Source organism: Prionailurus viverrinus, chromosome B1 (genome assembly GCF_022837055.1).
Source record: "Prionailurus viverrinus isolate Anna chromosome B1, UM_Priviv_1.0, whole genome shotgun sequence".
NCBI classification, from domain to species: Eukaryota; Metazoa; Chordata; class Mammalia; order Carnivora; family Felidae; genus Prionailurus; species Prionailurus viverrinus.
Window position 1 is genome coordinate 181898973 of NC_062564.1, and position 144179 is coordinate 182043151.

Below are 144179 nucleotides of genomic sequence, written 5' to 3' on the forward strand. Positions count from 1 at the left end.
AGAAGTCCAAATAAGATTACAAAATAAGAAAGGACAAATAAGATATACACAGACTACTTCATCAACATTTATTGCATTAGAAGCTGTATATTAGATTCATGGAAAAAAAAAACTTGCTCATGTTTTCAAGACATTATACTCCAGTGAGATATATACTCATAAGCAAGCACTTACAGTGAAGCATGAACATTAGTACTGTCTCCTGCCTTCTTAGGAGAGAGTCAGGCTAGAGAGTGGAATAGAGATTACTTGAAAAGACTGCAAAGTGGAGTTGTGCATGGCAAGGATGGCGAGTAGAGTCAGTCTTAGAAAGGTTGAGGTGAGAAAGATATTAGGTAGAGTCAAGAACATAGCCAAGGTCTGAAAATAATGGAAGATGACATTTTGGGAGAAAGTCCAGTGACACAGGAAGGAGGAACAATGCAGCTCTTGGTGTGGGAAGTAGTGAGCTATGAAGCAAGGGCAGATTATAAACTATTCTATAATATTTAGAACAAGTTTCAAAGAAATAAGCACATAACAAAAAATTAAATCGAACTCCAAAGAAAGAGTATAAAGAAAGAATTTTAGAGCCTAACACACCATATGGAATACATACAAATGGAATAAAATTTTTATGAATCAATAAAGATCAAGTTAATGATTTTATGTTAAATTTTATAGATCTTTATTCTTTAACTAATCACCAATAGTACACATGTCTTAGTGTATAAATTTTTACTTCAAAAGCCGAAAATTCATTCCAGGTATTTAGGTTTGCAAGATCCATTGTGATGCCTTAGGTTTAGTTCGAGAAAACCAAGGAAGCAGGTATTGCGGGATTTCAAAAGACTGTAGATTGGAAGGCCATCCTGAACCAAGGCAGGCTCTTTCTGTCTCTTTCTCTGTCTCACCACTGCTCTCTCTCCCCACCATGTATACACATGGCTTCTACTGAGCTTCATTCTAGATAGCTGTCCATTCCATGGAATTGGCTGGGAATTGGCTTTTATAGCACGCAGAGACCGTGATAGTAGATTTAACCCTAGAGTCAGAATTTAAATATTAGAAAGACAGTCCTGATCAAAATGGAAGCTCTAGTATTAAGTCCACATAACATTTTATATAAGATATGCAAAATGTGTAGGTGAGTGTCTGAAGACCACAGCTCTCATGGTAGATTGCTATAAACTTTCCTCTCCCCACTCCCCCATTGTTCACATCACAGTGAATTCAGGCTCTTGGGTAGTTTCCTCCTTCACTACATCTGGCCTTTTGGCTTTCTTGGGTGAGTAGAATATAGCGGTAATATTCTGTACATTTCTTTGTACGGCTTTGTACAGTTCTGCAAGCTTTGCTGCTTCCACTTTTGCTCTCTTGGGTCCTAAGTCATCACATAAATAAATTGACAATCCTGCTACCGTGAATTTCTACTAATAAATGATCAAAGAAACTCAAATTGTTCAAAAGACGTTATGAATTAAGGGTTGGGATACAAGGAGGTCTTGTATCGTAAACAAATTACAGCCAATTAGTTCAACTAGCAAAATAAGAAGATTTACTAATGATAGCTGACTAAAAACTGCAATGGATATTATGTTATAAAGGTAGTGAGTCCTTCAAGGAGCAGGATATCAAAAATAATTTTAATAATACCCAATTTCGTGTACCCCAGCATACTTGTTAGCAACTGTAATGGCTTTGTAATGTATCAACCTGACTAGGATAAATGTTCTTTCCCAAATTCCCTTGTTGGGGTCGAATACAATAGACATTTTTGTGTGAGATTGGATAAGCAGCAGCATTGCAGTCGTTTATGTTCTAAAGTTTGGGACAGGGTCACCAGAAGCTTTTGTAGCTCCGACATGCTATTTATCTGTATGAGGCAATTACTGGGCTTGCAACTCCTCCCGTAGCTTTTTCAACTTCTAGACCAGATGGGATTAGCTCTTGGAAAAGGGCACTTCTTACGAAAGGCACTACATGATCACCAAAGTTGGAAAAAGAACTGGCAGGTTGTAGGTAAGAAGAATAATGGTTTCCAAAGATATCAATGACCTAATCCTCAAACCTGTGCATATGGCATCATAAATATAAAAGAACCTATGTACATATGATTAAAATAAAGATAAGGGTATTATTTTTGATTATCAGAATGGTCTCAATTTACTTATAAGAGAAATTATAAGAGAAGGAGAGATGGGGCGCCTGGGTGGCTCAGCCAGTTAAGCAAATGACTTCGGCTCAGGTCACAATCTCATGGTCTATAAGTTTGAGCCCCACATTGGGCTCTGGGCTGACAGCCCAGAGCCTGGAGTCTGCTTCGGGTTCTGTGTCTCCCTCTCTCTCCGCCCCTTCCCCACTCACACTCTGTGTGTGTGTGTGTGTGTGTGTGTGTGTCTTAAAAATCAAAACTAAAAAAATTAAAAAAAATTACGGGAAGGAGAGAGAAAAGTAGAATCTGAGAAGGTGATGTGACAATGAAAGCAGAGGTCACATTCGGAGAGAGATTTGAAGATGTTATGCTGCTGGATTTGAAGATGGAGGAAGGACCAAGGAATACAAGCAACGCTTTGAAGCTGGAAAAGACAACAAGACAGATTCTTCTCTAAAGCCTATGGAAGGAACGTAGCTTTGCCGATACTTTGATGTTATTCCTATCATTCCCTCTTTCAGATTTAGAACCTCTGGGGCTGGGTAATAATAACTTTGTGTTTTCTCAAGCCAATGAACTTTTACTAATTTGTGACAGCAATCATAGAAGATTAATATGCATGTGTTCCGGATATTTTTTTTGTGACTATCCACCTGCTTGTGGGTTCCACCTTGCCTTTGGTCTTTGATCTTCTCCAGCGTCCATCCATCTTTCCTCTCAAAGTAACTGCCTTGAGGATTTTCAGCTTCAGTGAAAGACATACAGAAGATTACTTCATAAGGACTATTTTAAAAAAGTGTTTTAAAAAAGACTATTTAACTCTCACAATGGCATAAAACAGAAACCCTGTGACAAATGTTATGTAGTATGTCTAGCGGTTATGCTTCTCTGAACTCTGATCGCCACAAAAAATTTTGGCCTTACCTGGACATCATTCCTTGAAGTGCGTAGAACTTTGTGTTAATGCACAACATCTTAGAAGACTTTCTCTCATATTTGTCGTAATAATTTCTTGTACACAAATTTCTCTGCCACCCTTTGTCTCTGCCACCCTTAGGAATAGATTTTGGATTAGAAGCCGACCTTTCTACAATCTCTTCCTCCACTGACCGTGGAAATACATCTCCACAGAGAGAACTTCCCCCAGAGGACTTTAATGACACAATGCTATATTATTTTAAGGCTTAAATAAAATACTACCTGTATATGAACATATTGAATTTCAACCATTCCAGAGTTACGTTTCCCACTTTATGTAATAGAATTAGGCCCGGAATTTTGACATTTTATGTCTATAGTGTTTTGAGGATAATTGATTTCTCTGATGTCCCAGATATGCATGAGATCTAACATGTTATTTTTTTAAATTGGAAATCTTTGGGAAAATCTCCACATGGCACTTCTTAAACTTCTAAGTTTTTTTTTTCTTTTCATGATCTTTGCAAACTCAATTTATTTTCTATTGGTCTTAATCAAGTTAACCCAAGGTTTATGAATTTCTTCTAAGAAACTAATTTGTCTATTTATAAAGAAGGAGACAACACCTTGAAAAACCTGTAAGAAATCCATCTTTGTTTAGAAATTAAATTTATTGGCTTCCTTGTTTATGAGGAGAAAATTGTCTATCAGGTACCAAAATAAAGCCAAATGGAATTGCAATTGAATGTTTCATTTCTCTTAATTTCCTCTCTCTGTGATACCAGAAATTATATGTTAACATTTTACTTTCTAGGGGCAGCCTTTTTTCTTTTAGTTAGCCTTGGAAATTCTTCTCTGCTGCTACCACCCCAGACAAAGGAAGCTCGCACTGTATTAGCCCGGTGGCCTTAGGAATGTTCAGTTAGTGAATCTCATCTCATAAGTGTATTTCTCCCATTCCAGAACGTCTGCTATAAATTAATAGAATTCCCTTAAGTGACTGAAATAGGTATGGAGAACTCCAAAAGTGGTGTGCTAGAAATATAAATTTGGTAAATGTTAGCATACAAGAGAGCACTAGAGCCATGAGAATGGATGTGGTAACCTAAGAGACTTCCCTTTTTCTTAGGAAGAGTTAAGAAAATCAATAATACAATGTAACATTTAACTGATGGATACAAAAGAATTGAGAAAAGGCTGAAAATAAACCAATCAATCCCATGATGAAAAGCAGAAACAAGCAGAAAATGGTGTTGTTTAGATAAACAGAAAAGAAAGATCTAATATTAAGTCCGGAAATTTAAAAGTCTTACACATACTATTTACCATACCACAATAGTCAAGTTCACATTATCAGATTCCTTTTAACTTTTCAAATGTTTTACTTACATACACAAAATATTCTTCAAAAAGAAAATAGAGATATCCACTAGACAGCATGTCTTAGAATTATGATGATGCCATTGATAAACACACACAGGTACTCGCACATCTTAATCTACGTATTGATCTATCTATTGATCTTTCATTCTATGGGTCTAAGTATCAATATATTTACCTACCTATGTATAAAATTATCAGTCTATTTTCCTATCTATGCATATATAATTTTGTTTTACATTAAAGCATTCTATTGTATATTATGCCATGTTTCAGTTCCTTCTCTATTAATATATATACAACTTTTTTCTCTAATTACTTTCTATTGTCCTAAGTCTCATGTTGTAATTTAAAAGGTTAATATAGAATATTGTAAATTACTATTTTTAGACTTCACACATAGGAAGGTTTATGTAGCACAGATAGAAAAATATCTAAAATACTGAAGAAAATTTTTGAAAATCTTTTCATTTTAAACACACCAAAATAAATATCAATATATGAATGAAATACTGGGAAACATATTGGAAAAAAACTGTACCAAAATATTAGGATTCATAATGCATAACTAATACAAATCAATAACAAAAATATAATCATTTAGGATAATGAGAAAACGTTTAAGGTGGGTAATTTAAAGAATAGAACAATAGATGGCTGTTGGATGCAAATATTAGTCTATTGAGAGAATAGAAAGGCCAATCCTACTATGAGTTGAAATAACTACAGAGATATTCTGCTCTAATGTCTATAAAAAATGTTCGTCTTTGCAGGGTCCTCCAGCCACCTGGGCAATGGACAGGGTCCACAATCCCAGAGGTCTGGAAACACTGTAGGAAAACTTTTATTGCTGCCACTTGTCCAAAGGGTTGGGACAGATGCAGACAGTTGGCCTGATGTGTTGGTTAGTTGTTCTTTTCCCAAGTAATCGTGTGTGTGTGTGTGTGTGTGTGTGTGTGTGTAGATAGATAGATAGATAGATCCTGAACCCTTTTATACTTCTATTATCTACAACCTGCAGGCATTGAGTTCACTCACGGATCACATTTTGCAGCACATTTTAGGCTGAAGTTCTCTTCTTATGTTCAATCTTTTGAATATTAGACCCACGTTTTATGCCAAAATTAATTCCTGTAAATTTTGAGTTAGGATACATTTTGCCCCATATCTTTTGTATAAATTCCATGAGTTGGTAAGAGAGGGAATGGCCGTGCATGCACCCAGTGGGCCATTTTAAAGTCTTGAGTTTAACCTTTTTCAATAATTATCAAATATTTACCATCAGTAACACCCTTTTATCTCTTGTTACATTTGGAAGACGCATCCAGTTTTCCTCTGCTATAGAATATAATCTCAATTTTCCACTCCTTGAGATTTTCTGCCACATTTGCACTTCTATTCTCCCTCTCTCTTAAATATTCTTCTTTCCAACTGTTTTCCCTACGGAATACCAAAATGCTTTGTCGATTGGCTTGTTTCCTAAATTTGAAAGAGAGTTGCTGACTAGCTACTTTTGTTTTCCTTTATGCAACAATCTCTAAAACTAAAGAGCTGGGCTTCAGTTTAAAGAACAGGGGAAGGAAAATATTGACAGATTATTATGAGTACACTTGACTGTTAGGAAACAAGAAATTAAACTTATACATATAATGAAAATTGGGGAAACAATATTACGACAGCTTTACTGATTACTCAATAATTATTAGACATCTAGAGAAATTTGAATTTTATTTATAGATAGAAAAATCCAAGTGAATAAAGATAACATGTAGAAATTGAGAATCATTTGTTATATTTTCATATAAGTCAATGAATTCTTTCCAAATAGTAATTGGCTATAGCTAGTGTTATTTAATTCATAAGTAAAAAAATAATAATTAAATTGAGGTTATTTGAAGATAAGTAATTATTGCTAAATGAAAAGATGAACTACAATCTGTAGCAAATTATTTAGACATAATTGCAAAGCAGTATAAAATAAAAATTTACCAAGAAATTTATGTAGGTGTTCAGTAACAAGAATCAATATATAATTTAATGAATTTATGATTAAAGAAAACATACAGATAAACAATAAGTGTTTAAAAACAAAAATGAAAGTTACTTTAACTAAAAATTTGCAATGCAATAAAAAATGTATTAAGAAGAATTTGAATAAACAATTATTTCTCCAAAAAGTTAAGATTAGGTCATCTCAGGTCATAAGAATTAGTGCTCAATTTATAAATTCTTCCATAAGTAGTTGATCTGATGAAAACTCTAGAAACTTCTCTTTATATAAATATAGCTGTTAACCTTTTCATATGTCTCTGTCTTCCTAGGTATTGCAAAATACATCTAGTGCTACTATATGTCCCCTGGAGAGATACCCCAGACCCCAAAGTCCAGTCCACTGGTAGCTCTCATCAATACCTCAGAAGCTTCTTCTTTTTCTCTGGACTTTATCTGTACTACACAATATGGAAGAATGACTCTAAAGTTCTCATTTTGAGTCATCGAAATGTGTCTTACTGCTAACTGAAAGATGTTTCATGCCTGTCTTCAAGCATCACATTTTAACAAAGCTCTACTATATCTAGTTTGTTTTTTTTTTCTCTTTCTTTTTCTTTTTTTTTTTTTTAAAGGTAAGCAATCCAAGATTGTTTAAATGTGATGATCATCTATCTGGGAGGGTTTGAGTCTCCCTGGTGCCACTGGAAATTATGTGCCCTCAGCTGCCATGCTTCTGCTGTGTGACTTTGTCCCTCACCTTCCAGACATTCCTGATTGAACCATGACTGATTCCATTCATTTTCCATCTACCAGAAATTTAAAACTGAAAATGAGCAACTCAGTATTTCTGTATGACTATACTTGTCAGAGGAAACTTAAGGTCCATTGAGAAATCATCCCTGGGCATATGGAATAAAAAACAAGAACACTTACATGGAGAAAGACAAATATGAAAGACAGAGAAAAAGACATCAAATTATTAAAAAGTGTAACATTTCTCTTTTTACCTTCTATCTTCAATCCTAAAGACATCGGTTATCTTGTAGAAAGTAATTCACGGGTTCATGAAATTTTTGATGCAAGTACAAGGTTCAGTGAAATAGAACCCTACTCAAAATAATCTTAACCTCTATGTTGCTCCTGGGCTGCCACAGTCTTTTTTTTTTTTTTTTTCAAGATGGATGATAAAGTACAAAGTCAAGTCTAAATGGAAGCCTTTGAGACTAGGTCAGAGAATCCTAAGCTTGATGGTTCTATGGGCTTTACTGGAGATAGGGTTTTAAATATTGGAGCTTAATCACTTTTCATCTGTTCCTCCTCTTTCTTCTTGATTGATTGTTAGTTCTCCTTCTTTGTTTTCATATGTACTCATACAAATTTACTGTTAATAGTTTCAAATTTACTAATATTATATAGCATATGTGTGATTATATTTTTAAAAATTCAAACAAAACTGTATATTCATATTTTCTTCTTCACGTTTTGTCCTCTTTCAACAGTTTTATTATTTTTCTGATAATCAAATTTTGACAGTGGTTTCACTTGAGAACAACACTGTACATTTCCAATGTGTGGTATAATTGTAGGTTCTAGAAGGGTCAAATCAGTAATGGCAATTTTTAGAATTGTTGGCAGCAGGAGAATTTGTTTTTTTAGTTCAAGAAATGCTGATAATAGGACTTTATTATTTGGTTAATTAATTTCGAGTGAGGGTTTGGTCAGATTTCTTTCCAGAAAAATATCTCCATAAGTTTTTCACATATATGTAAGTTACTTGACTTCCAGCTAAAGAAATACAGATAACAGCAAATACTTTGGGGGAAAAATCAAAGGGCAATGAAGTTATAAATGAAAAGAGTAACACATGTGTAGTATATGCTTTAAGTAAACTTCATAAAGCCTAAGATTTATCTCATGTTCTCTTCTCAGCATAAGTCTGACTTTCTTTGATACCCATCACTTCTAATAGATTAATTTACCTTCCTGTATTTTTAAAATCAACTTCCATTCCCCGCTTTTCATTTTGTTTAAAAAGTCTTTTTTTTAAATTTTTTTGAACGTTTATTTATTCTTGAGACAGAGAGAGACAGAGCATGAACGGGGGAGGGTCACAGAGAGAGGGAGACACAGAATCTGAAACAGGCTCCAGGCTCTGAGCTGTCAGCACAGAGCCCGACACGGGGCTCGAACCCACGGACTGTGAGATATGACCTGAGCCGAAGTCGGACACTTAACCGACCGAGTCACCCAGGCGCCCAGAAAAAAGTCTTAATAAATAATAACAAATGGACAAAAAATGGAAAATATATTTGGAATACTAAGGGAGTTTGAAATATCTTTCAAAGGTCTTAAAGTCTTAGTTCCTGATTCAATCATTGAACATAACCTCTACTATTTAAAATTCCAGTAAATAAAATTCCCATAAATTTCTCTGTCACTATTATATGCAGTTAAATGGAATTATTCAAGGGGCGCCAGAGTGGCTCAGTCAGTTAAGCGACCAACTCTTGATTTTGGCTCAGGTCATGATCTCATGGTTTTATGAGTTCAAGCCCTGTCTCAGGCTCTGCTCTGACAGTGCAGAGCCTGCTTGGATTCTCTCTCTCTCTGTCTCTTTTTGCCCTTTCCCTGATTGCTCTCTCTCTCTCTCTCTCTCTCTCTCTCAAATAAATTAACTTAAAAAATGGAATTAATTAAGATTATGCATCTGTTAAAAAGTATATTTTGGAACTTTTGAAAAAAGTTTCACCAGATACCTATGTTTCTCTAAAAAGCATCATTTTCCATTAAGTTATATTAAATAAAATGCACATAAGAATTGCTTACAATATTATATTTCTGCTAGTAAATTTAAGTTAAAATGAACTTTATAAGGTAGGTTAACTAATTTTAAAGTTTAAATTCACAGTCAGTGTAACAGCAATTCTCATTGCCTTAAAAGAGATCCCTACCTGAGACATAGCTCAGGACAGTGGGTAACAATTAGTAAAATTTTCAAAGTTTAGCAATTGTTAAGCGGGCATATTCTGAAATGTAACCTTCAGAAAATAAATGTCAGGAAATTATGGGAAAATATTTTATAAATGTTACCAGGCATTCTGGTATAAAATTGAAAGACAGACACACAGACACACACAGACACACAGACACGCAAAGCATTCAGGCAGCAATATCAAGTAGACTCTAAGAGATAGGATCAAAATTTAAAAAAGGAAAAGAGTAATCCTGTCTATGGCTTTCCAGATCATTGCGCAATTTGTAAATTGGGTTTCTATCTCCTTTCTCCATATGCTTAAATGGAGAATCAAGAGTATCCTGGATGCACAGAGCTCCGTGTTGCACTGAAAGACATAGCTTTAGTATGTATGCACTTAAGTACCCAAGCCCTCAGAACAATTCCAGAATATGGTTCTCCACCAGTAGAATTTAGTGCTTTGTGGTTTTCTCTCCAAGTTGAGTATATCTGAGGACACTGGTACTGAGTCGGAGCACTGTGGGAAAGACTCACGGAAACAAATCAATCATTCATTGTAGGGACAGCAACAATCACGTTCCGATTCCTTTCATTTTACATACTGTAAAAAATACTTTTCTTGACGGTATATAAAAATGGGGAAAGTATTAGTTACAGGTGTTAGAGGAGGCCATCCGGGCCATTGGGCCACCTGTTTACCTGCAAACCGGACCCAGGAAACTAGAGGATCCCCAGTACTGTCCCTGTCCTTGGGATATAGGTTCCATCCACCAACTCACGGTGGGAGCTGTTTGCAAGAACACACCCTTAGGAGAGCAATGTGTTGTTGAGGCCATCCAGACTGCATATGTGACTGCATTAAGGCCTCTGTATAAACTTTTAAGATTCTGGCAGTTGGATCTGGAGATCAAGTGGTCTCACAGCCCCTACGCCAGCCTTGTACGTAAGTTCTCTTGCTTACTAAACCTGCCACTTACCAAGGTGGAGGGGGTTCTTTCTTCTGTCTCTCCTTGCCTTCTGTGAATGGTGACCAGTTTCACATTTCACCCAGGAAATTTCCAAGGTTGCCAACCAACAATTGGAACGATTAAGCCAAGATAACGGCACTCTCCTTAATAGTATGAAGTAAGACATGTCATAATACTATGCTATTAATTCTTTTTTTTCTCATCTTGTCTTACCATTTTCACTTTGGCAAAAGTGCAGCTTAATTGGGCTAGTGCTGTCTGTGCATAAATGATCACATGGAACCACATGGTTTCTTGCTTTGTGTTTTGAGACAGACACAAAGAAGATGAAAATAAAGCAAAAAAGAAACCATAAATCACATTTTTCACTCTCAACTAATTGCCCACTTGTCAGAATAGATGGAGACTGTATTCACAGAAAATGCCTCTAGAACAGCACACTTTCTAAGATTTTTAATGGCTTTGGGATTTTCCTCTAGATATTTTTGTTTCTGCCAAAGGGAGCAAATGTTTACTGTTTTCATCTTTTTAAGGCACTGGCCTCTGTCACACATCTTAAAAAATTGAACTATGGTTTTATAAACCATGTTCTTAAACATAAAACACAAGCATAAAATAGTTGGTGCGCTTTTGAAATATAGACATGAGACATTTGATATTTTTTGAGCAGAAATGTTTCCAAGGTCAAATCTAATGCTGAAAACGTCAGTAAATAAATTTATAAAACTTTTATATGTGATTCACAAAATCCCTCAAAATTTAATTTGGGGTGTGGTGGGGGGTAAGCTAGAAGAAGACTGCTGTGGAATGCATGTAAAATAGAGAAGGAGAACTGTCAGCGGCCAATCAGACCACAACATACATCCTTCATTTTATGTAACTCACTCTGAATGCAATGTTAGAATGAGAAACACAGCAGATGATACTGATGAGGACACTGGACACAAGTCCAAATACTTTTGTCTAGTACATTTTGCCCTTACTCGATGTGGTGACCTTGGACTAGTCAAGCATGAAAACCCGCACATTTTCATGTGTAAAGAATCTGTATTATGTAATCTGTAAAGCCCTAAAATTTCATGTTAAATAGGAAGAATGACTTGCTTCTATGGGTAAATTTGGTCGATTAAATAAGTATATATTTTTAGACTTAGTCTAAAACCTGTGAAATATAAGATTTGTGCATACATTTAAAAAATGGGACATATTACCTAACTATCAGCAAATCTGAATTGTCTTTAGTCATACCAGTGTGAATTAACAGCATATTGAGAAACTGGCAGAATGATCCAGACGCCACTTAAAATAAACCAATATCACGTACAGCTTTCCTGTATAGGCAAGCTTTCTCCTATCAATATTGTTTTAAAAGAGAGAGTAACAAAGGTAATAAATAAATAAGCCTCTTTAGGAAAAAAAAAAGTTTCTTAAATGATTTCTTTCCATTTACAGTAAACTCACTTGAAACATTGATGGAGCCGACAAATGTAATTTTGTAAACAGCAAGCACTTTTGCTTGAGGGCACTGCAGACTAACAGTTCATCATGCGTAGCCCTGAAAAAATTTTCACATTTCAATTCTGCTTTACTCCCAGTTTCCTGTTCTTTCATTTACCCTCCTTGCCTGTCCTTAAAGCCACCTACTTTTCATTCCATCACATTTCTTCTGGGCTGTTCTCTCACCTAGTTGTGCAAGAAAATAAAATATATCCTAAATCTTCTTGTCCATGTTATCTGATGTAACTGCAACTTTGTGTTGAGGATGGTCAATTAAGTGGGCTGAGAGTTGCTTGTTAGGAGATAACATCTAAAAGAAGGTACTGCTACAAAGAATGCTGGGTACTGCTCTTTTGAAAAGTGCTTCTTTTTAGAAGTCGCTCTGCTTAGGACAGTCCGATGGTCCTTTGACTTGCTTTGTCAGGATTTTAACTGCTGCATCACTTAGCTGTGGGTATCATTGGAAGCAGGTCAACCTGTGACTTATACCTTAATAAAATGTTCCTGTTATTAGCTTCCCTTGGCCCATGTGCGTTCACTGCTGACTCGACAGTCCTTCTAATTAGAGTTCTTAATTCTTGGCTATTTCAGTACTTGAATATTGTATTCCAGGTGCTATTGTAAAAGAACTAATCGATAGTAAACAAATTATGGAGAATTAATTCCCTTATTGTCATGCTTATATTCTGCACGGTTTGGGTGATCATTTTTTTTTTCTTCACCAAGTCACCACATTTTGTTAGGTTGTCATGTTCCCTAAGATAACAAATCTTGAAAATAGCTCTCAAAGCATGACTCTATATTATTTCTAAGTGAGAACATCTTCTTTTCATGGTGTAATAGGCAATTCAGACATCCCTGGGCAGTCTAAGTGAGATATAAACCAGGTCATCCTCTCAGTTTGAAGGAGATATTTGTGGTAAAACACCATCCTGATGATGCTTTAGTCCGCTGACCTTGGTGTGGGAATGAAAAGTGATTTTAAATTCAAAACAAAGTTAGTAGAGCTTCTCAGCAACTTATTAGGCTGATATCCTAGGCTTGCATTTTTTCCACTTTTTTTGCCTGACCCCATCAGCCTCTGGAATTCATCACCACAATCTAAATGCCCTCTTCCTTTTTCAGTATCTAAACACTTCCCCAGGCTTTTAGAAAGCTAGCGCAGCAGATTCCTAAATAGCCTGTGGATTCCATCCTCTTGGATTGGTATCTGATAAAGGTCTACCTTTGCTTTAGGAATAGTATGTTACTTCTTCCTCTATGAAGCATTGCCTGAAAGTCTTAGGCATTTATCCAAGGATTTCTGGAAGTGCTTCTGTTATCCTATTGTGTTTCACACTATATTGTATTCCTTATTAACATGATTATCTTCCTTGTCAGAATTCGGCATTGATAAAGGAAAAAGACCATACCCGAATTTGTTTTTCAGGATCTGGTATGGTGTCCCTCGTCTACTGAGCCTTGACTAACTGTTTGTAGAATGAATGAATGACTACCTCATAGCATGATGATTAGCTGCACTCATTGGTATCCGATAAACTTAAGTCCATGTTTTGGTTCTGCCTCTGAAAAACTCGGCGACTTTGTTCAAATTGCTACTCTTATCCTTAGTGTTAAATGAGATAATAGTAGATCTAGTCTCATAGACTTACAGTAAGACGTTTCTCGCAGTTTCTGACTTAACTGAAAAATTGTATATGCATGTGCTTGTGCACGAGAGGGTGTGTCCGTGCATTTTAATGTGACCTATTTTAAATTATTCATAAATATTCAGTGACATATAAGGAATGTACCACATATTGGTTCTATGTGACATAATAGAAGCATATACATATATCTATATATCTCATTGGTATTAAAGAAAATGACAGTTATTTTTCTTCACTCAAATAGGTGGGGTTTTGCTTTGTTTTGTTTTTTTCTTAAAAAGATCCTAACAAGTAAAAGAAGTCCTCAGTTGTCTTGTCTTCTTTTATATGTGAGCAAAAAAAAAAAATGTATGTGTTTTATACTGTAACTTATTCTGTTCTGTGATTATTTAGAAATAACTAACATCCCCATCAATGCATTGCAAGAGTAAACTTTTTTCTTTCTCTCTCAATATTGTTATCTTTAAAAAAAATAGGGGCGCCTGGGTGGCGCAGTCGGTTAAGCGTCCGACTTCAACTAGGTCACGATCTCGCGGTCCGTGAGTTCGAGCCCCGCGTCAGGCTCGGAGCCTGGAGCCTGTTTCCGATTCTGTGTCTCCCTCTCTCTCTGCCCCTCCCCCGTCCATGCTCTGTCTCTCTCTGTCCCAAAAATAAATAAACGTTGAAAAAAAATAGAATTTTGAGTCTCATACCTCTCGATTGTAAAATTTAGGTGCCAGAATACATGGTTGCTAAAACTCCATTCACGTAAAAAAAAATAAATCAGCTAATGGCTTTTGGAGTATGTATCTGGGACACCATGGAAAATATTGAAGAGTCTATTAAATATATAATAGGTATACTAATAATTAATCCCAAGAAATATATTGAAATTTGGGGAGTCATTTAGGATACATAATCTAAGCAAAGTCAGAATTGTACATTATTTATTTATTAAATTATGCCTTATTTAAAAAATGTTAAGTGCTATTTTAAATGTCATTTTTACATGAGTAATATAGTTTAAATATTTTCAGTGGGCCTGTGTATTACTACTACTACTACAGTCTTTGTTCTATAGGTGACAGAGCTAAGAATTGTTAAGGAACTCCCTAAGATCCCAGAGTAGGTAACTGGGAGCTCTGGGAATCTAACTCATGTCTTTCTGTATCTACATCTCTTCACTAGTCTTCTTTGGGGGGATTTAAAAAAAAGGAATACCATTTTCTTCTTTGGGGGGATAAAAAAAAAGGAATACCATTTTTCCTGTCATTAGAGAGAATGTACTGGATTCTAGATGAGAGAGGTGACGTTCCAAGCTCTAAGAAGGAAGTCCAAGTTATATAATGATGAATTCCAGGGAGTAATGAGGTTCAAAGTTGTATAACTAACTCCAAGAAATCTTTTCTCTTATGAAGAAAAGTTAGACTGAAGGATATTGAGTGAAAACGGAACATTCCTTCATTCGTCTTTGAAGATCTCCATTGCGCTCCTACCCCTTGTAAAGCACCGTGCTAGACAGGATAGCTAAGCAGGATTCCTGTTCTCAATAATTGAAGAATGTATGAGTATGTATTATTTACCTGGCTTCCTATTCCTAAGAGGCTCTGCTCCTCTCCTGGTGGTCCATTATCTCCTCCACATATTTTCAGGCTTCCTTGATATAATACAACTCTTGAAATGCTTTTCGCCCTGATTTTGTTTCACTGCTTTCTTCTGGTAATTCTGTGCCATTGCTGACATTTATTTTTTCGGTCTCCTTTTCTTCCTCTATATTCAATTATTCTGTCTTGTTTTACTCTGCACTTCCCATTACCTCCTAGGTTGGACATGTGACTTCTAGAACATACTGTGCTTTGCTGGCTTATACCACCTGGTAACAGGTTGTGACAAGTCGGTCATGCTCGTGTCTCCTCAACTCCACCTTCAGTGGTTGTATGTCGGATGCCGGAAATCAATTTTAGTAGAAGTTTATACACCATGAAAATTGGAAAATGTTGCAAATCAGGCCTTTTTAAAAAAAAATTATTCCCCAGATAGCTGTCGTTGATAAATCTGTCTTCCCAACCCCAACTAGCCCAAGAAGGTATTTTTGTTTATGGCTGTCAGTAAAATACTTTAAAAAAGCACTAACAGAGAGTGGGAAATCCTAAATTATTATTATATGAATGTTATTAAATAATCACTTATCAAATATTGAAATTAATTGCAGCTCTGAAGTTCTCTAAGGCCCTATTATTAAAAGACTGCTGTATATTATACCTTGAAAGACTGAACACGTATTTTTTTTAGAAGTCTAGTGAATAAAACGAGTGAATAAAACTCACTTACGTACTTACTGAAGATGATTTACATAAAAACAACAACTCCTATGATTATTCCAAATTGTCCATCGTGGGGGGAAAAAAGTGAAAACACACCTTAGGGGTCAGTCCAACCTAGATCAGGCACTTACGCTTCTTAGAATATAACTGAGTAGCCTTTTTTCCCTGCTGGGAAAGAATCACAGAGCAAACACACGAAGCAAGTAGAAGGTGTAAGTAGAGTGGACTTTTGATCACTTGCAAAATTAAATCATAAAGAATTTAAATTTTACCCACGACTTCATTTGTTTGTACGAGGCTTCTCTTTTTTCTAAAAGAAACATATGCTGTTATGTCCTCATTACAAGATAAAACAGTACTTTTAAATTCCTCTCTGGCTCACTTCTAAATCAGTCACCGACGACTTACACTGAGCCCTATATATTTAGCAAAGAGCTGACATTCAAAGATTTTAACTTCCATTTTCTACCTTCTCTTGCAAGCCTTAAATTGGAAAAGTGGGATAGGGTAGCATAATGGTTAAAAAGCACAGATTCCAGGCTCTAAAATCAGTCTGCTAGACACCTACCCAGGATCTACTACTTAATAACTGTATCATTTGAAGGAAATAATTAGCCTTTCTGCACCCGCGTCTCCTCAGCAGAAAAGACGGTGAAAATCATATTACTTTTACTCAGAATGTCATTGTGGAAAATAAATATGCTAAAACATACACAACACTTAGAAAAATACCTAAAATATATAGTAAATTACAGCTATTTAAAGACTATATTTGCCATGATTGTTTATTGCCACTGCTTTTTCACATAGGCACATTCCACAGTGTTTATTTTTCCATTTAGAAAGGTAATTTACTTGAGACAAATGATTGTGCCATGTACTATAAGTTTTGGAAGACCACAAAATATTCATTCAGAAATTCAGTATCCATTGTGTTCAAGGTGTAGTAGCAACGAACAACATTAGTTTAAAAAATCTTATTTTTCTGGAGCTTAGATTCTATCATTCATTACTCTTTAAAATAAGATGATTTGGTAAGTGAGAAAGCACGCACAAAACAAATTATATCGTGAATATTGTAATATGGAAGTAAACACTGGATAGTAAATGATTCCAAACTAGAAGAATCATGGGACAAGTCATTGAACTGCCACTCGGAAGATGAATGGCATTGTTCTCACAAGAAAAAGCAGGGAGCATGGTTCTCCAGCAATTTGGAGAACAATCTAATCTAAGCAGAGCAATGTGAGTGGAGTGGTCAGCTACTGGAGAGGAGAACGAAAAGGAAGAGGGATGAATGTTAAAGCTGGAAGTTTAGCATTAGGAAGAGACCCTTACGACCAAGGGATGGTGCGTGGGGTTTCCTTAAATAGGCAATGGAGAGGGGTTGTAGGTTTCAGCCTGAGAATGGAAGCGCTTATGCCCACCTTTTACAGACCTCCAGGACAGAAGTTTGGGGGTCACCATTATCTTCCTGCATGTGGTGGCAATTCAGTAGCTCTTACAAAATGAGTCCAGGTCTCCATTTCTGAATTCTAGAGCAATCATGCGTGGGTGATACATTCCACTCGTGCTATGTTCTTGTTTCAATTTGCAATTGAAAGGTTATTCTCAAGAATGAACGAGAAAGGAAGAGAGGACTATTTGCCTGATTGCTTGACATCCGCCATGTTTCTTCTTTCTATGCCCATATAAATTGACCTTTTTAACATATTCTGTGACAAAAAGACACTGGTCTAGCATTCAGGAGATGATGACATGAATAAAGCACAGAATTTGGGTTTAATCATCCTAATGGAAAGGTTAAAAATCTGAACACACAAATAATATTTTTCAGCTTGGAGGTCGATTTTATGATAAGAGAGATTGAGCAAAGTATTGGAGTAGTGTTCTGAGAACAGGGATGGAATAGCAATCTGTTATCAATTTAGACTGATATCAACAGAGATGTCGTTACTTAATGCTTCCTAAAGGAAAAGTTGATACTGAAAAATCTGAGGATTTTAATGGAAATGATTTAAGTCAGTGTTCAAGGAAAAGCAACAGCAAGAACAAGAGATGGAGAGATGTGTTTGTTTATTTGTTTTCTCCAGGATACCATTTATACATGTTGTGTTATAGGTTCAGATTTGTTTAGGGAGGCACGCTAGTGACAATGTATTCAGACCCTGGAGACAAATGCTCTTTCCGGTATAAAAAAACCCATTAATCTCTGGGCAAATTACTTAACTCTTGAACTTTGACTTCTTCAGCTGCCAAATAATATTACGGGACTAATAATAGGAGTTAACTCACAATATATTTTATAAGTTACTATTTGTCCCACATAGTGTGTGCATATACATATACACACGCAGTATTAGAACTGTATTAGAATACTAACCGGCAGAGTGTATCACTCAAAAATATCATTGTTTACTAAGGAAAATATGTAATGCGTAGCATTTATTTTAAAAGAAATTTGCTGGTTTGCTTGAAAATCCGGAGTATAATGAAATATGGATTTAGTGCAAAGCACCTGTGAAACTGAAAGCTTTTGAATGGAAGACTGACCTGAGAAGTTGGGATTTATTTTTCTAACGTTGTAATTCCTCAGCAAGAATTTGGAGCCTTGAATGTTTCTGTATTAAAAGTTTACAGTTTGGGGATGCCTGGGTGGCTCAGCCGGTTAAGCGTCCCACTTTGGCTCAGGTCATGATCTCATGGTTTGTGAGTTCGAGCCCCACCTCGGGCTCTGTGCTGATGGCTCGAAGCCTGGAGCCTGCTTCAAATTCTGTGTCTCCCTCTCTCTCTGCCACTCCCTCGCTCACGCTCTGTCTCTCTCTGTGTCTCAAAATAGAAATGAACCTTAAAAAAATTAAAAGTTTACAGTTTCACAGAGGATAAAGGCTAAAATCAAACCAAACAAAATTACCCCAAAGGAGCGAGTTACTCCAAGATTAGCTGGTGAACCAGATAGTATTTATTTTGGTTCTCAAACTGCAAATGTCCTGAATGTTCTTTCCTCCCATTATTTTTCCCAGTTGATGACCTTTGAAACCCTGCTCTGAGGTTTACCATGATGTGAAATACTCACAGACAAGAAGTTATGACAGGTTTCTGTCACGCTTCCTCGGGTAGCATACCGCCCTTTTCAAGTTTATAAGGGGGTAACGCATTCACGAATATTTTCTGTGGTGAATTTTCGAAAAGATTGTTAGTGGAGTGACATTTTACAGTTTAGAGGATTTTTCACTGTTATTCAAAGCAAGCTATGTCCAAGTTTCTTTAACTGTCAAAACTATAGCTTGTCTTTCTCCACTAAAGTTTTGAGATTTACATTTGGTGTTTAATTTGTTCTAATCTTTTTTTTTCTTTTTTCTTTTCCTACTTGGCGTATATAATGGAGGGTGGTGGTGATGATTATTGCTTCTCTAACATGTAACAATTCGAATTGTTATTTATATTCATAACATCCCACATGAATGACATCACATTGTACTAAGACAGTCCTTCTTAGGGAGCTACTATTCTTATTACTATTTAGCCTTACACGTTATTCATTCAGGAAAAATTGGTCAATTGGAAAAATCCGTGGTCTGGTTGCTATTTGCCCAAGACGTCTGTAAACCGCTCAGTTGCCGACACTTTGACTCTGCTTGGCAAGGACCCTGCTGTAACTATGCACTTTCTCTTTCGTCCCAGATACATTTGAAAACTAACTTTTCCACGCATTATTTTCGGACACTCTAAATAAACATCTAAGATGATTAAAATTCTAGTGTGTAAAGAGAAAAATAACACATGGAAGAAAACACATGAAACTATCACCAAAATAATATGACTACGCTTAGGAAGGAATAAAGCTGATATTTGAAAAGGCTGGCTCTCCCTAAAATAAAGCAAACTGTGACATATGCTGAACTTATGTAAATTCTCCAGGAGACTGTATTTATTGAAAATAAGGCATAAATATTTATATTAATTTAATTGAGAGTAGGTTCGTAAAATATCAAGAAAAGCCAGGATTTTTCGTTTATAAGTCTTTTAACTCCTATGAAAATACATTTTAATTTTGTCATGACCTATAAAGGAACGAAACTTTCTCCTAGTGTGTCAAGTCTTCTAATATTCAGTAGGCATATTAATAAAGGATAGTGAATATACAATTTCCACACAACCACAGAAACCTCTTTGTACAAACCTAGAACTTCTTTTTTTTCCTTTTCAGATAGTTCCTTTTATTTCTGTTAACGTGATATATCAAATATACCTCATTAGAAAGTCTTAAAAGTATGTACATTTCTGGATACATTCATGTTGTTTTCATGCCTTCCTGTAACCAAAAAGTTATCACTTCAAATTCTTATAATTTATATATTTATTTATCATCACGTGGAAATAGTTGTACATAACATTTCTTCCTGAAATATTTTGAGTGCATTAAGTTGCAGAGTCTATGAAAGTTGGCAGTAAGTCTAATTCTTTTTATTTTAGTACTGAAGGAAACTCTTACAGTGAAATTTTACATATAAAATTAGATTTCCATTTTCATCTCACTGTTATTTATCAAATTATCTGCCTTTGCACTTGCCAGACAGATCAGCTGTAATTAATGCTCTCTTAGCCAAAGTGGATGCGATTGCAGACCTCAAATTATACTTTTTGGAGATAAAGACACCATATAAAAAGGGAAAAGAAAGAAAGAAAGTAACACAAAACTTAAAGTACCACAACCGTTGCATACACACACACACATTGATGAACTTATCTAAAATACGCCAAAATTTTGTCAACTGCAGATTTATATTAAAAGTCTTCTCTTAGGGGCACCTGGGTGGCTCGGTTGAGTATCCAACTTTGGCTCAGGTCGTGATCTTGGATTCCTGAGTTCAAGCCCTGCATCGGGCTCTTCGCTGACAGCTCAGAGCCTGGAGACTGCTCTGGATTCTGTGTCTCCCTCTCTCTCTCTCTGTCCTTCTCTGCTCGCACTCTGTTTCTCTCTCTCTCTCAAAAATAAATAAATAAATAAATAAATAAACACTTAAAATAGAAGATTTATCTTAGCTCCAGTATTTAATTTTAATGAACTATGACTATAGCTATATATATATGAACCGATACACAACTGGGATGAGAAACATAAAGATTAAAATGTCTGTTTCATTACCTGGAATTGAACACAATCCACATCATCACAATTTTCATCATTGATGACAGGAGTTATTTATGGCAGCAGAAAATGAAAAATTTTAATAAGAAATGCAAGCAGGGACTTGAATACTCTTTCTGAATTAAACCCCCATGCCAGACAGCAGTTGAAAGAAAACAATTTACGATATCATACTAAAAATCAAAGAATAAATAAACAAATCAGAGCATTACTATATTGATTTTACAACAAAATGCTAGGCTAATTTTTTTTCAAATCATAATGTTTAATTTCCTTTTGTATATCCTAGAGAGATACACACAAAAATAAAGAAGAAAAATGCAAGCAAGAAGACAAGTTGCAAAAAACTGTTTTTGTGCTGCCTGAACAGGTGATGGGGAGGGCACCTGTTGTAATGAACATCAGGTGACTATAAAAGTGTTGAATCACTGGGACACCTGGGTGCCTCAGTGGGTTAAACGTCCGACTTCAGCTCAGGTCATGACACGGTTTGTGAGTTCTAGCCCTGTGTTGGGCTCTGTGCTGACAGCTCAGACCCTGGAGCCTGCTTTGGATTCTGTCTCCCTCTGTCTCTGCCCCTCCCCCACTCATGCTATCTCTCTTTCTCTCTCTCAAAAATAAACATTAAATTTTTTAAAAAAGTGTTAAATCACTACATTGTACACCAGAAACTAATATTACATTGTATGTTAACTAAGTGGAATTTAAATAAAAACTTAAAAAACAAGACAAAACAAAGCAAACCTTTACACTTAAAAATTAATTATGTAACAAGTATTGTGGAGAATGGTTTCTAAACTTGGACTTTCATGCAGCTTTAAAAAAAACAGAAAGTGAAAATTTTAATGATACAGTTTGTATACGCATTCTTTAGGTTATAAGTGAAAATAACTTAAATATTTATAAATTGTCAGTACCCGTTTTTACACCTACCATTTTCTCTAAATGTTTTGTGGGTCCTGTGGTCTTAGTTTATAAATAGCTAAACTATTGGATTAGGTAGACTATTCTAATACCTTTCTTGGAAAGTTAGACTGTAACAAAATGTTTGAAGATGTACTTTTCTATTTGCTGACTGTATTCAATGATTTTTTTTCAAGTTTTCTTTTAAACTCCAGTTAATTAATATACAGTGTAATATTAGTTTCAGGACTAGAATTTAGTGATTCCTCACTTACATACAACAACAGGTGCTAGTCATAAGGTGCATTCCTTAATCCTCAGTATGTATTTAACTCATCCCAATTCACCTGCCTTCTGGTAACCATCAGTTTGTTCTCTATAGTTAAGAGTCTGTTTCTTGGTTTATCTCTCTCTGTTTTATGTTTTTGACATTTTTTTTGTTATTTGCTGACCCTGAACTTTTAGTCTGAAAGGATTGTTTTCACCATGCGTAACACTTCTCTTATTATTATTATTATTATTGTACAATTAACATCTTCTTAGCCATTCTCAGACCACACGTCTGTCTGCTTGACACAGAGTTTTCTGTTTTGTTTTTAAGATTAGTTTTTAGAGTAGTCCATAGAAAACTTAAGAGGAAAATATAGAAATTTCCCATTAACCCCATTGCCTCCATATATGCATAAACTCCCGCATTATCAACATCACTCATCACAGTGCTATGTTTTGTTATAATTGATGGACAAACATTGGCACGTCTGAAATACCCAAAGCTGGCAGTTTACCTCCGGGTTCACAATGGGTGTTGTACATTCTATGGGTTTTGAAAAAATGTGTAATGACATATATCCATTGTCATAAAATGGTACAGAATATTTTCAATTGTCCTAAAATGTTTCTGTGCTCACCTTTTCAAACTCTTCCCTCTCCCAACCCTTGGCAACCACTGGTCTTCTTATTGTCTCTATAGGTGGCCTTTTCCTAAATGTCATAGGGTAGCAATAATATAGTATGCAGCCTTTTCAGATTGGCTTTTTTTTTTCAGATTGGCTTCTTGCACTTAGTAAGACAAATTTAAGATTACTCCATGATGTGTGTGTGTGTGTGTGTGTGTGTGTGTGTATTTGCATGTGGCTTGAAAGCTTATTTCTTTAGCATTGAAAAACATCCCATTGTCTGGATGTACCACAGTTTCTCTATTTACTTCGTTAAGGACATCTGGGTTGTTTTTAAGTTTTGTCAATTATGAATCAAACTGCTATAAAAACCTGTGTGTGCAGACTTTGGGGCGGACATGTTTTCAACTTTTTGAGGTAAATACCAAGGAAAATGATTTCTAGATAGTATAGTAAATATATTTGTTTTGTAAGAAACTACCACTCTCTTTTAAGATGGCTGTACCACTTTGCATTCCCACCAGCAAAGAATGGGAGTTTTTATTGCCTCACATCTCCGTCAGCATTTGGTGTTGCCAGTGTTCCAGATTTAACCATTCCAACAAGCATATGGTACCTGGTTGCTTGACTATGCCTTTTCCTTGATGACATAATATGTGGAATCACTTTTCTTATGCTTATTTGCCATGTATGTATCTTCTTTGATGAGGTTCTGTTAAGGTCTTTGGGCCACTTTGTAATAGGGTTGTTTACCTATTGTTGAGTTTTAAGTGTTCCTTGTGTCTTAAATCACCATCCTTTACCTGATGTATTTTTTGCAAATATTTTCTCCCAGTCAGTGCCTTATCTGTTTATTCTCTGAATATTGTCTTTCACAGGAAAGAAGTCTTTAATTTGAATGAAGCCCAGTTTCTATTATTTCTTTTCATGAATCTTGCCTTTGGCATTGTGTCTGAAAACATTGCCATAACCCATCTAATTTAGGCTTTTCCCTATGTTATCGTTTAGAAGCTTTATACTTTTGTGTTATATGTCAGTTTTTAATCTACTTTTAGTGACGTTTTGTGAAGTGTGTAAATTCCCTGTGTAGATTTCTCCCCCCACTTTTTTTTAATGAAGCTGTCCGGTAATTTCAGCATCATGTGTTGAAGGGACTATCTTTTTTCCATTTTAGCCTTTACCTCTGTAAAAGATCAGTTGATGATATTTATGTGTATTATTGCTCGACTCTGTTATGTTCCATTGATTTATTAGTCTATGACTGCTACCGCACTCTTTTGATATTCTTCCTCTATAGTAAGTATTGAAGTTGTAAAGTGTCAGTCTACTTCATTCTTTCCCTTCAATATTGTGTTGGCTATTCTGGATCTTTTGCCTCTCCATATAAATGTTAGTCAGTTTGTTAAATTCCTTAAAATAACGTGCTGTGATTTCATTTGGAATTACATTGAATCAAAAGATACAGTGTAGGAGAACATCTTAATAATATCAAGTCCTCCTTTTCATTAACTAGGAGAAATTCCAAAACTCAATTTTTTTGAGTTTGTTCATCAAAATCTTGTAGTTTATTTTCATTTTTTGGCAGATTGTGTCTTTCAAAGAATTGATGCATTTCATCTACGTTATCCAGATTTTAGGCATAGAGTTGGCCAAAGTATTACTTTATTATCCCTTTTAAAAATTATTTAATTAGGGGCACATGGGTGGTTCACTCAGGTAAGCATCTGACTCTTGGTCTCAGCCCAGGTCATGATCTCACAGTTCATGAGTTCCAGCCCTGGATCAAGCTTCCTGCCTGGTTGAGACTCCCTGTCTCTCTCTCTCTCTCTCTCTTGCTCTCTGCCCTTCCCATGCTCTCTCTCTCTCTCTCTCAAAACAAATAAATAAACTTTTAAAAATATTTAATTAATGTGCAGTTGGCATACATATTATATTAGTGTCAGGTGTAAAACATAGTGATTCAACACTTATATACATTACAAAATGTTTACTATGGTAAGTGTAATTCATCTGTCACCATACAATTTAATGGCAATATTATTGATTATATTTCCTATGCTATAGTTTTCATCCTTGTGACTTATTAATTTTATAACTGACAGTTTGTATCTCTTACCCTCCTTCATCTATTTTGTTCATTCCCCCACCTGCTTTCCCTCTGGCAGCCACAAATTCGTTCTCTGTAGCTATGAGCCTGTTTTGTTTTGTTTTGTTTTGTTTCGTTTGTCTGTTCGTTTGTTAATTTGTTGTGTTTTGTTTTGGATTGCACCTGCAGATAAAATCACATGATTTTTGTCTTTGTCTGACATTTCACTTAGCATAATATCTTTTAGGTTAATCCTTGTTGACACAAATAGCAAGATGTTATTATTTTTAATGGCTGAGTAATATTTCATTTTATGTATATACCACATCTTCTTTATCCATTTACCCATTAATGAACACTTAGTTTCCATATCTTGGCTACTGTAAATAACGCTGCAAGAAACAGAGGGGTGCGTATATCTTTTTGCATTAGTGTTTTAATTTCCTTTGGGTAACTAGGAGTGGAATTACTTGATCATATGGTGTTTATATATATTTTTTTAGCTTTCAAGGAATTCCCATACTGTTTTCCATAGTGGCTGCACCAATTTACATTCCCACCAACAGTGCGCGGGGGTTCCCTTTGTTCCAGATCCTTGCCAACACTGCTATTTCTTGTGTTTTTCATACTAGCCACTCTGACTAGTAGAAGATGCTATCTCATTGTGGTTTTGTTCTGCATTTTCCTGATCATTAATGATGCTGAGCATCTTTTCATGTACCTGTTAGCCATCTGTTTGTCTTCTTTGAAAAAAAATGTCAACATTAAGATTTCCTGGGGGTGCCAGGGTGGCTCAGTTGGTTGAGTGTCTGACTTCAGCTTAGGTTGTGATCTCGCGGTAGGTGAGTTCGAGCCGGTATCTGGCTCTCTGCTGTCAGCCCAGAGCCCTCTTCAGATCCTGTGTCCCCCTCTCTCTCTGCCCCTCCCCTGCTCATTCTCTCTCCCTCAAAACAAAAATAAATAAATAAATAAATAAACTTAAAAAAAAAAAGATTTCCTGCCCATTTTTTTCTTTTTTGTAAGTTTCACACCCAGCATGGAGCCCAACACCAGACCTTAAACTCACAACCCTGAGATCAAGACCTAAGCAGAGATTGAGAGTCAGATACTTAATTGACTTTTAGTCATTTAAGTCATTTTTAGTCTCAATTTCCATGCAGTGTTTATTACTCTTGACCAGATTCAGAGTTGTATTCAACAAGAGTCAGATACTTAATTGACTGAGCCATGCAGGCGCCCTTGCCCATTTTTAAATAGGATTGTTTTTATTATTAAGTTGTATATATTCTTTATATGTTTTGGATAGTAGCTCCTTGTCAGTTACATGATTTGCCAATAATTTCTGCCATTTAGTGAGGTTGCCTTATTTATGTATTATGTATGTATGTATGTATGTATGTATTGATGACTGATGGTTTCTTTGCTGTGCAGAAAGAAGCTTTTTAGTATTATGTAACCCCACTTGTTTATTTTTGTTTTTGCTGTTTTTCCTCTTTTTGTCTGATGAAAAAGACATCATCACCAAGACTTATGCCAACAAGCTTACCCTCTAGATTTTCTTCCTTCATTTTTAGCGTTTCAGGTCTTAGATTCAAGTATTTAATCAACGTTGAGCTAATTTGTGTATATGGTATAAGATAAGTGGTCAAAGTTTCTTACTTTTGCATGTGGCTGACCAGTTTTCGAACACCATTTATTGAAGAGACTATCTTCTCCTCATTGTATATTCTTGCTCCTTGGTTGTAAATTAATTGGCCATTATTCATGGGTTTATTTCTGGGCTTTTTATTCTCTTCTGTCGATCTATGTGACTGTTTTTATGTAGATACCATAATGTTTTAATTACTATAGATTTGTAATGTGGTTTCAAATCAGGGAATGTGATGCCTCCAGCTTTGCTCTTTTCTGTCAAGATTTCTTTTGTTATTCAGAGTTTTCTGTGGTTCTATACACATTTTAGAATTTTTTGTTGTATTTCTTTGAAAATGTCATTGGAACTTTGATAGGCATTGTCTTGACTCTGTAGATTGCTTTGGGTCGCATGGACATTTTAACAATAGTGATTCTGCCAATCCATGAGCATGGAATACATTTCCATTTATTTGTGTCTTCTTTAATTTCTTTCATTAATGTCTTATAGTTTTCCATAGAAAAGTCTTTCATCTCCTTGATTGAATTTATTCCTAGGTATTTTATTCTCTTTGATACAATTGTAAATAGGCTTGTTTTCTTCATTTTTCTTTCTGATAATTTGTTATTATCTGATGTTAGTAAATTGTGTGTTTATTAATATTTCTCTTCTCTCTCTCTCTCTCTCTCTCTCTCTCTCTTTTCTTTTTGTATTTACCTGACTAGAATCTCATAGATTTTATCGATATCTTTAAAGAACCAATTTTTGGTTCTGTTGACATTCTCTAATGATTTCCTGTTTTCACGTTTATTGATTTTAGTTCTTATTATTTATAGTTTCTGCTTAATGTGGATTTCATTTTACCTTCTTTTTATTTTTTTAAGTTTATTTATTTATTTTGGGAGAGAGAGAGAGAATGAGTGAGGGAGGAACAGAGAAAGAGGGAGAGAAGGAGAACCCTAAGCAGGTTCCACACTGTCTGCACAAGCCCTATGTGGGGTTCACACTCACGAACTGTAAGATCATGACCTGAGCCAAAATCAAGAGTCAGAATCAAGAGTTGAATTTAGAAGCCATTATCCTGACTATGCCACCCAGGTACCCTATATTTTTTAAAATTTTTTAATGTTTACTTATTTACTCAGAGAGAGAGAGAGAGAGAGAGAACATAAGTGGGGGAAAGGCAGGAAGAGAGAGGGAAAGAGAGAGAATCCCAAGCAGGCTCCTGTGCTGTCAGTGCAGAGCCCAGCTGGATCTCACTAACCTGAGATCATGACCTGAGCCGAAATCATTGGAACTTTAATTGACTGTGCCACCCAGGAACCCAATTTTGTCTTTTTTTGGATCTCTCAGGTGGAAACTTACAGTATTGATTTGGGATCTTTCTTCTTTTCTAATATATGCATTCAATGCTAGAAGTTTTCCTCTGAGTACTCATTTTACAGGATCCCACAAATTTTGATGTTACGTTTTATTTTAATTAAGTTCAAAATATTTTTCAAATTTCTCTTGAGATGTCTTCTTTGACTCCTGTGTTACCTAGAAGTTTGTTGTTTAATCTTTTTGTAATTCGCGATTTTCCAGTTATCTTTCCGTTACTGATTTCCAGTTTATGTTCATTGGAGCCTGAGAGCAGACTTTGTGTGATTTCAGCTTAAAGTTGTTAACACGTGCTCTATGGCCCAGAATGTGGCCTATCTTGGTAAATGTTCCATCTGATCTTGAGAGGAATGTGTATTCTGTTGTTGTTGGATGAAGTCACATAAAGATATCAATTATATCCAATTGATTGATGATGATGAATTCAATGATATCCTTCCTTATTTTCTGCCTGTCAGATTTGTCCATTTCTGATAGAAGGGCAATGTAGTCTACAAGATTGATAATAGATGTATCTATTTCTCCTTGAAGTTGTAGCCACTTTTGGCTCACGTAGTTTGACACTCTGATGTTGGGCAGATACACATTAAGGATTGTTAGGTCTTCTTGAGGAGTTTACTCTTTTATCTGTATGTAATGCCTTTCTTTATCACTGATAACTTTTCTTGCCGTGAGGTCTTCTCTATCTGAAATTAATAAAGTTTCTCAGGCTTTCTTTTTATTAGTGTTAGCATGGTACACATTTCTCCATTCATTTATATTTAATTGTCTTATATTTATATATGTCTTTATACTTAACTAGGCTTCTAGTAGGTAACATGTCGTTGGTTTTTATTTTTTGATCCACTCTGAAAATCTCCACCTTAACCGTACAATTAGGAATTACATATATTTTGAGTAAAATAATATTTTGTATTTCATATATTTGAAAGGGTAGTTAAATGACATTTTATTTCCTGAGACTTTTTCATATTCCACAATGTTCATTTTAATTCCCCCAGATAGGATTCTCAATTTCCATGCAGTCACTTTTTATTAATATCTAATTATTCTTCCATCATCTGTTTAGAGGCCTTTTTTTTTAAAATATATATTACACTTCAGTCATATCATATTCAGCCTGCTTGGGCTTGACTTAAAATAAACTTATTCTGTGAAATGACAGTAAAAATCCACAAAGCAAAATGTCATTGCAAACTGCCTTATGTTTTTGTAGCTAAAGATGATAAAATCTCCTATAGGGCTTTTCATGATCAGGTTGATAGATCATTAGCTACATTTCTGTCCATCCCTAGTTTAAAATTACTAAAGTAATAAACACTATATAATGATTAGCATGTTAAATAAATTAATAAATTAAACTTATTTATGTGCTTAAAAGTGGCAAAATATATAATAAAACCAGTTGAAGTTAAAATTTATTATTATATTTATGGAATAAATTTATAAAAAAATAAGCTTGGCTTATTTTTGAGATAATATATAGATGTATATATATATGTGTATATATATGTGTGTATATATATATATATATATATGCACTTCTATTTCTTTCTTGGTGCAAATAAGTGGTATAGATTAAATGTTTGTGTCCTCCCCAAAATTATATTTTAAAATCCTAACCCCCAAGGAGATGGTTAACAGGAGAGGGGTCTTAGGAGGTGATTAGGTCATGAGGGTAAAGTCCTCATGAATGGAATTTGAACCCTTAGAAAATGGAGCAACCGAGAGGTCCTTATCTCTCCTACCATGTGAGGACACAGTAACAAAATGGTCATCTACGGACCAGGCAGCAAACTCTCTTCCAGATATCAAATCTGTCTGTGCCTTGATCTTGAACTTCCCAGCCTGTAGGACTGTGTAAAATAATTTTCTTTTACTTATAATTCACCCAGTGTATGGAATTTTGCAGACTAAGAGATAGTAAGCAAGAATAGAAATTCCTAACCTAACTCAAAATTAATATATGTGAGGCTTAAACTTTACTACTTTTAATCTAGTATCTATTTTCATGTGTTCCAATTATATGAGGATAGACAAATAGAATAAATACAGTGCTAGGGAGAAACCAGATGCTTAATAAACACATGTCGAGTTGAATTTAGAAGCCATTATTCCAAATTCTCTTGACCAGATTCAGAGTTGTATTCAACAATAGATTGAATAAATAGCACTCAGCAAACTAAAAGATAGTATTCTGTTGTTGAGAGTTTAGCAAAGATTGGTAAAAATGTATATATGTTTTCAGCAGCATCCACACAGACACATTTAAATACTAAAGCAACATGACATTTAAGCAAATCAGTGTATTCTCTTTCTGCACGTGTGAAGTTTGCTCGTGTGGAAAATTGAACCCATTGGGCCTTGTTTACAAATACAGAAAAGTTTTCAGGGTTGGTGTTCAGGAGTTATATGCTTTACTGCTTCAAAATAACTTCCCCAAAAACATAACATGCATTAAAATATTGTAGTTATTGTCATTTGAAAGGTAAACTGGTTAATTTCAAAGATTGTTTCTTCCTAGTTTGAAATTTTAGCTTCTCTTTCAGGCAGAGATCCCTTATTTGTAATCCCCCACAAATAAGTGCTATCAAGATAACATAAGTTGTTTTTTTCCCCCATTTTTTGTCCTAATATTAATACACCACAAGCAAATGTTAACATTTCTCATAGCTAGATGTGGTGCTAAAGAGTTCATCAGATTGACTTTAGTGTATGTTGGAGAAAGAATAATGTTCCCGTCTCTCACCTCAAAGATGCACAGGTCCTAATTCCTGGGACCCATGGCTATGGTAACTTCCCAGTAAAAGGGACTTTGCAATTGTGATTAAGGTAAAATGTTGAAATGGGGAGATTATCCATTTTGGCCTTATAGAATCACAAGTTTCCTTATAAGAGGGAAGTAGGAGAATCAGAGTTAAGAGAAAGTGATGTGCTTGTGGAAGGTAGATAGAGGCATGCAGCCAGGAGCCGAGGAATGCAGAAAACCTCTGAAAATTGGAGGAGACCAGGAAGGGATTCGCCCTGGATCCGCCAGAAGGGACCATCCTTACAGAAATCTTACTGCTAGCCTGGTAAGATTCATTTCAGACTTCTGACTTCAAGAGCGGTAAGATAATGAACTTGTGTGATTTTAAACCACAAAGTTTGTGGTAGTTTGTACTGCAGCTGTGGGAATCTGACACAGAGCATGAGGTGGCACTTGAAATCCCATGTCTTTTGTTGCCCATGCATTGCCATTTTCTCTGTTCTTATTCTGTCTCATAAAGTTTGTCATTATATGAGTTTGCATTACACGTTTCCTTATTTGTTTTTATATTTTATCTCACCGTACATAAGGGCCTCGCCTATTTTGACTTTGTTTTCTTCTCTGCTATATGCCTACAGCAAGGCCTCGCACGTGGTGGGCCCTCAATAAATTTCTGTTAATCACTGAATGAAATATGCATGAAGATTATTATCAAAGACTAGAATTCCATTATAGGAATAATGACTGCTTAGTAGGTAGGAGAAACATTCTCTAGAAAATTAATAATAATTTGTAATTTTTATGATAATATCTTACATTTGAATGTTGCTTTAGGATGGACGTGCATCATCTTATTAGTTTTTGAATCAGAATTACAAGTTCAAAAAAGGAAATGTTATATTCTCCACCTTTGTAGTTACAATGTCTATCACTCTTTCTCTATAAACAAATAACATCAATCATCAACTACATGCCTCCCAGCTGTCATGCTAAGAATTTCATGTACGGTTCTCATTATTCTTTTCTTCTTGTTAGGGATTAGGGAAAAGATGGAGGGTTTCACTTGTTTATCTAATATTTCATAACTAGTAAATAGAGCCATTTGTTCCAGAACAGGAAATGCCCAGCATCGTAATATTATAAGGGCAAGAAGTAAAATTGTGTATTGAGTACTAAAGGGGCTGGATAGGAGCAAATTTTATGTCTTGGTAATTGCTTGAATATAGAAGAGAGTTACTTGGATGAAACCCAGACATCACATTAATGTAAATTCCAAGTGCTGCAAAGATGAAATTCCTTAAAAAGCAACAAAATATATTAATATTATATGAGTTATTATTTTACAATTCCAGGATGTTGAAGATATCTCTAAACTTGATTATAAATCCATAAGATACAGTGGAGAAGATGGATACATTCAAACACTAAAAATTTAAAGAAAATGGCTATGCCATATAACACCACAAGCAAAATTAAAAGGCAAAATAACAGAGACACATTTCACAACTCAGATCATAGATAAAAGGCGAACCCCCAAATACATAAACAGCTCTTAAAAATTAAGACAATCAATAGAAAAAATTGTTAAAGAGTATGAAAATACAGTTCCTAGAAGCTCTCAAAAATATGAAAATCTCTGCATCATCACTTGCAAAAAGAAAAAAAGAAAATAGCTCTTTTTTGTAACCTCCCAGATTTGCAAACAAACATTTGCTTAAACTCTGTATTAACAGGTCTGCTCATTCATTATTGATGGAGTTTTGAATTAAGATGCATACAGTGAGCCATTTGCCCAAATCTTTTTTTAAAAAAATGCACACAGTCTTGTGTCTAACACTTCAAATTCTGGGAATGTGGTAACGTGTCTAGTTGAAAATATTTCAAGTAATGTACATACAGTTTTCTCAGTGCATCATTGTCTATAATTATTGAAAACATTTGGAAGTAATACAAATGTCCTTCATAAAGAACTGTATAAATAAAAGATGACAAATCCCTATAATGGAATACTATTAAAAATTAAAAAAAAAAAAAGCAGCTCTTATGTGCTGATATGGAAAGTTCGCCAAGATAAATTGCTAAATGCAAAAATCAAGGTTTTGAACAATGTGTATTGCATCCTCTCTGTATAAAATCAAGGAGTTGGAAGAGAAACACGTATTTGTACTTGACTACATACATTTTAAACCATCTTTTTGAGACCATTAAAATTTAATACATATTATGCAAAATTAAAGAAAACATTTCATCTTTTCTGTGGCAAGTCATGGCACAGTATAACCGGGATCAAGATGGGACACAGGCAATTTTGCAAATAAACTTAGTTTACATAATGAATGAAAATGTCCCAGTTTTATAACTAGTTTATCCAACTGAAAGTAAATGTGAGTGAAATAATTATCCTTAACCTTTCAGAACAGAAGAACACAATGTTTGATGGAAAATAGAAGTATAAATTATCACACGGGAGTGAAAAAATACTGTTTTTCTAGAATGGCTTGGCTGGACAATATTTTTCACATATTACTTATGATAAATACAGCAGAGATTAATACTTTTTGACTACTTTTCATCCCTGTACCTTGTCTTTTTCCTTCTTAAATGTGATAAGTAGTGGTGTTTTCTCATGGAATAGTCTCATGGAATAGGGTTTTATTAAGGATCACATTTTTAATAATTTATGGAAATGGGAGAGCTAGAAGCCAAGTTACACGTCATATCAAAAATAAGATGCAAAAGAAAGCAAAATATAAAGTAGATTTTAAAATCACAAAGATTACCAATCTCTCTTTCACTTCCATCTGGCAAGAGAACTAAAATGGGAAGCAAAATAAAGACATCTTGTGAATTGTACGCTGAGAATTATAGTGATGGCCCAATTAAAGTAGTCATAATGAAATTCAAATGCCTTTTTTTCTGAAATGTTAAATAATAAGGTAATAAATAAATAAGTACCAAGACTTTTCAGCTCTTCAAGAACGTATTGAGGTTTCTGTTTTCAAATGACAATGCATGTCCAAAGAAGAGGCATAAGGAAAGTATTATAATAAAGGTTTTGAAAAAGAGTATGTTTATTTATACCTCTTATACATTGTATTACCAGTTGTGTAGAGTAAATGGGCAAATGTTTCCATATGATTTATTTGGCACATTTACAATTTGTTCTTTTATTGCAGTCCTGATTTTAAATAAATTACCAAGTGTTCCAGAAATAGTTTCTTTCAAGATTGTTTGTTTACTTTTGGTCAGAGGAAATGTCTCAAATTTTGTTTGTTTTGAAATAAAACAATCATATGGTTTACATGTGTACATACGGGTGTAGTAACTTCCTCGACCAAAGAATAAAGTAGCTTTGATTATTTTACTCAATTTTTATAAATCTAGAAGAATTGTCAATTAATGATACTACATGCAACTTTATTTTTTATTGTTTGATATTACATATAACTTTAAAGCGTATTTTTTTTAAATTTTTTTAAAGTTTTAATTTATTTTTGAGAGAGAGAGAGAGAGCGAGCACATGCAATCAGGCGGAGGGGCAGAGAGAGAGGGAAACGCAGAATCCAGAGTAGGCTCCAGTCTCTGAGCTGTCAGTACAGAGCCTGACGTGGGCCTCGAACCCACAAACCATGAGATCATGACCTGAGCCAAAGTCGGACGTTTAACCAACTGAGACACCCAGGCATCACTAAAAGGTATCTTTTTTAAAGAGCTATAAAGTTGAGGTGAAAAGTTTGGGGTGCAAACAGATAATGATTTTTTTTTTCCTTTCGTTCAAGGTGACCTAGAATCTTAGTAAATGTTACCTGTTACCCATGTCTGCACAATGGAGAGAGTCTGGGAAGCCAAGGCAGGAACTAGGAATCAGCAGTAAGAAGCATCAGAAGCAAACACAGGAGCCCAGCGGTTTTGAAGGTGATTTTGCTACCTGTGACAGCATACAGAAGAGAGCAGGTTGACATTAGAGTAGACTTTCGATTTCGAGTCTTTAATGCAGAGACAGATATGTGAATTGATCGTTTGGTAATAAAAAGCACAAGTAGATATGGGAAATGTCATACATGCAATTTTATAATTTTAACCGAATAGCTATACTTTAAGTAGTGAAATTTTCAAAGTGCATATGAAAGGGAAGTTTTTACCTTTGGTTTTCTTCTTCTTCCTTTTTTTAATGTTTATTTTTATGTTTGAGAGAGAGAGAGAGAGAGACAGAGAGAGAGAGAGACAGAGAGAGAGAGACAGAGTGTGAATGTGGGAGGGGGAGAGAAAGAGGGAGATACAGAATCCAAAGCAGGCTCCGGGTTCTGAGCTTTCAGCATAGAGCCCGACACAGGGCTTAAACCCACGAATGCGGGATCATGACCTGGGCCACGCAACCAACTGAGCCACCCAGACACCCCTAGCTTTAGTTCTCTTAAACCAATGGTCTGACTGTTCTGACAAGGGCAATGTTGGGGTTGGATAAGAAAAGTCAGATATGTAGTCAGGACAAGAGCAAAGGAGTTCATGGGACACATCCAAAGGGGGAAAACTACCCTAAACTCTCTTATGTGAGGGTTTCCTTCAAACATTTCTAAGAGACAGGTTGTCAGTTTCACTTACTGGAATTTATTTGTTGATTCTTAAAATGCTTAGGTTTAAGGCTACTGTTAATAAACTACACGTGGTTTGTTTTTAGCAAAGTTTATAATGGTCAATTATTCCTTTTTATTCATTAATTCATTATATACCATTTGAGATATAGTAAAAGATTACAAAACTCTGTGTTGAGCACCGGCAAATGAAAGAATGAGTGGAAAATCATTCTTGCCTTTCAGTACCTCACTCACAATTATTTTTTTTTAAATGAATTCTAGAATTATAACCATTTTCTCAGTATTACGGTTAGGTTGTGCTTTTCGAAGTATTTACTTGATTGGACAGACAAGTTAAAATAGTCTTATATTATCTGAATTTTATGTGGTAACATTTTAAGAGGAATCAGGAGTACATGTTGGAATAATTTTCACTGAATATATAAAGATATACATTGCAACCTACACATCTCTAATATGATTCCTGTGGCAGGACCTTGACTCATATGATGAGTTTATCCTAATATGTTGTGTAGGTAAACCATAATAAATTGAAAAAATAAATACATATTTATTTTATTTTGACTAATTTTATTCCTTTAAAATTACATTTTTTATACTACAGGTCATAACTAAACAGAACAGATTAATCTAACACCTACTATAAGCAATTTGTTATTCTGATACTATGTGGATAAACTTAAAAAAGTAAAATATAGATAATGATTGTAGGGACTTGCACAATAGGAGATGAAACAGAATTTTCTGGACCATGCCGGGTGTGAGTTCTCAAACAGTGTCACTTAACTGGGGTAGTCCCTGTTTCCTTTAGATAACTTTCTACTTTGGCACTGACCATCACTTCTCGAATCTGCCTTTCATATTTATATCATTTGCTAATTCCTGTGGGAACTGAGGTTACAATTCCTAAAATAAAATACATCTGCAGCCACTCATAATCCAAGGAGCAATGATGTTTTTTTAAGGGAAATCTATGGAAACACTGCAGAGAGATTTTGGGAAGGAAATGACTTCTGGTTGAAATATGCAGGTAGATTTCATTGAGAATGTGGTACATACAGAATGAATTGCCTTCCAATTGCACAGAAAATAAAACCTTGATATTTTCACAATTTCTGGGGTGCGGGGGAGGTATTACTCAAATTGTCAATTGGGTATGGGATAATTATACATTTTTTAAAGTTTAGTTTCTTATTTTGAGAGAAAGAGGTAGGAGGGGCAGAGAGAGAGGGAGAGAGAGAATCCCATGCAGGCCCCCCACTGTCAACGTAGATTCCGACATGGAGTTTGAATCCATAAACCCCGAGATCATGACGTGAGCCGAAATCAAGAGTTGGACGCTTAACTGACCCAGGTGCCCTGGGACAATTATTAACTGAGAAATAGCTTTGTCAGTCACAGTGAGGACTCAAAAATAAGACCAAGCAATTATTGTTATTATTGTGTCCTAATGGAGTTTACTCCATTAGCTTCTCATGGTAAAATATCAGTCTCACTGGGAAAATCAATATCATTCTGAGTCCTGTCCAAATCCTGATAGTCTGTTGAGTTTATTCTCAGGGGATAATTAAATATGCACCTAATAAAATTATTCTATCCTGGATCTTTTCTCGTACAATAATTATTTCTGTTTCTTTGTGGTTGTATGTTTCTCTCTCCAGGATCTCACCCTTCTCATCTATTACTGTTGACCTCTCTTCTGAGCAGGTACTCTAAAAGTCAGCTAAAATTTGACTACCTTTTAGACACTCTGCTTCCCCTGCACCAACCCTCCACGACATAATATTTCCTTCTGGGGCGCCTGGGTGGCGCAGTCGGTTAAGCGTCCGACTTCAGCCAGGTCACGATCTCGCGGTCCGTGAGTTCGAGCCCCGCGTCGGGCTCCGGGCTGATGGCTCCGAGCCTGGAGCCTGTTTCCGATTCTGTGTCTCCCTCTCTCTCTCTGCCCCTCCCCCGTTCATGCTCTGTCTCTCTCTGTCCCCAAAATAAATAAAAAACGTTGAAAAAATTTAAAAAAAAAAAAATTTCCTTCAAAAATGTCTCAATAGCTACTATTGTTTTCCAAAGCTGATGAACTTGATACTGGAAAACAGGTGAAAATATTATGATTGCATGATGTGAAGTTACAATGGCAGGAATTATACTTTATTATGTCATAGTTTTGAAAGTAACGAATTCTTTACTCCTAGTGTTTTATCTATGCCAGATTTTATCTACTTTCAATATCTTTATACTTGGATTCTAGGCTTAACATAGGAAGGTTGGATAATTTTGTTCAATGCTAGGTAAGCTATGCAAATAGTTATAAATCAGATAAGTATCAACCACAGTCATGATTTCATATCATCACTTGTCTGGCTCAAAATTACATCTCAACTTCTTGGGCGACTGGGTGGCTCAGTAGGGTAGGCATCCAACTCTTGACTTCATAGCTCAAGTATTGATCTCATAGCTCATGAGATTGAGCCCCACATCGAGCTCCATGCTGAACATGGTGCCTGCTTGGGATTCTCTCTCTCTCCCTCTCTCTGCTCCTTCTTCACTCTTCTTCACTCGTGCTGTCTCCCTCTCAAAATAAATAAACATTAAAAGTATACACACACGCACACACATGCATACACACACACACATAAACACACACATATATACCTACTTCCAATGTGAATGCATTAGGATGCATTTCTGTCCTTACTTCCAAAGTTTCCAAATATCACATGATTCTCATAGGGATTCAATGACAGTACTAGAGAGAAGTTAATTATATAAAATGTTTTTTTCCTTCTTTTTCATGTACACACACACACACATGTTTACACATAGTCATGCATCAATTATAAAACTGTATTAATATGGATATTATTCAAATGTCTGATAACTCTGTACATTTTGAAAACACCAGTTAAGAGATGTACTCGGCATACAGTTAGAGCATACTGCCAGAGAACATTTGATGACCTCCTGGGCACATTTTTTAAAAATCCTGGTTCTGATAATTAACCTTCAGTCAACCTAGGTATTCCTGATTATCAGGGCCTCAGATTTAACAGTCCTCGGGTATACTATTTGTTTTTATAAAGCATATAAGAGACAAATATTATACTTCAATAAAGTTAAAAAAAGACACAAATAGATCAAACCAGAATAGAAATCCTTCAGTTAAACATATACCATTCAATATAAACAATACCAGTCAATATCAGTGAACCTGATGTTATAAACTACCACATTCTCATTCATAAACAAGTTACCTGGGAATACAAGTTACCAAAAGCTGCTTGGTGAATAAGAGCTAAGCGGAGAATTTTTGTATAATTAGAATGATTAAAAACATCAAGTGTTGGTAATCTGGTATGTTCGTGTACACAAACATAGTTTTCACTAGGACAACTAGATACTAACTTTATCCTAAGGCGACACTTTACCGCATGATGTTTATTTCACTATTGCTAGTGTTTGCCTCTGTCCTTTGCTTTTTGTATATTCCATTTCACCCCCAAACCTTCTTACCAGAATGGTCTTTCATTAACATTTTATTATCTATAATACGGGTGCAAACAACGTTTGTGTCCTAGTACAAATTTGATGTCTTTGAGGTGATTTTCACATTTGGGCTTACATTCATGTGTAGTGGATTTGATAAAACTATTACAGGACATTCATACTTCCCTCTTTGTATAAATATTCTAAAGCACCTGAAATTTCCCTGATGAACCACCTGCAATCATTATATTGTTTGACTTTGAGTCTTGATTTTTCTTTCAGTAATGATTATCTGCTCTTAAATTATAATATGCTTTATTTTATACTATAAAAGTAAAATGCAGCAAGTTGATATTTATATAAATGTTGGGAGAAAAATTCCACAAAGTCTCACATAAACTGATCAGTAAATAATCCTTTGATCCCACAGAATGTACTGTGAACCACAAATATAATTTTACATTTTATAATAGCCATGTTGACAGAAGTTAAACAAAACAAGTTAAATTAATTTAATAATGTACATTAATAAATATATATAATTGTATAATTTATTCAATATATAATATATAATTATGAATGATATATTTTTTATTTTTCCATTTAGTAGTGCAAAATACAGCATGCATTTTATACTTATAATACTTCTCAATTCAGACTAACCACATTCCAAATGTTAAGTGTCCATATATGGCTAGTACTTAACATACTGGTCAATGCAGCCTTAGATATGTATATAGGACCCTAATTCACAACTAATGCTTTTAATATACCATATACAACCTTTAAAAAGGAACCTAAATTCCTGTTTAATAGTTTATATAGTCTTTTTGCATTTGCAGATTAAACATTTACTTTGATTTATGATTTTTGACAGCTTTACTATACTATATCATCTTTAAAACTGGGAAAATTTTATTTCTATCTATCATTTTTCACTTTTATGAACTATCCTTTATTTTATATTTAACCGGTCAACATAATGTGCTAAAATAAAAATGTAAACAGTCACAAAGAATATAAACTCCTTGATATATATGGGAATCTTTTTTCATATTTGACTTTATTTAATAATTTAATATGTGTAATAGAACTAAGTGGTTCAACTCTTTTCAGCTGTAGATTTTAAGTTATTGAAAAGACATCCCAGGGGCGCCTGGGTGGCTCAGTCGGTTAAGCGGCCAACTTCGGCACAGGTCATGATCTCATGCTCTGTGAGTTCGAGCCCCGCGTCGGGCTCTGTGCTGACAGCTCAGAGCCTGGATCCCGCTTCAGATTCTGTGTCTCCCTCTCTCTCTGCCCCTGCCCGTTCATGCTCTGTCTCTCTCTCTGTCCAAAATAAATAAACATTAAAAAAAAAAAGATATCCCAAATGTTCATTCTTAACTCTTCATGTAGGTACTTGACTTTTTTTAAATGATTGTGTGAAGAGAAGACTTTTTTTCCTGCATAAAGTCATAGGTTAGGATTATATTTGAAATAAAAATTTTAGGAAGAAGATATAGCCTAAATTTATATTAAAACATTTGACTTAATTTTCTCAAATACCTTTAAACTGTCTTCAGATAATAGGAACACACATTTCTTTATGGCTTCATTTTACATTATGCAATAATCAACATCAAGAAATTCTATGAAATAAAATTCATGAAATTCTATATGGCATATAGACGGATTACTGATTTCGTGACCATGTGCGTTTGAACGAAATCACCCTAACTGGAACAAACTGTCGTTCAATATATTCAATATCTAGTATTAATTAATCTAAAAGACAAACCTTATTCATTATGAGAAATTTCTAAAGATAACAAAAAACCTACCTTGATATGTATTATTTGTCTGACATTTTATTTTGATTGTCAGTCATTGAACATATCCACAGCAAAAGCCATGTTTTATGTTTATTAAAAAGAAAAATTTGAAAATCTACTAAACATAGTTCTTTATGCATAAAACATCTTAATATGTATTATGCAAACATGACAGGACAGATTAGATAACTACATTATGAACTTTTAAAATAATCACTTTATAGGATGAAGATACACATTCAGTACATAATATTTCAGTAAATTATTAACTATCTTTTCTAGAAACTGAAGTATGAGGAGCTAACATTATCTGGGAAAACTTTAACAGGGGAATTTTCTCTTATTAACCTTCTTTTAGGTTTTAGCAAAATGTCTTTCTTTTTTTATTTGTTTAATGTTTATTTATTTATTTTTGAGTGGGAAAGAAATAGAGAGCAAGCAGGGGAGGGGCAGAGGGAGAGGGAGACAGAATCCCAAGCAGGCTCCACACCATCAGTGCAGAGCCCCATATGGGGTTCGAACTCATGAACTGCGAGCTCATGACCTGAGCCACAATCAAGAGTCAGATGCCGAACCGACTGAGCCACCCCGGTGCCCCAACAACATGCCTTTAAAATGATTTATAAGATAGTTGTTCCAATTATGACCTCTATTATATCAGAGTGCAACATTTTTTCTCTGTGATACATGATTTTCACAAAGAAATAATGTATGCTAAATTATACACTGTACTTTTAGAAACATCACAAAGAGATATAAACTATATTTATAAAAATTTAAGAAATACTCCAAATTATAGAAACGATATAGAAATAATATGGACACAATGAATAAAATATTGCCTTCTACTGACTTAAACCTTATACATAACTACCACATTTGATAACACATATAATCTCCATGAAAGCAAACTGAACATTTCTTATTAAATTATATAATAAGCATTTAGGAGTTCAAATGTTATTTGTTTCAAAAATACAGTGCATCTAGAATATCGTTCCTATAAAGCTTGAATACTTTTATACACCGAATAAATAGAATACACGCGGAAAGAAAAGATCAATCATCATGCCTTGTTCACAGCAGAGTGTGAATAAGGTATTTGTTGAGAGAATGGATGATTCGAATTAGCATATGCCTTTGTGATACTACTCATTATGATGTTTAATAACGAGACATAACTCTCTTGTTGTTCATCACTAAGTTAATGTGGCGTTTTCTGGATGTGATAGTTGATTTGTTATCAGGGCCTTGGTGGAAAGGTAAAGAACGATGTCTAGTTAATGTTTATCCACATTTATTTTCCTTTAAACATGCATTTTCAGAAGAGATTACAGTTTTTTAATGTTTATTTACTGTTGATAGAGAGACCACACAGTACAGGGTAGGGACAGAGAAAGAGAGGGGACCCAGAATCTGAAACAGGCTTCAGGCTCTGAGCTGTTGGTGTAGAGCCAAAATGGGGCTCAAACCCATGGACCTGAAGACTATGACCTGAGCTGAAGTCGGATGCTTAACCCACTGAGCCACCCAGGTGCTCTGAGATGACATTTTTTTTAATTCAAATTTTAGTTAGTTGACAGTGAAATATTGGTTTCAGAAGTGGAATCCAGTGACTTCACTTACACACAGCACCCAGTGCTCATCACAAGTGCCCTCCTTAATCCCCATCACCCATCTGGCCCATCCCTCATCCACCTCCCTCCATCACCCCTCAGTTTGTTCTCAATGTGGATGGAGCTAGAATGTATTATACTACGTGAAAAAAGTCAATCCGACAAAGACAAGTATTATATGATTTCGCTCATATGTGGAATTTAAGAAACAAAACATGAACATGTGGGAAGGCGGGAGGGAAAGAAAAGAAAGGAAAACAAACCACAAGAGATTCTAAATGATAGAGATGACATTTGTTGATAGATCTCCAGGAGAGTGTGACCTGCTGAAGCAAGTAGATGAGAGCTGTTGCTGTCCGAAGATAGTGTTTGCAAAGTTGAGTGTGGACTCATAGAGTCCACACCGGAATGGGGTGGAGTACCCACTGCCCCTTCTCAGTTGCTTTCACACCCAAAAGGTAAGAGAACAAAAGATATGCATTGAATGGTCAGTGTATAACCTGAAAACACTGTATGATGCATTTTATAAAGAATTTAGGCTTGAACTCACATTTTTTAACATTTGGTTGCTGGCTAATTTAATGATATTTTAATAAGCCTCTAATTTTTTTAAATAAATCTTTCCTGAAATAAGGAAAATAAATGATACATTTGCCATGCAGATTTAAATAAGTACTTTTTAGCTATTTTTGAAGTCGCATAGGAATTTCTATATTTTATTGTTCTGTAGAAGATTTAGAAACCATGAGTTGCATCAATCCAGGTAAATGCATTAAATGAAACATCAATTAGAATATTTATTAAAAGCTCATATTCCTAGCTCATGGCTGGCCACTATAAACACATAAGGAATGATAAAATTCACTACTTAAATAATGCAATCCATATACTGATATTATATTTTTTGGTATCACTACCAAAAAATGTAGCAAACACTATTAACTACTTATATAAAAGTTTGATGAGGAGATTTATTTTGTTTTATTCTAATTATGACATGTGCAATGTGGATGCTTTAGAAGCAGGATCCCCCTGCACACCTGGGGATCCACACCCGTGGATATGAAACTATGAACAACAGTGATTATAACAATATTAGAAGCAGGGAGGAGAGAAGAAATTAAAGATTTTTGAAGAATGTGAAGAACAAGTAGATAAAATCTGTTCTAATATGTTTCCATTTAAGTATTTATATATATTTGAATATTTGGAAGCAGCTCAGAAAACACAAGCACACATTCATACCCACACTTAAGGTCACATGCTAAAATGTCTATTCTTTCTATATAATGGCATGTTACATTATTACTTTAATTTTTTTAATGTTTATTTATTTTTGAGAGAGGGAGAGAGAAAGAGCGTGAGTGAGGGAAGGGCAGAGAGAGAGGGAGGCACAGAATCTGAAGCAGGCTCCAGTCTCTGAGCTGTCAGCGCAGAACCCGATGCGGGGCTCGAACTCAGAGACCGCGAAATCATGACCTGAGCTGAAGTCGGACATTTAACCGACTGAGCCACCAAGACTCCCCAAAGACACTATTACTTTAAATATCTTCCTAGTAAGCGCTGTGAATTTATTGTAGTTTAAAAGATATTTAGCTAATAGAGAGTTTCCAGACTCATTACTCATTAACACTGAATATGGGCTTCCATTTGACTGATAATTATAATTAATTTATGGACCAGAAAGTGTTCTTTTTTTCACATGCACATTCATACTTAAAGATCTTAAAGATCTAAAACATTGTCTTTAGAGGTTCTACTTTCTGTGGGTTTTATAATTATACATATAATAATAATTGTGATATTTTTCTATATGAATACACATATTTTACTCTCTAGCTTTCAGGAACCCCATCAGGTTTCATAGGACTCATGCATCTGTGGCTGAGTTTGGAGGCTACATTCAAGGCTGGTGTGGTTGGAGTAGCTTAGCTGGGGCAGCTGTGCTCCCTGTGTCTTTCGCCCCCTTTTTCTGACCTATACACCACTGAGGTGCTTTTTCAATGAAAATGGTGGAGGCATAAAATGGCAGGCAAAATACACCGAGCCTCTTGATACCTAGTTAAAACTGGTGGCATCGCTACAATTGTGACTCAATTAGGCAAATCATGATTGAACTCCAAGTGGGAACTGCTTCCCATGTGTAGAGGGAGGACACTGCAAAGGGTATAGACTCTGAGAGAGACGCCATGTTGGGACCATTGGTGGAATGTTATTACAAAATGAAAAGTCAATTTTCATCATACTTCAAGTACATGATAAGAACACTCCCATGGATGTTCAGTCTCACAAGTACACAGAGACATTCAAATTCAAATAATAATGTGATACATATTTTAATCAGGCATGCAAAAATCAAAAAAGGAAATGGATATTAACTTTACGAAGGCATAGCCTTTGCTAGAAGTCATAGCCTTTGCTAGAAGTCATATAAATAAATGCAGTCAATGTGGAAAATTGTCAACATATACTAATATGGAAAATATTGAGAAGTTATAACGGAGAAATTCAGCTTTTGATACTTACATATTTTGGATCTATATATCTCTGAGAATTGGGCAGTTTTCCACAAAAAAAATCACATGGTGCATACACAAAGCATCTGCATATTTTCGGGTGTTTCTACAGACCATACAATATCTGCTAAAGGCCTATGAATCATTTGCAGGGACACACAAGTTACAGATAAAAAAGTTCATGCAGCACTGTCTGGAACAGCCCAAATTGCTATATTCCTAAGGGCCTAAAGATGTAGATCTAGAGAGTAAAATGTGTGGTATTCATATAGAAGAATATCACAGGGATGTTCAAAGACAATACTGAATCTGTAGATATCAATATGAATGAACCTCAGTGGCATAATGATGACTGAAAAAGATAATTATGAGATCTTGAATACCATGCATATTTTCAATTAAAAACTCACCAAATACTGTGATATTATTATGAATAAATATGTATTTGACTAGGACAACTAACATACGTATCTTCTCAAGCGTAACTATGGCAGTAGATGGTAATGTTATTTGAAATACAGCATAGAAACAGGGGCACTTGTACCCCAATATTCATAGCAGCACTCTCAACAATAGCCAAATTATGGAAAGAGCCTAAATGTCCATCAACTGATGAATGGATAAAGAAATTGTGGTTTATATACACAATGGAGTACTACATGGCAATGAGAAAGAATGAAATATGGCCCTTTGTAGCAATGTGGATGGAACTGGAGAGTGTGATGTTAAGTGAAATAAGCCATACAGAGAAAGACAGATACCATGTTTTCACTCTTATGTGGATCCTGAGAAACTTAACAGAAACCCATGGGGGAGGGGAAGGAAAAAAAAAAAAAGAAAGAGGTTAGAGTGGGAGAGAGCCAAAGCATAAGAGACTCTTAAAAACTGAGAACAAACTAGGTATTGAGGAGGGCACCTTTTGGGATGAGCACTGGGTGTTGCATGGAAACCATTTTGACAATAAATTTCATATATTGAAAAAAAAATAAGCATTAAAATAAATAAATAAATAAATAAATAAATAAATAAATAAATAACAAAAAAAAAGAAATACAGCATAGAAAGAGTAACAGAAAAATCTAGTTTTGAATAAATATTATAATGTCCTGTAACTAAAGTGTACAATCGATTGAATAAAGCCAAATCTGTGCACTGAGATTGTACATAAATTTTGTTTTGTTTCACCAAAAAAAGCGAGTAACACATTTTTAATAGAACCTATAGAGAAAGACAATTGCGCCAGTTACTTCACCTCCCCAAGTCTTACTTTCCTCACTCATTGAGGGGATGATATCGACTACTACTTGATCTGTCACTAGAAAGATAGATACTTTATAGTGAATATTAATAATTGAGACGATGTACGCAAAGTGTTACTGAGTGTTTTTCATGTTAACAGTTGTTTATTTAATTTTTTTTATTAAATACCTTCCATACATTAGACATCAGTGTAGGTCCAGAAGGAGAATGGGAGTGAACACATGACTGATATTTCTTCTTTCAGGGATCTTAAATTCCAAATGGGTGTTGGTAATAAATGAACCAACCAGAAGACATACGATGGATGGGTCGATGGATGGATATACATAAGAAAATCTCAAGGAATGATAAGGGAGCTATTAGAATTAAAACAGTTGGTGACATAGACAATGACTGAGCGGTCAACCTCAGATTTGATGATCAGGGAAGATTTTCTTAGAAGGTTATATTTAAACCAAGATATAAATGATGAGACGTAAGATAACCTCTCTGCTGCCATGATGGCACTAAATCACTGGGAATGAAAGTATAAGAGAGATTTTAGGGAAATCCTGAAGTAATGAAGGTGTGAGTTGACAGCGGTTTGAACTAAGAAGGGAGAAATGAGAATGGAAAATAGCAGGCAAATTAGGGTCCGTTTTGCATAGATTCCACAGGAACCCTCAGTTGAGTTAGATGTGTTGACTGAAAAAAGGAAAGTGAAAAATTCTAGCAATTCGTTATCACAAGGTAATTTCTAGTGATTATTGTATGAGTGTCATTTTTGCCTTCAATGATCTTAAAATTGAAAAGACAAGATATACGCAAAGAAAAATACTTATCCTTTATACAGCAATACTTAGTTTTGTCTGCCTTCCTCCAAAATGTTTGCAGCTTACTTATCATAATACTTTTACAAAATTCCTCATCAGAGAACAAAGTTCTGCAACAAATTAAAAAAATAAAGATGTTATAATTACAAAGAAATTCTTAATCAGGTGAGAAACAAAAAATTAGGAAAGTTGTGGTATGTATATCCAAAATTTATTTCTGAACCTCCTGTAGCTGAAACCAAAAGGGAAATCTAATGGAGTACAAATCATAATTTTCTGGGAGCTGGTCTCGTGAGAGACACCACACTTTTTCTGGCTCTGAGCTCAGAGGAACTGCTACAGAGGATTTAAACAATATAAAGATCAGCAGACTCTCTTGGTTTCTCATATTATTTCAGAATTATTTCATTTCTTACATTGTTTAAGATTCGAGCTTTGCATTTACATAAGCTAGTGGTCCTTTGAAGCAGAGCCAAATTCAATGTCTAGGCTGCACGGAAAGAAAATGCTGGCAGCATTAAAATAGTAGTTTGTCCCCAGTGAAATGACAACATCACTTACAGAATAACCTCAAGTTGCTTAAGAGCCCAGTATGCAATGGATTACGTTATCCATTTATTTCACAAATATTTTCTGTTTACTCTTTGTTTTTGTGTAATTTTGTTAGGACATTTTGTGGAAGCAGTGAAAATATAAGTAAGAATCGAGTGTGTTCTTTGTCGTGTGGGAAAGCATGCATCTGAGAAGCAAAAGTAGAAGATGAAAATAATTGAACTAAGCCATTTGTGGATAAAATCCTGTGAGAGGGCATTTTATTCTAGGGGAGATTGGTTTGTTGGTGTGCTTGCTTTCCTGAGTGAAGCAGCTACCCGTGAGGACCTAAGAAAGTTACTTTGAGATGGGATTTTTTTTTTTTTTTAATGGCCCTGGATTGTTTTGTTTTGTTTTGTTTTGTTTTGTTTGTTTTGTTTTCGGACATAGGGATGTGGTGGAAAAGGCATCACTGGGAAATTAAAAAATAGTGAAAGTGTAGCAAAGGGAAAAGGGATAATGAGAAAAAGTAATAATGAATAGCTCAGCATGGCTTGAGGTTTTGTTCATAACGATGAGTAGTGGTGATAGAGCTTAAAAGGTAGATTAAAAAATGGAACCCATGGTAGCTTTTCTGTTTTCAAATTTACACTTTCCTGCAGATAAAATGGAAATGTATTGGCAATTAAGGTTTATAAAAGCCATGTTTTAGGAAAGTTAATCTGACAACAGAGAGAAAGAGGAGGATGAAGTCCCCGCGGAGCTAATTTGGTGCCTTCCACTCATCACCCAGTACTCAGGCTTGTAACTGTTGGCCCACTTTAGTCCAACACACGCCTAAAGATGTACAATGCAGAGGTAACAAAGACTAAGGGAATTAAATAGAAATTACTAGCATTTCAAAGGGACTGGTATCCATGAAGGAAAGAGAAAGATGTGTAAGTTTAACATAAATTTTAGCATGACAGATGGGCAGAAGGAGGAGAAAGATTCAGAGGCAAGAAATGAACATGCTTCTCCATGAAACAAACTGAAAAACCTTGCATCGGTCACCTTTTTTCTGTATATTTAACATGCATGAAATAAGAACCTACTGTGGTATTACTTTCTATGAAAAATTCCATGTTAAAGCAGAAAAATAAAGTAAAAAAGATAAAAAATCCATAACTTTACTAGAATAAGAAACATGCAACCAGCAGGAGAGAAAAAGAAATATTTCATCCAGAGCTTTGCTTTAGATCAGTTTATGAAGATGGGAATTATCTGTTCAATATTTTGCAAGAATTCTCAAGGGATAATGTATTAACTTAAATTTTCCTAAAAGAACATTTAATTTATGTGATTTCAAATTTATCTTCTCAAAGTTGAAAAATACAGTAATATGTATCTTATAATAGAACATGGTAAAAATAATAAATAAAATACGGACATAATATGATAAATGTAATAAAGTACAATATTATAAATATTTTATAATAAAATGCAAAAATGAATATAACAAAATATCATTTACTAAATAAAAATGAAATAAAACATACTAAATTTTTGTTTACTTCTTGTGTTGTTATTATATAATATAAAATATAATTTGTGTTTATAGGTTTTCCCGATATAAGTATATACATTTTTTTATGTTCAGTTTAGCTATTTTGTTTTCTAACAGTTTTTCTTGATTATTTTTACCACATGCAAAACATTTGTTTATTAGATTTTATTTTTTATGTATCCTGTTCTATTATGTTAGCTATAATATTTACATATTCCTATTGTGTTCATTACATATATTTTATGACTTCTAATTCCTGAAGTAAATGAACATTTAATTTATTTTATATCAGTTTTGATTTATGAAAAACTATTTAAACATGTACCTTTTCCTCTGAATACAGTTTTTTTCTCTTCTATAAGTATTGGTAACTAATGCTTATTTTATTTACTCAGTATTATCTAAATGCAGTTTCACATTACATGTCCAAAATATGGAAAGTTGAAAGAAAATTTTATTAGTTTGTTTGAATAGACATATTATTTATTCACTTTTGACATTGCTATTGTGCCTAATATAATAGCTGATTTTTGTGAGTATGTCCAGGGCTTTGGAAAAGCTTTCCCTCTCCGTTTTTTTGGTTCTAGTTTGACATATTTCCATTGTGCTAAGCATGGTAATTGAACTATTAATTCCTCTATGTCATTTGCTTATTATGCTTCTTTTATTTTTTTTGTTTTGCTTCCAAAAATGGAAATATGTGTGTTAACACCACAAATTACTTCACAGGCTCAGTTTTGTTGCCATTTCTCCATTGTAATTAACCCTTTGTTGACATCAAATATGTCAACTCAGATATCATAGGTAGATTGTTATAATGCCTGTATTGTGTTGTATGCAGTCATGAAATTCCCTTCCTATGAGAGAATAGAGCAATAGTCCCTTGGAGGATAGATTCACACATCGTCCTTCCTAGTTGCCCTGTTTTTGTAGTCTCTCCAACAAGCTGTCATCCAACCACATTCCTCAAATCCCCAATCTTCCTCGGAATTGCTTTAGGAATGTGACAAGAACAGGTTAGGTTAAAGGTAATTTATCCACTAAAAATAATATGTTTTGGGGGGCCTGGGTAGCTCAGTCAGTTAAGTGTCTGACTTCGGCTCAGGTCATGATCTCGTAGTTCAGGAGTTTGAGCCCCGTTGTCAGGCTCTGTGCTGACAGCTCAGAGCCTGGAGCCTGCTTCGGATTCTGTGTCTCCCTCTCTCTGCTCCTCCCCTGCTCACTCTCTGTCTCTCTTTCTCTCAAAAATAAATAAACATTTAAAAATTTAAAAAATATATATCTTTTCTGGTTCAGTTGGTTAAGCATCTGACTCTTGATATTGGCTCAGGTCATGATCTTGTGGTTTGTGGGAGTTAGACCAAGTCCCATGTCTAGCTCTGCAGAGCTGAGCACAGAGCCTGCTTGAGATTCTGTCTCTCCTTTCCTCTCTGCCCCTCTCCTGCTCTCTCACTCTTTCAAATTATATACATAAATATTTTTTAAAAACTATATATTTTCATACAAGGTATATTTTGGATTCATCTAGGTTTAGATGCTTTAAATAAGAGCAGATAAGTAGCTTTCAAATGGTCCTTTTTTCTCTATTTCAGGATATAAAGCCTGGATATGCCATGAGACAAGTCTGATAGGTTTTCCTCATTCTCACTCCATCTGCTCCAGGTTAGGGGAGAATTCCTTCCAGATTTGGGCCTTAGGTTATGAAGGGGCTTACACTTTAGGGTTTTAAAGGTGTCTTCCTGTGAGTCCTACTGGGACGTCTGGTGATGCTGCTTGGGAGACAAAGAGCACATGCAACAAAAGTAATGTGACTCGCATATTTAACAAAGGGGAAATCTGATTTCTGTTTAGGTTTCAGGATGAGAAGTATGGCAGATGACTGCAAGAGAGGAAGAGAATGAGATTATGCAGATTGTTTTGGTTTCCTAGACCTGCTCCCTGGTGGTTAGCTGAATCCCATGTATGGCCAGAAGCTCTCTCTACTCAGACTTAAGAGTAATACAGCCTCCCTAGACTATTCCTTGGGGATCCCTCCATATGATAATGACTTTGAAAATCCCCCCTTTATTAAAACAGTTTTCTATTATCCAAGCATGTGACATTTCTTTTCTCTAGGGACTCTGACTGATACCCTATGGTTGATTAAATTATGCCCGAACAGCCTTTGCTACATTCAATTACTTATATGTACCACCAGCCCATCTAATTCTCAGTATTAACAACATTGACAATTCCTGACCTATGTGCAAACCTTAAGCCTGCAGCTGTTCCATTAAAAAAACATGACTCATGGGATGCAATCATAGTGGAACTTTATTTTATCCATCACTGATACTTTATGTGTTCTCGGAATGGCTAGATCTCCCACAGCTGTAGTATAAAACTTAGGAAAACACCAATAAAAATTAGTTGCAATTTTGAGACACTCCTACACACACACACACACACACACACACACACACATGCACACGCACACGTGTCTTCTTCATTTAAACAATATTGTGGGCCTGGATGTAATAGTTCAGATTTCTGTCTTTGCTTTGACCCTTCTTGCCAGCATCCTGCAGGAAGAAAGCCTGTTCTCCGTCCTTGTCTCTAGAGGGAGCCATTTAACTATGATTACTTAATGCCACTGAACAAGCTTAGCCCCATCTGAATTCACATTTTTTTTTAAATTCTGCCATTCTCCAGCAACGTGCAGTTCCCATTTTGTCCATTTCTTCTCAGTAGTTCAGTGACATTTGAAATATTTAAGTTAAAGCAGTAGTAACTGACAATATTGAAATTTACCTGACCTCAAGTTCCTGGAAAACAGCCACAGTGAAGAATCGTCCCAACCTTTGTGTCTGGGAAACAGTTGCCTGTAAGGAACCACCCTTCTCCATTTGACCTAGACAAGACTTCCAAATGAAATGACCCTTTTGTTTGCCTATGACAGGGACAGACACAATCCCCCAAATTCCCATTGTTTGTCTCATAAATGATTAGCTGAATACTATGTGCCCACTGTCCCTTTAGGGGAAAATGCTCACTAGCTTGTCCTGGCCAGAATGGAGTCAGATGTCTCCTCTCCCCACTGGTCTCTTCTCTGACCCATTCTTGAGCAAACGTCTGAATGGAGAACAATGTCTCCCTAAGGGCCCTTCAGAGAATCTACTGATCTCAAGGAAAAACATTCACCCGTCAACTGTCTGATCACACCTTCTGTTCTTCTCACACCTGGTTCTTGCTAGCCTTGTTTACTTCTCCTTATAAAAGAAAAGTCATTTACATAATGGACTCCTAACTTTGCCTAACTTGGAGATGCCTGCACATCTCATGACCAGACTGCTATCCCTGTTGCCAAAGTTCCTGACTACCATTGCAACAGTATTTTCAAATAATGTGTCTCCTTAAGTTTAGATTTGTTTTTTTTTAATGTTTACTTATTTTGAGAGAGAGATAGTGCACACATACACATGCAAGCAGGCGAGAGGCAGAGAAGAGGGAAACAGAGAATCCCAAGCAGACTCTGCGCTCAAGGGGGACTTGATCCCATGAACCTTGAGATCATGACCTGAGGGGAAATCAAGTGTTAGGTACTTAAGGGAGGGAGCCACCCAAGTGCCCCAGTTTCGATTTGTTTTTTATTTGTGATGACTATATCCTCAACTCCAAGCATCCATACTGATCAATAATCTTTTTAATTCAAATATGTATTGCTTTTTAAGTACTTATTTAAATAGTAGCTGTATAAAACACTACCAATTGCCCCAATTATCGAACCCTGTCCTAGTCTCCCTTCACATTTTCAGCAGGTAATTTTTTTCTCAGTTACTGAAATTGATGCCTGCACACGTAATTTCATATATCCTCCTTAAACCTATGTTTTTGTATTTTGTTGCTAAAAAATACCCTTTCACTTTTATTTTTGATCCTGACTCCCCAAACCTTAGTGCTCAATCAATTATTCCTTCAAACTTTCATCTTTTATCTCAATCTCTCTCTCCACTGATATCAGCAATTCCTATGGGCCCCAGAATGTACAGTGAGGCATCCTATGGTCTTTAAAACAACAATACCTGGGTGTTGAGTCAGTCAGTTAGGCGTCTGACTTGAGCTTAGGTCACAGTTCATGATCTCACAGTTCATGAATTCAAGCCCCGCATCAGTCTCTGTGCTGGCAGCTCAGAACTTGGAGCCTGCTTTGGATTCTGTGTCTCTCTCTCTCACTGCCCCTCCCCCACTCATGCTCTGTCTCCCTCTCTCTAAAGAATAAATAAATTCTAAAAAAAGAAATTTAAAACAACAACACAGAAACAAAAATGGTTCTCTTAGACCCTACCAAAGTGTTGCAATATTTTTTTTCTTCCCTTCCTTTTCTTGTCAAACGTCCTGAAATAGTCATCTCTGTGTCCTTTCCCTCATCATGCTCTCATTACTTAATCACCTTGGTGTTCTTTCCACATCATTTGAGTGCAACTGCTCTTTTGAAAACTGGATTCATCAGCACTTTCTAAGGCTTAATCTGTCTTGACCACATACAATTAAAATTACTGAGAACCTCCTTCCAATTACAAGTTTTCTCAGAACTCCAGCTGTCCTTGACTTCTCTATTGGCCAAAGAGGCCTAGTTTCTGTTACTCTGTAGAACTGATCATGTTTTCCCTTCAAGACTTGTTTTTAGTTCTCTCCCTTGAAAGTATGAGCTCAAAAGTTTACTCTGTTTGCAAACACCTTTCCTTTTCTTTGTCTTTTCACCACTTGGCAAATCTATGTTCTCATGATTTCAAGAGCAATTTCTACAGACATAATATCCAATTCCAAATGTTCACCTCCAATATCTTGCGTGTGCTTTTTTGAAGCATACTAAACCCTACAGACTTCAAAAATATATATTTTTCTCCCTCGTATGATTTTTCTTCTGGATTTCTCTCAATTACCAGGTTTTTCATTTTGTTTCCACTGTTTTCTCTCTCTCTTTCTTGTTCTTCTCATTCAGTAATTCCCCAAATTCTTATACAAAACTCGTGTCCAGTGTAAACACGTACATTTATATATATATATACATGTATAAATGCATTTGTATTACAAATATACAATGTATATTGGTATATACAATTGTATAATTGTATATACAATTGTGTATACAAATATATACATTTATAAGCATAAATATATGCATACAGTTATATAAACATAATATAAATATATATATATAATTTATATATTTGTACATAACTCTATAATAACATATAATATAAACAAATATTACATTTATATATTTATTTATATATAATTTATATATTTCATATATACAAATATGTGTATATATAAATATAAACCATGTACATATTTATATATAAATATAAGCCATGTATATATTTATATATAAATATAAACAAATATTATATATAAATATAAACAAATATATATATAGAGAGAGCATCACAGAGCTTTCATTTTTCCAAATTGGATCCTTACTTGTACAATTAAAAAAAATTTTTTACATTTATTTCTTTTTGAGAGAGAGAGAGAGAGTGAGAGAGAGAGAGAGAGAGAGAGACTGCAAGTGGTGGAGGGGCAGAGCGAGAAGGAGACACAGAATCCGAAACAGGCCCCAGGCTCCAAGCTGTCAGCACATACCCAGCGCGGGGCTCAAACTCAGAAACCGTGAGATCATGACCTGAGCCGAAGTCTGACGTTTAACTGACTGAGACACCCAGGAGCCCCATTACTTTTATAATTTTGAAGAGGAATTTAACAGAGAATATGTAAAAACTAAAAATGGAACCGTTTTCAAAAATGCTGGTCGATGTAGAATACAGAAGTTCAGTTCTTCCAGGTGGGAGAAGCATAATAGGCCTAGAGGTTGCTTAACCGCCCCGCCATGGTAGGTGGCTTACCAACCCAATGGACATAGCTCACAATCATTATTGGAAATTATTCTCTTAAAGTCTCTTGAATCCTTCTCTTCTATTCTCACCAATCAATTTTTCTGTGTCTCCATTATGTTTTTGTTTTGTGCGTACCCTCAGAAATGATCTCCTTTACATTAATTTCTTTCCATTTTAACTCCTGCTACTTCCTGGTGCTCAGTTTCCCCTGTAAGTAATGTTGGTCATCAGGGAACTCCCCTTCCCGCTGCCTCTAACAACTCCCCACATCTTGGCAATTGTGCTCCAACTGATGTCTGTGGGACATGTGGGTATTCTACAATTTAAAGTCAACTGATATTTCTAGACTTACCTTTTATAAATCCCATAACCTCCCATTAAGTCAAGATCAAATTCTATATTTTTTGGACCTGTCTCATGGTCAGTCTCTGGCCCCTGGATACGAACTCATGTTTCCATTTCAGACTATATTGCTTTCTTCAACTTCCTTGTAAAGGCAATTGTAGACATCTGCAATCCATTCTCAGTCCATATGATGTTTTCAAAACACTTCCTAAAAACAACATCTGACCTAGTCTTTTGCTTCTGATCTGATGGTCCTGGAGGGAAATTGTTTTCTTCACTCATCACCCAAGATAATACTCCTATGGTTTTCACTGGGAGACCTGTGCTAATCGGTACAATTTCCGAGTTTATCTGTTGATAAATAGCTACTGTCTGGGCCTCCTGGGGCTCCCCATGCAGTTACTTCAAACTAATGTATGACGGGTTAAGAGAATGGAGATACCACAGAATGCCCCCAAATTGAAAACACACCAGTGGCCCGAGGAGGTCCACAGATACCCCTTAGGGCAGACCTAGAAATTGCAGGGTTGTTGTTATTCTTGTCAGAAGTGCTAGAACTCAAGAGGACAGTCAGCTCAATACCTATTGGAACCCACAGGTATCATGAGCACCAGGGTCTGGCCTATATCGACCAGACAGTTACCGACCTGCCTATAGAAACTGCAGTTTCTGCCATGAACCATAGACATCATTAAATATTGTAATATCATTACAATCTATAACATTCTGTTTGTTAGTATTTTTATGAGTTACTACATGTGAATCACCGAGGATAGTGCCTGGCACATGTCAATTGCTATGAAAGTATGAGGTCTATTATTATTGTCATCCTGATTATTATTAATCTTAATCTAGATCCCCTTTCAGGTACAGGTTTGCTAACTTAAACTGGCAACCCCTGGAAAACCTCGCCTAACCTCTTGTATATTACCGGTTTAATAAGTATGTTTCCTAAAAATTTTTTGGAGAATAAAAACAGAATATTTCCATTAATTTGCTGTAATGGATTTATGTGACTTCTTCTGTGTGGAGCTAAAAAAGACAAAAAAAAGGGGTAATCTAAAAATTATCAGGCGCAGGGACACCTGGGTGGCTCAGTCGGTTAGGCGTCCAATTTCAGCTCGGGTCATGATCTCGCAGTTTGTGGGTTTGAGTCCCACATCAGGCTCTGAGCCTGGAGCCTGCTTCAGTTTCTGTGTCTGCCTCTGTCTCTCTGACCCTCCCCAGCTTGTGATCTCTCTCTCTCTCTCTCTCTCTCTCAAAAATAAACATTAAAAAAAAAAAAGTCCAACTTCAGCTTAGGTCATGATCTCACAGCTTGTGAGTTCCAGCCCCACATCGAGGTCTGTGCTGACAGTCAGGGACTGAGAGCCTGCTTCGGATTCTGTGTCTCCCTCTTTATCTGCCCCTCCCCTGCTCACGTTCTCTCTCTCTCTCTCTCAAAAACAAATAAACATTTAAAAAATTATCAAGCGTTGGCCCAGTTATGTGGCCTTATGGCTTATACATAAATGTTATATTTGAGCTATAATAAAGTCACATTTTGACAAAATAAGGTTCTAGTTTCTGTTATTTTGTAATGCCAGAACTTTTGGAGGAAGTCTATCCTAGAATAAAGAAATAGGTTAAAAACACAAAACTGTTTTGGTTAGTGAATTGGAAGTACAAGAGGAAGTGACAAATGATAGAAATGTTGTTGTTTAGGATGACTCTCATAATTTCATCAAAGATTGATTTCTCACTGTCGGTCTGAGAAACAAACAAAAAAGTAGGAAGAAGATAGGTATGATATTAAGAACAAGATATCCTCCAACTTCCTGAACTTCAACTGAAACATAAAGTCAGTACATGCAGAATGAAAGAATCCAGGCATGACTGATCCTATCATTCAGATCATCCAATAAAGAGTGGATTTAGAAAGAGTAAAAATATTGATAATATAAATGCTGAGCTATTGATCAAACGCACCTTGGGCCTGTTAACTTGAAAGTATAGTTTACACTCACATATAAACAGTGCAAAACAATGTGACATGATGAGAAAGGCTTGGCTTACGAGTAGTGTCATAGACACAAGGTTTGTTGGCTTGCAAATCTTATGATATTTCCCCTATCAGGAATGTTCTTTAAATCTAATATTGACTTTACATGACAACAAAGGAAGATCACTAGATTTTTAGTTATTATTCTCTGGATCATTAGGGTATTCATTTAGGTGATAATATGGACAAAGCCATGGTTGATACAGTTTCATTTGGGGATGCCCTGAAAAAAGTTTTTAGGTTTTAAATTACAGAATTGCCCTAAAAACTACCGCTCAATACTTCTTCACAGCTAATTCCTCTGAAATATTATGATATAGGATTATATTTCTTATTTTGTATGTACAAGTTCTAGAGTTGAAATAAAAAGGCATGGCTTTGATTAAATCAATTGCAATTTTTTTTTCTGTTTATTTTTTCAATGATTGCTCAATGACATCTTTGTACTATGTCGCTTAATAATTGCATCGTGTGATATATCCTGGCTTATTCAGGTTTGAGATGTGTTGGTTTTATCTCTCTAAGGCTTAATGTGTTTGTTAAAACAAAAACAAAAACAAAAACAAATCTGTAAGTTACAGTAAAACCCTGGACAAATTGTAAGTCATTCAAAATAATTGGTTTACTGGAAAGTTTCTAAAGAAATTTTTATTTGGCTGAAAAATCTACATCTCAAAACTTAATTTGCAAAGTACTTTTATTTTTTTTTTAATTTTGAGAGACAGTAGAGTTAATGGTGTAAAACCATTAAGTCACATGATTGCTGAGGGAAAATACAAAAAGATAAGGAGGATTAAAAATTAATAAAAAATTACTAATAAAACCATAAGTATTTGCTCAAATCTTATAAAATAAACACAAAAATATTATTGCTTGACAGCTGGTAGTTTTGTAATATAAATACTTGATTACTTCAACATCCAAGAAATATTTACTGAGTCTCTACCCTATGCAGCCACTGTGCTATGTACTATGGAAAATCTAAAGATGAATAAAATATCACAAATCAGTGTTTATAATTTTAGCATAAATAAACCATATGTACAATATATATTCAAATTATAGCATAAGGGCTAAAAATGTAGGTAAATGTTCAATTTTAATAACTCTAAGCAAAAAAAAAAGATAATATCCAAATACTGTAAATTAATATTTAAACAAAATGCTATCTTTACTTTGGGTGCCCGGGTGGCTCAGTCAGTTAAGTGGTTTTGGTTTTGGCCTCAGGTCATAATCTCAGGGTTCATGAGATCGAGCCCCACATCAGGCTCTGCACTGTCAGGTCAGACCCTTCTTGGGATTCTCATTCTCTCTCTCTCTCTCTCTCTCTCTCTCTCTCAAATAGTTTTTTTTAAATGCTTTCTTTACTTAATAGATGTAAAATAAATTATTTGTTTTGTGAAAGTATGGTGAATGTTTTAGATGTATACACAGAATGTTGTACAATGGTGCTTTTGAAAGTTAAGTTCCTCAATTAAATGAATTGGGGAAACATCCCTGGTATCTGACTAAATAAAGGAGCAGATTCGAAAACAGTTGCGTAAATCCCAATCTAACTGCAAATATATAGAACGTGTGTTAGTGTGTTTGAGATGCTACAAAAAGTACTATAGTCTGGGTGGCTTAAATATCAGAGATTTATCTCACGATCTGAATATTAAGAAGTCAAAGTACCAGCCAATTAGCTTTCTGGTAAGGGCTCTCTTTCTGGATTTCAGATAGACTTTTTCTTTCTATGCTTCACATAGCTGAGAGAGAGAGAGAGAGAGAGAGAGAGAGAGAAAGAGAGAGAGAAAGAGAGAGAGAGATGATGGAAAGAAAGAGGAAGACAAGGAGAGAGAGAGAGAATCCCATTTGAGAACTCCACCCTCCTGACCTCATCAAAACTTACCTTCCAAAGACTCCATATCTAAAAACTATCACATTAGAGATAAAGCTTAAACATATGTATCTGGGTGTGTGTTTGGAGACGGAGGAGAAAATGCAGTCCATAGTAGTGTGTGTGTGTGTGTGTGTGTGTGTGTGTGTGTGTGTATAAGCCAAGTGGAAAATTTTCAGGTGTTTCTCAGGACTTCTAGCTTGTAAGGGTTTCATTGACCTTTAAGATTTAGTTGAAATTGGCTAAAACTCACCTCATCATCTCATGTGATTTAACAACAAATAAGCAGTCTTCCTAACATCTCTGGAGAAACCTGAAGATGTTCTCAACTCCCCTGTCAGTGCTGCTCCTACTAAATCCTCTCTCTGTTTCTATCTTCTGCTTGTGCCGCGTCATGTGTCTCCTCTCTCGTCCCCAGATGTAGCTCCACTTCCTCGATTACCCTCAAAGAACCAATTAAGTCTCTGTGAGTCAAAGAGCTAAGCCATGGCAATCTAACTCAGTGGGGAATGTTACTCTACAACAGAGGACAACATACACCATAATACTGAATATTGTTCTTCCTCGTGTTTCAAAGTCACTTGGGCACTGAGTTTGATAGTGTATTCACCCATTGGGAGCACTGGCTTCTTGTCATCTTGCGGGGCTCCCTTCTCTCCTTGGCTACTAATGTGAAAAGCAAACATTCCTCGCAGGTTTTTATGCAGAGAAATTGCAACTTTCTTGAGGTCTCAGCTATAAACTAGAGTGCTTATCTTTCTACATCCAAGTGTATTAATGCTTCTCATATTCTCCAGCATATAGCAGCACAAACAGTGGCAACCATTCATATGTATATCATGGAGCAACTCAAATTTTAAGTCCAAGTTTCTTCATCCTAAAGGAAATAACACCAACTTTATTTCCTGTATCACTGTTGGAAGAAAAGAACAATTACAATTAGCATTGATTTTACTTCCTGCTATACAATATATATATATATATATATATATATATATATATATATATAGGAAAATAAGATATGTGGAAATGCACAAAAAGTCAGCCATGATGATATGATTCAATGTTATTTTGCTTACTTGAAATATGAGTTCTACATGTAGGAATATTGTAGCCTAAATCAGTAATAAGACAAAGAAGACTGAGACATGGGACATAAAACGAGCAATCTTTTTTTTAAATACAATCTTTAAAAAAAAAGGAAAGAAAACTAGCATTCATAACATATTTTTTCCCAATAAATCTAGAGTTCAACTTTTTATTCCTTACAGAAAATCTTGGTTTTCCCTGCTGGGTATTAACAAGTTCTTTCTTATCTCAAGCTACCTTTCCATCAGTTAACATAAACACAGGTCCTTGTGCTAAGGAATACGATACACTGGGAAATAAATACAGAACAAGCAATTCATATTATTTATTTAAAATGTAGAACTACCTGCAGGCTCCTGTGCAGTTCAGTCAGTTAAGCATCCAACTCTTGATTCTGGCTCAGGTCATAATTTCAAGCCCCACATCAGGCTCTATCCTGACAGTGCAGAACTGGCTTGAGATTCTCTCCCCCCCACCCTCCTCTCCCCTCTCATCCCCTCTCTCAAAATAAATAAAAATAAACTTAAAAATTTTTAAAACAAAGAAATAAAATGTAGAACTACCTAGAAAACATCTCACTCACTGGTATCATGGATGATGGTCTGTTGGAAACCTAGATTCTGAAACCAAAATATTACAAAGATTAAGTGCTTGAAATTTTTGACTTAGGTAAAACTTTCAAGTCTTTAAAATATGGAATACTTTTTAAAACAAATCTTGGATCTTTCTTAAATTAAAAACAAGCTCAAATTCTCTCTGAAACTCAAGGTAATTAGTTGTTTCTTTTTCTGTTCTACCTCCATGAACCATTAAATTAGTTTTTGCAGTTTTAAGACTTGTGTTCTTACTATTTCAGTTTGTCTTCTGGACAGTTTATTCCTTCAAGTCAGGGGCCATGTGTACATTGCTTTTGTGTTTTGGTTGTCTATCATAATTGCTGAATCAGAGTAAACATTGCATGTGTGCTTATTGGATAAATACATAAGTATAAGAATACACTCATTGTGTATTCCAGAAAGTGCTTTCTTTTCCCCAATGTTGGTTGCTGATGGGCATATAGTTGTGGAATTTCCTCCAACTGTTCCCTTAATTTCCAAGTCTCTCACATTTTGCTTCAAGAAATAAATAGTTCAGTGATTACCTTTTAAATTTGATGAATGTTAGCAAAAAATCTTGATTATTCAAAGCAAAAAAAATAAATATATGCCAGAATTTTCCTGAATTATTATATCAATTCTTGATTAACTTTGTAAATATTCATTAACCTTAGAGGAAAAAATATAAAATTTTGATATGTCAGTTTAGTTGGGTTTTGAATAATAACTGTACCTCACAAATATCTTCCCAGAGATGACTTTTATGAGAACTAAATATAACTGTGAGAGAAAAATAGGAAGATGTTGCTGCATAATCTTAATCGTGAGCTGCCTGCCATTATGCTGACCTAAATTCAAATACTTTCAAGTATTATCTATCTTTTTTCATCCCTTCCATCATGAAATAAACTGGTAAAGTTATGTTAATAATGATCATACATAACAAACCAGATGTTTTACTTAATGGCAGATGACATTACTTTCTACATGTTTTGCAAATTGCTAGTGAGACCGTGGGCTGAAGAGGTCATGTGTGAAAATCTTGAAGATCTTCATTTGTTCATTGGTCTCAAATTGCAGTCCAAAATCAAGACAGCATTAAAACACAAAAACAAAAATTATTGAATACAGGCAGCCCTGTCAGAGAAAATGGCTTTGATTTCATGACAGTGCAAGAATTGTTATTGAATGCAGTTTGCTCTATTGATGTTGTGCCTAGCTTTCCATTTCCATAAATAATTGATAACATTTTACTTAAAAATCCTCTAGGCTAACAATTTCATGCATCTTATTCTGAAAAAATAAAAATATTGCATAATTTCACCTTGTGTCTCATAAGTGAGATTTCTAGTTCTAGATAGATATATGCTGTATCTATCACCTAGCCCAATAATCATAATCAATGACCAAATTATATTTATAAATAATTACATATGTATGTTTTAATATGAATATTATTGTAAAAGTGAATGTTGACATTATATTTAATTTATAGAGGTCTCTACAGTTTACAAGAAAAACATTTACAACAACATTATTGTCAGATCCTTTTACACATGTATTATTATTACCATTTTTCAAATAGCAGTCAAAATGCAGAGATTTGATGGAAATACCCCAGATAACTTTGCTAGTAGTAAAGAAAGATTGGCTTTATAACTAGTTCTTCTGTTTTCAAACCCAAGTCAAAATGTATTCATTTATTTGTTCATTTGTGTGTGTGTGTGTGTGTGTGTGTGTGTGCATTTGCATGTTTGATGAAACCATGAATTGGTATAATTATTCAACCAAATATATATACTAAGTTAATCAGAAAGTCTTCTAGGAACTGGAAAACATTTCCTTATTTTAGTTGATCTCACTTTCCAGATTGTACGTATACAAGTAAACCAACAAAACCAATCCCGTAGCCAGTATAAATACAAGTTTGGGCATACATTAAAAGTTTTGTTATGTTTTGTTTTCATTTACTCCTTTGTGAGAATACATAGTAACCTCTGAACGCTACTTATCCTCAGGGAGTTAAATTGTGATGGTAAAGAAGCAGAGAAAGCTCTATCTATCCATTGTCTATCTATATCTATCTATCATCTATCATCTGTCATATATCTATCTATATTATATTATTAAATTATAAATATATCTTTATTTATTACAAAAGCAAATATTATTTCTGGAAAATTCAAAAAATAAGCAAAATTATACTTGAATAAAATAAAAGAATTAATTGTGCTTGGACAAGTCAAGAAAGTTTTCATCTAAAGATCATAGAATTATAGAATTTGAGTTTGTGGAGTTGAGAGTAGTAAAATTGTAGGGCATTTTGAACAAGTTGAACAATGTTTAGTGTTACAAATCCCTTCAGGACAAGTACTAGGACTTATTAACTTAATTTTACCAGAATTTTCCTGTAATGTGAGCTCAATATTTGCTTACAAATAAAAGAATGCTCTATTCAATTATTCGTTATTGGTTTAGAGAAGAAGAAATGGTTTTGAATTTTAAAATGAGAAGTTAGCATCCGATGAAAACAAACTATCCCATGTGGCACTGGAACAGAATAACAGACACACACTAATCTGAGGCTTAGTTAATTACTGGGAAAGGAGAGTTTATGAATGTCCACACAGATTCACGACACAGAGTTTAGAAGGCACTCTTTACTGCAGTGGAAAGTTCAGAGAGGAGAGAGCCGCTCTGCTGTGTGAGCCCCAGCTGTTCCACTTAGCTTCGTAAATTTAAGCAATTTAATGTCTGTGCCTTGGCTTCTGTGTCAGTAAATCTGGTTAATAAAAAGATCGCTAATCTGCAAAGGGTCCTTGTGCGATTTAAAAGTGTTAATACACAAAAAACAGCAGCAACAGCATCTGCCATCTAGAAAGCCCCGAAGACAATTCAACTTTTGTGGCTACCAAAATCAAAGATTTATTGCCCTTTTTTTTTTTTAATGTGACTACATTTGGAAACTCAACCCATGTCATCTCAAGTCTAGTTTAATAGATACTAGTTTTATATTTTGTATATTTTAGCACAGACACGCAAGTGTCCCATCGTTAGCCTCCCCAAAATAAAGCAGAGGTGTCTAATACAAAGCCATTTTGGCTGGAAGAGATAACTTTGTGGAACACTTTGATTCCATTAATAACCATATTCAAAGATCTATTTACATTCAGTTTGAATTGTGTTATTGCCTTATTGTAAAAAGTATGAAGATTCATGAAATCATTGAGCTGTTCTTGGGGGATTAAGGGAAATTCTATCCACTTTCTATCCACTTTCCGTTTATTATTATAGTTAGCCTTATTTCTTTTTTTAAATATATTTTTAAAGTTTATTTATTTTGAGAGAGAGACAGAGCATGAGCAGGGGAGGGGCAGAGAGTGAAGTAGAGAGAGAAAGCCTAAGCAAGCTCCGTCCCTTTAGAGCCTGATGTGGGGCCTGAACTCGAGAACCACGAGATCATGGAGTTCATGTCCTGAGCGGAAATCAAGACTCGACCGCTTAACTGACTGAGACACCCAGGAGCCCCTATAGTTATTGTTACTTCTAGTACTTACTCTTTTCCAGGCTTTTACCTTATTTTCCTTTAATATTTAGTAAATTGACAATTTATTTTTGTCTGTGTCTTCCTTCAAATCCAGAGAATTTTCTAATATCTTTCAAAGTACTGAAAATGTTTTCCTTGTGAGTAGATAGCGAAAGAAAAAAAAGTATAAAGGAAAGTTTTGTTCTCTATGGAGTAATACTAATTAGGAATATCATAGAAATCATACTGTTGTGTAGTATCACGACGACATTGATGTTTTCACCACGTGTCAGATAATTGTACTTTTTACTAGGCCGAGAACTAAAAAATCCCTACATACACTACATATGCCATTTATATGCACACCATTTCATTAAATATTAATATTTGTGGCAGGATACAAAATGATACAATATTTAAATTCGTGTTCATTATTTGAATGTTCTACATGATAACTTCAATTGTATTTAGCCCATTGTACTAAGCTACATTTTTTATATAAATGTTTTATTTGTTAAGTTTCTACTGCATCACAGAGAATAGAATTGATAACTCCTGGAATTATGGACTGTACTATTTTTAAATTTCCATCACAGAATAATTATGGCCACTTTTCTTCTTTCAGTTTTAAAATAAAAAAGAAGGCCTACTTTAAAATAATTACCTGCAATTTTGACTTGACAAAGATGTCAAAGCTTATTTCCTTCCTTACAGTTCTTCTTGTGGTGTTCTGGATTAAGAGTAAAATGTTTTGATGTGATATCTACTGTCACTGCATTTCATGTCTAGGATGATATAATTATGAAAAATAAAGCTTAATTTAGGGAAGGCCAAAAAAAAAATAATTCAGTTTTTTTAACAGTCCCTTTTTTAGAGAAAAATGGGGGAAGATAACAATGGCTTTCTCTTTCCACTGCTTAAAATGAGCTGGTTTTTAATAGCATGGTTTCTCATTCAGAGTCTACAGGATTGCCACAGATTTTTCCTGTGTAATTATAAAAACTACAGCAACTACGCTCTGACGTTGTAAACACTATAATAAACAATCCAGTATAATCTATTTATTTTTAAATTTGAGATATAATTGACATATACCATTATATTAGTTTGGGATATACAACATCATGATTCGATATATGTGTATACTATGAAATAATTACAATACATTAGTTAACATCAGCTACCTCACAGAGTTACATTATTTTCCTGTTAGTATAACTTTTAAGATCTACACTCTTAGCAATTTTCAAATATACAATACACTATTGTTAAATATAGTCACCGTGATGTATATTATATCCCCAGAACTTATCTTCAGATTCTTCCTTAATACGCAACTCTCTGGCTTAACATTTGGCATTGTGGAATGACAGGTAAATTTGTTCATGTATTTTTAATAAATACAGCGGGCAAAAATCAACATCTATGTCACTTTGGCCAATATATGATCAAAGTCATCCATTTTTTGTTTGAAATTAAAATGAAATATGCAGGATAATATGCTGTAAAGTGTTCACATCCTGATCTTTCAGAACACACACTTCAAAGAATTTAAAGGTTTATATTTCCAGGTTACATTTAAAGTGAGCTTAAACTAGGTTAATTGGCAAAATATCAGGAGCCACATCCATGATGGAGTTTTTTTTTTTATTTTATTTTTTTAAATGACACGGAGAGAGACAGAGCATGCGTGGGGAAGGGGCAGAGAGAGGGAGACACAGAATCTGAAACAGGCTCCAGGCTTGAGCTGTCTGCACAGAGCCCGATGCAGGGCTCGAACTCACAAAGCGTGAGATCATGACCTAAGCTGAAGTCAGACGCTCAACCAACTGAGACACCCAGGAGCCCCTTGTGATGGAGTATTTAATAGTAAAACAGAAGTAATAAAAACACATAGAAAAAAATAACAAGTTATATTTTAAATAATTCTAAAATATTTTGAAATTTCATCTTCATCTCTACTTTCTGTTAGTTATATTTGAATCTTTTTACTTTAGATTGTTACTCTAGAATGTATTTTCTAAGTAAGATGAAGTGGATATAATATTATACTTATTTTTTTTCTAGTTACCAGATTTTCCTATCATTAGTAGAAAGCCTATCTTTATGTTCTTAATGTGAAATATCATAATTAGAGTCTGTTTTTGAGGTTGACAAACCATTTCAACCATTTCGGTATTTTGTTTCCACTAATGCTACTAAATAATTTTCAATATTTAGGGTGCCTGGGTGGCTCAGTCGGTTGAGTGTTGGACTTTGGTCAGGTCATGATCTTGGGGTTCATGGGTTAAGCCCCACATTGGGCTCTGTGCTGATGGCTCAGAGCCTGGAGCCTGCTTTAGATTCAGTGTCTCCTTCTCTCTCTGCCCCTTCCCTACTCACACTCTGTCTCTCTCTCTCAAAAATAAACATTAAAATAATAATATCAATAATAATAATTTCAGACATTTTAATTTAATAGTATAATTTATCTCAAAAAAGCAAGTCTTTTCTTAATTGTCTTTTCATCACAGGTGTCTTGACCATATTCTTCTGAGTATTCATCCATTTGGTTTATAAAATAAGTTTACCGGGGCGCCTGGGTGGCGCAGTCGGTTGAGCGTCCGACTTCAGCCAGGTCACGATCTCGCGGTCCGGGAGTTCGAGCCCCGCGTCGGGCTCTGGGCAGATGGCTCAGAGCCTGGAGCCTGTTTCCGATTCTGTGTCTCCCTCTCTCTCTGCCCCTCCCCCGTTCATGCTCTGTCTCTCTCTGTCCCAAAAATAAAAATAAAATAAAACGTTGAAAAAAAAATTTAAAAAATAAAATAAGTTTATCAAGTTTCTAATTAACACTAGGATTTTGATTTTAAATTACAAAACAAGTCTTCAAGCTAATTTTGTGATAAAAGCCATGATTTAATAAATGTTTACATAAATGGTGGTAGATGTGATACACACACACACACACACACACACACACACACTAGAGTATTACTCGGCAATCAAAAAGAACGAAATCCTGTCATTTGCAACTATGTAGATGGAACTAGAGGGTATTATGCTAAGTGAAATTAGTCAGTCAGAGAAAGACAAATATCATATGACTTCACTCCTATGACGACTTTAAGATGCAAAACAGATGAACATAAGGGAAGGGAAGCAAAAATAATATAAAAACAGGGAGGGAGACAAAACATAAGAGAACCTTAAATATAGAGAACAAACAGAAGGTTGCTGGAGGGGTTGTGCAGGAGGGATGGGCTAAATGAGTAAGGGGAATTAAGGAATCTACTCCTGAAATCATTGTTGCACTACATGCTAACTAACTTGGATGTAAATTATAAAAAAAATAAATAAATTATAGAAAAAATGGTGGTATAGCTTTGCATTTCCTGTTTTTTTAAATAAAATCTATATTTTTGTTAATATAACTCTAAGTGTATTCCCCAAATGAAATGGCCTATGTGTTTTTTGAATGTTTATTAATTCATATTTTTGAAACTCCAAATAAAGAGTATTCAGGGTCCCGCCTTTTGCTACTGAATTAGTAGTGGGTCACAAATTTATATTCTCTTAACTTCTTGAAGAAAAAAATTTAAAATATAATATATGTTCTAGAATTAAAAAATAATTTCTCTGTATTTTGAAACTAGAAATAGTGCCGTAATTTTATATTAAATGCGAAGTATACTTTTCAGTGTCTTGACAGGAATTGGGAATTGTGTGGTTCAATGGCAGATGTTTGGGGCACATAACTGTCTTCAACAGACAGTTTCTGTGGAGAAATTTTTCCTTGTCTTACTCCCTTGGTTAGTTATTTTCTGAGTTTCATCCTTCAACTGTCATAGATTCCAATGAAACAAGAGTAAAACACCATCATGTTGTAAGTGCTGTTAGACTGTTATAGCCTAGTAGAGAAGGTTGTATAATAAGTCTCAGGATATTAAACTGACACAGTATTGGGATGATTTGTGGTAACTAGTTCTTCTGGTGTAGACCTTGGAGAGAAGAAAAAGCATTTAAATTAGATTATGTTTACTAATATGACTGATTTTACCTGAGATTCTGGCTTGAACATGGACATATTGGGTTTGGTTCCATTCTTTTACTCAGTTGTTGATTGAGATATGAACTTAATGTAGGCCCTGCTAAATGAAGTTGAGGTGAGAAGAACATTTTTATATAATATTGATGAAAAACTTCTAAGTCTTCAGGGCATAAGAGTGCCACTCTAAACTCCTTTCACCAATATAGATACAATTTCATTTCTTTGTGTAGATCTAAGTTTCCATATGGTATACATTTTCTTTGGGCTTGAAGGATTTCTTTTAATGTTTTCTGCAGTTCAGGTCTTCTAGTAATGAATTATTTCAGCATTGTCTATGTAATAGTTTTATTTCATTTTTGTTTTTGAAAAATAATTTCCATTGAAAAATAATTAACACAATTTGTTAATCTTTCTTTTGATGCATTAAAGATGTAGCTATGTTGCCCTCTGGCTAGAATTGTCTCTGAAGAAAAAAAAAATCTGTTATTTTTTATCTTTATATTTCTGTACATAACAAGTATTTTATTCTCACAATATTTTTTAAATGCCCTCTTTATTTTTTGAAAATCTGCATAATCAATGCCATTGTCCAATTTTTATTAATGTTTCTTGTGTTTGGAACTCTTTGGTTTGCTTTGGATCTGTAGGTTTATAGTTTACGTCAAAGTTGAAAAACAATTTCAGCCATCGTTTCTTTTTTTAATTTGTTTTTCAATGTGTTAGCTTTGAGAGAGAGAGAGAGAGACAGTGTGAGCAGGGGAGGGGTGGGGAAAGAGAAAGACACAGAATCTGAAGCAGGCTCCAGACTGCTGTCAGCACAGAGCCTGACGTGGGGCTTGAACCCATGAACCATGAGAGAGTGACATGATCCAAAGTCAGACACTTAACCAACTGAGCCACCCAGGTGCCCCAGCCATCATTTCTTCTCCTCCTTCTCCTTCTCCTTCTCCTCCTTCTCCTTCTCCTTCTTCTTCTTCTCTTCCTCCTCCTCCTCCTCCTCTTCCTCCTCACCTCCTTCTTCGTCTTCATCTTCATCTTCATCTTCTTTTTTTTTTTTGTCACTACCCTTCCAAAGGGCAATACTTACACATATGTTGGTTGACTGCTTAAAGTTGTGCTACATTTTACTAATGTTCTATGTTTTTTCTGTTTCATTTCAGAGAATCTTTGTTGTTATGCCTTCAAGTCTACTTTTTTTTCCCCTGAAATCTCTAACATATTGTTAATCTCATGCAGCATACTTTTCATCACTGACACTTATAGAAATTTGGTTCTGTCTTTTTCTTTAATGTCCCATTTAACAAATTAAATCCTTTCTGTAGTTTCTTCAACACATAGACTATAGTTATAATACTTATTTTTTGTCTTTGCCCACTAATTATATTATCTGTGTCATTACTGAGTCATTTGGATTGATATTTTTTTGTTGTTGTTCTTGTTTATTGTGGGTTAAAATTTCTGGTCTCCTCATGCCTTGTAATTTTTTATTGGATGCCAATTTTTATTACCTTTTTTGTGATAATTATTTTTATATACTTTTAAATATTACAAAGCCTAGTTATGGGATACAGTTAAGTTACTTAGAGACAGTTTGACTCCTTTGGGATTTTATTTTGAAGCACTTTTTTGGATGAGCCCACATCAAATTTTAGCCTCAAGTTAATTTCTATCACTGAGACAAGAATCCTCTTAGTCGAGTGGATTCTCTATGGATTATGAATTTTTCTTCTCCAGCTAAAGGGAATAGAGGAATAGATTTCCCTATAGTGGGGGCACCACTTTCTCTAATTTTTTCAGTTGATTAATTTTCTGGCCACCAACAGCATCCTCACACATGCACTTAGTAGTGTTCAACGGAATACTTGAGAAGAAGCTATGAAGATTTCCAGAGTTTTCTGTGCAGTTTTCTGCTCTTTGTTCTGTGAACTCCAGTTATCCAGATTCTCTGGATCCCCAACTCCATATCTTTAAAGTAAAACAGATTTCTACATTCTGCCTGAGTTCCCCCTTCATTCGCCATGGCCCAAAAATTTCACCCAGGCTAAAGGCTGGGAAAATTATAACGTTCACATGTTCCCCACTTTCTCAGAGATTACTATCCCTCACTGCCCAATGGCTAGTGCCTGAAGATGTGCCGATTTATACATGTTAGTCCAGTTTTTAAATTGTTTCGGTAAAAAGAGTAATTTGGATCCCTATTACTCCATCTTGGTTAGAAGCAGTAGTGGTGTGGACTTATATCTGTGACAGCTCTATTCACTACTCATATCTTTTTTTTTTTTTTAATTTTTTTTTCAATGTTTATTTATTTTTTTGGGACAGAGAGAGACAGAGCATGAACGGGGGAGGGGTAGAGAGAGACGGAGACACAGAATCTGAAACAGGCTCCAGGCTCCGAGCCATCAGCCCAGAGCCTGACGCGGGGCTCGAACTCACGGACCGCGAGATCGTGACCTGGCTGAAGTCGGACGCTTAACCGACTGCGCCACCCAGGCGCCCCTACACTACTCATATCTTAAGAGAATCCATGAGATACCTGTTTAATCAATATCTTGATGATATAGTGGGACACTATTGTCTTGGTCTGTATTTTCTAAGATTATGAGTCAGTTTTGAATTTCTGCTTTATAAACCCTTGCCAATTGTATGTTTGAGCCAGTTTTTACCACCTCACAAATGCTGATTTTTAATATTGCAAACCAGCTGTGAAATATGACCATCATTAAAAACAATAAATTCTGTAACCTAATTAAACATTACATTAAAAACAAATTTAATAAATATCGACACTCACCGTTACTCTATTGTGCTACAATTTATGTATGGACTTGAGGTTTTTGAAGTTTGTTTATCTGTATGATGGAAATGCTTGATGAGAATGCCTTGATGTAAATTTCTTCCCAACATTGTGTCCAGTGACATCACATTAATAGCTCAAAATCAGCCATGATGTGAGTACTCACATCATAGGTATCAGGAAATACTAAAATAAGGTTTGACTCTTTGTTTACTTTAAATTGTGTAGACTTAAGAATGTGACATAGAACATGTTAATGCAAATTGAACTTAAAAAGGTGTCATATTTATTTGTCGGCAATAAGAGGGAAAATACCCCCCACAATTTTCAGGGGATAGTCTTTCAGCAATTGAAAAGCATGATGTTGTTTTTTGCTTACGTTTATGCTTAATCCTGTTAAAGAAGAAGCCTCCAATTCACAGTTTAAAAAGACTATTTTGTGAAGAATGATATTTGAAATACATCATTCTTGTTTTACCAAGTTAACCAGAGATTTTTAATCTTCATATGTGAAATATATGGTTCTATAGTTTACTTTGATTTTTGAGGAAGTGTAATATCAGCCTAAGCCGATATCTATGCTCCCAACATTTTTATTACTTATTTACTTTTTAAATATAGTTTATTTATTTATTTATTTATTTAGAATCTCAAGAAGGCTTGTGCTGACTCAGGACTCAAACTCGAAATCAAGGGTTGGATGCTTAACCGACCCAGCCACACAGGCACCCTGACATAGTTACTTTTATTTGGCTCTCTAATTCCGTTTTGTGATATCTGAAATATGTTCTAGACAATTTAGCTTAAAAGATGTAGATATATGTCTCTAATTCATGTCTGTGTAAAAAGGTTTTTTTTTTCAAGTAAATATTTAATGGAATATTAAAACTTTCAATAAGTTAAAACTTCCGACATGCATTTGCCTCTGCTTAATAATCAGGTAAGTATCTAGATACTTCATTTTGTAATTTAATAGAATAAGATTTATTTCTAACTCCTGAAGGGATTTAGAAAAGATGAATTGCCTTTTTTGCATTTATTTGGAAGACCAATAAATGAGCTGTTTTAGGTGTTCCAGGACAAAAGATGGTAATTCCTGAGAATGGTTTTTCTTGGGGATGTGCTTTCTCTCTAGTTTTTCTAAAAACTAATATGTGATTTAATTTGCCATGTGTTTTAAGATTAGAGATCTATATCTTGGATCTTTTCATAATTAAAAGTAGTCATTTATTCACTGAGCATGTTGATCAGGTATCATGTGCCGAATTCTGCTTAGCGTTAAGGATATGTGCTTGACAGAGAGAGTCTCTTTCTGGGTTTGTCTATTTCTCTAAAGGGGAAAATGTAATGCAATTAAATGTAACTAAATTTTTATTAGGGCAAGTAATATTTGCAATTGGAACACAGAAAAGGGAGTCTCAATGTTCACCTGGAGAGTTACAAGAAAGTTCACAACGTATTTGACATTTTCTTCCTTAATGGTATTCAATAAGCATAGCTAGTGAAATCCCAGGATTTTTATATGTAAGAATGCAGGGGGAAAAACTTCAGAGAGAATATGTAATTTTTCTTACATTATACAGTTTCATGGTTTACTGCCCCTTCCCACCACAGAGGCTCAGAAGATAGTCATTGCCAGGCAACTGCTTTCTGGACAAAGAATGTTCAGGTTAGTGAGAAAGAAGGTTTTCGTCCAGATCATTGCCGGGGGCTAGGGAGATGAGCAGTTTAATGACAATCCCCAGTCTATCTTAGGAAGCTACATTCTCTAAGATTCCTGGGAATCACATGCAGCAAGAAAAGTATATTGAGAAAAAAATGTTTGCTTCAGGAGAGTTTCTGTCTTAAAAAAAAAAAAAAATCCAGTAGATGTAAAAAAACTGAAGGGTGGAGGTTATTCTTTGGACACAAGTCTTGGAATATAAAACTCTTCAGGTTTCATAAATTGTTTAAATATAATGCATAATCCTTGACAATGGTATAAAACAATGTAAAGGGTAATGATAACTAATTCATCTAATATGGTGTCAGTGTGGAGAATACAGATGCACGTCGAAACCATGCATTAACTCTTTATGAATGCTTTTGCTGGGTAAAGGGTATAAATGAAAGCATTATGAAGGGTACTTTCTAATGGGAAGACACCATTTTACACTTCAACAAAATTGTAGTAAATTGTAATCCTTCCCCTTCTAAGTGTAGGAGTTTAAGCATATGCATTCTCATCTGTAAAAGAGACAGTAACTATTATTCACAATTGCTTTGAGGATTAAATTTGATTTGTACTCAAAATTTTAGCACAATGAACATTAACTAGCATAGGACCATATAGCTAACTAAACAGAGACTCATATTTGTTATCTGTATTATGTCTTGATATCAGAAAATTTATTTTACATTGCCACACTCCTGCATTTTTGTTTTAGAAATTCTGTATTTCCCCCCAGATTTCACTTGAGGAAAAAATGAACTGGATATTCAATAATATTATTGACAATTTGATATCCCTAAATTAAAAGAAACACCTCCTACTTATCCCCTATCCTTTTCTGAGAACTAATAACACTTACATGTTTCAGATTTTTATCAGCAGAAATAGAAATATTCATTGAACTTCATAACCACTCGCTTATGCATCACGTGTACTCATTATTTAATAATAATGAATTGAGGTCCTCCCCTGTGCCAGAGACTATGATGAGTGAATAAAGATTGAAAATAATTCAGACGACAGTCTGTAAATTCTAGATTGTTGACATGGCACCCAGAGAATGTTACACACATCATTACTAGACGAATGTAAGGGTCGTAGTAAACGTCTAGTGGTGATATTTTTTAAAGGAGCTGATTATTAAACACTGTGGGTAGATAATAAAACAATATATTCAATTATAAATATACTAGAATTTTATTTTCTAGTGACAAGGAATTAAGTGTGGACTCAAGGAAGGTGTTTTGGTCTCCTAAAAAGAAAAGAAAGATACATGTACAGTAACACCAAAACCTGCATATAAGTTATCCATAAAATAAAATTTGAGGATTTTGAAAGAAGAATTTTAAAAATAGTGTTTCTTTTCAAAAATTTACCACTCGTGCTTCTAATCTCTCAAAGGGTTAAATTTGGTAAATTTTTGCCTATCTTTAGTCAAATATTTTATCAATACTGATTCAATTCACTCACTACTCCTTCTAGCATTACTAATTTAACATTATTTTGAGTCTTTCGTTGGTTTATCTACTGGTTTTAGATTTTTTTTTCTAAAATTATTCTTGTTTTACACTGTTCTTTTATGGCGTTTGTTTTATTACATTTATTCTCGATAGATGTATAGTTTTCTGCACTGCCAGGGACAACCAAGCAGATCATTTGAATTTTTTTTTTTTTTTTCTGTTATATGGTACATTTGGAAACTGGATTGGTAAGAAAAAAAAGTGTTCTGGAGAAAATCCAAAGGACATAATTGCATTTTTAAAAAATCATTTAGGGGCGCCTGGGTGGCTCAGTCGGTTAAGGTCCGACTTCAGCTCAGGTCACGATCTCGCGGTCAGTGAGTTCGAGCCCTGCGTTGGGCTTTGGGCTGACGGCTCAGAGCCTGGAGCCTGCTTCTGATTCTGTGTCTCCCTCTCTCTCTGCCCCTCCCCTGTTCATGCTCTGTCTCTTTCTGTCTCAAAAATAAATAAAACGTTAAAAAAATAAAAAAAAATCATTTATACTCCCTTGAGCAATTCAGTGGAGTGGAATATCCCAACCTACACCGTATTCAAAATCCCTTCTCATTTTGAATCTTAAAATGATCTCTTGCATATCTGTGGATTATATATTTTTTCCAGGTGGAAATGATTTTATATACTTGTAACTTTTTTTTTGTAATTTGATCTTTATGCATGATATTTTCACACTAAATCTTTTCTGTATAAACAACACTATAAAAATTAAAAAAAAATTTCTACCCAGGTAGATCACAACAAACGTTATATTTTTAGCTGTGGGCAAAATTATGAAAAACTTGGTTCTGTCATTTTATTCATTAAAGTTTGAAATCATTAAAACATCATGTATATTTGATGAAATTAGAAAATTTGATAAATCGAATCTTTCTTTATTAACTTCTATTTTTATTGTTACTGTTAATTCTTATTGCGTACAGAATAACCCTCCCCTTAGATGTCTACATCCTAATCCCTGGAACCTAAAAATACATTCCTTATGAGGCAAAAGGGGCTTTGCTGATATGATTAATTTAAGGATCTTTCTTAAGGTGAAAGGATTATCTAGGTGGGGCCAGTGTAATCATAAGAGTCTTTATAAATGTAGGCAAGGTCAAGGCAAATTAAATTCCACCTGTGGACAGCAGACCAAACCCTGCTCAAGAGTTCCAGCCTTTCCTGCCCAATTGACTACCCCTAGAATTTATTGGGGTTCCTCAGACAGCCCCTACTATTGTGTAAACTAATTACTTACAATTAATCCCACATATATATATAAATATATAAAAATATAAAAAATATATATAAATATATAAATATAAATATATTTATAAGTAAATATTATATATATTATATATATAAATATTATATATATATATATATAATTGGTTTTGTTTCTCTGGTTGAACTCTGATGTCCACAGTTTTTAATATGAGCATTGTAGAATTATTTGCTCATAGCAAACCTCTGATGAGATCAGCATGTTCCAGAAATGAGTATTTTGACCTAAATAAACAAATTGTCTAGAAAACAGTAAATAAATATGGTTCATTTCAAATAGTAGAATTTTGTCTTCTATTTAAATGATTTAAGAAAAGTAGTAGCTTGTGTTCCAACACCCCGGGATGAATTGAGAGAAAACACAAGCAAGGAAAGGTAATATTAAGTGCTATATTTCCTGTCAATAGTGATTAACTCAAAAAAAGAGAATTGTTTCTTTCTGCAAGGTAAATTTGAAAATTGTATACTTTTCCAGTGAAGCTTTCAAAGAGATACAGTTAAAAGGCATCATGAATATTGTATCACTATTATCAATTTTCTTCCCTGTAATAACACACCAGGACTATTGTAATTTTTGGATTCTTAAACTCAATGCCCTTTACAACATTCTTGAAAGTACTCTACATACTTGCTCTTGGAATTTGGGAATATAATCTATTATTAAATCTAAGTTTTGCCTCCTGCCAAGTACAAAATCACTGAGCTTAAAGAGGAGGTGGAATTTGTTTTTCTGTTTGAAGTTACCATAAACTTCTTTAAAAATACATTTCAAAATGTATTATATTTTCTCTTTACCAAAAACATCAATAGTTATTTTTAGCTGTAGGTTTCATTTAAATGTAAGCCGACTTAAGTAATATCTTCTAAGGGTGCCTGAGTGGCTCAGTTGTTTAAGCATCCGACTGGCTCAGGTCATGGTCTCATGGTTCATGAGTTCAAGCCCCCACGTCGGGCTCTCTACTGTCAGTGTGGAGCCCACTTTGGATCCTCTGTCCAACTCTCTCTCTCTCTCTATGCCTGTCCCCTTCTTGCACTCTCTCTCTCTCTCTCTCAAAAAATGAATAAACATTTAAAAAAAGAATATGTTTTATTTGTGCAATAAAGGGGTAATTGGTTTCAGGGTAAGTCTTTGCCTAGTTGCCTAAATGATGATATCAATGACCTAACAGATACACCCGTTCAATCTCATCCAAAACACGTGCATTATGGAGATATATAAATTCCAAAAGCAGGGGAGGGGCAGATATGAAAAAGGTAACCATAGACGGTCTACTTCAGAAAATTGTTTTACTGAAATATTCATCTTACCGGGATAATTAAAGTATATAGATGAAGAAAGCAATAATAACATATAACTAATTCTTATTGAAATCCTAAACGTACTCTGTTTTAAATGCTGTACATGTACTTATTCACTTAATCTTAATATTAATAGGAAAATAATACTATTTCCTTTTCTATTATTGAAGAAACTGGGGCATTGAAAGGATATTTTTACCAAGGCCCCTCACCTAGGAAATGAATATAGAAAATAGGGTTTCAGAGCATGAAATATTGAAAATATATAGCATGTTGTGTTTTAGGTAAAGATTAAATAGCTTCACTAGGATCATACACCAACCATATGTCAGAGATGTGACTTAAACTCAAGCTTCCTGTATATTATTTTTCGTGTCATATTTTAAGTCGTCTTTCTGTATTAAATTATGTGTACTACTGGTTCAAATATAAACATACAGCAATTCACTCATATGTTATTCATTACTGCAGTCATGTAGTCAGTTAATATTAAATGAGATATTTCCTATCAGTAGTGATTAGTGCAAATCTGATAGATAGGAGATAATTTGTAACTGTTTGGTTCATGGAAAGGCGAATTAGGCCACTGATATTTTAAAAATCATGAGAGCCTTATCCCTCTAGTTAGTACTCTTTAGTACTCATTCTTTATTAGTATATTTAACATATTTAACATCACAAATACTCAGTAGATAGGTCAATGTTTGAAAATATGTCCCTTACATTAGCTAATAAATTACCAGAGCTTTACCAAAATATACTTATAGAAATATCCAGAGTATATCACTCTCCCAAATTTAATGGAAATAAATTTTGTAATTACCGAAAACTGAGCCATTAGCCTAAATTTAAGAAAACTGTCTCTACTTGCTTTCAAGTGTCTTTGAGACAAAAAAAAAATATTCTAGAAAATGTATTTTACAAAAAACTAGGAATCATCTCAGTCAAATAAACAAAATAAAATAACTAAAATTATCCCAAAATTATTATTCCATATTCTTAAGAAAATACAAGGCATAAGGTATCATTAGCATACCTTCTACAGATATGAATGTCAATGAGACTTTGATCTTATAAGAATTATAACATAATTCTTATATTATATTACCTTTGTGACACTAAAAAAATACCAAATGCCAGAAATATATTCCTATGTATATTTAAAAAAATCAAGATTTAGTAAAATCTTAGCCGAATGGTTATTTGCATGTGTATGTCATTGGGCCATGTTTAAACCTTAGCGATTTCTTCTACCTACACCTATGCATAAAAAAGTGGTATTTGCATGTGTTATATCCTAGACAGGCATAAACAAATGACCTTTTTCCTGTTTTGTCTTTAATAGCCATAGAAATAGCCCTGGTTCTTCTGAAGTTACACTCAGACATGACTTCAACAAACCCTGAAGAACAGGGTGTTCTTTTGTTCTCCCTGCCCTTCAGTTTTCATTATTTTGTATTTTATTCCCACTGATGATTCGAATCAACAGTACAGTAATAACAACCAATTCCAGAGCTTCCTGATGATGGATAGTAATCTAAAATCTGTTTACAATTTTACTACGTATTTTTACTAACCAATGAATATGTGGCCTGATATTTTAAATGTCAATCTTCCAATTCTGCAGTTATTATCAAACTGTAGCAAAGCAAGGTGTTGCTTGGTCAAAGGAGTACAGATACGTGTTGCCGCCCACAGTCAGAGCAGAATCCTGCGTTACTGCAGGAGACACTATTGGTGCTCCATCTTTTTCTAGGTGGGCACATCCTTCTCCAGCTTCTTTCAGTGTTGGCTACTCATACTCACAGCCTTACCTTCTGAGAATTGCACCCCCCCGCCCCTCCCCGCCACGACTGGAGATGCTTAGCCTGCTGTGACACACAAGGAAGTTGCCTTGGTGAGAGTGAGCTTCTCAACCACCACTCCACCATCCAAGTGCCAAATGCTTCAACAGTGCAGATTAACCCTCGGTGGTTACCTGTCTTCTCTGAATTAGAGCTGTGGCCCTGTGAGAAAAGACAGAATACCCCTGCCTCAAACTCCTTGCCCTTAATTGAGGCAGGGCACCCTGGTTTGGTGGATAATGGGAAGGGGTCCGGCAGCCAAGTAGAACCCTAATATATGCCAAGTCATGAGCCAGAGCCTTCCGTGATGGTCTATACTCACCCAGAACCCAGGGCATATCTGTGGTTAAGAGAGTATGACATTACATGGAAAATAAGAAAACACCACAACAGGTTAAAAGATGTTAGAAACAAAGGTAAAAGCTTTATCATTTTGCGCTTTTCCTCTGATTTTAACAAGGCTCTTCCGTTCCTATAAAGAGACATCCTCTCCTCTGTTTCTTTCCTATATCTGGAGGTAAAATATGATGTCATCAAAGAATCATTGTGCCCTCTTTTCTTTCCTTTCAGTTATCTTCTCTCTCCTCTTCTTTTTTGTTCCTGCTGATCTTTTACTCTCTTGTGGTTTAAAATATCACCTTTGTGTGGATGACTACTGCATTGGTCTCCCATGGCTGCTATAACAAATTGCCACAAACTGAATACTGTATCTGGAAAGAATGCAAATGTATTATCTTACAGTCCTCTAGTGTTGTAATCCAAACTGGGACTCGGGGGGCTAAAATCAAGGTGCTGGCAGAACTTCATTCTTTTCTAGAGGTTGTCAGGGAGAATCTGGTTTCTTGCCCTTTACAACATCTAGAGGCAGCCCATATTCCTTTGCTTGTGGCCATATCCTCCATTTGCAAAATCAGCAACAGCCAGACTCATCCTTCCAGCATTATATCACTCTGACCTCCTCTTCCATTCCACCTCTCTTGACCAATGTATAGACTTTTGTCACTGCATTGGGCCCATCCAGATAATTTCAGAATAATCTCCCTATTTTTAAGGTAGGTGATTAGCAACCTTAATTCCATATTCTACATTAATCTCCCTTTGCCACATAAAATAACTTATTAATACATTTCAGGAATTAGCATATAAATGTCTTCGGAGCTCTGCTACATTGCCTATATATCTACCAAATAAAAATTGGTATTTGTAAGGTCTAGGTAGAAAATTTTAAAGGAATCTCAAAATTTAAGCTTTCAACCATATCTTCCTCTGGTGACACCAGAGGATTATCTTTTTGTTTACCTTTACATAAATCAGTTAGCAAAATCTACAGATACCATTAAAAATTATTTACCTAATTGGCATTAATTTTTTACTGCCATTGCTGTAGGTAGATTAATATTAGTTGTAATAACAAATAAAGCTTCGATTCTTAGTAGCTTAACACAAATATGTTCACCTCCTACTCATGTAATATTTTGATGTGTGTGATCAGTAACTAGTATTCTACACAGTGATTTGGAGACATGAACCCTACCAATTTATGAGTTAATCATCTCAGAGGACCATGAAATCCTTTGTCTCCAGATGGCGGATAGGAGATAGAGGTTATTAGAAAACCCATATGAATTTTACTACATTGTTCAGAAAATTGCATATCACCTCATTTTATACTCATTAATTAAATAGTCATGCCCAGTTTTAAGGAAACTAGAAACATAGTTCCTGGTCTCACTGCTACTTCCCATAAAAACAAAAACAAACAACAAAAACATGTTAGTACATCTGGGCCGAAGACTGACTATCAGGCCATGGGACATTTTTGCAAACACTTCTTGCCATGCACACAAGAGCCCCTGTCTGAAGGAGATGTACCACTTGATCAGAACTGGAGGTATACCCTTCTTTATTATATCTGGATATGGAGGCTGTGCCTTGAAAATGAATTCATTGAAAATAATTTAGCTATAACACTTAATACACAACAGTGGGTAACTGCAACAGAAACTTCCTTCGGAAAAGGAAAGAATGAGAGGCACCCAGGGGTCACTGCTTCACCACAGCGATTGAGTCATACCAACCAAACATCGTGATATTGCTTGTTAAGAACTGTGAGGTATCTGAGATGCTGCCCTACCTGTAAGCTAACACATTAGCTTGCCCAGTTTTCTGGAGACTGGTAGACTATGCAAGATTTGTAGGTCACCGATGAAAGTTAAATATCCACAGTGACAGCAATAGTGTGGGAAATCAAATAACTATGTCCTGGGTGAGGAGATTAAGGGAACGCATTGCAAAGCAGAACACTGCTCTCTGGCCTTGCTGAAATCACTGGCCCAGTATCTACTTAATGTCTATAGTGTGTAGGGGTTAGGTCCTGCCTGTGCTCATGAATTCCTTAGACCATGTTATCTCTGGAATATCTTATCTTGTTCTCCACCCTGCTCTCTGCATCTGCTCTTTTGTGGTCTTGGGACCACCTTGTCTTTCTGCAGGCTTCCTATATGTTCTTACTGGGGTGAACTGCCTATGTATTGCACAATGTTTCCCTGAACGGGTATGCTCAGTAAATACTGAAGCTTGAGAACGGCTCAGGGAGACTTCCCTTAGCGTTCCTCTCATCTCTCTTGACTTGTAGAGTCTGGAGTAATCCTTTCAGCCTTCCTCAGCTTTGCTGGACAAAGCCAGAAGCCGAACCCACAGTTCTGGGGTCCACATTTTGTACCAGTTCTCTGAGCCCCAATTCACAAAGGGATACGTGAAGAACCTTTGTATCACCTGCACAGACAATGAGGTTACAATAATGGAAACATGAGCTTAGGGAGTCTGGATTTTTTTTTTTTTTTGTAACTCCCAGTAAATTAACCTGTTCTTAACTCTATCTTTCAAGGCATTTTGCTATAGAAATGTTTAATATATACAAAGTTTGCTACATGAATAGCCTTGGGAACATATTTTGTAGCAAACTGGCAGTTACTATCTCACTCATAAAATGTGCAACCTAAGAAACCCATAGAGAATTGTATTCTAAAATGCCTTTATCCCGATGATGGGGTAAATATATTGATTAGATAGTTACTCTGCTTTCTGGGATAGATGCTCTTGTCAAGTATTATTTTGTGATCTACCACCAACCTCTGGGCGATTATTTCAAAGTTATTGCTACTTTTCATAAACTTTTTATTCTAGAATAGTTGAATTACAGAAAACTTGTGAATATACTATAGATAGTTATTTTTTATTATTTTTATTTTTTTGAGAGAGAGAGAGGGAGAGCCGGGGAGAGGGGCAGAGGCCGAGAAAGAATCCCAAGCTGGCTCTATGCCCAGCACAGAGCCCAGTCCAGGGCTCCTCATGGGTCTCAATCTCACAACCTTGGGATCAGGACCTGAACTGAAATCAAGAGTCGGTCCCTCAGCCAACTGAGCCACCCATGTGCCCCATTAGTACAGAGAGTTCCTACACCCCACAGGTTTCCCTGTTAACATCTTGTGTCATTATGGTGTAATTGTCACAATCTGTGAGTTGTGTTTAATATACTGTTAGGAAATTTAAGTTATGAAGCTTATTTAATTAGATTTACCTAATGTCCTTTTTCTGTTTTAAGATTTCACCCAAATACCACCTTACATTTGGTTGTCATGTCTCATTATGCCACATCATGTCTCCTGTTTGTGACAGCTTTTCAAGCTTTTCTTGTGTTTGATGACCATGATACCTTGATAATTTTAAGAAGTACTGATCAAGCATTTTGTAGAACAGCCCCCACCTGGCATTTGTTTGTTTTTTCCTCAAGTGATTAGACTGAAGCTGTTTTTTGTTGTTGTTTTGTTTTGTTTTGTTTTGTTTTTTTGGTAGGCGGATTGGGTCGTTAACGGGAAGACTACTAAGATAAAGTACTATTTATCACAACATATCAAAAGTACCAATTATTGGGGAATGTGGATGGCTCAGTTGGTTAAGTTCCAACTTTATTTTGACTCAGGTCATGATCTCATGGTTTGTGAGTTTGAACCCTGCATCAGGCTCTGAGCTGACAGCATGGAGTCTGTTTGGGATTCTCCCTCTCCCTTGCTCTTTGCCCCTCCCCCACTCATAACTCTCTCTCTCTCTCTCTCTTTGTCTCCCTCTCTTTTTCTCTCAAAATAAATAAACATTTTTTAAAAAGAGTGTCACTCTTATGTGGATCCTGAGAAACTTAACAGAAGATCATGGGGGAGGGGAAGAAAAGAAAAATTTAGTGAGGGAGAGAACCAAAACATATAAGAGACTCTTAAAAACTGAGAACAAACTGAGGGTTGATGGGGGGGTGGGAGAGAGGGGAGGGTGGGTGAAGGGTATTGAGGAGGGCACCTGTTGGGATGAGCACTGGGTGTTGTATGGAAACCAATTTGACAATAAATTTCATATTAAAAAAAAAGAATTAAAATGCCCCAGAAACACATAAAAAAAAAGAGGATACATTATCAACCTGACTTGTAATTGTTAATATTAATCATAATCACTTAGCTGAGATAGTGTTTGGCAGTTTTCTCCAGCACAGAGTTCCTCCTTTTTGTCCCCTTCCCTTTCTGTATTCTTTGGTATATGTGCTGCCGAAGCGAGCACATATTCTTTGGAAGTAAATCACCAAGCACAGCCTAGACTGAAAAAGTGGGGAATTGTGCTCCACCTCTTTGAAAGTGGAGTATCTACACACATTTTTTGTAAAAATTCTTCTGCAATAAGAGCTGTTTCTTTCACCCCATTTATTCACTCAATTATTTATTTATATTAATATGGGCTCATGGATATTTATTTCTACTTTGAGTTATATTCTAATCCTCCTTTATTTGTTCTCTTTCTCAAATTATTAGTCCTTTGGAAGATCCTTCAGTTGGCTTCTATGTTCCTTTGATATAATCTGTATGTGTGAGTGTGTGTGAGTGTGTGTGTGTGTGTGTGTTTGTGACACTAGAAGATGCTCCAGGGTCACCTTGGATCTAATCTGCCTCTGCCTCAGGTCTAGAGTCAACCATTTCTCCAAGGAGCCCTGGTCCCTATATTTGGATAATAGATTGGATTGTTTCTTGCTTATTGCTTAAACACTAAACTATTGAAACATATTTAGGTGTTTGTATCTGGTAGCAATTGTAATAGGGTAAGGATAGTTGTAATTGTGAAAACCTCAAACCTTAGAAGCTGAGTAACATAACACTTGACTCCTTTACAGATTTTCTAGGACTGCCTTTCCACATGGCTATTTACAAAGCTGGGCTCCTTCCATCTTTAATCTCTTCAAGTTATTATGCTTTCAGTTAGTAGACACGGGGGAAAGATGGATAAGGTAAATTTGCTTCATATTCATTTGTCCTAACACTTCCACACACATGCATTTCTGCTTACATACCTTTGGCTATCTTCAGACATTTAGCTCTCCCTCGCTGCAGTGGGGGTTAAAAACTACAGTCCCTGGCTGGATGCTGCTTCTTATCAAAGACTTTAGGCTCTATATTTTGTGGACATCAGGTCTTCATTTCCAAATGCCATTTTACTTCAAGTCTTTAGTGTTTCTGTTTCCCAGGCCATTACATTAGACCACCCTTACCCCACACAGCAATCTCATAGCTTTTTCTTCTAACTCTTTAATTACTTCTAGTAATTATATAGATCGAATGTCAGATTACTAATGTTAAATCAAAGAATCTTTTTAATTAAGTTTCCCCACTCAAAAACTCTTGACAACTACCTATCATGGCCAATAATGTTTTAAAACTTGATCTGATTATTCGAATGTCGCCATGAACTATATATTCCAATCTTTTCTCACACTGTTTCTCAATATATGTTAAATGATGCAGCCAATCTGACTTGTTCATCATTCCTAGAACACACCATGTGGTTTCCCTCCTCCATATTTTAATACCCTCTCCCAGCCCTTCTCATTGTGCTGAATTTTTACTTGCCTGTAAAACCTGACTTAAATGCCACCTCCCTTCAAGACGATGGAAGTTAATTTTCTTCCTTTGAATTTTGATAGAAGCTTGTAGCTTTTGAAACTACTTTCCAAAATGTTATTTGTGTTCTAGGGTTATTATAACAGTCACACTATATGGGTCTGGAGAACAGATATTAAAATATATTCATCTGTATACCAGTTGTAAAAATGATAAATTATGTTTCATGATTTTTTTTCTGTCAGTAAACATTTGTTAAGTAACCATACACAAAAGATTTTAAATTACAAAAAAAACTTATAATGCATAATCTGCATAGACAAAATGTTCTTTCATGTTAAATTAAAGCCAACAAAGAGCCTAATTTAAACATTTGAAATATAACCACCAATACTTTTTCTGTTATAGTTTTTAAAAATTTTATGGCATAATAAAAATTAATAAAGGCAAATTAAAAGATCAGGCAATTAAAGATTTAAATAGCCAATTTAAAAAATGTAGACTAATACATTAGAGTTTAGGAAATTAAGCATGTAGATTTTTCACACGTTATATAAAAATTTAAAAATATGAATGCACAAATCTATTCAGAAATAGCCATTTATTCGACAAAAGCAAATTAGACTATGCATTTAAACATTTATTTTTGCTCTGATATTGCCAAGTACTTTTACACAAGGATCTTAATTTTCTTACTACTGTAGCGAAAGTTTTTTTAAAAGAGTAAAAGATAGAAAAAAATAGCATCTTCTTTATTTCCACAACCCAGATATTAGGAGTTTCAGTTAGTACTTTCTAATCTGATTAAGATTCAGAAAAAAAAAAAGGCGATATTAGAAAGGTCAACCATTAAATATCTCATCAATTAAGAGGCTACAAATCATAAAGTATCTACAAAATGCATTCACTTAAAACATAATTAGAAAATTAAAATGAGAAGGAGATCTAACTGTACTCTGCTTAAGGAACTTGATGCTATTATAGTGCTCAGAGGTGAGGTTTTAAAAAAGTCCATTCATTTAACAGACTTCCCACCAGCCACTTAAACATGAATTCCAAACTGTTTGAATGATCATGTTCTGATCTCTGTGTCTATATTCAATTAGTATATTTCATAATATTAATATAGGAAATACTAATTTTAAATTTGCATCCTCAACAAATGTCTGGTTAATAGAAAAACATTTTAGTGGCTTTCCTTTATTCAATTAGCCCATGTTTAGATAACCTAAGTTACTATTTGCACTGGAAGAAAAGTGTTGCCAGCTGGTTCTATGGCCTTTCCTCTAGTTTTGGGGGGGGGGTACCTGAACATTTGTCTTGGTAAATTCTCCTGGAACATATGATTCAAGATATTGTTCTACAACAATCTCAAAACATGGCTGAGCCATATGTACCAGACCAAGCACCAAGACTTGGTGCTTAGGAGCTTGTGTATCGAGTAAAGAGCAACCAGTACTGATGGAATTCAGGAGAACCAGGAGAATGAGAGTTGAGCATGAATGTCTGAAGGGTCTAATGTATAATACGTGATGGTTTCTCTGAATTGAGGTTTTCCTCAAACATTCAGCCTACTCTTTAATGTCAACGTAGGTGCCAAGGGCAGAATTATTTAGACATAAAATACTGTACCTAGCATGTTTGGAACATGACCTGTGTATAGATTCTTGTTCTGTTTTTTATTTTTTTCTTTTTAAGTAGGCTTTGTGCCCAAATCAGAGCCCAAAGTAGGGCTTCAACTGACATCAAGACTTGAGCTGACATCAAGAGTCAGACGCTTAACTGACTGAGCCACCCAAGCACCCCTTTTTTTCTGCATTTTTAACGCTAAGTGAGCTTTATTACTTACAGATGGAAGAAGCCTATTGAATGTGATGTTTGTTGTTCTTATGCCAAGACTATGGATCACTGATGTCAGGTACAGCAAAGTGGACATTGTAGGACTCTATCAATTCCTCAAATTCTCATATATATATATGTGTGTGTGTGTATGTATATACATGTATATATATGTATGTATGTATATACATGTATATATATATATTTTTCAAGCATTATATATCAGTATACATTATACATTTTGCCTTTCATATATATTCATTTTTATTTTTTATTTCTAGAAAGTTTATTTATTTATTATTTTCGAGAGAGTGAGTGTGCATGATCAGGGGAGGGACAGAGAGAGAAGGAGAGAGAAACCCAGTCGAGCCTGACGTACGGTGTCAGATCTCAGGAACCACCAAATCATGACCTGGCCTGAGTCGTGAATCAAGAGTGGGACACTTAACTGACTGCACTACCCAGACACCTCTACACATTTGTTTTTTATATCATTCATCTATTTTAGGATGTGATATTTCTTTCTTTCCTTTTTTTTTTTAGGCTATGATGTTTCTAAACATTATTATTAAGTGGTACAAAAAGATGTGAGTCAAAGTTGGTTGTATTCACTGTACATCTAACTCTCAGGACCAACAGTGGAACACTAGGAGTTAAAACATAAAAACATGAGGATTTGTTTATACATTATAAATCTGTTAATGCACTGAAAAACCGAATTGCTACTTCATACGTAGCTTGAAGGTAGTGCTATCAGATATTCCGATTGGCATATAGGAATTTGAGATACAGCAAGTGGATTTGAGAAGCTTTAGAAAGAAGAAGTTTCAAGGATCCAAATCTATATGGGGATATTTAATTCTTATAATTTTGTTGTAAGGAAGTCTGAATTTATTGGAATATCCCTAATAGCTTTGAAATAATAAAGTGAAAGTCTTGAGTCACTGTAAAATGCTACAATTATCAAATATACCCAATGGCCCAAGAAGGTGTCTGAATGTTGAAATGCTTGACTTTTTAATAAAACTTCATAGTCACCATTTGATTATGCCATACTAAGTCTAGGTAATTTTCTATCTTTCATAAATTTGTGATCATTAAATGCATAACATATTAATATTCTTTATGAAAGTCTTCAAATCAATTCAAATAAATTACAATAATGATCCATAGTCATAACCATCTAAAATTTTCAATTGAACCATCTAACTTTATTACTACAAAAAATTATTCTTATATCATCTACATTTTCTTTCTGGGGAGTCTTTTCATGTGTAAGGCAGCAAGCATCCATAATGGATACCTATCTAAAATTGCATTTAGTTAGTTTCAGGGGTACAATATAATGATTCAACAATTCTATACATTATTCAGTACTCATCATGATAAGTGTGCTCTTAATCCTCTTTATCTATTTCATGTATCCTTAACCCCTTTGAAGTAATTTTTAAAATGGCTGGAACATTCATTCATAGGTTTCTATTGCATGCATCTCCAGCATAAACTTGGCCTTAATACTATGCAATGCATAGCTGTGCCCAACATAACTCCACCAAGATAACATAACTGCTTTCCCATTGATCATGTTACTGTTGAAATGAAATCACATTTCCTTTATTATTACTATTTTTTTTTTTATTTTGAGTAGGTAGTGCTTGCTTTTCCTAAAGGAAATGCTTTAGCCGAATGATCACTATGATATAAAAATAAAAAACACATCACATGTATTTTAATGTAGGAGCAAAGTATCTTAACAGTAATTAGTGTCACTTGATTGGATTAATTTAACAATATTTTAAAACAACTTTCTATTAGATGTTGTTCTAAGAATTGAAGATGTACTGGTAAATCCCATACAGAGGAACTCACGGAATGGATATCATGGAAACTTTTGGATGCGTAGCCCTACATTGAAAATCTTTATTGGATATATTCTAACAACTCATTGATTCTACCAAGTGTATTTTCCAGTGTTGTGTCAGACTATGGGTTATGAATATAAGTAGTAACAACAATGTTTTTTTCAAGGCTTTTGTTTTTCTCTACAAATTTCAGCAAAAGAAAATGTCTTAAAAACTGAAGGCACACGTTAACTATTAAGTTTTCAAAAACAGATTTTTAAGCATATGTATTTTTAGTAGAGTAAGAAATGAATTATGTTGCTTGGCCTGATTGGATTATCTATAGTTTGTGTGGTAAAAGCACTAAAAATATGACAGTAACATTTGGCCTGAAATATAGATATATAACAAAGTCATGGAAAAGAAATATATTGCAGGAATTTATTCTCCAATCAATGTGCTGTGGAATAAGGTACATAAATCCCCAGATATCAATGGAAAAATAGATAAAGTATTACCTGGAAGATATAGCTAAGGAAAAGGATTCTGCACGAGTGAAGTGTTGTCTCCTTATTATTAATGTAGCACTGGGTAATGGCAGTGTGCATCGTGTAAGACAAGAGAAACAAAACACAAATCATGGCCTAAAAATTTGGTTTGAAAGCTCAAAATGGAATTTGGCACTATCTCTACATCAATGCTCCCAGAATTTATATAATTAAAGTATTTGGAAGTCCTTTTGGATAAGGAAGAGAGACATAGCATAAAGAATACATGGTGTGCTTGATAGTACAATCTTTTAAAAATATATTTATATAATTTCCCATAAATATTTTCCATGAAAAACTATACTTTTCCATGTGAAACTGTTATTGATTGAAGAAAATTTCTTCTGTAAATCCCTAGGCAACTTTGACCTAATTATCCGTACACGGATTTTAAATGATATATCACGTAGGAATGCTGTATTCTACTTTAGGTTTTATGAGTATATTACTCTTAAGCTCTTTTAAGAGAAAGATGTAGGGGCGCCTGGGTGGCGCAGTCGGTTAAGCCTCCGACTTCAGCCAGGTCACGATCTCGCGGTCCGTGAGTTCGAGCCCCGCGTCAGGCTCTGGGCTGATGGCTCAGAGCCTGGAGCCTGTTTCCGATTCTGTGTCTCCCTCTCTCTCTGCCCCTCCCCCATTCATGCTCTGTCTCTCTCTGTCCCAAAAATAAATAAACGTTGAAAAAAAATTTAAAAAAAAAAAAAAAAAAAAAAAAAAAAAAAAGAGAAAGATGTATTTTTGTGTTTCATTGAATCCCCAGCTATTAAGTCATGGCTGTGCACAGGAAATACATTTAATAAATATCTTAGAGAATTAATATATCTTATAAAAATCAGAGCGCTCTCAATTGATAAGGAAATTAAATATAATAAATGCTTATTGAGTGCCAGGCATGGTTTGGAATTTAGTACACGTATCAACTCACCTGTCAGGTAGTTATAAGATTAGAAGGGTTAATTTGAACTGAATGATTGAAAAAGATAACCAGGTTATGTGGGAAACAGAAAATTGTGGAGCATCTTATTAATGAACAGTCACCTTTCCCACAACTTAGTCTATATTTTTCTGGTAGAATTATGGGAAAATAATTTACTTCCATATCATGGAACTTTTAACATTTTTCAGTGATTTTGAATTAGTAAAATTTCACTTTGGTGTGATTAGGAGAAAGTTAGGAATTAGGTTACATATTGAGGATTGGGTTCTCACAGGAGACTTAAAAGGACTTGAGCTAGTAAAGAAAAGCTCTCTCTCACACACACGCACACACACACACATATGCAGACACACACACACACACAGGAAAGAAAATAGTGTGATGGAGAAAAAAGTGAAGCTGAAGTGGTATTGAGAAAAGAACAAAAATCCACTGTGCGCAGAAAATTTTAAAATATTTTAGTTAACTAATGGACCTTCCATAGACAAAATAATTATCTGTTGTGTATTGAAAGTTGTATGTTGAAGACAATGTCACATAAAGTTATGGGATATTGGTGGCAGGAGAACTTAATTTTAAATATTAATTGATCTTATTTTATTGTTACTTTAGAGATATAAATGAATTATACTTATTTATATGCTTCTCTGATAAGAATACCTACGTCCATGCCTTATGCTTCCAGAAATAGTGAAATAGACTAGAGCACCATATTGCAGAAAATTTATCAATTTGAAAATTTTTATAAGTCTTCTCCGAGGAATTGGCTTTCTACTTGGTTAAAAATATAATTAAGCTTCTTTGAGTCACATTAAGACAATGCCAGTCGTTATACTTGTTATGTATTTTCCAGTGGAATTGGGTCCGTTCTTAATCAGGGTAAGAAAACATAAACACTCCAGGTTCTCACTGAAGAGCATACTCTCAAGCTATTGCTTGAGCCTCATCAGAACTCTCAAGTAAGAAAATTACTTTTCGATAAATTAATTTTTCATAAATTATAATTTATGGAAAGCATATAAGTGCATGTTTTCCTCTCCCTTCCTTAAGTAATTTTGGTTCTGTCACTGGACCAAGTCAGACTAGTGTAACTCTTAATTATCGTGACCTGAAAGAAGGATTAAAAGTTATAGGATTTTATGGGTCTCTTCAAGCTTAGATTAGATCACATCACTTCTATTTGTTTTAAAGACACAATGGTTCGGGGCGCCTGGGTGGCTCAGTCGGTTGAGCGGCTGACTTCGGCTCAGGTCATGATCTCGCAGTCCGTGAGTTCGAGTCCTGTGTCGGGCTCTGTGCTGACAGCTCAGAGCCTGGAGCCTGTTTCAGATTCTGTGTCTCCCTCTCTCTGACCTTCCCCCATTCATGCTCTGTCTCTCTCTGTCTCAAAAATAAATAAACGTTTAAAAAAAAAAAGAAAGACACAATGGTTCATTGTAGCAAGACACTGACTAGAAACGTTGGGCCTGAAAGCCAAAATTTAAGGACAACAACCATTCCTTAATTGAAGTAAGACCACCCATGGGAACCAAATATCCTGTGTGAGAGATGAATATCATCCAAGTAGAAAATGGCATAAATTTAGAAAAAATTCAGTGTATAGCATTATTGTATATAGACTTACTCGAAATAGACTTGGAATTAAAAAACAACAACAACAACATAGGTTTACTGACATTTTCTATTAATTTACATGATTTTTAATTACATTACTATATGTTTTATATATATACTTAATATTTGTTTTATATTTGTCTTGATCTTGGACTCCCAATTCTCTAGAACTGGGAGAAATAAATTTTTATTGCTTAAGCCAGTTACAGTGTTTTGTTGTAGCAGCCCAGATGGACTGAGACAGTCCATTCTATCTATGTCTCTAAGCGACTTACTCTACCCCAAGCTAGCATTTCAAAATTTATAAGTACATAGATATGTTTTAATGTAGCCGAAATTATTTCATTACTAGTTCACGATAAAGACTAATGTCTACCTGTGTATAAATATTTAAAGCTACTGAAAATATCAACCATATTTTTATGAATATCTCATATTGTATCTAGCACAGAGAATTCTGTGCTTTCTAATTCTGTATTCGTTTTGAAATTAGAATAAGGAATCTAAAAGGTCTACATTTCCAAACACCAGTCTTACAAGGGGGGTAGTCTGCCAGCATAAGTATCACTTAAGAAATTCATTGAAATTTTGGGGTACTTTGGTGGCTCAATTAGGTGTCCCACTTTGGCTCCAGTCGTGATCTCATGGTTCATGAGTTGGAGCCCGGCATCTGGATCTGTGCTGACAGCTCAGAGCCTGGGGTCTGCTTGGATTCTGTGTCTCCCTCTCTCTCTGCCCTTCTCCCACTCACACTTTGTCTCTGTCTCAAAAATAAATAAACACTAAAAAAAATTTTTTTAAAGGAACTCATTGAAACTTTATTCCGAAGTATATCCCTAAATACTCAGCTTTTTTTAAAAAAAAAATTTAACGTTTATTTATTTTTGAGACAGAGAGAGACAGAGCATGAACGGGGGAGGGGCAGAGAGAGAGGGAGACACAGAATCTGAAACAGGCTCCAGGCTCTGAGCTGTCAGCACAGAGCCCGATGCGGGGCTCGAACTCACGGACCGCGAGATTGTGACCTGAGCCGAAGTCGGACGCCCAACCGACTGAGCCAAAGTCGGACGCCCAACCAACTGAGCCACCCAGGTGCCCCAATATTCAGCTTTTTAAAGTCTTTTAAGTTCATCTGTATTTTAAGAAACATGAACCAAAAAGCATAATTCTTTCAGCCTTTAAGAAGTAGTTAATATATCAAGGAATAATTATTAAAACTAGTAAAATTATTATAGCAGCATTAGCAGAAGTCCCTAAGTGATACTGGACCCCTTTCAAATACATAGTTCTGAACTATGTTCTTTCCTTTACATTGCAATATATGGATTATTGCTTTTAATGTAGAGCACAAAATCATGAAATTCCTAACCACTTAATTTTTACTTACCTGAAGCTCTGTTGTTCACAGCAACTCTCTTATCACTCTAGCAAAATGGTATTTTGGTTGAAATGTTAATCACAAATAATTGGATTATATTGTGAAAGATGGGGCATGAGAAAAATATATTTCTTTTTTTTTTTAATTTTTTTAAACATTTATTTGCTTTTGAGACACAGAGAGAGACAGAGCACGAGCAGGGAAGGGGCGGAGAGTGGGAGACAAAGAATCTGAAGCAGGCTCCAGGCTCTAGCTGTCAGCACAGAGCCCGACCCGGGGCTGGAACTCACGAACCATGAGATCATGACCTGAGCCGAAGTCAGACGCTTAACTGACTGAGCCACCCAGGCGCCCCGAGAAAAATATATTTCATATTTTATTAACTTGCTATTCCCCAGTTAGGTGAGATAATAAAAATATGTACAAAAATTGGTCAAAGAATATAAGAATTAATCTAGGTACAGAGAACATAAGTATTAATCTTGATCTAACGGTGTAGCAATGTGCTAGATCCATCAACTTTGGAAGCTTGTTTCCCTGACTTTTATTTTCCCATCTGTTCAATGCTCCAGTTCTTTCCTGATATCTCTTATTGATTTCTTTGAGAATAAATATTTCATAAAATCTTTTATGAAATACAAATTCTAAGTATCCATAGTATTGTAGGTGAAATGTCTACAATTAATATATTGGTTGCTATGTATCGTATAGCCAGCATAAGCATAAGTTCTAATTGTAGACTAGGAAAGAAAAAATTAATTCCAATTAGCAAATTAAAGAATCCTCCAAATTTAATAAAAAAAAGAATTCTTAATTATTTGTACAATATTTGGTTTTAATTAATTTTAAATAGAATATAATTCATTAAATAAAATACTAATTATTCATATTCAATATGTGTACTTGAGGCATAATACTAATTATTAGCTTGATTCATTCATATATGCTTTATCTCCTCCAATTCACTTTTCATATTAAAGTTTTATATGAACTCTTTAAGTTTATTTATTTTGAGAGAGAGAGAGAGGGAGCCAAGGAGGGGCAGAGAGAGAGAGGGAGAGAGAGAATCCAAAGCAGTCTCTGTGCTGTGAGCTCTGAGCCCAACATGGGGCTCAAACACACAAACTGTGAGATCACAACCTGAGTCGAAACCAAGAGTCAGTGCTTAACAGAGTCAGCCACCCAGGTGTCCCAGAGCTCTTTTCAAACTGAACCACAGTATAAATCAGTATATATTGTATTTTAAAAAGGAAAATTACTTTTCATCAGAAAACTTACTGCAATTTCCCATTGAAAATATTTTATCTCAGCACATTTTTTTTCACATCAAGCCATTATATATCAAAAGTGACCATTAGGTATTGAATTTTAGAAACAATAAAATATCCTGTATGTTCCATTACTGTGTATAAGAAGACTACAGTTAGTATCCACTTTCATACTGAACGTTTGTGTCTATGTTTCTTTTCTTTTCTTTTTCTTTTCTTTCTTTCTTTTTTTTTAAATTTTTTATTATGGGTAAATTTATCCTGTTGTGTTTTGGGTATTTTTTCCTTTGAATTATTTTTCAAGTCTATTTCTGGAAATCTATTTACATATAACCTGCACCTTCTAAGTCAATCCTCCATGTTTTCTAACTTTTCACTTTTTTCCCCATCTTTTGTGTGTTTTATTTATATAACAGATGGTTCCTGAATATCCTGAATATCTGTCAATCAAAGATGACATCAGTGTTTTGGGTAGGTCAACTTGAAGGGTGGAGATTCATCTACTGAGATGGAAAAACTGAAAATGCAGTATGTTTGAGAGGAAAGATCAAATTAATTTTGAATATTAAAAATTTTATATGTGTCTTGGACATTTAAATAGAGATTTAGGGTAGACTTTCAGACAGATGAATCTGGAATTGCATACAGAAGTCTTGAATGGAGATACAAGTTTGAGAGTTATTACAAATATATGGGGATTATTAAAGGCCACCAAGCTATATTATAACAATAAGTGAGCAATTTGAGTGAAGAGAAGAAAAAAAGTCCTTCCAAATGTACCCTAAGACAGTCCAATAATTAGCAGATTTGGGAAAGTGAAGTATTAAGCAAGGGAAATTGAGAAATAGAAATAGAAATGGACAATAAGAATGGCTGCTGTCTCAGAAGTCAAATAAAGTATATTTAAGAGAGGGTGAACAACTTCTATCAACAACAACCAACAGGTCAAATTAGATGAAAGATAATAGGTGCCTGTTTTATTTAGGTAGCTATTAATTATGAAATGGACAATAATGTTCCTGTGAAATGTTAGGGATGAAAGCTTGAATGAAAGGGACTTAATAAAGAAATGGAAAAATAAAATTGGAACTGGAAACCACAGGCAATTATTTTGAGAAGTTTACTGACACACAGAAAAGGAACTGCAGAGAAAGCTGGTGGGGAAAGTCAGGTTGAGAGATGGTTGTGTAATGTGACGATTTGTAAATGACTGCAGGGGATTCCTGGAGAGCTCCGTGAGGAAATTAATTTTCTCTTTTATCTATGCTTCTTCACTGCCAACTTTCCTGATTTATTCAGTCACATTATTTCTAACCATACACGTTGTCTGGACTACTTTCTATATTTGATCAAATTCTCACAGTGTCTGGATTTCTGGTGGCACTTTTTTGTTACCGCATAGCCCTGTTTTTAATAGAGTCTCTTATGGAAGAAAAGAAACCGTCTTCTGTTAGCTCTTATGTGCTTCTCTGAAGCAACCTGCTTTATTCTCTTCTTTGAGATTTGATGCCTATTGTTTCATTTTAATCTCAAATTATTGCTCATTATCATGACTAGATGAAGATTGGTTTCCAGCAATGTGGATTCAATAATATCTAGTTCCTAAAATATTTACTACTGCCTAATGAGCAGCTGAGGATATAGTGGGTAATACTTTGTGGTTTAGATTCCTCAAGACTAGCTGTTTGGATACTTGAACATTTGGGTCTCTGTAAGTATACATGTTAAAATATTTAATAAATACATATTGAGTAAATGTATTCATAAGTATGGTAAGTGACTCTGTGCAGGTAGATGTAACTTAGAAATCCTCCATGGGAACATAGAATCCTTTACGGGTTAAAATTAGCTATTTCAATAAAAATAATCTATCGTCAAGTTAGTTTTGGTTACTTAAAGCCAGATGTTGTTGCTCACTGTCAGGCCAAGATAAAAATTGTGGCCATAAATAAAATTTGCTCATCACTTTTAAACATTAAATTATTAAATATTTTTAAAAGTTTTAAAAGGTACAGCATGTGTGAAATGCAGATATCTGATTTCTCATGAACAATGAGACTGTCAACACTGAGCCCACATTCCACACAGCCACATCATGTTGAGAATCTGTTCCCTAGAAAATCATGATCTCTTTTGCACACTTCCCTGCTTCTCTGACTGACTTTTAAATTTTTAACCTCTTTTTTAAAAACTGTCTATGTATTTACTTATTTTTGAGAGTGAGAGAGAGAGAGAGCGGAAGCAGAGTAGGAGCAGAGAGAGATAGAGGGAGAGAGGATACCAAGCAGGCTCCACACACAGCACGGAGCCCAATGCAGGGCTCAATCCCATGACCATGAGATCATGACCTGAGCTGAAATCAAGAGTCGGACGCTTAACCAACTGAGCCACCCAGGCACCCCAACTTCAGATATCTTTACAAAATATCTTTCACGTCTCTGTTTAACCATTTCAAACCAAGTTCATATTATCACAATGACTGTTTGACAAAAATTATAAAAGCGTGGTAAAACATGTAACTTAAGGGGCACCTGGGTGGCGCAGTCGGTTAAGCGTCCGACTTCAGCCAGGTCACGATCTCGTGGTCCGGGAGTTCGAGCCCCGCGTCGGGCTCTGGGCTGACGGCTCAGAGCCTGGAGCCTGTTTCCGATTCTGTGTCTCCCTCTCTCTCTGCCCCTCCCCCGTTCATGCTCTGTCTCTCTCTGTCCCAAAAATAAATAGACGTTGAAAAAAAAATTTAAAAAAACAACAACAACATGTAAATTAAGAAGGAGAGTGAGAAGGTATTAACCGATTCCCTATTAGGTATTTTAAGATCACAAATGTTTAAAATGACAGCCAGTTACATGGATTTGTGTTGGTTGCCAGGTGTATACATGTAATAATGGCATTTGATATAGACTACGAAACATTTATTTATTTATTTATTTATTTATTTTTGTCTGTGTGAGCCAGTATTTATTTTAGGCAAACTTAGGTTAGGTGTTAGTGAAAAGTGGTGGAAAACAGGGTCTAGTATGATATCGACTAAGAAAAGTTGAGAAATAAGTCCAATAAGAGGGGAAGTTACCCAAGGGGATACAAAACCACATCCACAGTATATGGCAGACCCATTCTTATTTTAAGTTCCATGTTGCTCAATGCGACTGAGCCAGAGAGAATCCAGATGAAGTAGTGGATGTTTATTATCATGGTCTAAGTATCTCATCTAGAGTTCAAGGCAAAAATCCCTGGAAAAGAAACTTGCAATTTCTCAGTGAATCAGGAAGCAAAGCAGACACTCTATCTGGCAAAATACACAGGAAATCATGGTGAATTTCAGTTGAATGAGATTCTATTGTGTACTGGATCCTGGCTTGCACCTCAGACTGGGAACGAAGGAGAATGACAAATTAACACTGAAACCTTTCAACCAGCATAAGAAATCAATCGTTAGGTTACAAAGGGCTTAATAGCACTACCTAGGAAAATAGCTTAATATAGCAAAACATAGCAGAAGTCCTTTCTAACCCCCAAATCTAAATACTTGAAGTATGAAAGTATGTTCAATCACGATTAAACAAAATGACAAAAAAATAATACCTTACATATAGCCCAAAATGTGTACTAGCTTTGATTCCACAGGATATATTCACAATAAATTTATCAAGATGATACAAAAATATTTAAGGATTCTATCTAAAGATGTCTGAGCTATAAAAACAAGTCAATGCAAATATCAAATCCTAATGCACAAGAGAGGCTTCTATGTTTGTTTGCTAAATGCCAGACCATGACTTATGCTGTCTTTTTCCTATAGTTTTTAATACTTCGATTAGAGAGCCAGATACATGTTTTTTTGCAAGTGGATCCGTATAGGTTTTCTTATACACAGTTGTTTTCATTCTAAGCATATAAAATATCAAGTTAAAATGGCCAAAGTAGTTTTCAGTGGACTGGAACATATTGATTGAAAAATTCTTTAATTTGAAATGTTTCTGTCAGGTTAATGAATTTGAGTAATAAAATCATATTGAAAATACCTACCTGTGAAAAAGAGGCTATACAAAATCAATGGGGAGGAAAATATGTAGGCGACAAACTGTAAATTTTCTGAAAGAAAATTAGTTTGTCTGATATAAGCAATACTTGATTATTAAGGTTCTTTTATCACAAGATATGTTGATGTGATTTTGCTTATCTATGCATTTATCTTGGTTACGGGCTGTTCACAGGCCAATCTGAGATCGTTTTGTCAATTCTCAAAATACCAAAAATAATACATTTTCCATCAGACCTACTCCGAATGAAGATGATGTGTGATCCAGTATCTGGTGTCATGGGCAGAGTAGAGATTCAACAATGGAAAAAATAAAATCAAGTTTTCTAATAATTTCAATTAGCAATGGGATTTGAACTATGTAAAATGATAGAATAATTTCACATTCCTGGATAGACATAGATATCGTATAAAATGGATTGATTTATTAAAATTTGTAATGAAATGAAATTGTATTCGATTTCAGATTCCTAAAAGAGAAAACTTCTTAGTGATTTCTATTTTACTTATTGTTAGACAGTCTTTAACACAGACTTCTCTGGGTTAGAAACTAACTTAAACCCTTATTGCTATGACAGCAATGAAATGTAACTTTAGTAGTATACTGGTTAGAGAGACATGAAAATTGACTTATGTTGAAATTATAAGCCCTACTTAATGCCCTAAATGAAACACAGAAAGAGAGACAAACATAGACACTGAGAAATCGAGGCAGAAAGAGAAAGATTGAGAAATTGCGAGAGATTCTCAAGATTGAGCTTTGTATCTTCTTGTATAATTTCTTTCTAAAATGAAAGTTTATTATTTGCCAGCCTCTGCTCTTGTACAAAATTCCACTTGTAACAATATTCTTCCATAGAATAGCATTAAGCTAATATTAATAATAACCCTGAAAACGTTATTAGATTCTGGTTAATGATTTTGTTTGTCTCTTTGTTCTCCAAGCATCTTTATCCCCCATTTTTATTCTTTTATGCAGTGACTTAATGATAAAAATTAGTTAATTAATTCTGGAAATTTCACTGTGAAAGCAAATACTTGGATTTTCTTTATATGGTTATTCCCTTATTGTTAGTATGTTACAAAAATGATGTCCTTTTATTTTTGTTGTGGTTTAAAAACATCTACGGAATCTACTGTTTGGCTGATTTATATAGGATATTTATGCCAATAAACCTTGTTGTGCCATATTTAATATAATATTAAGTAGGTCTCTGAGCGAACAAAGACCTTGGTCCATGTCTTGATTAAAACCAAAAACACAAAAACAATAATAGTGGTTTCTGTAAAGAATAAAAATTGAGAAATAATAAAGAAACTTATACTACAACTTATGACTTATATATTAGCAAAGTTTAAATCTGGAAAATACAAGTTAATGTTGAACTTTTTTTTCCTCTATTAGCTACAATAGTAGTTGAAATGATGCTTTTTGGAATATGGTAAACAAAGGCCAAATATCAGTTGCAAAAAGATAATTCAATAAATGGCTTTAGGAAAAATGATTTACTATTTGAAAAAGAACATATTTACATAAGTACCACCCACCACACAACAAAATAGACTTCAAATATATCAATTTATTTAAAAGAAGTGAAAAACAATGTGGAAAAACATATATTATTATGTTAAGAGAAAGTCTTTATAAGAATAAAATGGAGGGGCACCTAGGTGGTTCAGTCAGTTGAGTGTCTGACTTTTGATCTGCTCAGGTCATGATCCCAGGGTGGTGGCATTGAGCCCCACACTGGGCTCTCTGTCCCTCTGTCTTCTCTCTGGCTCATGTTCTCTCTCTCTCTCTCTCTCTCTCTCTCTCTCAAATAAATAAAATGAGAAAAAATAAATAATAAAATGGAAATGTTGCAAAAGTAAATATGTATCAACCTATGAAACATTTATTTTTTTTAATAGTTTTGATAAGACAGAGACAGAGACAGAGTGCTAGTTGGTGAGGGGCAGAGAGAGAGGGATGCACAGAATCTGAAGCAGGATCCAGGCTCTGAGATGTCAGCACAGAGCCCGATGTGGGGCTCAAACCCACAAACCATGGGATCATGACCTGAGCCAAAGTTGGACGCGTAACTGACTGAGCCACCCAGGCACCCCACATTTATTTTTTAAATGTTTTTTTATTTATTTTGAGAGAGAGAAAAAGAAACACACACACACACACACACACACACACACACACACAAGTGGGGGTGGAGGAAGAGAGAGAGAGAGAGAGAATATCAAGAAAGTTCCATGTTGTCAGTTCACAGTCCCATCCAGGGCTCAAACACACAAGCCATGAGATCATGACCTGAGCTGAAATCAAGATTCTGATACTTAACTGACTGAGCCACCCAGGCGCCCCCTTGACTATGAAACCTTTAAACTTCTGAGTCTCATATCACATTGTAAATAAGGTTAATGTGCAAGCAAACAAATGAGAAATAAACTGATAGAATGATTGTTGAAAACATGGTGGATAAGAGGTTGATATTAAAGCATTAAGTACTTGAAATAATTGTTAAATTCAAACTTAAAATGTAAGTGGGGTATGTATAAAGAATACATTATAAAATATCACAAAAATATTCTACTTTATTAGTAAGAGAAAATTAGTGAACTTCCAACAACTAAAGATACCACCTTATAGTTTTGTGTTTTTTTTTAATGTTTATTTTTGAGAGAGAGAGACAGAGAGCAAAGAGGTGAGGGGCAGAGAGATAGAGGGAGACACAAAATCTGAAGCAGGTTCCAGGTTCTGAGATGTCAGCCCAGAGCCCGATGCGGGGCTCAAACTCACAAACCATGTGATCATTACCTGAGTCATAGTTGGATGCTTAACCGACTGAGCCACCCAAGTGTCCCACCACCTTAGTTTTAATAAGAAAGCAAAATAGTACAACTTTCATATGTTTACATACCATTGCCTTACAATTACACTTTAAAACATTGTTTCTAAGGAAATAATCAGAGTTGAGTATAAATATGCATGTAAAGTATGTAAATTCCAATAATAATGGTTTTGTAAATGAATTTTGGTATAATATTTAAATTATGTTTTAAGAAAATAATCTCATGGCAATTATTTTCTTTATTCATAATATATTAAGAAGAAAGAAAATTATATATATATATATATTTTAGCAAATTATATATGTATATATTACATATATAATTTAATTATTTATTATAATATAATATGCTATATACATAGTATATTAACATTGTACATTTTTATTCAGGTGTTTTTCAGTAGATCGCTGGGTGGTAACTTTATGGGCAACTGAGAAAATTTCCAATTTTCTAGTTATACATTATAGTTGTAAATATCTTAAAATGAATAGATATAGATGTAGATCTGAAGCCACTTTCTTAGCAAATTTCTGATATGATGTTACCATGTACCTAAAAGGCAAAAACAGCAAATATGTACATAATTAGCTAGCTGAGTTTCAAGCAATTAAAATTTATCGTTTCCAATATTCACTGAGCTGTGTTAGGCAATGAGTTGGACATAATAGATATGCAAAGCCTTTCCTTTTGTTCAAGAAACAAAATAAACAAAGAAAAACGAAAATGATAATGCCGTAATGTTGAAAAATGCATAGAAATGAAATATGAGATCTGAAAACTGTGAAAGGTACTTGAACAATCTCGGGAAGGATCTAATGAAGGACTCTTGAAATATACCTCTGTAACAAACAGAAGCAGGACAAACTCAAATGAAATTAAGAACGATAGCATTAGGAAAAATAAATGTAGATATTTATGGGTGTTTTTTTCCTGAAGATTGTATTTTTGGTTAGTTGGTTCCTATTTTTTATACAGTGTTTTATTTTACCAAGAAGTAAAAAAAAAAAAAAACAAAAAACAAACAAACAAAAAACCAAATTCTGATTTTAATGAACGTCAGGCACTCTGCCCACCAGAATTCCTGGAGAAAAAAGGTTTTTCCTGGGGAGAATGGGAGAGAGAGTTAGACACAGCATTTAATCAGAGCATGTGAGAGAGAGAAAAGCAAAAGTCAGGGACATCTATTCAGGGCTTGCAAAATGACCTGTCCAGGAAGGAAGTCACCCAAAAAACAATTGTATTATTAGGCATAGTTATGGAGGAAGGACTATGAGAAAAATAACTCCAAATTAGAATAATTAAAACGACCTATTAATTAAAAAGATGAACTAAAATAAAGGCAAGGACCAGAGATCATCGTTCTTAAGGCTCAGAAAACTTAGTGCATTGCAGTGAATAGAGAAATTAGAGGATGATGCAGGTCCCTGAGGGAAGTTTTGTCATAATGAGTCTCCAGCAATGCAGAACTCTGAAATAGAATGGACTTGGGGATACTCATGCTCGGGAAGAGCCTAATGAAAGGATGCAAACTACCTTGACAGAATATTCTCTCTCCTCGGCTTCTGACCAATCAGGAGTCACTTCTGAAAACAAATATTCTGTGGAATAGAACAAGCTCTTGGCTCATTACTGAGCCCTGAGCACAGTGTCACACAGGTCTCAGTGGGAAAAAATGAAGAAATCCATTAGGAAGAAGTCAGAGGACAGTTGCACATAGTCATGCTGTGTAGTTATGGTCCTGCTGTTGTTAAAAACATTCCAAAAATAGCTGCGTCTTAAAAGTCACCAAGAAATAAATAATTTTGAATGTCTTTTATGTTAAAATAATAATTCGTTACATTCTCTAATAATGTTCACTGCTGACATCTACAGAGATCTATAAAAAAATAAAAGATGCTTAATGTCGACTTGTCAAGTATAGTATTTCCTCTGTCCTTTAATAGTTTTCTGGTAACATGTTTGATTTCATTTATTTCTTGAAATTATTATTTTTGGGGGCAATTATTCTAAACCAACTGGGAAAAACCCCACAAATTATTTTTTGGAGTGTTTTCTGGCCCACTAGAGTAAAAAAAAATCCAAGTAACATTTTCAGAGTCAATATATACTGAAATATAATTAACTTGTAGTATTTGAATACCTCTCCATGGATATTCAGCAGCTAAATGAAGACATGCCCATGGCTGAGGTATAGTGTCTGGATCTTGGCGGGTGTGAGGCTGCCTTTTATTTATTTGTATTTCAATTTTTTTTTTATTTTGGAATAACTTTAGATTTACAGGAGAGTTGAAATACAAGGAATTTCTGCAAATCCCTTACCCAATTTCTCCCACTGTTAATATCACTCTAGTATTTTTGTCAAAACTAGGAGACTGACATTGGTATAGAAAGAAGAAATGGACTAAATTCCAGACTTCATTTGGATTTCATCTTTTTTTTTTTCATGGATGTTTTTTTTTTTTCCTGTTCCTTGATATAACCCAGATGTTTTAGTCTGTTTGAGTTGTTGTAACAAAAATACCCTAGACTAGGGGTATTTAAACTGCATGTGTTTCTAACAGTTCTGGAGGCTGGGGAGTCCAAGATCAAAGTACCAGCAGGTTCTGTGTATGGCAGGGGTCTCTTTCCTGGTTCATAGATATCTGCCTTCTGATTGTGTCCTTGCATGGTGAAAGAGGGTGACGGAGCTCTCTGGAATCTATTTTATAAAGACACTAATACTGTTCATGGGGTCTTCACTTCATGGCCTAATCAGCTCCCAAAAGTCTCATCTCCAAAAACCATCACATTAGAGATTAGGTTTCAAATAATGCATTTTGGGATATTCAAATATTTAGTCTATAGCACCAGGGTACTGCATTTCATTTAGTGCTTATGTCTCCCCAAAACCCACAGCATTGCCTTGACCCACAGCAAGACCTTGACAGTCTTGAATTGCACTGTCTAGGTATCCTCTAGAATAGCTCCCAAACTGGGTTTATCTAATATGTATTTTTTTTTTCTCACTAGACTCGGGTTACGGGGTTTTGAAAAGATTACTGTAGAGTTGAGATGTCTTTGTTATCACGTCATTCAGCAGGTAGATGATATTCACATGACATCCCTGATGATGTTTCTCTTCATTACTTGTTTAGGAGAGTATTTGCCAGATTTCTCCACTGAAAGGCTACAGATTTTTTTCTTTTTCTATTTTATATTCTGAAATTGAGTCAATTGAGTCGAGTATACTTTCAGGGGTCATGGGATTGCAGTGGTGAAATAACCCCCAATTCTTGGAGTATTTACGTATTTATATTTTTGGAATTCTTCTGTAAGAAGACTTGTCTTTTATATATTTATTTACTTATTCAGTTACTTATGTAATTAATCAGTATAGGCTAGAATATTATTATTTTTGTGCGAAGTTATAGTCCACATTGCATTTAGTTTGTTGTTCAAATTGTCCAAATTTTCGCCATTGGTAGCTCTTTCAATTTGGTTCCTATGTCCTTTTGACATGCCATCAAATGTCTTTTAGAACATTGTTGCTTATCTCACATTTTCCCTGCCTCAATCTTAAAATAAGCCATTAGTTCAAAGACTGATTTTTTTTTAATCAGTGGATATCATTCAGAAACCGAGATTTGGGTTCTGAGTGCTGTGCTTGCTAATGAGGTATCCTTGTTTCTAGGTCTTAACAGACAGAACTAGATAATATATGTATACTAACCTATGTTTACAAAGATATCTATAATTGCTTCTATATCTGTGTGTGTGTGTGTGTGTGTGTGTGTGTGTGTGCATGTCTAAAACTATTCATGAGTTCATACTGATATCTTAGGCTTCAATCCAGTACCACAGCATACAATCTATCTTCAATTCTTGTTTATCCGAGTTTCCTTTTCCGACAATCACAAACCTGATTCTTAACCATCCACTCTCATCTATTTACTGCTTCACCCCCAGCATACATATAAAGCCATTTAAGGATTTCTACCTCTATCTAGAGCTCCTTTTTTAAAGAGCATACAACTATATGTACACTTAAAATTCTCCTGTGACTTCCCATTACCTTTCAGAAAAGTCTGAATTACTTGACACAGTTTAGAGAAGGTTAGATAATCTAACCTTGTCTATCCCCAGCCTCATTGGTAACCTGTCCTTCTATACTGTTTCTTATCTCAAGCCACGCATGTTTTTTCAAGCTCCATAACCGTTACTATGTTCTTCTCCATCTTGGAACTTCATAACTGGTATAATCTTCTCCTCCATTGTGTGATAGTGGGCCTATTTTTCTTTTTTTTTCTTTTTTTTTCTTTTTACTACTACATTGACATGCCTAGAAAAGTGATAGACTTGAAATATAGTGTTAAATTAATGCCAAATTAATGAATAAATTTTTTTTTGTTATGTACCTGATATTTCCTGTGTCTTCTCCCTCCCATTGCCATGAGACCTGGCTAAATCTCACTCATCGTGAAACTCCATGTTTAAACTCCACCCCCTCAAAGACTCGTTCCTAAACCACCCTGACCACACTAGGTTTGCTTCCCTTACTATAGACTCTTCTGGGCCCCAGCCTGCATTTTCCTTCAAATCACTCATGGTGATTACAATGTTAACTGTTCATTTTCTTTCTTTCCCAGTCAGACAGAATGAAACTTCAAAACTGTGGGTTCTTCTTTCTTTTCTCGGTCCCCAGGGACTGCTGAACTGTCTTGTTCATACTAGGAACCTGGTCGTTATTTGTTGAATGAATGAAATAATTCATTGAAGAGAGAAAAGATTAGATAAGGAATATGGGCAGGCGATGGAGCATTAAGGGGAAGTCTCTCTGCGGACCCTTTATCTAGTACCTTTGGCTGGAGGCAAAGCCACCCTGGGGTACATGAAGGAACACGGTGTAAATTATGTGTGATTATGTCATTAACTCTTTGAGGCAATGAGAATGCCATTGAACAAGTAATCTCAAGGTTCCAGAGCATGGATTTTTAAACAATTAAGTTGAAGATTGCAAGACCTGGGAAAACTTTTTAAAATACATATAAATTGATTTTGTGGTAGAAACTAAAACCCTTATACTATAATCCAACATTTGCCAGAATATGCAATTTCTGACTTTATCTCTCTTTTATCTCTCTTATGTGTGAATCCACTGGAAATCAAAACATCTAAATCAACACGGCTTCCTGTTCTTATGAAAGTGATTTTTATTATTCACCTTCTTCATCATTATGACCTTCCCACTCTGGGAGACCTTTCTTTGCCCAGGAAAATAAAGGGAACAGATAATTATTATTTATTTTAGAAACTACCTACGAAACCCATCAGTTCTTCAGTAGAAAGGATCAAAATGCAAGTTATGCCCCAAAGGTTTGACCATTTTGCCTCAAATTTCTCACCTCACTCTGCTCACCTATCTTGAACTATTACATTATGACTCTATGGAAACCTAAAGAAGTCTCTGAATTAAAGTGTCATCTGAAAGCAGGTTTCAAAATCTTGTAAATATCCTTTATCACTAAAATAAATATCACTATAACTTTATGGAGGTAATTATTACCCTTACCACAGTAAGCAGTAACTCATCAAGTCATTTCGGTGATATTTCAGGGGAACCCACTCCTAACACTTCTCACATTGGCACACTTATTTCCATTTTTATTAACTAATACATTTAGAAGTCTACCATTGCATTCCATTTTTGTGGACCAAACGAAAAGGTAAACAGTGAAGATTGGTTTATTAACACCTTTAAGCTATCGGCATGACAACGATTAAATCTTTTACTTTTGAATTTTTTTAGATTGATGTACAGTCAACACGCAATGCTACATTAGTTTCAGGTCTCCGACCTAGTGGTTGCACAACTCTATATGTCATGCTATGCTTACCACAAGTGACGCTATTGTCTGTCATCAAACAATGCTCTTATAATACTGTTGACTATATTCTCTATGCTGATCATCAAACCCCCAAATTATATTTTTGAGATTTAATAGTAAGTATATATCATGCTAACCAGAATGGTATTGCCATTTCCTTGAACGGTGGATAAGTGCTTTGTTACTATATTAAAACACCAAAAAAATAAATAAATAAAAATTCTTTTTTTAAATTTTTTTAAAAAAATCAATCCTTCTCACTTCATTTTTTTTTTAATTTTTTTTTCAACGTTTATTTATTTTTGGGACAGAGAGAGACAGAGCATGAACGGGGGAGGGGCAGAGAGAGAGGGAGACACAGAATCGGAAACAGGCTCCAGGCTCTGAGCCATCAGCCCAGAGCCCGACGCGGGGCTCGAACTCCCGGACCGCGAGATCGTGACCTGGCTGAAGTCGGACGCTTAACCGACTGCGCCACCCAGGCGCCCCTCTCACTTCATTTTTGAAAAATTTTTATTTATCTATTTTGAAAGAGAGAGAGAGAGAGAGTGAGCAGGGGATGTACAGATGGCGAGAGGGAGAATCCCAAGCATCCTCCAGGCCGCCATCACAGAACCGAACACAGGGGGCTCAATTCCACAATGTGATCATGACTTGAGCTGAAATCAAGAGTCCAATGCTTACTCAACTAAGCCTCCCAGGCACCACCCCTCTCAAAAAAAAAAAAAAAGTTTTAAATGCCAACTTATTATTACTGAAAAGCCCTTGAAAATCTTTTTTCCTATATTTTTTAAAACATAATATGTTTTCAATCATACTCATTGTAGCTAAAAGAATTAGGAACATGTCTTTCATAATTTTGGCTCTGTGGCATGGCCCTTTAGAATACTGATCTGTGAAACTTTCAAATTTCACTAACTTGGAGAGTATTCTGATAGTAATCCAAAGTATGAATTAAATTTGTATTTCACAAAATAAAACCAAACGACTACCAGTCAATAAATCCCAGCCATGAAAGGAGTGAATGGAGCAGCATAAACTATGTATTAATTGCCCAATGCACTTGCAAGAGCAAAATAAATGCCACTACCCCTGCCTCCTGGGAATGTGTGATGCAAATCATATACTGCAATGTCACTGTCAAGCCCAATGTCATGCACACGCCTTAGAGTTAGGGAAAGCATAAACCAGAAATCTAGAATCTCAGATTTTATTTCTGCTCTATCTTTAACTTTCTCTACAACTTTGAAGAAGGAAATTCACTTTCTGCCTTTCTGTGTGAATTGAGAGGGTTGGATAAGATCATTGGTTTTCCAATTGTTTTCTACAGAGACACTTCAAGGACATTTTGATGGGAAGGGTAAAGAATGGGTCCAGTATGAGGAACCCTTAGTCCCCACTACTTCAAATGGACCAGTTCTGTTTTTCTTTTTCTTTTTTTTTTTCTTCCGTACTTCTAAGCTAGCTTTCATTAGAAAGAACATATCAGTACATTAAACAAAAACGGGCAAAAATAAACAAAATGTAACATCCAATTTTCTCAAATATATAGTTTGAAATATGACAAACACAGTGAACATATTTCCAGTTCTGTAGTTAAAACACTTCTCAATAATAATATAATAATGATGATGTAATTTGTTTGGTCCTTATGATGTCCTGGGCCGCTAAATATATAATCTAATTTCATCCTGACAAGAGCATTGAAAGGTCGGTATTATTTTCATGATTTTTACAGAAAAGGAAACTGAATGTCAGAGAGATTGATTTCCAATTATCCAATTCTTTAACATTTTCGCTAGCTTGCTTGTGCCAAGTGCTTTTTTGGGTGTGTTTAGATTGCATACTTACAATATACTATGTAGCTGTATATTATATAGTAAAGTCCGGAGTGGGTGAACAATAAAGTCAATGCCTCATCAATACTAATGATAGTAATAAACTGCTGTCACTGAGCAGTGCCTGGCTGGCTCAGTTGGGTAAGTTTCAACTTTGGTTCAGGTCATTATCTCATGGTTCATGAGTTAGATGTCTGCTTGGAATTCTCTCTCTCTCACACTCTCTCAAAATAGATAAATAAACTGAAAAAAAAATATTGCTGCCACTGAGAATAATGATATACCTCACCCTGACTTGGGGTATATCTTTACAAAACACTGCAAATCAACAATTTTATTTAATTTCACAATGCAAGGGGTACACTCTTCAATTATTCCAATTTTAAGTATGAAAAATAAAGCTAAAGTTTAAACTCATTAAGTGGTTTGCCTATACCTAAACTCATAGTATCAGTAAGGAGCAGAGCTGAGCTTCATTTCTAAATTGTCTAAGACCAGAACCTTCATCTAACCCATATACCCTCCTTATTAATTTATTGCCACTCTACCTCCCAGTACAATTTAAATGTATGTATGTATTTATTTATTTATTTATTTATTTATTTATTTATATATTTATTTTGAGAGAGGGAAAGAGAGACAGAATTCCAAACAGGCTTTGTCCTGAGCCACCAGTCACTCCCTTCCTAATACAATTTAACAGGTGGTTAAAAGTAACAGAGCCTGAGACTGGTTCTGTCTGACTTCAAGACAAATTATAAAACTACTCTAATCAAGAGAGTGAGATACTGTGAAAGAATACACAAATAGGTCAATGGAACAGAATAGAGAGCCCAGAAAGAGGTCCACAGAAATATAGTCAACAGATCCTTGACAAAGAAGCAAAGGCAATACAATGAAGCGAAGAGTCTTTTCAACAAATGGTGCCGGGACAAGTGGACATCCACATGCAAACAAACAAAGAAAAACCAGACATAGGCCAATTGATAAGCTATAAGCTGGACTTTATTAAAACAAAAACAAAAGCAATCAAAAACTTTTGCTTGTGAAAAACACTTAGAATGAAAAGACAAATGACAAATTTAAAAAAAATTGCAAAAAAAATTTTGGATAAAGAATTATTATTCAAAATATATGAAAAATTCTTAAAACTCAATGATAATAAAACAACGCAATTTTAAAAAGTGGGCCACACCCCTTAACAGACACTTCACCAAAGAAGATACAGACATGACAAATAAGCATATGAAAAGATGCTCCACAGCATATATCACAGGGAAAATGCAAATTAAAACAATGAATAATATATATATGAACTCATGCAGCTAAAATATTTGTACAATTATTACTTAAGTATGCTAACTAAATGACCAAGGAATTATTTTTTTAGTATTTTTAATGTTTATTTTTGAGAGAGAGGGAGAGAGAGAGAGAGACATAGACAGAGACAGAGCATGAGCAGGAGAGGGGCAGAGAGAGAGGGAGTCACAAAATCTGAAGTTCTCCAGCCTCCGAGCTGTTCAGCACAGAGCCCGACGCAGAGCTTGAACCCCTGAACCGTGAGATCATGACCTGAGCCAAAGTTGGACACTTAACCGACTGAGCTACCCAGATGTCCCAGAATTTTTAACAGTTCTCATTAAAACACATTTAACAAAAATTAAATATTCTTCCCTTACCACAATGCTCTTTTCTATAACTGAGATTTAGAAAAACAATTATAAAAATTTAAATAAAAATTAACGTATAGGTTTAAAATAACAACAACAACAACAACAACAATAATAAATGAAATAGCACTACATAAGCATTAAGATGTGAATACTTAAAAATCAAGAGCAATGACTCCAAACGCTGGCAAAAATGTGGAGGACCATGAACTCTCATTCATTGCTGGAGGAAATGCAAAATGGTACAAACACTTGGGAAGACAGTTTGATGATTATCAAACAAAATATACTGTTATCATAGGATCCAACAATTGGTCTTCTTGGTATTTACTCAAAAGAATTGACAATTGTATCCATGCTAAAACCTGCACATAAATGTCTATGTCAGGCTAATTCATAATTCCCAAATATTGGAAGACATCAGCATGTGCATTACTAGGTGAACAGGTAAAGGAACTGTGGTACATAGAGACAATGGAATATTATTCATCACTAAAAATGAATGAGTTATCACATGAGAAGATGTGGAGAAACCTTAAAGGCATATTGCTTAGGAAAACGAAAGCCAAACTGCAAAGGCAACATATTGTGTAATTTCAACTATTTGACATTCTGGAAAAGGCAAAATTATGGAGACACTAAAAAGATCAGAGGTTGCCAGGAGTTAGTGGAGAGAGATGAACAGACAAAACACAAGACATTTCCAACAGTAAAACTACTTTGTATGATACTACAATGGCAAATATGTGTCATATACATTTGTCCAAACCCATAGAATGCATAACACCAAGAGTAAACTCTAAAAGAAGTTACAGAATTGGAGTGATTTTATACCAATGTAGGTTCATCAATTGTAACAAATATACCTTTGTAGCGAATATACCATTCTGGTGGGGGATGCTGATACTGGGGGAGGCTGTGTACTCATGTGAGAATGGGGGGTATATGAGAAATCTCTGTACCTTCTGCTCAATTTTTCTGGGCCTCTGTAACTACGCTAAAAAACGAATTATATAAACAAAAATGCAAATACTCACCATTTCAAAGCAAATCAAAATCACATTGAGATATCACCTTCTACCTGTTAGAATGGCTATCATCAAAAAGGCAAGAGATAACAAGTGTTGGTGAGGATATGGAGAAAAGGGAACCCTTGTGTAGTGTTTGTGGGAATGGATATTGGTTCAACTGCTACAGAAATAATATGGAGGTTCTTCAAAAAATTAAAAATAGAACTACTATATGATCCAGCAATTCAACCTCTAGGTATATATACCAAAGAAACAAAATCACCACCTCAAAGATGTATTGGCACCCCATGTTCATTATAGATTATTCACAATCGCCAAGATACGGAGAAAAGCTAACTTTTCTCTGAAAGATGAATATAATGTTTTAAAAAGTTATACATGTAACAGAATATTATTCAGCCATAAAAAGAAGGAAGTCCTGCCATTTGTGACAACATGGATAGACCTTGAGAACTTATGAGAAATGAAATAAGTCAGAGAAAAACACTGTGTGATCTCACTTATATGTGAAATCTAAAAACAAAACAGAACAAAAACAAAAACAAAAACCCAAAAAACCTGAACCTGTAGAAACAGAACAGATTGGTAGTTGCCAGAAGAGGGGTGAGGGTGGGGGTTGGGAATGGGTGAAAGTGTTCAGGATTATTTATAAGCTTCCACTTGTAAAATAACTAAGTTTGGAACATGTAGTAGAGCATGTTTTATATATATTTATACTTCTTATTAAAATAGTTGTGATGGAACCAAGTGTAGTTGGGAGAAAGGAATTTAAGAAAAAGTAAGGGAGTCAGGGTAGACATACCCTAGAAAGGAAACCTCTACCTTCTGGCTTTAATTATGTGTCTCAGGGCCAGTTTCTGCCTTACTTAGTGGAGCCAGAAGCCTCTGCCAGGCTTGGCTCGCTCTCCACAGCAGGTTCTTACAACAAAGCAGAGTTTGAACAGCTCATGACTGGGATCGATAGTCGGAAACTCATTGCACACAACACTCCGTTGCACCAGACTTGAAAACAACGCCCGTTGTGTGCACTGTCAGACCTTGAATCTCTAATGATTTTCTTGACCAATTTTACACAATAATCGTCACCCTGATAACTACTACGAAGGTTTAAAAATAAAACAAAATCATGACTGTAGCCTAATAAACTATCACGATAGCCTAAGGCTGTCTCCTGCATAAAATGTGTGGAAGGAGGGCATAGTTTCCCATGCCAAATACTCACCTATGTTTTAAGATTCGACTACATCGTCTCCTGGAATGTGAATTTTTCTCAGTCCTTCGGGTAGAAATGCATTCACCTCTCTCCTTCCTTATCACCTCTATCACATTTATCTGTAATTCATTTGCTTTTTATTTGTAGCTTGAGTTATGATTGTACAAACTCCAGTTTTTGTACAGGAACGTGTGCTTTATAAGATATCATGAGTTTGGAGACCAAAAATAACTAGAATAATTAGTTGAATGAGGATTAAAAACCCAAATTGCATCTTGCACACAAAAATATGTTTTGTTCCCGATTACTTTTCTACATGTATCAAGCCACATTTGCTTAGAAATCTATTCATAAAACCACGGTACATTTTGTTTTTATTCTCTCAACTTGGGAGCCAAAACTAAAACTTACAGATGCGTTAAAAATAAAGTGTTGAAAAATTCAAGTTGGTAAATCTCTACGTTACAGTAAATACATACATTTTCTTTCTATGGGCAACACATGGTTTGGACAGGTGTCAGTATTAATAACAATAAGAGATTTGCATATTTTATAAACAAGTTTGCATATGTATCATAATACCTCACACTCCATACAGAAATTTCTGCAGATGTATCTTTCTGGTCTACGACATGTGTCAAACTTCCTAACATGTACCCGAAAGACTCCAGCGAAAATGCTTAGTGGGGCGAAACTGGCCGTATCTATTCTCAAGACCTAACACACTGAATTTATGCAATCAATCAAATCACTTGCAAATTAAATTTCACCACAGGATCCAAAAGTTTACAAGTACTCTTGGAGATGAGAATTAAATCAAATCTTTAAAGTTAAGTAAATGGAAACAAACCGTAATGGCTTGTTTAGTTTTTATGTATTTAAAAGAAAAGCTGTACCGATTAAAACTCCTTTCTCTCTCTGGTGTTGTGTTGGGAAGGCGTGAATGCAGAGACTCACTTTCTCCTCCTTTTGTTTATTTTTGGCCAGCAGCCAGTTAAGGCTGTAGCTCTAGCTTGTGGAAATTGGTTGAGTAAATGGAGACAATGAACCAGGTGCAGTGGATAAAGATTAGAGAGGCTGAAATTATACAGTTAGTGAGGTATGATTTTATTGTTTCAGCAGGGGCATCAACTCTTCCTGCAGGGTGGAGGGGTATGGAAGGTAAAACAACATCAATCAAAATCTTCTTCGTGAACATGTTGGTTGGTATCTCAAATGGCTATCCATAAATTAGGTATACTTACATGAATAGCTATTTAAAAAATTGTTGTTTGTGTTTTTATCAGAAGTGTTGGATTGCATTTGTCTTCCTTTTTCTGTCTTAACACATCTGCTTGCCCACTGATGGGTAGACTTGACAAAATAAGGAAGATCAGGGAGACATATGTAGAAATTTAATCTCAGGGTCACTTAAAAAAAAAGTTCTGTCAGCGGAATCTAAGACTTTTACTACATCATTAGCTACTATTGTGCATAATTAAAGATCATCTCAGAGTGATCTGATTGATTGAGGAGGATATGTATTTTGTTCTCTGAATTTGTAACATGCTTCAAAAATGGTAGATAATATGACCCTCACAAACAAGTTTTTTGGCATGAACATAGGGCTCTGCAGACACAGAGGCTGTCATTTTTGGTTATGATCTCCCTTTCTCAGTCTATCAGGTCATATAAAATCTGACACTGATCAAAAAATTTCACACGTCTTTCCCTGGCAAATGGTGTGGTTTGGCATTCTTCCTTCCTTACTTGTGACACTAAGCCATACCTTTGCACAGTTTACAAGGACAATCTGACAATTTTATATATAACACAATATAAGAAAAACAAAAGGACCAGTGACTTACAAATTCTTTATAAATCCAAGAATAATTCTTCTGCAGGTGAATATCAAAATTATTAAATTATTGCTAAAAAAAGTTTTGCATTTTTCAAACCTGACACATTCTATGAAACCTTCCACGTTGAAAGGTTCCACAGCACTGTCATTTACATGAGACTGAAGTATTTCATCAACCCCATAGATGTTCTTACTAGAAAACCACAATGTAGTCTATTTTGTTTAAGTAAAATGTGAATTAAGTAAATTGTATGAGGTATATTTAGACAAAGTAATGTAAATCTTGAGTAAAAGGTTCCATCACTAAGAACTTTGTCAATGATGTGTATTATAACCCAAAGAATTTCCCATCGCACTCTGCACTCTTATCAGAATGGATACAGAGTGTTCTCTTATTTCCGGATTTTAAGTTTATTTATTTTATTTGAGCGAGAGGAGACAGCAGGGGAGGGGCAGAAAGGGAGGGAAGAAAGGGAGAGAGAGAGAATCTCAAGCAGGTTCTGCACTGTCAGCATTTTGAACCCACAAAACCATGAGATCATGACCTGAGCCAAAAGCAAGAGTCAGCTAATCAACCAAGTAAACCACTCAGAAGCCCCATCCTATTTCTTGTTTTGAAATATTTATTTCAAACGGCAGGTTCCACCAGGCAGAGACTAAGTTGTTTATAGATATTTTATTTTTCAAATAAAAGGGTTTCCAGGATATTGAGATTTACTTGAGCTTAAAGTGACCCAAAGCTTACTAAATGCCTGGTATATCTATATCTACAATCTATATCTATATTTTAGTCCTATATCTATATCTATATTATCTATAGATATATAGTAAACTTTCCAAAAATACCACCAACTTCCTTGTTAATCTGACATTTCAACAAACCACTTTGTAACTTGTGAGAGTGGTGATTTTAATATTCTAACCAAAACTTGAACTGGAATAGATTTCAAATCTGTGAATATATAGATCTTATACCTAAATTTTAAATTTTGACAAAATTAAGGGGGGTGAGGCCTGGGTGGCTCGGTCGGTTGGGCATCCGACTTTTGTTCATGTCATGATCTTGTGGTTCATGAATCTGAGCCCTGAATCAGGCTCTGTGCTGACAGCTCAGAGCCTGGAGCCAGCTTCAGATTCTGTGTGTCTCTCTCTCTGTCTGTTCCTCCTCCCCTCACACTCTTCTCTCTCTCTCTCTCTCTCTCTCTCTCTCTCTCTTTCTCTCTCTCAAATAAATAAACGTTAAAAATTAAATTAACAAAACTAACAAAACTAAGGAGAAAAGGAAAAAAGGAAAATAGTAGAAAGCATCCTATAATGCTAAACATGGTAAAGAGGAATTCATCAACGTTTCTCAGAGTTACAATTATTGATATACTCTTCTGACCCAAAATATCCATACAGGAAGCTCTCAAAATCATGTAAGGTCCAGGGTGTTATATGGAAATAGAGATCTATCTCTCCATTATATACCTATCCTAACAGCCATTTCCTCTCCCCCTGCTTCTTGGGCTTTATTATCGGTCTTCAAGCCCAAGAACCACCTCCTGCCTTCCACCTTTGGAGTCAAGTCAAGCCTTCCCATTTTCCTTTTTCGACCTCACAACAAGGATCCTGTAATGCCCTGACAACCAATAGGTTGTTAACACCTTTTGAAAAAGAGCAGTAGGAAATCCTGAGAGTGTATTTCAGGTGAGGTGGGCAGGAAATTTAACTTTTCATGCTTTTGATATTTCCATGTTAGAAAACCTGGAAAGAAATGAAGACCTCAAAGAGTATGTCGTCAAGAGCTTATAATCCACCAATGTGCAGAAGTGTTCATTCCTGGCATTACTGTATTCTGTTCATTGTTGGCCTATCTATACTGTGATCTTCATTGAGGATACAGAAATTGTGACATCCTCCCAGATTTTTGTTGCTATGTTTCAAATATTTCCCTTTTATTTAAATGTGTTTATTTTGAGAGAGAGAGAGAGAGAGATCGAGGGAAGGACAGAGACAGAGAGACAGAAAGAGAGTATCTCCAGCAGGCTCTGTATTGTCAACACAGAGCCAAATGTGGGGCTCAGTCCACAAACCGTTAAATCATGACTTAAGCCAAAATCAAGAGTCAGACGCTTCACTGACTGAGCCATCCATGTGCCCCCAAATAGTTTCATTTACTGCTTTGAAATCAAAGGATAACTTCCTTAAGAATAGGCATAAACATAGAGCTAGACCTAACTGTCTCTCAGTAGAGTCAAAATATTTAGAGATATTAGAAGAAATATTTGTCATCATTTGTTTTTTCAGAATACAATTTCATATCATTAAAGTTACAATAATAACCTCTGAGGCTTTGAGTGAAGTTTAACACTACAGCTAAGAATATTTCTCATCTTTTAACTATTGTTGGGATAATAAAATATGTCCTAAGATGGTGCCAAATAACTGAACACTGTAATAGTGTTCAGTTAAGTAATATTAGATTGGAAATCAATAACTATCAATAACTACTAAAGGATAAAATAATTTTCCTGAAATTCTTATCTGGTTTAAGGTAGGACATCTCCAGTGGTATAATATCAGTTTTATCAGGTGCAACATAACACTGTACTCAATGTGATATTACAGGTTCTTCTTCAATGATACCTATTGCTTCCTTCTTCTATTAAGTCCTTGGTCTGTGAATTGTCTTAGAAATAAGATTAGGTAAAAGATTGTCACTTTTCATTCTAGAAGCTATCACCAGACGTCTGCTTACCCTATCTCAATTAAAAAAATACTATATTTGATCAATACTGATCAAGTTGATCAGTATGATATTTGACCATCTCTCCATCTTGCTTCAAGGATATAAAAATCTATTAACTATCATTACACATCCTGGTGAACCAAGGCATCATGATCTTCACCCAGGCATTGCCTTTAATTTGCAAGTGTTGTTATTGGGCTCCTGCCATTCCAGAATCCCAGAATGCCCAATCCCATGCAAGCTCCTCCTGTCATTACCTCTAGTTTACATGGGAAACCACCTCCAGTTTCTCAAAGACACTAGTGAGTATCACTCTCTTCCCTCACTCCCCATATTTATTTTCTTCTGCATGAAGATAATGTCCCCTGGGATTTATTGTAGAAATTATAGGAAATAAATTCCCATAGTATTTTCAGAATACACAGGATAATTCTGTTCTAAGGTGGTCATCTTCTTGAGCCTTATACATCCTACTAAGGAAGTTCTAGCATCTCTACTTTATTCCAGTCATCTATTTCTATATCAAACTTTGAGAAACCATCTCAGGAAAATGTTAGTAATGTCTACAGATTTTTTTGAAACCTTGTATTTAGAGACATGATTTAGTGCCCCCATGTCATCAGATGTTTTGTTAACCATCTTTATATCTTCCCTATTTTAATGATGACCCAGCAACACCACTAATCATTCCAAATGTATTTACCAACCTGCTTGATAGGTGTAAGTGTTGACCCATTTCTTTCTTTCAGTATGTAGGCTATTTCTTCTCAGAGCAAGGGCTGTACTTTACAACTTAGGCTAAGATAATATCTGGCTCTTGTTTTTAACATTCAGGCAATTAAGATTATCGGTGAAGTATCTTGAAACCAGCAAGAAAAATCTTCAAAATACATGCCCTGTGTGACTTCTTTGCACAATCTTGAGGAAAATGTGCTACAGTCTTCAGGATAGTAGGAGACAATTACTTTTCCAACCCTAGAGGATTCAGGAGAGTCTGAGGGTTCAAAATTCTTGCAGGCTCATTTATCTAGACACCCCCATCCTAAGTTTCAACCTCCCAGTTTCTTCCTACCCTTTCACATAGGAAACCTATCAAGGTTAGACATAGAGTGTCTAACTCTACTCTACTCTATGAAGCATTTCTTTCATTGATCAAGATCTTAAGCTTGATTTATAACAGTTGCAAAACATGTGAGTGTCTTTAAATGTTGCTGTAGAATCCCCTTGGTTTCTACTGTTTGCCCTAAGTTACCAGTTGTATTCCCTGGGACTGTAATTTTCTTTTCTAAAAACTTCAAATGCAGTTATAAAAAAGCCAGGCCACTCAGCAGTTGTTATAATTATTATTATTTCCATGCTGTTTAAGCAGTGAAGTTAAAGCCTAGTTTGGTGTTTTGTGATTTACTGTTCCCCTTACCAATTAATCATAGGTAAGAACTTTAGTATTGATGATGTACTATGTGCAAGAGAAATAAGAATCCTAATTGCCATCAGTAACACGGTCCTTTTAGACTAATGAGTAATCTAGGTCCCAAAATCCATCCTGCACATATTTAGGATCCGTAATCATAGCCACTGTCATACTCAGGTTCATCAGAAGGCAGAGTCCGAGGGAAAGTCTGAGAGAGCATAATCCCAAAGATGGCAGTTGAAGTACAAGAGCAGGGCCAGGAAGAGCCAATATAAAACTTTATTATCAAGATGACCATAACTGGGGTGCCAAGATGGCTCAGTTGGTTGAGTGTCCAACTTCGGCTCATGTCATGATCTCATGGTTTATGAATTCGAGCTCTGCCTCAGGCTCTCTGTTATCAGCACAGAACCTGTCTTGCCTACCTCTCTATCTGCCCCTTCCCCACTCTCTCTCTCTCTGTCTCTCTCTCTCTCTCTCTTTCAAAAATAATGGACATTAAAAAAAGGAAAAGGAAAGATGACCACAACTAATTGGAATGTATTTCTTTGTATACTTTAAATGTCTGCAAAAAAAGCTATAAAAACTATATCTCAGAACTGGGTCTATGGAAGAATTTATTCACATCATCCTATCATATTGGTTTGAGAAAGAAAGCAGAAAAGACAGCCCTCACATCTGGGAGCTATTTTCTACCAACTTAGCCATGATGTTCTTTTGTTTAACATACTTTTTTTCCCACAATATCAACAGTAAACACGAACTATCCCTGTCTGTAAAAGAAGACCAAGATTAGTACAAGATATGTCTAAAGAGTAATAAAAGTAAACATATTTTCAAGTACAAAACAATTGGCCAAACAATCCTTTGTCCTCATAGCTTCTTCTTTAAAGATAACCTGGGCTGTTCTGTTCCTCCTGATTTAACATAAAAAAAAAAATCTTCAAAGTGTCTCTGACTTCCTAGTGTCCTCAATCTAGAACAGCCCATACTTTATTGACCTTCCCGCTAAATCTCCTAACAGATTCCCCAAATTCTATAGGTAAATGTGTATTATTAGTCAGGGATCTTTAGAGAAATCAAACCAATAGTATAGATTATATAAATATAGATATAGATCATCTAGATATAGATACAGATAAGAGGATATTTACTACAGCAATTGGCTCACATATTTATGGATCCTGAGAAGTCTCACAATCTGCTGTCTGAAAACTAGAGAACCAGTGGTGGAAATAAGTCTGTGTCCTAATGTCTGAGAAAGTGAGGACTGATGGTGTGACCCCATCTGAGTCCAAAAGTATAAGAACTGGGGCCACCAATGTCAAAGGGCAGGAGCAGATGGATGTCCCAGCTCAATTAAAAAGAGCAAATCTATCCTTCCTCCAACTTTTTGTTCTATTGAGCCTCAACAGATTAGATGTTTCCCAATCACACTGGTGAAAGTAATCTTGTCTCAGTCTCTGAACTCAAAAGCTAATCTCTTTCAGAATATCCTCACAAACACACCTACAAATAATGTTTTATGAGCTACTGGGGCATCCTTACCACAGTCAAGTTGACACATAAGATTAACTATTACACCATCTTAACAACTCTTATTGGTAAAATATCACATTTTCCATTGTTTTCTTCCTTTTCTGCTATCAAAGATTAATAAATTTAAGTTTGACCATAAATGTGCTCCTATAAATGGATGGCTCTGACACAATTAATATCTAAACAATGTGGGGCAACTTTTCATCTGTAGTATAATGTGAAATGTGCTCTTGAAGCTTAAATGCATTTACATTTCTTTTTTTTTAAGTTTTTATTCGTTCTCAGAGAGAGAGAGAGAATCTGAGAAAGAAGGAGAGAGAGAATCCCAAGTAGGCTCCACACTGTCAGCACAGAACCCAGTGTGGGGCTCAAACTCACAAACTATGAAATCATGACCTGAGCAATAACCAAGAGCCAGATGTTCAATTGACTGAGCCATCCAGGCACCGCTACATTTCTGAAACATGCTGAGAAAGCAAGATCAAGATGATGGAGATTGGTTTAAATGACTGTATGGTGAACATTTCAAAAGTGTGAATATTAAATTTTAAATATCTTGTGAACAGTTAATATACACACATCAAAATACTATTTATGCACCCATTTTTAGATTAAAAATGTGTTTATCAGTTTAGGTAAATATACATCTGGAACCAAGTTATCTCTTGTTTGCAATTATGTCTGCATACTGAACAAATAAATTGAATTTAACTCTCACGGGTGATCTCCAATTCACCACATTGGCCAGGATGGTCTTAAGGAGATGAGTTAACCATCTAGGGTGTTATAGATGATTGTCAATAACTGAAATTGCTCTCCAATGAGATTAGTTGCTAAAGTAGACTTAAGATTTATGTAGCCTTGTTGTCCTGTGAGCTCCAGAAACCTCACATTTCCCTTCCATATGTTTCCAGTGAAATCTGGGCTGACATTTAAACAAAATAGCTATCCAAGGATATTTTTATTTTCTTAAATAACAACAACAACAACAACAACAACAACAACAACAAAACTCTTTTATCCAGTATCTTTCTAGCTAAGTGGCCATTTATAGAATTCTGCTCCTATGACAATAGGAACAGAATTGTTTCCTTTTTCCATTTTAATAAAAATAATTTTTCCTCTATAATTTTAATTTTATCTTCCATAAAATGTTGGAACACCAGGCATAACACTTTTAAGTATGTGTTGTTACTTATTAGTCTAACATGCTTTTCATTACTTTCAAGAGACAAATTTTCTTTAGGTTGCACAATATATTGGAAGTTAAAAAATCAGATTTAATAATCTCAGATTTAAGTCAGATGTTCTACTGTCTTTATTCATTTGTCCATGTATTTCTTTATTCATTCAGTAAATATTTATTGAGTATTTCTGTACCAGGCACCATGCCAGGTACTTGAAAACAGTCATAAACATGATGCACTCAACCCCTGTTCTCATGAGGTTTATAATTTAATACCATTATGCTTAAGATTCTCATGGTAAATATGAAAAAGGCTTTCAGTATTGGGGATGACCTTTAAAAGATATCGAAAGGCAATTTTAATATTGTCTGCAAGCTCTTAAGCATTTTCTTATGCAGATTTGCAGAGGAAGGTGTCCTCATCAAGCAAAGCAGGTATTCTCCCTAGATGAAAACAGTAATTTGGTAATAGATATTCCAAAACAATGTTTCCCTACCATTAACACTTTGGTTTTTCACTTGGAAAACACTGAAAAAAGACCAAGTCTGTACAGTTGGAATGCAACTGGAAATAACATGGATGTTAATACTTTTTACAAATCTCGATCACTTAATATTTCATCAAGTTCAGAACATCTTCATTTAAACATTAGGATCACTGTCTACTATGAGAAAATTCCAAGAGCTGCATTCAATGGAAATGGTAAAATCAACCGAACGGGGGAAAAATGGACATGTTTAACATCAAGAACTACAAATGAGAGACTACTTTCCTTTTTCTTATATTTATACAAATCCTGATATTGTTAATAAGCACAAACAGTAATGCTAATGACCATTTCAAATCATTTTGAGGTAAAAATTTCTGATAGATCTGTAAGTGGAGACTGTACTCTAAGAGGTAAAGAAATAAATACATAAAATGCGAAAGCTTATTCACTGGGGAAATCAATTATTAGAGCATTTATACAACAAAAGTTTAGTAAAAAACTACCTTAATCCATTAACAAATAAACTTGCAAATTTGGATTATGTAAAACCATGTGACTACAAAGATAAAATATGATGGTTCAATAATTATCACATACTTTTTTCAAGTTTGGATCATATTAAACTTTTGTGAAAGTTTATTTCCTGTTGCTTATTGCTGTCATAATTCTACATATAACTGAAGAAATAAACCTAAAAGCTACTTTATTTTACTAGAGTTTTCTGGGAATTTAGGCTTTGGAGATCATAAAACACTGATTCAATAACTTTTCAAATTCATTCTTAGATATATTTCTGCCTAAATGCAAGTAACACTAAAATCATTTTACAGTGGTAATTTCATTGTAAATATGATAATGATGTAAGAGAAGAATAAAGTGTGTGAGATTCCAAATTTGTGTTACAGTTATAAATCTTTTCCTTTGTTCTGATTTAGATGCCAAATAGCTATATATTTTCTTTTGACAATACTGAATACAAATTAATACTAAACTCTATCATGCATACATATAATATTAGTGCATGTAAAGCCATATCTTAAATAGATGAGAGATCAATGATTACCATCAGTTAAGAATGAGAAGGTTTTGACTACAAAGGTGCAGCATTGTTTTATATTGTTTATATCCTGACGGGGGGGGGGGGGGGGGAATGTAGTGGTGATTTTATGATTCTATGCGTTTCTCAAAACTCCCAACACTGTACACCCAAAAAGCAAATTTTGCTATATTCCCTTTTTTAAAAAGAAATAAAATGGATTTAGAAAGTTCTGTTCTTCAGGCCACTCAAACAATGTGCGAGAATTTTCAGAGTACGCAAATTCCCTTTTCCACAATTTTCCTTTTACATTTCATCAAGGTAATGTTTTTGGTTATCCTAAATTAACGATCATACCGTCTTTATACAAAATTCCTTGAAGAGTTTTATTTTGATAGTTCAAGTTTTGTTTCATTTGCATGAATGTTTTTTATGTTTATTTATTTTTGAGAGTGAGAGAGACAGAGCACGAGTGGGGGAGGGGCAGAGAGCGAGGGAGACACAGAATTAGAAGTAGGCTCCAGGCTCTGAGCTGTTAGCACAGAGACAGTCACGGGGCTCGAACCTACAGACTGCGAGATCATGACCTGAGCCAAAGTTGGATGCTTAACACACTGAGCCACCCAGGACCCCAGTTTACAGGAAATTTTCAAAAATTAACATTCTAAAATGCTTTTAAACTTTCTGAGAACAGTGGTAACGGTTTGGAAGCAAACTTTACACGAAGAATTAAGAAAGTTGCCTGATTTTCACTTATCTGGTGACTTCAATAGCTTTCTATTTGTTAGTATTGATGAATAATATTGATGAAACTCTTTCTGGCGTTTTGTATTGTCTATTACTTTTTCTTCTTTTCTTAAATTCTCTGACCACAATATATCCACTCGTTTAGATAAGAATTCTCCACAAAGATTTCATTTGAATACTATAAAAAGTCACATTCCAAGTTTCAACGCTCACATTTTATTCCAAGTTTTCACAATTGTTCACCGCTGTGATTTGTCAAGTTATTTTGCCTGATTGATAAGGGGACTGGTGGGTGAGAAGAAATGGTCTACTCTCTTAAAGAACTTAGAAACATTCTCAGAAATATTAAACGACTGAATTCCAATGTTTATGGGCCATAACAGAGGCCTGAAGAAAGGGGTTCATAGAGGTGGAATTAAGAATCTTAAACTCGGGGCGCCTGGGTGGCGCAGTCGGTTGAGCGTCCCACTTCAGCCAGGTCACGATCTCGCGGTTCGTGAGTTCGAGCCCCGCGTCGGGCTCTGGGCTGATGGCTCAGAGCCTGGAGCCTGTTTCCGATTCTGTGTCTCCCTCTCTCTCTGCCCCTCCCCCATTCATGCTCTGTCTCTCTCTGTCCCAAAAATAAATAAACGTTGAAAAAAAAAAAAAGAATCTTAAACTCACCTTTATTATGGAAAAAAGGTCATAAAGATTAAAAGGCTTTAACCTGAATGTCATCATATTATTGTATGAAACCAAAAAGTCTCAGGTGTGTGTGAAGTTGACTTTGTCAAAACTATTATTCAGGTAAAGACGTTCTTGCTTCTCCAGCCCTTAAGGATAAAGTGACTTTCTTCCAGAATGGAAAGATGGTTTGGCTGTTTTTCCCTCCTTCCTCCACTATTTTGGAAATGTCACACACTGTGGCTACACCTGGTGAAGAAAGTCTCCAACTCAACAGGTACTTGAGTGAGCACTAATGTTTAATTAGGTAAGTAAATCCTGTACTTTACTACTAATTTTAAAAGTTACAATTTTTTTGTTCTAGGATGTTCATTATATTCTTTTATATTAACAAATTACAATCTCTATTGAATTCCTTTATGTTTTTACCTTTCATTTCATTCTGATTTCTATATTGTTTATTTTTATGGTCACCTTAAAGTCCTTTTGTACTAACTCCAACATCAAAATTATCAGTGCACTTCTTTCAATCTTTCTTATTCTTGCCTTGATTATCATTTATTATTTAGTACCAGTTTATGCCTTATAATACTAGATTCTGTGCCAAATATAGATCTTGCAGTTACCTCTTAGAAGGGCTTTATACCTGAGCACTGTAAAGACAGACATCACTGCCTTTCAGATGGAATGCTTCCTAGAGTTTGGTTTGTTCAAGCTTTTGACTGAGATCCTGGCAGACATCCCCCCTCTCTTACTCTGAAAGTTTTGCTTTTCAAAGATTTTTAGCTTAGCTCTTTGGTGTTTAACCTCAAATAAGTTCAAAATCTGACAAAGGTCCTAGGAGAAAGACCTCTCCTTAGCATGACTTGTCTCCCAAGCATTGCAAGATAGTAAAAGATTTTTCCTTTACCCTTTCATCTCAGTCCTATAGCTGAGCGTGCTACCCAGGTAGTCAGCCAAATTCCAAGGAATGCAAATTGGCAGAAAATTAGAAAATATTTTGGGAATTATTATGTCATGCCAGCTCATGCAGACCTCAAAAACTATGCTGATTTTTCCTTTTCCCCAGGGCAGTTTTTCTGCTTATAGCAAAACTGATTTTTAGCTCGTATAAAAGTTGACAAATAGCCACTCTAAGAGAAACAATTCTCAACTCAAGCTAATACAGGTTCTTCTCTCTCTGCTACTTTAACCTATTGTCCTGGCTTCTGTAGATGCCCAAGGTGTTCACATATGTGACCCTCATGTGCCTCCCTTTACTTACAGTCTTTGTAGCAGATTTGATGATGTGTTGATATCTGCTGTCCTACTAAGAAATGGATTCTACCGACTGTGCTATGCATTGCTTTTGTGCTTGATTTTAACTTTTGCTGTTAGGGCGTAGGTTTTTAGGATCCAAAACAAATGGATTTTTCCAGGATAGGATGGCCTGTTGCAAGTCAACAAATTGTACATTTCTTTGGAAGTACACCTGTCTACAGTATTTTCAACATCACTGAGTCTTAATAAAGGTAAAAGTAGGCAAGACTCAAAAGCCAACCCAGCCCTAATAACTTTACATAGTCTAGAGATACCTTGACACTGAAATAGTCAAGCATAAATTAATAAAACATGGTCGATACATTTTTTTAAAAGTGACATCCACTTTATATAAGTAAAATATATTTTTATGAACAAAATGATAATTAATCAAAGGACTTATTTATAACAAAATTAATGTAATGTGTTTAAAATGTACCTTAAAGATAGTATTAGATGTCTAAAACATTTTAGAAATGAAAACATTTCATATTTTAATAAAATACATGCTACAAGAGAATCACAAAACTATACAACACTGTATAATGCGAAGCAAAAAACAAAAAAAAAACAAAAAACAAAAAAAAATAAAAACATAAAAATGTAAGTTGAAATTGAAATTAATAAAACAGTAAAGAAACTGTAGAAAAGTTAGGTAACATTAAATTGATTATTTTGTGACAATATTGAAAGAAATAAGACCTTGAATATCTGATGAAAGAAAATTAAAATTAGAAAATAAGATTATGCAATGTTGGAAAGAATAAGTTGAAACATGCCAAATATGAAAACAAGATTACAGGGATGCATTTACAAATTAATTTTAATAATGTTGGATATTTAATGACTCTAAACATGTCTCAGAAAATTTCTACTGGGAAAATTTATTTAAAGAGTTACAAACCTCAACAAAACATTTACTCAGAGATGAATACTTAAATGTAAAAGATACTACATCCAGATTATTTTACATCAAAAATTTAATGTTTATATATCCCTATGTTACCTCTGCTGTTACAGACTATATAGAAAGATACTAAAACTCTTTCCCCAAATATTGTATACATCTTAATTTCAAAAGCTATTTAACAAATTAATGATCAATACCATACCATTATATAAATATTTGGTTTAAAAAAAAGATTTATGAAGAAACTTGATACAAATCAGCAGCAATCCTTTGAAGAATTTCAAATGAAGTAATGACTAACATGATGAATTGTATTTACCAATAGTTTCAACAATCAACAAATCAAAAATATTAGTATATAAAACAGTTTCCATAAAGAATCTGTGGCGTTGCAATGACCAAAAATATTCGGCATTTTTTCTGCATTTTAGGTAATAAAATAAAAAAAAAATAACTTTGTGCGTTTATATTGCATACAAAGATACACATAGAGAAGAAATATTATCGTTATTTGCAAATTATACATTCTGTTATAATGGTATGCAAACTTGACACTAAATGACTGAAATTTGTAAGAAATTTGATAATTAGAAACATCCAATTAAATAAAAATTAGAAAAATACACATGCTTAGGAATAAGTGTAGCAGAAAATAAAGGGCCTATGTGAAAAAAAACTACTTTTTAACTGAAAGATATATAAAACTTCATGGGATTGCATAATAAAATAAGATCTGAGTTAATGTATAGACAATTATATTCTGGAAATAACTCATGGTCATAAAAATGTCACTTCTTCCTAAATTAATTATAAATGTAATAACATTCCAATCATATATCAAGTGATATATGATTTGCTTTTGTAATTAGTAAATTCAGTTCACAGTTTATATGAAAGAAAAAAATACCCAAAAATTACCATGAAAAATCACAGAAAGGACAATTACAAAAAATTACAAAAGATTAGTGAGGAGTTCCTTTTTTTTCTCTCCAAATTAAAACATATTTAAGAGAATATTAAAATTAGATGCTCTGAGAAATTTCTAATGCCAAAATTTACACAAGGAGAGTTAGAAAACCTTCACAGGACTTTCACTCAGAGATGAACGCTTCAATTTGAAAAACACACTTAATCCAGGTTGTTTTATATCTGAAGTTTCACAAACATTTATACGCAGTATGATTCCTATGTTATTTCTGTTATCATGGACCAGAGAACAGACTAAAACCTTTCTTCCAGATATTGTCTGAATCTTAATTCCAAACGCTGTGAAACAAAGTCACAAGAGATACCGTATTCAATTACATTAATATTTGATAAACTATAGAGTTGATAAAGACATTTGACACAAGTTATCAGCATTTGTTTTCAAGTTTGAACGTGAGCAATCTTGAACATTTGAGTAAGATTTTAACACTGTGTAGGAAGCAGGAGAAAAGAGCAAGGACAGGCAACCATAGAGAGAAATGTTCAGTTGATCTCTGACCAAAATCCTTGCCCTCACTCTCTCATATTGAGTTCTAAATGTCATTCCGGAAGTGATAAAACTCCCAGAGATGTGAAAGTCATCTATCCCTTCCCCCTTGGAGGCAGCATGTCCCATGGAGTTCCTTGGGCCACCACGGAACGACAGTAGTCCAGGAGCGCTGTGGTTGTTGTGCACACATCATCATATAGGACCTGTCACAGAGCTTCATGCTTCCCAAAGACCCAGAACCAATGTTTTCCCGATCCCTACCTCTTGCCATAAAAGTCTAGAATTCAGTGGAGAGTTGGATCATAGACCTGCAGCCCCTGGGAGGAGGAGGCTGCAAAGGGTCTGTATGGAACCCAGAATCTTACACTGACTCGGAGGACAAGATTTTACTCCTCAATGAAGGCTTGATATTGTGTGAACTCGTAGCCACTTAAACTCATTAAGTTCTCTCTAGAAAATGGATATTTGCAGTGGTCCAAAGGTTTGTGTCTCCTCAAAATTCATGTGCTGAAATCCTAACGTTCAGTGTGATGGTGTTAGGAAGGTGATTAGGTCATAACGGGGGGATTCTCATGAATACAATTAATTCTCTTGTAAAAGAGACCCCATAGTACTCCCTAACCCCTTCTTCTCTTTGAGGATACAAGAATTCTACGACTCTGAAGATGGCTTTCCCCATAACTCAACCATGCTCCTACCCTAATATTGTACCTCTAGTCTCCAAAACCGTGACAAATAAATTTGTGATATTTTTAAGCCACCTAGTCTATGGTATTTTGTTATTACAACCCGAATGGACTAAGACAGGATTCAAGCAAATATTAAGTTCAGTGAATGAAAATAGAAAAAGCTCTATGCTGGCACACTTTATTTTATATTTATTGATATAACTTATAAAGCCAGCAAAACTAGAACAAATTTAATGAACACGTGGTACCTCTAACAACGTATTTTCTAATTGGGGCTTTTCTGGATTTTTCACAAGGTCCTATGGTATCTGTGACATGGTATTTATATATTCGTTCTGCTAAATGTTTGTTTAAAAATCCGTTTTGGGGGTGCCTAGGTGGCTCAGTCAGTTAAGCGTCTGACTTCAGCTCAGGTCATGATCTCACAGTTTGTGGGTTCCAGCCCCACATCGGGCTCTGTGCTGACAGCTTGGAGCCTGGAACCTGTTTTTGATTCTGTGTCTCCCTCTCTCTGTGCCCCCCCCACTCTCTCTCTCTCTCTCTCTCTCTCTCTCTCTCTCTCAAAAATAAATAAACACACAAAAAATTTTTAAATCCATTTTTATTTAGCAAAGAACTGATCGCACTTTGTACTAGGGATTGTATTCTTTCATCAAAAGTTTCTTAAGTTATGTAAATAAGTCATGGTTCTTTTCACAAGCAATGTTCATTCTCACACATGAGAAAATTAAACATTAAAAAATAGAGGACCCATGAATTGATGATAAAACAATGTTCCACAATGTTCACTATCACTTGTGGATTGTGGGTTTGATTAAAAAGAAATATAAATTCCCTGAATATGTATAGGCTAATATTTTCAGTTTTAGAAATGTTGGGGGTCAATCATACATATATTTAAATGAGCTATGTAAGATAGAGGCATTTAGAAGCACATGTTTATGGGTATAGAGAGAAGGTCCATGTCTTGTCACTTCACCAGTAGTCTCCCTTTTAATGGGCAGGTTAAACAGGACATATGTGGGATGTTTAAAAAGCATACAATTGTATCACTCAGTAAGAGAGCTAATTTTCTCTTGCCCAACCCCAAACTCCAAAAGTTAAAGGGAAGTTCTGATTAGTAAATTAGATATATTTCCTTTTATATTCCAAACATTAACACTTCTCATATGTTGGGGAGAAAACTTCCTACACCACAAACAGGTGCTAGATTTGGGTAGCTAGATATGACTTACAATATATGCATATAGATCAAGCCTTTTTTTTATTTGACTCAAAAATATTTGTTTCTATTATTTATTATAAATCTTATGCATTTTCAATGAATAAAGGAAACAGTAAATAAAACTGCATGCCAACGATAGAGCTACTTTGAATATTTTGATTAATATTTTTCCAGATATAGCTTAAAATGGACTTATTAAAAAGATAGATTTGTGGGCGCCTGGGTGGCTCAGTCGGTTAAGCGTCCGACTTCGGCTCAGGTCATGATCTCATGGTATTTGAGTTCGAGCCCCGCGTCAGGCTCTGTGCTGACAGCTCAGAGCCTGGAGCCTGTTTCAGATTCTGTGTCTCCCTCTCTCTCTGCCCCTCCCCTGTTCACACTCTGTCTCTCTCTGTCTCAAAAATAAATACACGTTAAAAAAAATTAAAAAAAAGAAGTATATTTGTGTGTATGTATGTATTCCAAAATTTAATCATCTATATAAATGTATTCATATATAGATTATATGTATATATATATGTATATATATATATAGTATATGTGTGTTTCACAAATATTCTAAATTATAAGTATGGCATATACATTTTACTTTATTTATTTTATTTTATTTTATTTTATTTTATTTTGATTTTATTTTTTATTTTTTTTTAATTTACATCCAAATTAGGTAGCATATAGTGAAACAATGATTTCAGGAGTAGATTCCTTAGTGCCCCTTACCCATTTAGCTCATCCCCCCCTTCCACAACCCCTCCAGTAACCTTCAGTTTGTTCTCCGTATTTATGAGTCTCTTCTATTTTGTCCCCCTCCATGTTTTTACATTATTTTTGTTTCCCTTCCCTTATTTTCATCTGTTTTGTCTCTTAAAGTCCTCATATGAGTGAAGTCATATGATTTTTGTCTTTCTCTGACTAATTTCACTTAGCACAATACCCTTCAGTTCCATCCACGTAGTTGCAAATGGCAAGATTTCATTCTTTTTGATTGCCAAGTAATACTCCATTGTATATATATACCACATCATCTTTATCCATTCATCCATCGATGGACATTTGGGGTCTTTCCATACTTTGGCTGTTGTTGATAGTGCTGCTATAAACATGGGGGTGCATGTGTCCCTTCGAAACAGCACACCTGTATCCCCTGGATAAATGGGATACAGTAGTGCAACTGCTGGGTCGTAAGGTAGTTCTATTTTTAGTTTTTTGAGGAACCTCCATACTGTTTTCCAGAGTGGCTGCACCAGCTTGCATTCCCACCAACAATGCAAAAGAGATCCTCTTTCTCTGCATCCTCACCAACATCCATTGTTGCCTGAATTGTTAATGTTAGCCATTCTGACAGGTGTAAGGTGGTATCTCATTGTGGTTTTGATTTGTATTTCCCTGATGATGAGTGATGGTGAGCATTTTTTCATGTGTCGCTTGGCCATCTGGATGTCTTCTTTCGAGAAGAGACTAGTCATGTCTCTTGCCCATTACTTCACTGGATTATTTGTTGTTTGGGTGTTAAGTTTGATCAGTTCTTTGTAGATTTTGGATACTAACCCTTTATCTGATATGTCATTTGAAAATATCTTCTCCCATTCTGTCTGTTGCCTTTTAGTTTTGCTGATTGTTTCCTTTGCTGTGCAGAAGCTTTTTATTTTGATGAGGTCCCAGGAGTTCATTTTTGCTTTAGTTTCTCTTGCCTCCAGAGATATGTTGAGTAAGAAGTTGCTGTGGCCAAGATCAAAGAGGTTTTTTCCTACTTTCTCCTTGAGGATTTTGATGGTTTCCTGTCTTACATTTAGGTTTTCCATCCATTTTGAGTTTACTTTATAGCATAACTTTTCCTAATAATGTTTGTTTCATACTAATTTTTAGATTAATGCATTTTAGTACCTACACAGCTGCATCATCATAATTAGTAGAACCTTCATCCTACTCTTTAACATCATATAATGTGTCTTTTACAGGGAAAATCTGATTTTTGTAAATAATCTCTTATTTGGGAGCACACACATGATCAATTTTTAACACTATAAATAATGCACAAGGAATATCAGCCATTAAACATATATTTCATTCAACAAAATGCACATAAAAAAAAACTGTTGTAGCAAATGACCACAACAGTGAGTCATGCTCACACAAGAATTTATTTCCGATTATTTTCTGGGAAAGTAATATTAGAAGTATCGCTATTTGCTCAAAGAACATAGTATGTAAGGAATCCTTCCATATATTGCTACATTATATCCCAAAAGGATGAAGCCAAATTAGAAATCCACTTTAATGTATGAACATCACCTATATTCCTATATATATGCCATCATTGGATATTGTCATTTAGAAACATAAATATGTCAGACATATCATTGTCTTAATCTGAATAATTTAATTTGGATAATTTCAACTTTTACTTAGATCAATTTTTTTTAATATGCCCTTGAAATTTGGTTTTTCTCCTGAGAGGTGCTGTTAATTAATGATTAGAAGCCTGAAGAAAGGTGCCAGACCGTGCTGGTTTAAATACCAGGTCAGCGAATTCCTAGGCATATGACCATATGCCTTACTTTCCCTATTTATGAGAAATAGGCTTCATAAAACTGAGGACTAAATGTTTTAATAATAATAATAATAATAATAATAATGTAAATATTATTTATATTACATATAACTTAGAATAATCTCTGGCATACAGGAATTATTATACAAATGCTATTATTATATGTTATTGGGAACTTCCCATATTTATTGGGGAATTTATTTATCAATATCTCTATTATAAGAGATATTGGTTCCTTTCAGCCATATATAGTCTAACCTCCCTTAATCTCTCCAAGTAAGAGCAAGCCTTTTCCTACGATGCCCCCAAACACAATGTGTTTTCACTTAGAAAGCTATAATTTCAAGGCTCAATACTCTAAATCAACAATGCCCTATTTTATTAACCTGGAGACTTGCTCCTTAGTAAACCTGTTTGCTTAAAGGGAAGTTTTACTTGTGCTGATGACTAGTTGCTCTTATTAAAAAAAAAAAAAAAAACTAAATTGTGTCTGTCTGTATCTAGAGGTGCCCACATTTTCTTGGGAGGTCTAGAAATAAATACATGGTGGCCGATGAAAACATCGGCTTGCTTTGCCCGTGCTTTTAGACAGATGATCAACGATAAGGCAAAGCACAATGGTGGCGTTAGAGGAAATGTCCAGCTGATAACTTTCACTGTGTTGCTGTTCTGTAAATAATGACATTTCAGAGGAGAACTGCTATGGATTCATACTCGCTTAAGTGAGGAAAAATGTCACCTCTGACCTGTGCCCCACCCCCCGTCCTGACAACAGGTTCCATGTACCCATGAGGAAACAGAGATGAGGGAGGAGTGCTACCACTTTCAAATTCAGAAGGTGGAAAGGACAATTGGTAAGGCAAAATTCAAGCAAAGAGTTTGACATGAAAAGTAATTTAACAAAGTTAGAGTCATTCTGTATCCCCTGGCTTTTTAATGATGGGCCCAAAAGCTCTGTCTCCACACTGTGTCATCTCACAGCAAGCTTCTGAATTTAGAGACATCATCCTAAAAGTTTCTGAAAGACCTAGACCTGACCTCGTCCTCACCATCCGAATAGGAAATCATGCCAGCTTTGTGTCCTCTTGTTTCAGATCAGGCAGTGTAATTAAAAATGAGTCACACTTTGGGAACCACGGAAAGACACCTTTTCTTGAAATTCAGGTATAGTGCTATTTCTAGTAGATTCCAGGGGTCTAATTTATTCAAATGTTCAATAATAACCCAGCAGGGACAGTGCCTGGGGTCCAATCAAAAAGTTTCTATCTCTCAAACCTCTTGTTTAAAATAAAAGAAGCCATGGAAATGATCTTCCTGTGGCCTTCTTAGTCCTTCAAGACAACAGAGGAAGAAAAAAAAAAAGTTTCTTCCAGCAGTCTAAGTATGGTGATATGGCTATTTCTTCACAGTAACAAGGTTACCTCTTTGTCTAGAACCAGACTATGTTTAATTTAAACAGGAAGGTAAGCATGGAAAAGCAAAAGGTAAATCAAAACTGTAGAAAAAGAAGTCTCTTCCACAATCAGTTCATTTCCTACACATCCCTCTGTCCCATTTGCGTGTGTGTATAAATAAAAATAAAAATAAAAATAAAAAATATAAATATATATAAAAACACATAACTATATAACATAAACATAAGTAATAAATACATAATTATAATGCATTAGAGGCACATATTTTATCTTTTGCAAATGCATCTCCCAAAATGTGTACCACTGATTCTTCCTTGAAAGGACTCAGCAAATAGTTAATACTGAGACTAATGGGCACTCCTTAAAATGTAACGTGGCTGACAAAACAAAACCCCAGCATAAAGAGATTCTCAAGAACACAAAGAAAGCAAGTGTATTGATGCCTGCATTCGATTACTGTACTATAAAGCATTCATTCCTTTAGAGGAACCTATTATTTTTCAAAATAACATGAAGTCTCAGCAGGTGCCAAGGTAGTTGGCTGTGCAAACTGTATCTCCGCCAAATTCCAGTAATTATTTAGACCAGTCACACTCCGTGTGTGCTCTACAACAGAGTCAGCATTCACTACATCACTTCAAATTGTTTGTTGGATCTTATTGTTAAGATCGTGACATTCATTACGGGGGACTAAACCCTTCATTACACGGTTTGTCAAAGTCTTCAAGCAATACAGTATTTGAAAAAGAACAAGCAGAATTAGTTTCCCGTTGGGAGCTTTTAGGAGCAAGAACATTAAATAAATAAAAAAATAAATAAAAAAAATGATTTTTAAAATACATGTTACTTTCTCACCAAATGGTGACAGCTCTTGTTTCACTCACACATCCCTCAGATCAGCAAAAGTACATAATATTGAAGAATACTCAATAAACTTCTTTTTAATGATAGTATACCTTTGGAAGTTCACTTTTTCAAAATACTATCTTTCCTGCAATTAAATAATACCTATTGCTTGCAGTGGTTTGTTTGTTTGCAGCAGATACATCATTTGAGGAAATATGTAGTGATGGCAGAATGAAACACCGATTACCGTATAAAGCACCTGTATTAACTTTTGGTAAATACAATTTTATCATAACCCCACTGAAGTTATGAGAGTAGAAAAAAATCTCTTATAGGGCACCTGGGTGCCTCAGTTGGTGAAGCATCCCACTCTTGATTTCAGCTCAGATCATGAATGATATTGGGGTTGTGAGATCAAGCCTAGTGTCGGGTTCCATGCTTGGCATGGAGCCTGCTTAAGATTCTCTCTCTCTCTCTCTCTCTCTCTCTGTCTCTGCCTCTACCCTTCTCCCTTTCTCACACACACACTCCTTCGCTAAAACAAAAAAAAAAAAAAAAAAGAAAACAATATTATAAACAGTAGAATTAATTATTGACTACTGGAGCTTTCCTGTTTTTAAGAGAAATTACAGAACTTCCTGTTTGTTAGTCATGTCTACCTGTAAGCTTAAATTTTGAGCAGCAAACTGAAAATAAATTTATAAGCAAAACTTGGTTCAAGCTTTTTTGTAATAAGTCTAAGTTTCTTTTCAATGGAGTACAAATAAAAAAAATGGCATTCTCTGAGAGACAGGATAATTAATGCATACCAAATATATTCATAGCCAAGAAAACCAACTTACATTACAAACAATGGTTTAGGACTTACCTTCCTCAGATAACCATTTACTCTTGGAATGATCCAGGGCTATCAAATGGTCCTGTAGCTTGTCTACTAGCTTGAAGGCTCTCTCTTTGTCTCTCTGGATGGGTTTGTTGATTGTTCTGTTTCTACTCCTTTAATAAAAACTTATTCTTCATTTCACATAGTAAACTAGACATACTGAAGTGAAATGCTTTTTTCTGCTTTTCACTTTGTTAGCATTTCCTAGGTACTGTATCTCCTTCATGTACATAGTCTTCAGCACTTACCTTCCTATTTTTCTTCCTTGTGCCAAAGCTGTGCTAGAGGTCATGTTCCTCCAAATTAAACTTATGCATTCATGAGGCTTCCTCTCACTTATATTTGTAGAATTTTTATAAAACTCTCTACTTATAAACCATATATCACTAGTTATTCCAAGAAGGAAAGTGGAGAATATGAAAGTCAAGTTACCTATAGCAAATTGAGACCTGTGATTAGAATCAATAAGGTCACCTAAGTAGTATGATGTCTCAAGTGTATGTGTGTGCGCACGCGCGTGTGTGTGTATGTAACCAATATCATCTCTTCCTCCTCCTGCTCCTTGGGTTTCTTGTTCTTCATGTTTTTCTCATTCTTCTTCTCTCCTTTCTCCTTCTCCTTCTTCTCCTTCTCCCTCTCCCTCCTCCATCTCCCTCTTTCTCTCCCATTCCTCCCTTTCCCTCTCCCCCCTCTCCCCTTCTTCTTCTTTTTCTTCTTCTTCTCCTCCTCCTCCTCCTCCTCCTCTTCCTCCTCCTCCTCCTCCTCCTCCTCCTTCATGTTCATGTTCATCTTTGTCTAACTTTTCTAGGCATTTAAGATCTTGGGTTTCTCAGTAACACATATAGTTTCACTGGCCTGGTGCTACTGAATTCTGAGATTTCATTTCAAATAATATAAAATAGACCATCCTTGTATGGGACTTGACTTTTATAATTCAGCCATTTCTGTTTCATTGGTATGCAGAGATAACAAATTGTCTTGCCCCCCCCTGCAATTTCCAATTGTTACAGTTCACATGATTTGAATTAAACCATGGGCCCCAGTTTGCCATGTGGAGACAGGGAGTATAGAATTCCTTCTTTGGCATTCTTAGACAAGGGAAGAGTGGGTCCCAAGCCCAGTGCAGCTTCGGACAGGGAATAAATTACTACAGCCAAAGAAAGTTGAATGAAGCAACTTCATTCCCAAGACAAAAGCCCTTGGTAACTGAGCCAATATTCCAAAAGTAAGATTCAATTTGAGTAAGATTTACTGTGTGGGGAGCCTGGGTGGCTCAGTTGCTTGAGTGAGTGACTTCAGCTCAGATCATGATCTCACAGTTTGTGAGTTAGAGCCCCGCATTGGGCTCTGTGCTGACAGCTCGGAGCCTGGAGCCTGCTTCGGATTCTGTGTCTCCCCCTCTCTCTGCCCCTTCCCTGCTCATTCTCTCTCTCTCTCTCTCTCTCTCTCTCTCTCTCAATGATAAATAAACGTTAAAAAAATTAAAAAGAATTACTTTGTTTTAGACTCTGAGTCCACTGTAGACTAAAGTGTCCACCAGTTGTGATGCAAAGCATTCTTAAGGCAGGAAATAAAGAACTGCTGAACACAAGACTCTACAGCTGCTTAGCATTGAAAATCCACTGTTTGTAATAAGATATAAATGCATGTGAAGATGTCAGATACAATATTTCTTATTAAATTGTATTCATCATACAATTTAACAACTCCTCCCAATTTCATTGTTTGGTAATAGATACCAAAAACCAAAATGTGGGGCACCTGGATGGATCATTTGGTTAAGCATCCCACTCTTGATTTGAGCTCAGGTCATGATCTCGGGGTTGTGAGACCCTGAGAACATTGGGCTCCACACTGAGCACAGAGTCTGCTTAAGATTCTCTCCCTCTCCCACTTGCTCTCTTTTTCTATAAATAAATAAATAAATAAATAAATAAATAAATAAAAAATTAAAAGGAAAAATGCCCTTCCTGTTCACTACTGGACAGATTAAATGTTTGAATTATAGTAACTCAAACATAGAATGATATTGAAGATTGCAAACTACAGCACTCCCTTCCTCTTTCCCTTTTCTGATTCTTGGATCTTATCTAAAATAGTCCCAACATGCAACTGTCCAACTAGGACATGCTTATTTCCAATTGTTGAATATTGCCTTTCTCCAGTGACATACAGTAACACCAAGTAGCCTGCTATTTCAAGGGAAGAGTGAGAAGAAGGTGTGGTTGAGAACTATCACTGCATGTAATTCACATGGAGTATTTTATTACAAAACAAACACACAAACAAAAACTATCTGTGGGCAATCAGCTCTTTCATCATAGAATGATTACCACCATTCAGTCAAATAGTACTTGGAATTCTTTTTCGGTCCATTGTCACCATTGCTCCCTCTTTATTAACTATTTCACTGCCAGAAGACTACTAGAGAATATTTCTGGTTAGTATTTATATTATTTCTTCATTGAGTTCCTTTATTTCTTTCATGAGGCAACTTAAGGGAAAGTTAGTGCAAAGTTGTGTTTTCTAGCAACAAAATATTTCCTTTCCTCATTCAGCTTAACATATAAGATCTATGCTATGGAAACTAGCTTTGCTTCCTACGTAAGTCCTTTGAAGATAAATGTATTGTAATGTCCTCACTGTCATTTTCATGGATTATCATCTACAAGACTAGAAAAAAGACAAAGCTCCTACTTAGGGGATAGATGCACCACACTTATTGAAAACCAGGGTAACTAGATCTGAGACTGTCCAAGATAAATAACTCAACATGATGAGTTAAAAATAAAACAAGTCCCTCCACATATGAAAGGATTCTCTGAAACTGAGAAAAGACAAGGGGATTAAGAAAGATATTGGCACCATTTGGTGCCATGGTAGGCAGATAACATTCTGATAGTATTTTCTGATCTGAGGGACTAGAGGAAAGGGTCAAGGATACAAAGTCTAAGGGAAAATTCTGAAAAGAAGAGAGCCAGAGATCAGGAATCTAAAAATCTATGTATAAATTCTGCCCAAATCCCTTGTTGACATCCAAACTAGGTAAGCACAAGGAAGACAACATGCCTCCTAGTTAAGATTTAAAAGAACAGAACTGAGATTTGAGCTACCACCTGAGAGTGAGTCCAATCAAGTTAATTTGCTTCCAAAACCAGTAAGCAAAGAAACACACTCAAAAAAACACTCTTCAGAATAGAATTTAGAGTCTCCACACAATAACAATCACAGTGTCTGGTAAGTGATAATAAAAATATGGTGAACAAAAAAAAATTGTTAAATTTTCCAAGAGAAAAGACATTGAAGGAGACCAACCTTGAAATGACCTAGACAAGAAAATTGTCAGATAAAGATTTTACTCAGCTATTATAGCAATACTCGGTGACATAAAAGAGAATTAGGTATATAGTGAATAAAAAGTATGTCTGAGTTATTCAACTGAGAGTAAGAACTAAGGAAACAATTTCAAAGCGACCATCAAAGGAGAATATGAAGCCAATGTGGGAATTGGAGGGATTGGATAATGGTTAAGGATTATATATATATATATATATATATATATGCAATATTTACGTTATATGAAATTGATACATGACTTAAATACAGAAAATCAAGTAAGCTTCTGACAGGACAGCATATCATTCCTGAAAGTACAAATTAAAATTGGACTATAAATCCACATAAATTAATATACCAATATTTAATAAAGATATATGTGTGAAGAGACAACCATAGCTAACCACATAAGAATATGTATATTTTGGGGCGCCTGGGTGGCTCAGTTGAGTGTCCGACTTTGGCTCAGGTCATGATCTCACGGCTTGTGCGTTCGAGCCCTGCATCGGGCTCTGTGCTGACAGCTCAGAGCCTGGAGCCTGCTTCGGATTCTGTGTCTCCCTCTCTCTCTGACCCTCCCCCACTCATGCTCTCTCTCTCTCTCTCTCTCTCTCTCTCTCTGTCTCAAAAATAAATAAACATTCAACAAAATTAAAAATAAAAGAATATGTATATTTTGGGGTGAAAGAAACTAAAAGAAGTATGGGGAACATTTATGTAATTTCTTTTTAGCTTTGTATCCTGGGTCTAGGTGATGGGCAGTAGTAAGAAACCATTTTATTGTTAGTTGAGTGACTTATGTAAAGTACCATAGAAATAGAATAACTATCTCAGGTACATCTAAGACTTGTAAATCCCTTAGCATGTTGTCATATTACTTCTTCTAACGCAATAGTTTTTGTTGGAATTGTTTTCTAGTTCTTGAAGACAGAAAAGATAGGCCCTATGATAGACTCTCCAGAAACAATAACTATTTTAATGAAAATTAATTCATAAATATTTTTTAGTCAGTGTGTATGTGTTAACTTACAAAACAAATCTATGAAAAAATACATCCCTTTATACATATAGATAGATTGTCTTAACCTGTGTTCCCTGGCAAGGCAGAGTCCAATATGGAAATTTATGGTCATGACTTTATTAGAGACATAATTCCAGAAGCAGGAGTTAAGGCCAAAGGGCAGTGAGGTAGGAATGACAGCAAAAAACAAAAACAAAAACAAAAAACAGTACGTTACTGAGGTAGCCACCCTGAGGTATTTTGTATCAAACAAAAAATACTTCTCAATCTAACAGTCTCAGCTTCCAAATGAAATGCATTGACTTTTCTGTAAATAATGAATTGTTTAAAAATTATTTTAGTAATAAAAATACTTTAATATATCTGAAGACATCTATTCTCCCAGTATATAGTTTCTCTACTTAATGTCTGCAGGTCCTTAGGGTGATCATTATGAAATAGAATTGGCTGTAAAGTCCTTACCAAAATGAACAGGTCTATTCTTGAAGCAAATAGTTCTAGGTCTATGAGCTGTCTAAAGCCAGAAATTGGGCTAGGGACAATATTTTTCTATCGTAGAATTTATTTTTCTTTTTGTTGTTCAAGTTGAGCTGCATCCAAACGTATATATTTTATCCATCTCATTCTTAGAATTATTATCATTTATTAGCTATAGATTCCTGAAAATCATTGCACATTGATGGCTTCTCCAAAGTCTACCCCCCACCCATTGTTAAAGGCTGCCATCTCTTCTCTTCCATTCTGTAACAACCTAGTCCTCAATGGCTTCCACAGGACTATCCCCCGGTATTAGTCTACACATGACAAGTACCACCAAGCTTCTCACAGCTGCCAGTGCCACCATCTGAGCATTGTTTATGTCTCTAGTGCAGGGATGGCCTTTGGACCTTCCCATAAATATTTCTCAGGTGCCAAGCTCTCAGATATTACATAAGATCATCAAGCATTCACACATCCTTGATGTTGTCTGGCCATTTTCTCAATGCTGTGCCACCAAGCTTTGGTCTCAAACTAATTTGCTATAGGCCACTTCAAGTCTGAGATTCAAGGATCCATCCCAGGATATTCTTGGAAGACCCTTCCTTGACCTTCATGAGTTCCCTCTCAAAAAGAGAAGTGAATGGAAAGGGATTGAGGCCAAAAAAGAAAATTAAAATTAAAATAAATAAAAAATAAAAATAAATAAAAATAAAAAGTGGGTGGGGAGAGCAAACACAAGGAACATTGCAGAGCTGACAACATCTTGGTGTGAGGCGTTAAATGATTGATCATTCATGGGGCACCTGGGTGGCGCAGTCGGTTAAGCGTCCGACTTCAGCCAGGTCACGATCTCGCGGTCCGTGAGTTCGAGCCCCGTGTCAGGCTCTGGGCTGATGGCTCAGAGCCTGGAGCCTGTTTTGGATTCTGTGTCTCCCTCTCTCTCTGCCCCTCCCCCATTCGTGCTCTGTCTCTCTCTGTCCCAAAAATAAAAATAAAAAACGTTGAAAAAAAAATTAAAAAAAAATGATCGATCATTCAAGCTTACAGACCTTTCTTATAAAAGGTTGTATGATATATCGTATCCTAGGTAGTTCATTAGGGGAAGGAAAAGGAAGAATCTATCCCCCATATCCCATTAACTAGTGACTAAAACTCCTTCCCATTGGCTTTTAATCCCCAGTATATCCTGGAGATTGTTCCTAAGCAGGTCCCACGGTAAAGCACTGTTTAGTAGCATCAGGAGTGAGTGAGATGTACACAGAATGGAATTAAGCACCATTAGTTCATGCCTTTCTCAAGTAATGTCACAGCCCATACATAGTGGTCACAAATGTACTAGCTGAGGTAGAGTAAGTGGCCAAAAGCTATGTAGTGAGTTGAAGAAAATGTGCAGTGAAGCATCAGGAATATCTTGATTGTACCCAAATTGACATCAAAATGCACATGAAAACTCAGAAAGGGATGCCAAGTTTCTACAATATTGAGAATATTCCATTGTTAACCTCCAAGAGATGTGAGTGATCTAAATCACAGAAAGTCCAGATAAGTAGTTCTAGCTCCAAGATGCTACTGACAAAGACAAGCTTTACTGTGAGAAAGCTACTTTCCTATGTGCCCAGAGCATACCAACGCCCATTAGTGATTCGAAAGTCAACCTGGGAAGACTCAACTTGAATAAAGACAAAAATGAAAAAGAAAAAAAAAAAACAATATCAGAATAGTCAGATATATAATTCTCGCTGAGTTAAATTCCAAAATTGAAAAGACTCTAGATCTAAATTGTAAACTAATTAGATGAAAATACTGATATATTTGAATTTGTCTTTAAAAAGTTAGACTAACTTAAAAAATGCTGTAAGATTTAGATTCAAAAGAGCAACATTTGTCCTAAGGATAAACAGAAGTGTGGTTGCCTGGACCTCTTAACTAGGATATCTAGAAGCCAATAGATTGCACTGTACAAAAATCGAATATGTAGGCAGGAATCTCCATCACATAAGCCAAGTGACTAGAGCAATGACTGATGCGTATCAAATGCCTGATAAGTACTTTTTCAAAGAATAAATATATTTGTGTTAAAGAAAGAAACCAATGATATATAATTACTGACTATATGATCACAGTTTTAAAATCACTCTGGTATTTCTATGACATGGGGTATATATTTTGAAGGGAGTGTAATGATTTTGTTTTAAAATATTCACATTTGTAATACAACAGATGCTATATTCTATATAATTATTACATGCTACTAAAATGTATTCCCTCATGTTACATAGCTTGGGCAGTATTTTAAAGAGTATATGATCAAAAACATCTAGACCCTACTAGTTAGAAAATATTAATCTTCAAAATGCAATAGAGTCCATCAAATTAATTCTTTCTTCATTCAGTGCTGACCCTTCCTTTTGAGTAGACAATGTGATAGGCATTGCCTTTGTGGTGATGGGCATATTAGACTTGGCCCTTTTTCTGAAAGTTTCTAGTTTAGTCACAAACTGTTAAGAATACTTAAGAAATAGGGGTGCCTGGGTGGCGCAGTCGGTTAAGCGTCCGACTTCAGCCAGGTCACGATCTCGCGGTCCTTGAGTTCGAGCCCCGCGTCAGGCTCTGGGCTGATGGCTCAGAGCCTGGAGCCTGTTTCGGATTCTGTGTCTCCCTCTCTCTCTGCCCCTCCCCCATTCGTGCTCTGTCTCTCTCTGTCCCAAAAATAAAATAAACATTGAAAAAAAAAAAAGAATACTTAAGAAATAGCTAAAGTGTGAGATATAACAAATCACGGTATTGAAATGTTCTATTACACTCAAATAAATACTTATTGCATTGAATGGAAAAATATAAATCCTTATGCATCCTTACACAGAACTCTCATTTTTTACAAAAGCCCTTTATAAAATCTCTTAAATTAGTTTAAAAAACTTCAATCAAATATATAAACATATATAAGTGAATATATATAATTTTTGTATGATAAGGTGAATAGAAACTCCTTTACTCAAAATGAGTAAAACAGTTGGGAAAAAAAAGGAAATTTTTATATAGTGGCTCAAGCTTCTATCAAAACTCAGTGATTTCATTAGTCAACTACAGTAAAGAGAATTTGTCTACAATTAAAACAACATTATTAATGGGATATTCCAGTCAAATTGCACTATTTTTTTCCTTCATATTCCTCCATGTAACTTTCAGATTGTACATGCCATTTGGAACACCTGAACTTTCTGTTTATTAAAATGTAACTCTTTATTTAAAAACCGGCTTAAAAATCAGCCATCTCCGTTAAGCCTTTCCTACCTACAAATACAAAAGGCTCTAAGTTCTTTGTAGTTTTCAATAATAATAATGCCAGGGGCTCCTGGGTGGCTCATTCGGTTAAGCCTCCTACTCTCGATTTCAGCTCAGGTCATGATCTCACAGTTCATGAGTTCAAGCACTGCATCAGACTCTGCCCTGCCTGAGCAGGATCTAATTGAGATTCTCTCTCCTTCTCTCTCTGCCCCTCCCCTGTTTGTTCTCTCTGTCTCGCTGTCTCTCTTGAAATAATAAACATTTGAAAAAAGTATAAATAATTTAATGCCATTTATTTTACAAGACCTATTCATCATCATCATTATCATCATCATCATCATCATCATCATTACCAGTATCTTTATTTTCCATAATTATGTCTTATATTCCAATTAATTGTGAGTTTCTCATCTCTATTATTTATTAGAGACATGCGTATCCAGTAGTTTATGTTGCTAAAATTTTAACCTTTGTGATCAAAATATGTCTTATATAATTAGCACATAAACCTGTGAAGATCTTCATTTACATAATATCCCAATATTTCATTTGAATCATAATAATTTGACCATGGCTGATGGATTCTATTTTCATTATCACTATCATGTTTGCTTGTCTTTATTCTGAAGGTGAAATTAACCAGATGAGCTTTATGTAGCATATTTTAAAA